Source organism: Tiliqua scincoides, chromosome 7, assembly GCF_035046505.1.
Source record: "Tiliqua scincoides isolate rTilSci1 chromosome 7, rTilSci1.hap2, whole genome shotgun sequence".
In the NCBI taxonomy this organism is placed as follows: Eukaryota; Metazoa; Chordata; class Lepidosauria; order Squamata; family Scincidae; genus Tiliqua; species Tiliqua scincoides.
The window spans coordinates 51,416,194-51,546,509 of NC_089827.1; the positions used below are offsets into that span (position 1 = coordinate 51,416,194).

A 130,316-nucleotide genomic window follows, 5' to 3' on the forward strand; every position below is an offset into this window, starting at 1 on the left:
TAGAACCTTTCTGAGGTAAGAGCTGATTTGAATTGTGAGTTAAGTTTAAGTCACACTGAAAGTGCAGGTGCCTTGTCCCTGATGCACTTGCAAAAGCACGTACATCCTCTTTAAAAAGATTGTGGGATATTCTGATATTGTGTCCTTTCAGTGACAGGTTGCCAAGATACTAAATTCTACACCTAGTTTCTTTATACTAGCACTTAAGCTTGCAAAAATTGACTTTAAAAAATGTCAAAGAAGGACGGAGAAAAAGTTGAGTGTGATGTTGAAACTCCAGAGTCTGCAACTCTAAAGTGGAGAACTAAGTATTAAGCAGACTTAGGGCCCAGTCCTATCCAACTTTTCAACACTGTTGCAGCGGTGCCAATGGAGTGTATGTTGCATCCTGTGGTAGTGATCACGGAGGCCGCCTCAAGGTAAGGGATGTTTGCTCCCTTACCTCAGGGCTGCATTGTGGCTGTGCTGGTTCTGAAAAGTTGGATAGGATTGGGCCCTTTGGGCCCTGATCAAAAGTCGGGGCAGTGCCAGTGGCCAGCACGCTGCCCTGGCAATTGCAGTCACAAAAGTGTTGGCACTCCTGTGCCAGCAGAGAGGAAGCAGCGCCAGTGCTGAGACCAGCGCCAGTCAGTGCTGGGCCTCAGTACCCGGAAGATGACAGTGGGGAGCAGCCATTGGTAAGTGCTACCACCAGCTGGCGGTTTGGCTTTGGGGGGCAGGGAGGGAAGGCAGAAGGAGGGCGGAACTGTGCAGATGAGGGTGGGATGGAGGGGGGATCGGGCCCAAGAGGTGGTCAGAGATTAGAATTTAGAAAGAGCAGTGACTATTGTTCAAATTATGGTCCATTGAGGTATGCAGAGTTTGGGACAATAGTGCAGAATGCGATGTTAATACAAAAAGTTACCACTGGTAACACAGAGTAGCATCAGTAAAAATTTCAGAGGCAAAACCTTCAACTGTTGTTTATCCAAACTAACCTTCCATTATTGCTCAGTCAGACAAAGCTCATTTTCTTTTCAGGGAAACCTCTACTGAGACTTTCCTGAACTTTCACTTGAAAGTTATAATGAATGTTATAGTCACATCAACATGAGCCAATTGAACTTTTCAGACTGCACATGGGCAGCCACGTTCTAGCATACAGAGCTGATCACTGGTGTTCCTTTGCTCTATTTCTCAATAGTTGTGGACTCTTAAGTTCTAAAAAAGCTTTCAAACATTAAAAACTTTTTTTAAAGCATTCTGTAGTTATCAGAATCCTGACAGCTTTTGAGGAAATTTTTCTCCACTAGAGGAAAACCATAGTACTCGTATGTCTTCTGATTCAAAGAAACTATAGTTTTTAGAGGACTTTAGGGGCATTTTTTTGTCAAAACGAATACTGTGTACATAATCCTAATTCATGCAACCCTCCAAAAGTTGTAATAATGATTTTCTATTTAGTTAGTTTCCAATTACCATTTTTTAAATTACTGGCTACGAGCTATATAGCTAAAGTAGTTAACATGTAAGATAGTTTAATGGTAGGACATGCCTCTCTCTCTCTTCCCCCCCCCCCACCCAGTACAACAAACATTACAATATTAATCCACCACTTGGCATCTTATTCAAAAAGCACAAAGTAAACAGCCAAGTATACAGCCCTCTAAATGAGAATTCCATTGGATTCCTTTAACACAAAACGGCTAATGAAATCCTGAACTTTAATAAGGAAGTCTGTAAAAAGACTGTTCACTGCTCAAACTGTTGAAAACCAGACTTTACAAATCTTTGAGCAAGAAGTTAAACAGTCAAACGTGCAAGTCAGATTCTTTTAAAAGGCACCTGTGTTTTGTTTTTTTAAGCTAGTGAAGCAGCAAGTCAGATGTGTTCGGTGTCCTCAAGTCTTTCCTGTGTCAATCTTTGCTAGCATTCGATGTATTCAATGGGAAGGGTGCTATTTAGGATCAATATTCAAATAGGCAATTTTGTGTGAATATGAAGCCCCTCTGTTGTTTCTCTTGGTGAAACTGACTGTGGTCTCAGCAGCAGGACCAATACAACTTGGCTCCTTCTTGCTATAATGTGAGGAGAGTTATCCAAATGCTTTCTCCTCCCTCAGCCATGTTTTCTTTTTATCCTCTAAGCATCCTGCCTTCCTTTTACCCATCCTTTTTTTCTGCCCTTCTTTCACAGTTGGACTTCCAAAGAACAGACATGGCATTTCCAACTGGTCTCCCATCCAGTCTCCATCTGAGCTTATGAGCATGTGCACTGATTTGCTTCTGAGCATGAGCATGTCCCAAGAGAAATCTCCCTAGAGTAACAATGCCAGCTATTTCTGTGTGCATCTTGCGTGAGCCAGAAGCCAGAACACTGCCCCACAGTCTCCTGTATTTCTCCTGCTTCACCCAGTATGTGGCTCCATGTACGTACCCTCAGCAGTGGTTGTAGCAGTAACTTTTGAAGTGTAAGCGCTCCTCATGTCACTCCTACAGCCCTAGACAAATGTCTCAGTTTGCTTCCTGCTGAGCCTGATGTTTCTTTTCAGCAAAGGCCCTTTGAAGGAAGTTTCAAAGGCCACAGTGGAATGCTCCACTGATGACACCACAGCACCTCCTTTACGAGAAGTCCTGGTGCTCCATTACCCTTCCCCACGCCACTTCTGCTGCACCCCTGACCCTCCCTCACAACAGTTTTAGAAGACAATGAGGCAGCTCGCTACTTTTTTGTCATTTTGATTCCACTGCTCTGAGACCTTGTTGCCCTTCAAATAATTCAATTATACATTTTCATAAAACAAGTACGTACATTTTTGCATTCAGATAGCCCACATTTGACAACTTCTCTTATTTTCATACCATATTTCACTTCCAAAATACTTATCTCATAATTCAGTATACAACAAGGATGTAAGTTCCCAAATATATCAAATGTGGATTGTGATCAGAGTGTTGAGAAAGAAAGCTATCTATGCTGTTTGCTTGCAAAGCTGCCTTTGAACTGTAAATATTGTACATACTGCAAGTAAAGGAACATCTGGTGGTGGAACTGCTGTCTGCCTCCTTATTTTCCGGGAGTACTTGCCTGACCTTGAGTCTCTGAAGCTGTGGTGTCGGCTGCATACTGCAACAATATCAAACACAAATTCAATATAAGGCAGTAGTTTGCACAGATATAGAGTACAGGCCACCTCCCATTGAAGTCAATGGGAAAATTCCAATTGATTACAGTAAGGCTGTACTATATGCAATGAGAGACAGAGAATAATAATTCATGCAGTGTCTTCAAAGAAATAACTTCGGTCTTGAATACAGGCTCATGTTATTCTAACAGATCTATGAGTAGAACTTTCTTCTCCAGTATTCCAATGCAGCGTTCCCAACATTTCACAGATGAATACAGATCCTTGCTTGCAACAACATGCATTGTTTATCAAGGGTTGTGGCATGAATTCTGTCCTCTGCACCGCTGCTCATGCCTGAAAGCTCTTCCCTGCCTATTAATAAGCTTCATTTATTCTGAAGCTCTCTGTCTTACCCTGGTTTATAGCCAAAAGCGATTATTGTTCTTTTAGTTAATAATATATTAGGGAAATATAAATCTATAGCAACCAAGGATGGGAAGGTCCAGTCTGCCTTGACTCAAGTCGAGTCTAGAGTCACTGCCCCCTGTGACTTGACTCAAAAACAAATCATAATGGACACTTCCCTTTTGCGACTGAAGGACTTGAGTTGAGTCACCCCCTCTTTAAAATGTCCACCATGGAAAAAATTGGAAGAGACTGCAAGAGAGCCGGGAGAGAAGTGGCAAGAGGGAAGGGGGTCACACACAGCAGCCGCGAGGCTTACCAGGACAATCTAATCCTTGGTGGCTCTGCTTAGAAGTAGTCCCACTTTAGCCGGTCATTCAATGAGGCTTCCTCCATCCAAATAACAACAGAACCATGCCATGCAGCGGAAAGCTTGATAGCTATGAACTGCCTCCCCCCCCTCCCTGGGCTTTTGCAGCCAATGCAAGAACCCCCTTGGTTCCTCCTCCTGCCCTCCCTCAGGCAAAGAAAATACCGAACCCCACATCCTGCATCCAGTGAGCATCCACTCCTTCCTGCTGATCAGAGAGCCCGCTCCTGCCTTCCCCCTCCCACTTGGCTGCAAAAGGAAACATTAACTCCTCCCTGCTGCTTGCCCAGTCTGAATGGTGGCCCCATGAGGTTCTTCATGCCGCAAAAACAGTAAGCAAGCACACCAAGACACAGGCAGACTTGAGTTGGCATGCATGGGGACGAGTGCCAAGTCGGGGCTCCTGACTCAAGTGTTTTACCAAGCCTTCCATGCATGTGACTCATGACTCAGCAAAAAAAGCACTTTTTCGCAACTCGCATTCAAGTTCCCAACCCTGATAGTGACCCACTAGGCCAAGAAAGGAGAGATCTAGAAAGACATATTTTATTTACTAATAATAAAAACAATACAGATATTTGGAATAAATAAATAAGACTGCAATCCTAACCACACTTTCCTGCAAGTAAGTCCCACTGAACAAAATAGGACTTACTTCTGAGTAGACCTGGTTTGGATTGTGCCCTAAATCTGCATCCATACCAGATTTCAAGGGCAATTAGTACTTCATTTTACAGAACAGAAATGTCCTCCTTCAACGTGTTTGCACCTCTCCATCTATAACTTCCAACTGGAGAAGAATGGTTCATTCCAAGATGCAACATGCATAAAACAGGATCAGCATGAATGGAGCTGAACAAACCCCCATCCTACCAGGCATGCATCTCCCTCTTGTCTAGTTTGTACCAATTAGCATATTAGTAAGCCTGCTTGCTGTCTTCCCCCCCCCAAGAACGAATATCTGACTGAGCCATTCTCAAGCTCTGAACTCTTCTCTCTTTTCTCTTGATGATAGCCAAGTGACCCATATTTTAAAAGCATTTACAATAAAATTACAGCTCTTGCTTTTGTGCTCTGGGTCTGCCTGGTGCAGGCCCAAATGTTTTTAAATGGTCACTTTTTGACAGAGGTAATGGCTGGCTGTGATCTATGTAGTCTCTACCTCCTTGTTGTGCTTAGAATGACTATGCTAATAAAGGGCACAGCTGTAGATTCTTTATGGTCCGCTTTGGGGTGGGAGGGGGATGGGGAACGAAGGCGCGGAAAAAATGCAGCCCAGATTGACTGTGTGTGTGTCAACAAATGCAGCTGGGAAAGAAAAAGGAAGCCCCTTGAAGGCCCCCACAACTTAAAAGTCCAAGATAAATGATGTTCCCATTTAAAAAAAGAGGGAGAGAAAGAAAATGGAGGTTAGCATTCAATAAAAGGGAGGCTGAAAAAGAAAATTGCTTTAAAGTAAAGCCTTTCTCCCCTTCCAGACAGCTCACAAGAGAAATGAGCAAAACGGAGCATGGAAAGGAGGGTGCAGCTCCGACCCAAAACAAAGACCCGTCCTGGAAAATATATTGTACTACCAAATTATCTGGAGTGAATTATCCAGAGGGACTCGAGAGAGTACAGTTTAGCGGGAGGTGCCATGACCAACTTTTACACTCCCATCTCTTGATGGGGAAGGAATAGATGACTTTGTTTTGTTTGGTGACCAAGGTCCAAAAGAAACAGTATTTTGCATATGAGGAAAGATAGTCCTTCAGCATTTTCAAGGTGAGCCATGATGTTGACTCATGGTGTTTTGAGAGCCTTCTGGGCAAGTTCATTGATCAGCCTGTGACAAATTTGTTTCCCTGGAGTTTTGTCTGGTACAAACTTTGATACGATAGAGAACCTTAAACTGAGTGATATCTAGAACAGTTCTATCTTCTGGGAATGGTTTCCATATCAGTTTGCTTGCTGAGGAACACTTGTGTGGCTGCCCGAAAACCCCTGTATATTGCAGAGGAACCTGGGGCATGTTAGGCCACACAGCCAGCTCCAGCAGGTCACTGATCCAATCTTTACCTAAATTATGGACCAATATAATCTGACTTGGTAGATGGCAGCGTCTTGTGTTCTTTCAATAGCTCCCTGAAGTGTGAAGCTTTCCAGAGAGTTGCATAACCATCTTACAGTGTCTTCAATTCTCATTTTTCTTCATTAGAACATTACACAGAAATGTGTCAAAGGTGTTAATGAAATAAAGATACAGTATTTTTTTTTTCCTATGTTTGTTGGCATCCTTCAGTCTCGGAAGACTATGGTATCGCACTCTGAATAGTGTTCTGGAACAGAGTGTCCTCTCCAGTGCGCGAAGCCTGGTAAAGTAGATATGTGTTTCCCATGCAGCAAATCCCCCCTCTCCACGTCGCTGAAATGGTCCAATGGAAAGGCAGAAGCCAATACGGTTGGTTCCAGCGACGTCGCAGGAGTTGCCAGAACGTGACTGTGTTCAGCCATGAACTGCCTCCGGGACTCCGGCTCCGGATTTTGCCTCGAGGTTGACTCCTGAAGCCTTTTCCATAACTGGATGTAGCCACAAGGCAGTGGAGGTTTGGGATCAGAGTTTTCCTTCTCTCAGATGAGCTGCCTTCCCAGGCTAACGAGTCCCATCTACCCGGTGGCTGTTCAGTCGCCTCTTAGGACAAGTACAGCCAAACTGAGGGCCTATTCTTATCCCCAGCCCTCAGGGGATTTTCCTATAGCACAATCCTATTCATGTCTGTGTGAAAGTAAGTCACACTGAATTCAATAGGACTTACTCCCAAGAAAGCGCATATAGCATTTCAGCCGTAATCCATTAACAGCCCAATTCTACTATTGAGGATTGGTCTGTCATATGCAGCCATATGCAGTAGAAGCTAGTTCCACTGTCAGAAAATGGCTGCTGATGGAGCGTGCAGTGTTGGTGACCATTTTGGGAGTACTGCTGTGCAAGGTGGCAGCATTCCCAGTCCATCTTCAGAGCTGTCTACACCCACCATAGCAGGTAAGGCAATGTTGGGATGGAGAGGAGGCAAAACTGAGTGGAAGGGGGCATAACAGATGGCAGGGAGGTTGTGGGGGGAGGGGTGGATCTGGCAGCCAAGATCCTATTGCCTTTTCTGTAACCTCCCCATTGCCTTTCTCTCCTTGGACTTGGGCCAGCAATTTTGCTGGCACAGGACTGAGGAGACCAATTGTGGAACTGGAGGCTTACAGAGGGTTAAGGAGATTTAAATCCCCTTTCCCTGGTGAAGCCTCCTGATCCACCCGCCTCCCACTGGATACAGCATGCCCATTTTTTGTGCAGCTGCACCAGCACAAGGTGCAAAGAAAAGATAGGCTTGGGCTTGCATACAGTTAAATACTACTTGGTTGAACAAAATCTAGTCAAATAAAAGAATATATTTGCATTGCTATCTTTCTTGGCTAGAGAAAAGCATGTCAATTTTTTTCTATAGATGATTCCAAATTAATTGTTTTATTATTTGAAACACTAATGTCCTGGAGATAAAATTTAAGTGACATTGCTCTGATCAGGCTAACTAAAGATATTTGGTGCCTAAGGAAGAAAATCCAAAAGGCATCTACAGAGGCTAAATAGAGCACTAAGGCTATACTCCTATACACGCTTACCTGGGAAGAAATCTCACTGACCTCAACAGAGACCATGTTCTGTGCACCACAGTCATAGGCACTTAATTATGAGTAGACATGTAGACAGATGTGTCTACAGTTGTGCCTCTTAGAGCATGGTCCATGGTGTACACAATTCCTAAGCAAGCCTAATTGAAATGGAGGCTTTGCACGCCATCATGCTTATGCCACAGTGGTGGTGCAGCAGTTGGCGTTATCATGTGTCCTGAGTGTGTTTGTTGCACAACAACAAATCAGAATGTAAGTTCCAAGTAGCTTAATTGCTTTGTCAGTTTTGGTCTGTGCTCATTAGTTAAAAGGTAACCACGCTCAAAAGGTTTCCTAAGCAGCTCCTGGAATTCATTGTCGGTGCTTGGGAGAGTGTTCATGGCTCTCTTGTTGGCTTATTCCTATGCAAGCTCATTTACTGTAGCAGAGTCATTCATTTCCCTCTAATTGGATGAGACTGGGTTTCATTTGCATTTTTGGGTATGTTAAAAATGTTGGGTGCAAAGGGGGAGAAAGAGGAAAGAGGGGAAAAACTACTAGATTAATAAAATATGATATTTTTACTATTAAAAAGGAGGGGGTTGCCATCTGGCTTTCTTCAGAGGTCAAAATGTCATGGGTCAGCCTTGTTTAATGGATCAACCTGGAAGCCTTGGTTTGAATCTCCTGTTCTTTTACAGGCTCGTTGACTGGTGTATGGCCCGTTTTTTCCTCTCAAGTGTCATTTTTCAATGAGCTAAAAGGTTACAGCAATCAGTTTACCTCACAGGGTTGTTATGAATGGTAAGTAATAATTGTAAAGCAGTTAACAGTAGCATCACAACTGGTGTCAGTTCCAAAGGTAAAGCTCATACGTCAGGCCAAAATAGATATTTATACCCCAGTCAAAATATTTGCACACTGAATTGCAATTCACCTGGTCAGGGCCAACCATGCACGAGAAGTGTCGCTGGTCTCAGTGCCTTGTTCTTATTCATGCTTCCGCCTTCTTTGCAAAATCTCCTTGGTGTTTTGTTTTGTTTAAACCCCTAGGGAGACTGTTATACAGAAGCTCCTCAGGCTGACACTCCCCCGTTTTCATTTTGAAAGGTCAGGCTGAGAGCTGGCAGTTGTATAGGAGCTGTCCTCTGTAAAGAAAGTCTTAACTAGCCAGGCAGAGACTTAACCCCACCATCGAAAAAACTAACATTGTCACTAGGATATGGAGAAACCATGGTGAAGAACTAGCAACAGCCCGACCACGGCAGAGTGAGCAGTCGGCATCTGCTTGCTGGGCCTTTATCATAGTGTTGTTTGGACGATCCAAAATGCAGAGGACGATTGTTGGGAATGATGTAGACAAATTGACTCAAATTAGTTTAGCATGGGCCAAACAAAGTTTAATGGTGTTGAGTCCAGACACATAGCAACAGTCCACAGCACTTTGGGGAAGCACAAGTATATTGGAATTGCTAATTTGAGGGAGAGAGAAGATTGTTCGTTCGTTCAACCTTTATTTGGCATAAATATTTGGTAAATAAGGTTTCTGAACAGATACCATACCGAGAATAGAGACCTAAGCAATACACAGATTATATATGTGCACACATAAAGAGAGATTACTGAGAACCCATAAGTTCGTTCATTCATTCGTTCTTTCTTTTTCTTTCTTTCACAACCAAGTTTTAGTTTAAAATATGCTCTCTATTTAGAGTTTTTTCTATCAGTAAATTAATTTATATTGTTTGAATACTGTTTTATATGCTTTTGTCTTTGAAGTGTTATTTAATGGCAAACAAATCCCCAAAGAACTGTGGAGAGAAAAAAAAAAGATTAAATGGATTTTGAGATTTTTTTTTGTTCTTTGCTTTGTCAAATTGTCCCAAATCCTGCAGCACAATACCTTAGTGCCCTATGCCACCCACAGACCACCAGGGGTTAGCATCTTATTGTATTTACAGTAATCTAATTACATCAGGTCTTCAATTCACAGCCTGCTTTGGTATACAGGCTTTCAACTTCCAACCAGGGTTTCCATTTTTCGAAAAGGATCTTTCAAAGTAGCAGGGGACAGAGTGGGGGGGGGGGGGGAGTTAGAGAATGGGAACAATCTAGCAGAAATTCAGATCTTCTAATTTTCAAAGAAACTTCCAGAAAAATGGAAGTTCCAATGAAATTCCATTTTGTTGCTTTCATGAATGTTGAATTATAGTCGAAGTATAGTGCTCTATATTTTCTTTTCTTTGCTGAAAAATAATCACATTATATTATTTTCCACATTATCATGTCTTTGGGTGGCTAACCTAAGGCATAAAGTCATTTTCAAGCTTCTAGGAAAATACTTCACACGGACAGTGGACAATGGAAGTTGGAAACATGTGTAACACTCCTACTGAAGTCAAACAGGGTTCTGGTAAATGTGCTTAACTGTCTTTTTTAACAGTCTTCAAATATTTTTAAACTGTTGATTGGACAAATTTAGACTGGCACTTCTTATTGTCTAATTGCACTTCCACAGCAGGGAAAACAAACAAGTACTAGGTCTGTAAAGGTAAAAATATTTTTCTTTAAAAAAAAGAGATGCACACTTCTTATTTTACTGTATTAACAGCCAGGAAAGCCTCAATGTTCAAAACCTGCAGATGCTTACAGATTTTTCTTCTTCTGTTTAAATGATTCAATATGCACATACAATGTGTGATCAAATAAAGCTGTATGGTTTGCAGTCTGATCTACCATAACACAGATATAAGTCTCAGGGCACAATCCTAACCAGGTCTTCTCAGATGTAAGTCCTATTGTGTTCAATGGGACTTACTCCCAGAAAAGTGAGGTTAGGATTGCAGCCTCACTGAGTTCCATGGAACTTACTCCCAAGTAATAGGATTGGAACCTTGAATAACTGAAACATAAAGCACACAATCAATTCTTTGCGTGTTGTTTTTAATGGAATTTAAGCATGTTCTCTGGATTGCACTCAGGGTCCCAAACCACAGATATAGCATGTGACTTTAAAAAGTCTTAGCAGCACATCAAACATGTCCAAACTATGGATTTTTTGGGCGTAGGTGATGCTCCCCACTGTGCATGCAAACGTTTCCAATTTGTATATTTCTAGTTGCCTTTGGTGTTGAAACATGTACTGCAGATGTGCATTTGAATGAACATACTGTTGCACACTCCCCACTTTCCCATAGGGGGAGAAGTTCCAAGGAGGCAGCTTTAGTCTTGGTTTCCTTTGGAGAAGAGATCACTGGGGACTATGGTGTCTTTGGAATATATAGTTTATTTACAAATGTACACATTATTTAAAATTTTATTTTAAATTATTTAAAATATAAAATATTTATAGACAGTGAAGGTAAACATGCAGAATGCATTCCTGCCAGGCAGCACCATCACCTTGCATTGGGTTCCCTGAGGGCATTCTTGCACCCTTTGGGGCTTCACAATCAACTTCTTCTACAGTCTGTGTTTGTCTCTTCCTCGTGCAGACTACAGCAACACTGCAGTTTCTCTTCATTCACAAATGGGTGGGGGTGTGAGAAGCCAGGGTGGGAAGGACATGTCATCTTACAAGCCCTGGTGGCTTTCAGAGAAATTTCCCATTCAGGAAGCATCAGTGGAGCATTTAGGAAGGCCAACTGTTTTGTCAAATTCCAGATTCTGACCAGAAAAAGACCAAAAGTTTGCCAGCAGCCAGACCACAATCTCTTAACACTTGGAAACTGTTACTGGGTGAACCTTAGTCCATCTATACTAGACCAATATTGCCTCTTCTGACAGCCCAAACCTATGCATGATTTCTCAGAAGTAAGTCCCATTACATTCAGTGGAATCTTCTCCCAGGTAAACATGTATAAGATTGCAGCCTCACTGTCTCTAAGACAGCAGTTACCAAACTTGTGGCAGCTGTCTGTCAAAAAAGCAGTCCCCGTTTAGACCGGAGCTTACCGGTCTGCCTCCGCGCCATGTGTATTCTCAGTAGATCTGGGCACTGGGATGCTCTGGACAGTCATGTCTGTTGCCCAGCATCCCAGTAAGCTGTGCAACAGGACATCCGAGCAGACACAACTGCTCAGATCGTCCCAGTGCCCAGATCTACTGAGAATACATGCTACGTGGAGGCAGAATGGTACGCTCCGTTCACAGAGCGGTGGGCTTTCCCCAGACCTTGGATCCCAGGCCTTGGATCCCAGGCCTGGGCTTGGAAAGCCCTGCTCTCAGGCCTCCAGGAAATGTTTTTCTCAGTCTACCACTTCAGTGCATTAGGTAGAGAAGCTAGGGACTGAACCTAGAATTTTATGTAAAGAAAGCCTAACGCATACAAAATAGCATAGACAAATTGGCATGGCAAATGTACCAGGTTATACTGTAACATGAGAAATAAAAGCCAGATCTTCAAGAGGCTACCAAATTTACCATCCATGGAATGCGTCATTACTGCCATCTAGTGGCAAAGGAAAAAATGCTTCTCTATTACTTCCTACTCTAGTCCCCTGAGAACAATTTTTCCCCACATTTGTTTATACCACTCTTTCTCCAAGAAGCTCAGGGCGGTGTACATTGTTTCTTCCCTTCTTTTGTCCTCACAACAACCCTTTGAGATAGGTGAGGCTGAGAGATGGTGGCTGGCCCCTGGTCACTCAGGAAGTTTCATGGCTGGGTAGGGATCTGAACTATGCATTTATTTGCTTTATTGATTATAAAAAAACTTTTGTTTTTAATATAATTTTCAACAATTACATCTACAACCAAAACAATTACCCCAGTTCATCTCTCAAATGTCTCACCTTAGTAACTTTTGCAAGCTGAATTTCACATTACAGCATAAAAAAAAAGATAAAGAACACAGCTGCTCATGAGGACCAGAGTTCTTGAAAGCTTCTGCTTTCATGTTCATCTTTAAGGTGTCAAAGATTTTTGTTCATTTTCCCTTACCCCAGGGCATTAAAAAATGAGCCAACCCTGACAGCTAGGAAATGTCTCCTTCATTATTCAACACCAACCATGTTATGGTTGATTTTAAATCTAAGTATAGGACTTTAAATATTTGAGGATTAGGTTGCTAGTGCTTGGGGGGGGGGGAGGTTATTAACAGATTTACTTGCTTGTTTTACACACAATCTGCTAACCTGATTGCAGGCTTTGTTCCAGGAATGTACAGATGCAACAGCTCCACCTGCTGCCATTTGAAAAATATTGCTTCTTAGCTAAATATCTGCGTCATGTTGCGAGATGAGATTTTGCCAGATTCTAATGTAGGCCAGAGTCAGACAAGAGATTTTTTTTCCCCCAGAGAGCTGAAGGCACTATGACAGAGCCCGAATCGTTCATGGAGTGTATGTACTCATTTTTCCCACTCTTGCCTTGGCTCCCAGAAGTTTTGTTTCAGAAACTCAGTATAGGTTTTCCCTGCTCTTTCCTGCGATTGAAAGAAAACAGAGAAGAGAAAAAACAGCCAGGGCTCCTTCTTCCTCTGTAATACTCAATAAAAAAACTGAGGTGCTGCCAGGGAGGCTACTTGTGAACTGGAAGAAAGATCTCCACCAGAATCCCTGGATGCTTTTTGCATGTGATGCCTCCTTTAAAGTTTGATGTGGGAACTGGGTCTTAATAATATTTTACCTCTCTGGTAAAATGTGCATGCTGCTGTGTTTTTAATGAAGCTATCACCTTTAACTGTATTTTGCCGTCCCTCCCTGGGCTTCTTGTAATATCTCTTTATGCATTCAGGAAGGAGAATGCACTTGGGGACTCCCCCCTTTCACCAGTGTTGGAATCTTCCTGCAGAAACATTTAAAAAAAACAAAAAACTTAAAAGCAAGATTTGTGTCTGTTGGGGAGAGTAACTTGTGTCAGTGGTGTCACTAGGATTTGCGTCACCTGCTGCGGGAGGCCTACATGTCACCCCATGCAGTGGGCAGGGCAACACCCCAGGTGGTGGGCGTGGTGATGTACCATCGCCCCGCCCCCAATGGTTTTTTGGCAGTACCTTTTGATAGAACACAGATATTTCAATGTGGCTTGTTTCATTGCATTGTGCATGAAATTACGCATTGGTTGATATATAACATGATGGTATTATGATGGTATTATTCCTCCAAACTTTGATTTTAGTGACGCCACTGACTTGTGTCCGTGTGTTCTTCCTCTCCTCCCACTCAGAGCTAGGGAGGGCTCAGTCATGCCTCTTGTGGCAGCTCAATAGCTGCCTCCCCTGCTGCTTCAAAGAGTCGAGTCCCTTCACACAGGCTCCCTGCTATTTTCATGGCTTTCTTATGGACAGAACTCTGCCTGCAGTCTAGAACTTACTGATGCAGACCTTTTTTTTCCATTAGAAGCTAGACCTGACTGCAGCCTAACCTGCTGGAGGCAGCTGTGTCTGCTGCCTCCCAGTGACTGCTGATACATGCGCCCTTGCCTGTTTTTCATTGAAAGTCAGCCATGTTTGCAGTGAATTGTCTGCTAGCTGCTTCTCTGTGTATTTGTAGTGTTTGTATGCTGCTTAACTTGCTGACTGTGTTGGAGAAGAAAGGAGTAGCGGGGAAAGGTAAGATACATTTAAAAAAAAAACTTGATGGGTCTGGTGAGGCTCAGCCTTCCCTAACTGCATGTCCCTGACAAGCATGAAACCCAAATGACTGGGCAATCATCTCTCTAAAGTGATTTAAACATAACTTGCATCAGCAAGACAGCTTTACTCTCTATACGCTTGCCTTTCTTTGGGAATGAGTTTTGGCTGGGGATCACCTCACTCTTCTAACATACTTATAATTTTGCTGCATGGAAAGGGGATTGTACTTCTAAATTGTTATTCAAAGGTGCAAAAATAGAACCACTGTACCCTTTTAATTTTATCAAAATATGTGATGTTGACCATGCTGGCAACTAAACTTGCTGCACTGAGAGTTGAATAATGTGCTTAAGGCAGTGGTTTTCAAACTTTTTAGCACTGGGACCCACTTTTAAGAATGACAATCTGTTGAGACTCACCAGAAGTGATGTCATGGCCTGGAGTGACATCATCAAGTAGGAAAATTTTTGTACCCCCATACAACAAAATCAAGCCAAATTAAGTAAATTAAAAATTTACAATAAATATAAGTTTTAAAATTTATTTAAAGAACCCTTCTAACCCTCCTAAGGAGTTGCTGATCTGTTTAAAAAAATTTACCAAAGATCTCAAAGGCTGAAATCCTACCCACACTTAACCAGGAGTAAGCCCCATGACTAGCATTGTTAAAAACATATACATAATAGCCTGTTAAAAGTACAGATCTGTAACATTTTCCCAAATGCAGTCACAAACCATGGTAGCATCAAGTCTAATACATTTAAAAATATGCATTGGAAGTGAATGGGGACCCACCTAAAATTGGCTCCTGAACCAGTTTGAGAAACACTGGCTCAGATCATGTCATGAACCTCTCTGAGGTAGGACTGTCACCTGGTTAAAGAAATTGTAATTGATTGATTACAATTGGTTGGGTGGCTTTTGGTTGATTGATTCTATCTGCATATGTATAAAACATATACATATTGTGATGTACCTAGCAGTTTGTTTCCATTGGTAGCCAGCCAGATGCTTCCAAGAGTTCCCAAGGAGGACATGAAGCAACAGGCCTCTTCTGCTGAGACCCCCTTGCTGCTGATATTACTGACCGTGGAAGACTTGCTGTGTGCTTCCCACCTCCCAATTGGTATTCAGAGGATTACTGCCTTTGAGCCTGCTCAGTCAGAGCAGTGTTGGCACCAGGTTGCACCAGGCCTTTGACCACTTTGACCTTCAAGGCTTTGACTCCCCCCCCCCCATGTGGCTGGGAGTTGAGTAAGTAAAATAGAAAGTGGTTTTCCATCACTTTCTCCACCCCTCCCCCAGCATTTTCCCTCCACCCACTAGTCTTGAAGGGTGTTCCTGCTGTCCCTCCACAGCCACTTGATCTCCAGGGATCAAGGAAGCAGCAATACACCTGTCTGAGCATTTTGCTCTGCTGCTTCCATGTCAGGCTGGATGCTGGGGTTCAGAGGGCTCCAGGGGCCAGCTATACAGGACATGGGGAGTTTGTGGGCCTTGGCCAGTGTTTGACCTGGCTATCCTCTTATGCCACCTATGACTCAGTTGTGTCAGACAGTTGTGGGGGCTTGTTTTAGTTTTTTTTTTTCTGCTGCTCCAACATTCTTTTTACCCAGAGGTTTAAAGTTTGGACCTGTCCATCACTCATGGAGTCTCTCCTATCCAGAAGAGACAGTGTAACTCTATTGCAAGGGTGTCCAAAGTTTTTGGCAGGAGGGCCACATCAGATCTCTGACACAGGAGGGCCATGGAAAAAAAAGAATTAATTTACATTTCAAATTTGAATAAATTTACATAAATGAATATTTCTGAGATGGAACTTATATGAATGAATGAAGGTCTTGCAATAACTCAAGGCCTATAAAAGGCGTTGCACAAAGCAAGGCTGGCCTTTCCTTTGCTGCCGCTACTGCATCACAGATGTGAAACAGCAAGCAGTAGAGGTAACCCTCATCCCACAGCTCACCTGAGAGGTCAAACAGTCACTCTCACACTGAGATCAGTTGCTTCGGGCCAGAGCGGGCTCCAACAAATCTTCAGAGGGCCAGAGGCTCATTGGAGACTGGGGGCTCCCTGAGGGCCGCACTGAGAGGCCTCAAGGGCCACAAGTGGCCCCAGGGCCGGGGTTTGGGCACCCCTGCAGTCTATTGTAACACATCAGCTCAGGCCCAGCTGTACTGGCTTCCAGAAGTTATGAGCCTGCCTCCCTGAGTGAGACCATTGGCCCACCTGGATCATAGTATCTACACTGACTAGCAGTGCACCTCCAGGGTTTCAGACAGAGAGAAGCCTTTTCCAGTCCTCCTTGGAGATGAGAGGGATGGAACTTGGGATCTTCTGAGGGCAAAGTATGTTCTCTACCACTGAGCCACAGCCTCAGTCTGCCAGACCAGCCAATGCAAGGGGCAAGCACAAAACTGTGAGCTTAGCTTCCACCCAATACAAATGCTTGGTAGGATTAAATGTCTGCCTGTTTGCTAGTGGTTGAGAAACACCCAATTAATCAGGGCCTTTTATTAACTCAGGTACAGATGTATAATTCATTAATTGATGTGATTAAACAACTAAACATGATTCAACTTTACCCTTACCCTAACCCTGGCCTGAAGTTCATTAGGCATTAACTACAGCTAAATAAAAATATCAACACTGGAATTTTAAAAGTGAAACTGTGTTTGAACCAGATTGTTTGAGCAAGATAGTTGTCTTCATTGATTTCAGGGAGAATTAATTCCAGCTTAGGTGTGTAGCAACAGACTAAGTGTAATCCTGGCCCCTGAACCATGTGGGTTCTGCTTCACATGAATTGCCATGTTTGAAGTGGCACCCCTGTAGACTGGGTGGAGTAAAACCTTACCAGAGAAACTGTCAGACTCAGTGACTTCCTTATGAATTTTTGTAAAAGATGAATTCTACAAGACCTTAGTGAGCCTATGTAACAGCTGCCAAACTGTCCTATGCAATCTCAGCCATCCAAAAAGGTTTGATTATTGAAAGCTTGGGAAATAACTAAGAGTGCAATCCTATATATTGTGTTGGCAACCTTCAGTCTTGAAAGACTATGGTATCGCGCTCTGAAAGGTGGTTCTGGAACAGCGTCTAGTGTGGCTGAAAAGGCCGATTCGGGAGTGACAATCCCTTCCACACTGGGAGCAAGTGCAGTCTGTCCCTGGTCTGTCTCCCTGGCTATGGGCCTTCCTTCTTTGCCTCTTAGCCTCAGACTGTTGGCCAAGTGTCTCTTCAAACTGGGAAAGGCCATGCTGCACAGCCTGCCTCCAAGCGGGCCGCTCAGAGGCCAGGGTTTCCCACTTGTTGAGGTCCACTCCTAAGGCCTTCAGATCCCTCTTGCAGATGTCCTTGTATCGCAGCTGTGGTCTACCTGTAGGACGCTTTCCTTGCACGAGTTCTCCATAGAGGAGATCCTTTGGGATCCGGCCATCATCCATTCTCACGACATGACCAAGCCAATGCAGGCGTCTCTGTTTCAGCAGTGCATACATGCTAGGGATTCCAGCACGTTCCAGGACTGTGTTGTTTGGAACTTTGTCCTGCCAGGTGATGCCGAGAATCCTATATAAGTTTATTCAAAAGTAACTCCTACTGTGTTCAGTGGGGCTTATTCTAAAGTATGTGAAATCTCATTAAACACAATGGACCTTAATTCCAAGTAAACATGCATAGGAGTGCATTGTAAATTAGTTTTAAAATACTGTATGTATTGTTGTACTGTATGTATTAGTTTTACAATACTGTATGTATACTAACATAACATAACTTTTACCATAACTGACCAATGAGCTTTGGAGACTGGAAGTTCATTATATGACATTAGTATATCACACCTATAACTACAGTATATATGCAGGGCTCCTAGGGTCAGGGAAAGTGAAAGTGGGGCGATTGCGCTCCGCTTCCCGTTTTGCCGCTCGCGCCCGGCTCCCCGCAGCCAGGGACGGTTGCTGCAGGGACTGGAAGGTGCACCCCAGTCCCTGCAGCCCGGTCAAAAGGGGAAGTGGGGCGATTGTGCACTGCTTCCGGTTTAGCGGAGCGGGGTGCAATCGCTCCGCTGTCACCTTCCCTGACCCAGGGAGCCCTGCTGAAGATCGTGCAGGGCTCCCCACAGCCCCGGGGGGCTGCAGGGGGCTTGGGCAAGTGCACCAAGCCCCTGCAGCCCCCCTGAGCAGCGCAATCCTGAGGATCGCGCCGCTGCCTCTTCCCTGCCTCCTGGCTGCCCCTGCCCCTTAAGGGGAAAGGGACCAGGACCCTCAGGCTGGGGCATCGCGACGCCCCAATTTGAATACCATTGGTTTAAGAAAAAACTGTTTTTAAAAATAATTTTTGCAGACTGAAGCATGTCTTGCTTTCTGATGGATTGTGGCCCATGTTTTTCTAAAGCAGTGTTTCTCAAATGGTGAGTTGCAAGCCAATTTCAGGTGGGTCCCCATTCATTTCAATATTTTAATATATTAGTCTTGATGCTGCCATGGTATGTGACTGCATTTTGGGGACTTACTCCTGGTTAAGTGTGGGTAGGATTGCTAAAAATGTTCCTGCTTGTTGATGTCACTTCCAGTCATGACATCACTTCCGGTAAGTCCTGACAGATTCTCATTTTAAAAAGTGGGTTCCAGTGCTAAAAGTATGAGAACCACTGTTCTAAAGGCATAAAAGCCATATTTCATCTAACTGATGTAGATAGTATTTTCAATGTTCTTCAATTTATATTCAGTTCAATATTCTTCATATTTAAATGTCATTTGTCCACCTTATCTCACAGCTGCACTGCAACATGGTCACATAGTTTGCTAGCTTATGATTCTGACTTTAAGAACCTTTGACACAAACAAGCTGCTGACCAATGCAGTGACTTTTCAAGTTGTTTCCTGCTCAAGTAGTCTGCGCTCTAGCTATCTAAGCTCAATGCAGTTGTATGAGTCCAATTACTTTTTTTGCACACCTCTGCAACACGAATGCACAAAGACCAGTTTCACATCACTTAGGATCCTTGTTTACAAACATCTCCCCAGAATACATCAATTCCAGTTCAAGAGCAATATAGCATCAAGTACCTGTGGTAGTTTTACCAGCTACTATTGCATGGTTATAGCTACTGCACCTAAAAGAAACAGATTGCTCTTAAAGCATCTGAACGTCTTTATCTTCTGGGTTGTTTTTTTTTTAATCTCCTAGGGTAGTGATGGTGAACCTTTAGGGCTTGTCAAAATTTGGAAAATTTGCTGGCATGTCACTACCACCCCCCAAACAAAAGAGAAACAATCCTTTACATATTCATTTATTTAAAAAAATAAAATCCAATCATGTGTGGTGCTATGTATTTTTTTTTTTTAAGTCAAATAATTACAAAAATGAAACATGAGCAAAATAAATTCAGGTGTTGTCAGGTATTGATGAACGTTGGCATGTCACCCAAAATGCCATGGCATGTCACCTTTAACACATGGGTGATAGGTTTGCCATCACTGTCCTATGATGTTGATCTGTGTATGTGCAAATATCAAGCAGAAGGGCTCAAAACAGCACTGTACTGAGAGAGCCTTGACTCTCAGGGTCATATTATTTTTACAATTATGTTTTTATTCTGCCCTTCCTCCAGGGAGCTCATGGCAGCATACAAAGGTCTTCCTTCCCCCATTTTATCCTCACAAGCTTATGAGAAGGAGAGATAAGGTCCAACATCAAATAACAGGTGACCAACTGACAATATTTCACCAGAATGGATCTGCATTCCAACCCCAGTCTGATTGATAGGTGTGAAGCCAGCTTTTCATAGTTTCGTGCTTGGGTATTAGACTAATTAGGGGATGGTAGGGCAGAAGCTACTTGTTCAAAACATCTCTAGCTTGAGAAAACTGTGTGGGTTGAATTTCTGCCTAGCATGCACCTATTAAAGGAGCAGAGTCTCTATCAAGTCCTATCCTTTTGATGATGCTTTGCAAACTCACCTTTAGGATTCTTGAAACTCAGTCACAAAATGCCTTAAAAGAGATAAACAAAGACTGTCAAACTCTCCTTTTAGAAAATGTATTTTACAGTGCTGTGGGACTCTTTGCAAGAGGAAGCTGTTTTGGGAAGAATGAACTGCTAGTAGAAATTGACTTTATTTCAGAACATTCCTGCTCCAAACCCTAGCACCATAGAATAGGCAAATATCCTCAAATAGAATATATAAATTATGATTGTGTCTATTATATAGAAATGTTCTGAAATGCAGTAAATATCCTGAGGTGAAAAAGATTGAAAATGGCTGAGTTAGTAAGCCACTACTATGAAATGAAAGATACCTAATTGTAGATGAAATTGCTCAGATCTACCTGTTGTTGGAAAAAAGAAAGGCTATACCAGGGTGGCCAAACTTGCTTAACATAAGAGTCACATGTAATAAACTTTAGATGTTTAAGAGCCACAGTACATCAGAGGAATTTAAATTCTTAAATATATTTACTCACTATGAACATTAAACTTACATTTTAATACAATGGACTCTTAATTTATACCTGGCAAATAATTATAAAGCTTGAAAATTTACCTTTTATATTAATCATGATACAAAAAAGAGCACAGCTAGCATATTTCTGAGAGCTACACATTGTATATCAAAGAATACATGCGGCTCATGAGCTGCGGTTTGGCCACCCTGGGCTATACTGTACTTGAACTATGGCAAATAGCTCCTTAGAACTGGTTGGATACATTTCATTTTTCAATTTCGGTACTGACTAGGGGCCCAATTCAGCACTGGTGCAGCTGCAATGCAGCTGTGAAGTAAGAGAACAAATGTTCCCATACCTTGAGGAGGCCTCTGTGACTGCCTCCTCCCACAGGATGCAGTGCACGCCCCATTGGCACAGGAAATTGGATAGGATTGGGCCCTATGTGCCTAGAAAAATGCATGCAACGACATGCACTTTGGAGCCTGTCCCATTTTGGCTTTCAACATTTAGCCAGATAAAATAAGGGCGCAATCCTAACCCACTTTCCAGCACTGGCATAAGGGCAATGCAGCTCTGTGGTAAGGGAACAAACATTCCCTTACTTTGAGGAGTTCTCCATGAGTGACTCCAAACTGCAGGATGCAGCACATGTCCCATTGGCACTGCTATGCCAGTGCTGGAAAGTACTGACATAAGGGGTTAGGATTGTGCCCAATGTTATGTATTATGGGTGATAATAAAACTATCACTGTAGGAGTGTTTGTATTGTAGGAAGTGGGATCTGTCTCTCACACTCAAGTCACAGAAATCAGCTACAGAAAGCTGTTAGGTATTGGCCAATTTAGCATTTACATATTGAGACAAGGTAATCAAGTCTGTGATTGTGTCTAGGTTTCAACCCGGCAATGCAACAAAAATAGTTAACTGAGAGCCCAATCCTATGCATGTCTACGCAGAAGTAAGTCCCATTAGAGTCAGTGAGCTGTCAGTCTTATACTTCAGAAACGCCAATCTGAGTGGCATAGGATATGTCATAGCATATGCCCTTGGAATGATGGTGCAACAAGAACTATGTCAACGCAATGACAGTCCTGCCATTGAAGCCCCAATTCTGCTTATGGATGCATCACAGAAACTGGACAATGCTGTATGGGTGAACCTCCAGCGCCGGTGCAACTACCACCAGCAAAGATCTCCAAACTAGAAAAGCTAAAAAAGGAACTAGAGGGCAACCAAAAATGAAAAAATCAAAACTTCACATATAGGCTAATGGGTTCTGAGCTGTCTATGACAGATCAGGAGAGAGATCTTGGGGTGGTGGTGGACAGGTCGATGAAAGTGTCGACCCAATGTGCGGCGGCAGTAAAGAAGGCCAATGGGATCATTAGAAAAGGTATTGAGAACAAAACGGCTAATATTATAATGCTGTTGTACAAATCGATGGTAAGGCCACACCTGGAGTACTGTGTCCAGTTCTGGTCACCACAGCTCAAAAAGGACATAGTGGAAATGGAAAAGGTGCAAAAGAGAGCGACTAAGATGATTACTGGGCTGGGGCACCTTCCTTATGAGGAAAGGCTACGGTGTTTGGGCTTCTTCAGCCCAGAAAAGAGATGTCAGAGGGGGAACATGATTGAGACATACAAAATTATGCATGGGAAGAATAAAGTGGATAGAGAGATGCTCTTTACACTCTCATATAACAGCAGAACCGGGGGACATCCACTAAAATTTGTAGCAGACGCTACTTTGCTTTGGGGAAGCACCCAAGGCTCACAGCCTTGTTGCTTGATGGAGTGCAAAGAGCAGAGGCACTCTGAGGGTTGAGGGAAGGAACTGGAGCAGCAAGGAGTCAGAGAGGCAGAAAGCAAGAGATGGCAGACAGTATTCAAATGTGGATGCAGGGAGGACGCCGGAACCTGGAAGAGATCCTTGCCCAGCCTCCACCAAGCTTTTTATTCACTCTCAAACTCATGAAGCAATACAGTGCAATACTGAGTGTTATTAAAGTTTACTGATAAGCTGTTAGCTGGCTCTAGCTAACCACAACACATTCCTAAATCTAACTGCTTCTCTATCTCATCCTGTTTACAGCACTGGGCTTGGACACTCAGCATAGTTCCAAGGCTAGCAGAGTGTGCTCTGCGCAGAAGCAGATGTGTCTGCCTGTGTTGCCAAGTCTTGCTTAAAGCTTCAAAGCCCAGTGCTTCTGCTCTAATTACTACAAAAATTGAGTGTTGGGAGGGTTAGGACAGACAAAAGAAAATGTTTCTTTACTCAGCATGTGGTCGGTCTGTGGAACTCCTTGCCGCAGGATGTGACGGCATCTGGCCTGGATGCCTTTAAAAGGGGATTGGACAAGAGGAAAAATCCATTATGGGTTACAAGCCATGATGTGCATGTGCCACCTCTTGATTTTAGAAATGGGCTACGTCAGAATGCCAGGTGCAAGGGAGGGCACCAGGATGCAGGTCTCTTGTTATCTGGTGTGCTCCCTGGGGCATTTGGTGGGCTGTTGTGAGATACAGGAAGCTGGACTAGATGGGCCTATGGCCTGATCCAGTGGGGCTATTCTTATGTTTCTTATGATTAGAGGGCTGGAACACCTGCCTTATGAGGTAGGCCTACAACACTGGTGATCTTCCAGCTTGGAAAAAAGGCAATTAAGGGGGACACACAATTGAAATCTATAAAATTAGGCATGGTGAACTATAGAGAAAAGGAATAGTGAAAAGCTTTTCTCACTCTTTCACAAGTTCACATGTTCTCACAATTCAGATAGACTGCTCCTGCTTAAAAGCAGCTGAGCAAAAAAATCTGATAATTAATGCACACGCAGAGGCAACTATCTAGTTGATCATGCACCTCTGATTTTCTCCTCCTTCACCAGGCAAATTCAACAGCAAATATCCTTTCCTGTTAAGACTGTTTACATCTCTCTAAGGAGAAACGCCAACAATGCTGCTTTACCTGCCTTTCCACGCCCTGTGAAGCCTTCCCAAAAAAGAAAATTATGTAATACAATAATTGCCAATTTGTATTACCTGATCTTTGATGATAGCTTGTACCTAGAATACATCCCTCTCTTTCCTAACACTTGTTACAGTGCTGACTCAGGCTGCAATCCTATCCACACTTTCCTGGGAGAAAGCCCTATTGACTATAATGGGACTTACTTCTGAGTAGACATGCATAGGATTGGACCGATCTAGATTGGCTCTGACTCACTCTAAGGTAGCTTCTTTCTATATTCACGGGAGGTGGAAAGACAAGCAAATTGCCTATCGCAGTGATTCCCAAACTGTGGGTCGGGACCACTGGTGGGTTGAGACCTGATTGTTGGTGGGTCTGAGAAAAGTGATGGAAAGATTACATAACTGCCTCAAGCCCTATCGAGAAATCAGATACTTTAGCTGCTACTTACTTGTTGGCAACCTTCAGTCTCGAGAGACTATGGTATCGCGCTCTGAAAGGTGGTTCTGGAACAGCGTCTAGTGTGGCTGAAAAGGCCAATTCGAGAGTGACAATCCCTTCCACAATGGGAGCAAGTGCAGTCTGTCCCTGGTCTGTCTCCCTGGCTATGGGCCTTCCTTCTTTGCCTCTTAGCCTCAGACTGTTGGCCAAGTGTCTCTTCAAACTGGCAAAGGCCATGCTGCACAGCCTGCCTCCAAGCGGGCCGCTCAGAGGCCAGGGTTTCCCACTTGTTGAGGTCCACTCCTAAAGCCTTCAGATCCCTCTTTCAGATGTCCTTGTATCGCAGCTGTGGTCTACCTGTAGGGTGCTTTCCTTGCACGAGTTCTCCATAGAGGAGATTCTTTGGGATCCGGCCATCATCCATTCTCACGACCTGACCGAGCCAACGCAGGCGTCTCTGTTTCAGCAGTGCATACATGCTAGGGATTCCAGCACGTTCCAGGACTGTGTTGTTTGGAACTTTGTCCTGCCAGGTGATGCCGAGAATGCGTCGGAGGCAGCGCATGTGGAAAGCGTTCAGTTTCCTCTCCTGTTGTGAGCGAAGAGTCCATGACCCGCTGCAGTACAGAAGTGTACTCAGGACGAAAGCTCTGTAGACCTGGATCTTGGTATGTTCCGTCAGCTTCTTGTTGGACCAGACTCTCTTTGTGAGTCTGGAAAACGTGGTAGCTGCTTTACCGATGCATTTGTTTAGTTCGGTATCGAGAGAAAGAGTGTCAGAGATCGTTGAGCCAAGGTACACAAAGTCATGGACAACCTCCAGTTCATGCGCAGAGATTGTAATGCAGGGAGGCGAGTCCACATCCTGAACCATGACCTGTGTTTTCTTCAGGCTGATCGTCAGTCCAAAATCTTGGCAGGCCTTGCTAAAACGATCCATGAGCTGCTGGAGATCTTTCGCAGAGTGGGTAGTGACAGCTGCATCGTTGGCAAAGAGGAAGTCACACAGACATTTCAGCTGGACTTTGGACTTTGCTCTCAGTCTGGAGAGGTTGAAGAGCTTTCCCTAATTAGCTGCTAATTACCCTGCAAAAACATAAGAACATAAGAAGAGTCCCGCTGGATCAGGCCAAAGGCCCATCCAGTCCAGCTTCCTTTACCTCACAGTGGCCACCAGATGCCTCAGGGAGCACACAAGACAACCAGAAACCTGCATCCTGTTGCCACTCCCTTGTACGTTGCATTCTGAAGTAGCCTACTTCTAAAATCAGAAGGTTGCACATACCCATCATGGCTTGTAGCCTGTGATGGACTTTTCCTCCAGAAATCTGTCTAATCCCCTTCTAAAGGCATCCAGGCCAGATGTCATCAACACATCCTATGGTAAGGAGTTCCATGGACTAATCATATGTTGGGTAAAGAAAAATTTTCTTTTGTCTGTCCTAACTCTCCTGACACTCAATTTTAGTGGCTATCCCCTGGTTCTGGTGTTAAAAGAGCTCAGCTCCTGCAGTTTAAATATAGGGAGATAAATGTTTATGTATAAATGAGTAAATACAGGGAGATAAATGTTTAAGGGTCATTGTTTCTTATTATTATGACATAAATAAAACATTTTTTTACTTTCTATATCTCCTTTTTTAGAATCTGGTAAACCTGGGTGGGTTCTGATAGAGCAGTGATTCTCAAACATTTAGCACCAGGACACGCTTTTTAGAATGAGAATTTGTCAGGACCCACCGGAGCTGATGTCATGACTGGAAGTGACATCATCAAGCAGGAAAATTTCCAACAATCCTAGGATGCAATCTCACTCACACTTACGTAGAAGTAAGTCTCATTTACTATCATTGTTAAAAGCATATAGATAAGCCATTTTCAACCACTGTGCAATGGCACACTGGTGTGCCATGAATGTTCTTCAGGTGTGGCACGGGAATTTGGGAGAGGGTCATTCATTAGTAGGACGATTAAGGATGTGAGCCCCCATTGGCAGCACAGTGTGCCTTGTCAATTGTCAAAGGACCAATGGCATGCCTTGACAATTTTAGTGCCTTGCCAGTGTGCCATGAGATGAAAAAGATTGAATCACTGATATAGATAGTAGCCTGGTAAAAGTTCAGAGCTTGTAATATTGCCCAGATCCAGTCACATCCATTGTGGCATCGAGTCTGATATATTAAAAATAAAATATTGAAATGAATGGGGGGTCACCTGAAATTGGCTTGCGACCCACCTAGTGGACCCCGACCCACAGATTAAGAAATACTGAGTGTTGTTTATAAAAGTGGGTTCCAGTGCTAAATAGTTTGGGAACCACCAGCCCGGTGATTTTTCAACCTGGTTAATGTTATGGCACACTGAAAAGGTACTCAAAAGGTCAAGCGCACCATCTGTTTTTTGACCATCGACAAGGCATGCTGTGCTGCAGATGGGGGGCATCCACGTTCCCCAATGGCCCTACTCATCAATGACCCTCTCCCAAAGTCCTGCCAGTAGGCGGGGGCACCCCCCCCAATAGCCCTACTCATCAATGACCCCCTCCCAAAGTCCTACAGTGGAGGGGAACATCCTTGTCGGGGGGGGGCTGGTCGAGACCCAGGTGCCCTGCCTGAGGGACAGCTGGCAGCTCATAAGAACAGCCCCACTGGATCAAGCCATAGGTCCAACTAGTCCAGCTTCCTGTATCTCACAGCGGCCCCACCAAATGCCCCAGGGAGCACACCAGATAACAAGAGACCTCATCCTGGTGCCCTCCCTTGCATCTGACATAGCCCACTTCTAAAATCAGGAGGTGGCACATACACATCATGGCTTGTAACCCATAATGGATTTTTCCTCTTGTCCAATCCCCTTTTAAAGGCATCCAGGCCAGATGCAGTCACCACATCCTGTGGCAAGGAGTTCCACAGACCGACCACACGCTGAGTAAAGAAGTATTATCTTTTGTCTGTTCTAACTCTCCCAACACTCAATTTTAGTGGATGTCCCCTGGTTCTGGTGTTATGTGAGAGTGTAAAGATCACCTCTCTATCCTCTCTGTCCACCCCCTGCATAATTTTATATGTCTCAATCATGTCCCCCCTCAGGCGTCTCTTTTCTTGGCTGAAGAGGCCCAAACGTAGCCTTTCCTCATAAGGAAGGTGCCCCAGCCCCGTAATCATCTTAGTCTTTTGCACCTTTAGTCTTTCTTTTGCACCTTTTCCATTTCCACTATGTCCTTTTTGAGATGCGGTGACCAGAACGGGACACAATACTCCAGGTGTGGCCTTACCATCGATTTGTACAACGGCATTATAATACTAACCGTTTTGTTCTCAATACCCTTCCTAATGATCCCCAGCATAGAATTGGCCTTCTTCACTGCCGCCGCACACTGGGTGTCCTGTCCTGCCCTCGACCTGTCCACCACCACCCCAAGACCTCTCTCCGGGCCTGCCTGCGCGCCTGCAGCATCCAAGTACCTGCCGGCCTCAGGTGCTGCTGGAAGCGTGGCCGGGAGGGCTACGGCCCCCTCCCCGCCCCGCTGCCTGAGCAGCCCCGGGCCCTGCGAGCGCCTCGCGACCGGCCTGGGCTGAGGCGCCTGCGCGCCCCTCGGAGCGGCGGGGGGCGCAGGGGGACGGCCCGGGGCGGGCTCTCGGGGCGGGGACAGGGCGAGGTGCGTCGGGCGCCACGTCGGCAGGCACCGAGGACGCGGTCGCGGGAGCAGCAGCTGCGGCAGCGCCGAGGAGGGGCGGGAGGTTGCCGGAGGCTTCCAGGCGACGGAGCGCGCGGCCACGCCGAGCCGGAGGGAGACGCGGCCTGCTCGGAGGGAGGCGCTCCGCATCCCCCCCGCGGCCTCCTGCGAGGGGAGGTGAGGAAGCAGCCCTGCAAGGGGCACCTGGGTGTGGGGCGCTGTGGGCAGAAGGAGGCAGGGCGGTGGGGGAGACGGGGGTGCCGAGCCCCTTTGCAGGCGGAGTCGCCCCCTCCCGTGGGGACCCCAAGACTTTGGGGGAGAGGGAAGAGGTGGGGTGTCCTCTCAGGGCATCAAAAGTACCTTTTTCTGCCTAGGAGGAGCTATGTATATATATATATATATATATATATATATATATATATATATATATATATATATAGGGTGCTGGAGGGGGTGTGGGACCAGTATTGATGTCCCCAGTCTCGTACTGTTATATATAGGGTGCTGGAGGGGGTGTGGGAACAATAGTGGGGTCCCCAGACTCATACTTTATATATAGGGTGCTGGAGGGGGTGTGTGTATGTGTGTGTATATGAGACTGGGGATCCGAATATTGATCCAACACCCCTTCCAGCACTCCCCACCATTGTAATGCCCTCCAAGCCTTTCACTAGTGAAAGCTATTTTACCACAATTGCCAAGAACCTGAGCAGGGCTGGGACACAGTCTCCTGGTATCTGAAGGGGTGCATTAGATGCCTCCCCCTTTAGCTGGTCATTCTCTAGTAGTCCAGTGGTCTTCAACCTTCATTCCAGGAAGTTGCCACAATCCTACAACTGAGGCTTCGCAACCCCATTGGGGTCCCGACCCCAAGGTTGAAGAACATTGGCTTAGAACTTAGCCCATTTCTGTCCAGCCCATAGGTATACATATTTGATCCCTGTTGTGCATATGCAATATTGGGCAGAAAGAGTTTAAAACAGGCAAAGCGGCCAAGTTTTCTATCATCACAGCACATTTAAAGTCGGTGTGTTTGGGCGAGCGTATGCACCAAGCAGGAGCTTCCTGAGAAAGCATATCTACCAGCCTTCCCTTGAGAGCCTCTTTCTGCAGTTCCCTTGACAGATTAGAGAGAGGGGGTGGAAGTGGATGAGAGAGAGAGAAAATCTGATGTCTACATTTGTCTTATTTCCCCTTCCAATTAAGTCTCTGCATGAAAAGGAAGATTGCTAGTTGGATTCTGGATTGCAAATGGTATGAGAACCTGTAAATGGAGAGGGGGATGGGTGTCTACGTAGCAAGAACAGTAAAGCAGAGAAATGGGCTTCTAGTGGCAGGAGCGATATAGCACCTTCTACAAGAAACTAGTGTTCTGTACAACCTGGAAGAGCCTTTCAGGAGGCGGGGGAAAGAGTCCAAGCCACACAGCATGTCCAACTGTATGGCTCCAGGTTACACCCCTGACCCCCCCCCCTTGCCACATCATTCCTTTGCTCCATCCAAGGAATCTCTTTGTGCCTGCAGGATCCTGTTTACAGCTACATGCAGCCGAAGCAGTGTTTTCCCTATGCTGCTGTGTCCACTTCTTTGAGTTTGCTTTAGGCCCTTTTGTAGCATTCTCCTGTGGTGGGTTATAACATTTTGTCTGAAAGGATTAGTTGAGATTATTTATGTAGAGTGTTACTTTTTTGTTGTTCTGAAATCTAATGTTGCATCTGTCTGATTCTTTTGTTGTTAACATAAACATTGTTAACAATATGTAAATTAGATATGTACCTAATGCTATGCCCTTACTGCTGAATCCCTTCCTGCTGGATGGCTGGTAAACTTTATGGAGTCTGACAACTTGTGCAGAGGTCAGTTTGCATTTCAGACTTCTGTCCCGAGAATAAAATGGCCCTCAGCTATCCTTGTTCTGAACCAAATATAGACAGCTTTGGTGTTCTTTAGAACCCTTTCCCCCTCCCTTTGGCTGTACTCTGACTTAGCTGTTTTAAAATGTATCAGGGTATTCCAAAGATATGTAATATTATTCTTCTAAGTGGAACTGTTAGTGATTTAATTTTTTTAACTATAACTTAAAAGGCAAAAGTAGAATTCCACAGGGGCAAGAAAAATATTACTGTACAGGTTAGAACTGTCTGATAGACAGCCTGTTGTCCATTTGTGCTAAATTGTGGTTTAGGAAGTAGAGTTCAAATTAACTGGAAGGAATACTGCTTTTAAATGTTAGCCTTTGGTTTACTGGAGGCTTTTTTGTGCTGAATAATTGCCTTTACAAAATAGCAGGATGGAGAAATGCTGTATTTGACTGGTCTTAGTACAAAGAAAAACCACTCAACCTACACTAAGGTTTTGATTCACTTCCATGATGGCTGCAAGTGTGCAGTCCTCCCCTGGCCCCCAATCAACTCTCCTGGTTGCAGATCTTACCTTCTGTAGATGCAAGTACTGTAAATTAAACAAATACCATTCCATTTTAACATTCCTCTTTTAGTAGGAGGCTGCAGTTCTATCCACACTTACCTGGGAGTCAGTCCTATTGACTATAATTGGACTGACATCTGAGTAGACATGCATAGGATTGGACTCTAAGTCAACAGCTGACTCGGTTAGGTTGGGAAAGTGAGAAATAGCTTTCTTGGGCTGCAGCTATACTTTCCTGAGAGTAGGCCCCATTGAACACAACTACTACTGAATACTGCTACTTCTGAGTAGCCCTGCCTAGGGGTGCACTGTATGTCAGTCTCTATTGTCTATAAAACAAACCTCTAAATTCTTAGGAGTCATTCCTGTTCTAAGCTGCTGGTGTTGATTCTTGTGTCTTTTGTCTTGAACCTTTTTGTCAGTCATTACAAAACTTGCTACCCATAATTTTCCCACTGCCAAGAAAGATAAATGGACCAGTTCCTGCTGCCTACATATATGTAATTTTATGTACTTGTTAACCCTGAAAGCAGCAATTTTTTTTTAGATATTCTGAAGAATATCATCTAGAATCTTGATCGTCAGTGAGCCAAAAGATCGCAACACATACGTTATTCTTTTGTTTTTTGCAATTACATCATGCAGTAGGAGTTGAGTAGGTAGATTTCCATGACTTGAAAATTATACATTGATTCCCACTGCAAACTGATGGGGTAACAACTTTTTACCCACTGACTAACCCTCATCCCTGCTATTAACTGAACTGCTTATGCCATCCCTTAGTTAAACATACCTTGATTGATAGATGCCTACTATGGTGTAGTACAAGAACTTTTTCATCGTACAGTCAGAATACTTAAGGGAAATCTTGCTTTGCAGTGTTCCAATTTACTTCTCTTTAATATTCAAAGTTTTGCATTGATTATGATTCTTTACAAACCATATACTGTAAATGAGTTGCATTTCTCCAGGTTGGTGTGTATTGCAGCTGAGAGTAATTTACAGTGACACTCTGAGAAGTCTGTTGTGTATAAATGTTAATAAGCATGTTATTCTCTTAGGTTTTTTCACAGGAAATCACAGTGGGACTTGTGAATGCAGCAATAGTTGGTGAGTCTGTTTTTGTCTCCTACATAAACATTGTGGGGTGTGTGTAATATAAAATTAAAATGAGTATCATGCATGTGGTCATTCAGGAGGATAGGATGAGAGAGACATAAATACCTTCTAATTTTTGAAGAAAAATATTGGGGAATAGAAACAACTCTGCTTGAGTTCTCCCTATCCCCAAAATTTGCCCAGTGTGAGGATTGTAAAAGTGAGCTTCCACCAGCTGCCTGAAAATAACCCCACCAGTGAAAGGGCACAAGTCCGTCGGACACAGCTAGGAGATTAAGAGGATAGTGTTCTAAGTGACACTAGAGATCTAAGTGACCTGCTCCTTGCTTTCCTGCCATCTAGAGCAACAGGTAGAGAGGGGGCAGGGTACATATCTTCTATGCCAATTTCATCCACCACTACCAAAAGGAACCTTTCAGTTGCAAGAGGAACTGTAATCCCCATCCCCTAGTTCAATTTTGGATGGACTTGGATAAAATTATTTACTTTTTAACAAGTTAAACATCTCTTTTTATTTCGGAGCTTATTCCAAAGATTGCCCCAGACACTCTCTCAAGTACCTGCCTCCTGTAAGTCCCCAAGACCTAACCCTGTTTTCTCCCCTCAAATCATACCTGGCAGTGTTGGTTGTAAACATTTCATGACCAAGAGCCTTGTGACATAGTCTCCTTTGTGTCCTGGGACACTTTTACACCATTCTCCCAGGTGCCATATATATACCCCGAGAATTGCAATTTCCAGAGCTCTTTATATCCCTAGTAAGCACTTCAGAAGTATCTTGCAGCAGCGTTCTTAGGCATAATGGAAGCCTCACTAGTTTTAACATTAGGGAAGGTGAGCCCATTCACAGCTAGATCTGAACTCTGGCAAAAGGGGGGGGGTATGTAACCCCATGCGATTCTGAAATTTGACACAATCGCAACTAGATTTAGAGTAAGTGGTTTGAAAATCTCTGTTCAAGGTCTTATTGAGACTGAATTTATGAAAAGAATCTCCATGGGAAACTGATGTCAAGTGCATGTAGAACATTATCTTGCTTTGTACTTATGTTTACAATGGAGCAATAGGCAACTAATCCAGAATAGTGTGGATTTAATTCTTGTCAAAGTAATTCTTGTGATGTTGCATTATATTCATCTTTATTTGTCAATATAAGGAAATGTACTTATTGCAAATAATTGGGCATTTAAGAATCTGGTTGCCTTTATAACAGTAACAATATTTTACTATTTGTATGTGCATTCTAAGTGATCTGAACACTTCATTTTATTTGTAATCTTACAATAGTCCTACAAGGTAGGTCAGCGTGCACACTTACCTAGGAGTAAGTCCTGTTAAACTCATTGGGGCTTACTTTTGAATAGATACCCATAGGATTGCACTGATGCTGAGATGGCAGAAGCATGACTTAAACTGGGGGCTCCCTGGTTTGCAGTTTTCTTTAATGAGGCAGCTAGTATAGAAGTTATAATTGCATTGAATGGGACAAACCATTATATAGTTATTTGATTTTTCTCTGTAAACAGCTTTGTGAACTTTTAGTTGAAAAGCGGTATATAAATACTGTTAATAATAATAATTAATAAACATGTAGAGGAATATGTATATTTTTAGTAGATAGGTAGAAATACTGTTTAAATGAAATCTGTTTCACATGAGGGAGACTTTCTGTAGGGAATTTATTCAGTCTACATTTACACCATCTTGGGGGATGAATACTGATGTATCTGAGAGTCCCTGTAGATGGTAGGCTTCCCTGGCAAAACAGACACAGGTGGTTTTTGCATGCGAAAGTGTACAGAATGGGCACATGAAGTTTTCTATACTTCCAAGAAATTTATGTGTAGTAGCTCAAGAATACGTACACATAAGCTTTTGATTCAACCTTGTACCGTGTTCATGTGAATGGATAAATTCTTGTGTGTGGAAGTGTTTCCTGTTAGTGCTTCATATTTAGTATCTGGTTTGTTTGGTGCCTGCAGAATAGGTATGGATGCCTACAACTTGTTTTTGGCAACTTCGCATCTACAATTAACATTGCAATCTGAGGTTATGTAGTAATAAGGGGTGTGTGTGCCTGCACTTGTATCATCCAACAAAAATTCTGCCTCTCTTTTTGTAAATACAGCTGCAGCCTATTTATCTACAGATTTTTTATCTTCAGATTTGTCTCTATCCAAATGGGGTGGGGGAACCGAAAGTCACACACACCTTTGTCTACTTTGCCCTGCGCTGGCATCTTGCTCCATTTCCAGTCAGCCCAAAACACTGCAAAAAGGCTCTGCCTTGCCCAGGCAGGGAAATAGCACTGGAGCCCTGGAAGAAGTTCCCCTTGCAAAGGAACGGTAACACTCCTGGAGCCCCTGAGCCAGCAAAGAGGCTGAAGTGGGGAAGGGGGGGGGGCGAAAATCTCTGTAGCCAGAATACCTGCAGCAAGGTGGAGCTCTCTCTCTCTCTCTCTCTCTCTCACTCACTCACACAGGGGCAGGTGTGGTAGCAACAGAGGGGATTGCTTTAAAAAAACCCAGGGAGTGTTTGCTAAATTCCCCCCCCCCCATGGTGCAGGCAGTCACCGACACAAGGAAGCCTTCCCACCAAGCAAAGCATGAGATATAGCCTACAATCCTCTCCACACTTTCCTGGGAGTAAGCCCCATTGACTGGAATGGGGTTTACTTCTGAGTAGAAACACATAGGGCTGGACTCTTAAAAGATCAGCATCCCAATTGTGAAAAAAACAGGCAGCTGGCAACGGGGAGGGCTGAGAATGGAGGGGAGGGGATTGATAACAGCTGCTTTAGTTTCCTTTCATCCAGAAGTGTCAGGCTGCAGTGTATTTGTGTAACTCTATGGAATTTAGCACAACACGTTTTTTTGTTAATCACACCGAGTCAGGGAACGGAACAAACACGGATAAATAGGCTCCACCTGTACACTGGATGATGTCCAGAGGCTAGAAGATGTGTTCATTAAGCACATAGGATAAAATAAGTTATTGAACAATTCCGCATTGGAAACTGCATTGTCCAGTCTCTGATTGCCTGCAGCACATGAACAAACCTTGAAGGTTTCTTGAACAAACCTTATTTGCCAATAAAGGTCTGTTTGAGTTTGAACAAACTTAGGAACTTTTTTCCCTTCTGAAAGTTTTATAGATAAATTTTATTAGACATGTGCTACTTCTGTTTCTCATGATTTTAGTAAATGTTTCTTTTCCTTCTGAAATAAAAAAATTTCATTATAAAATAATTGTTTATTATTGTAGATTTTGCCATTTAATTGTAAGAAAGACACAAAAACGTGTACATTGAATTTTGAAGCGCTACAGCAAAGGTTCATATAGGTATGTAACTAATCTAAGACCTCTCAGTGTGCTAATATAACTTGTTTTAATTCTGTAGTGCTGCAGAAAACTTTTTAAGACCATGCTTTGAATAAATAATATATGTATTTATGTATGTATGTATAATGTTTGAATGTATTTATGTGTACATGTGTATGCGTATATATATCTATATATCTGTGTATTGCTTAGGTCTCTGTATGGTATCTGTTCAGAGATTTTGGGCGCAATCCTAACCTCTTATGTCAGTGCTGTCCAGCACTGACATAGCGGTGCCAATGGGACATGTGCTGCATCCTGCATTTGGGTGTCACTTATGAAGGCCTCCTCATGTTTGTTCCCTTACATCAGAGCTGCATTACCCTTATGTCAGTGCTGGAAAGCACTGACATAAGGGGTTAGGATTGCATGCTTTATTTATCAAATACCTATGCTTAATAAAAGTTTGTTGAGTTGAACATGCGTTGAAATTAGGCCATGTTTTATTGCAGTATTTTAATTTTTTTATTTTACTGACGTTTATTTCAGAAGCCTAGATAGGGGGTATTCCAATTCTACTATAACAGCACAGTCCAATGCATGTCTACTCAGAAGTACATCCTATTAAATTCAGTTTATTTAGGCTTATACAACCTAAACAAGATAGGAGATTTTCCATTGAGATAAATTGGGAGAAGAATTCTGTATGTTGAACAAATCCTCCAAGTTCCCTTTTGTCCTTTCAGAAGGGCAGAAGCTGAAATAGTTAGCAATGTCCTTTCAAAGTCTTGGTGGTATAATTTTTGTGAAATCAGTTAACTGGCTAATAACTTCTTGAGATAAAGCTTACTCCAAAACAGCATTTCTGTTTTTTAATAAAGTTGAGTTGGGAATAGAGAGAGATCTTAAAACCAGCTTTCAGCCCTCTTTTGATTCATGCCAACTTGAATGTGGACACTTATTTGCCAACTTCTAACACAGCAACTTCCAAAGTAGTGTATTGTAATACTATAATATCACTTAGGACAGGAAGTGGAAACTAATGTTGTTTGTATCCAATTAAATCTGTAGGAAGTGTGTGGTTGTCCAAACAATAACCTGGCCAGGATAATAGTGTTAATGTGATGACTCTTGGCAAAATTCTCTATGAACTTGATTGCCCCTCTAAGGTCTTTTACAGCCTTAATTAGGGCAATGTGTCCCACATAGCATTATTGAACTAACTGTGTTAAAAGGTATTACATGGCGGCCTTCCATTTAAGTGCTTCCTGGCATGATATGAGGGCAATTTTAAGCTTCGTGATATCTTTATTCAAGGCACACTTACCTAGAAGTAAAATCCACTCACTTTGGCAGAAAGTCCCCTAAGGTAATGTGTACAGGGTAATGACATTTTAAGTCAAAATCCTGTGAGTTAAATATATTGTCACATTAAAATAGCAAGTCATAGCAATACTAAGGCTGCAATCCTAAATACACTTTCCTGGGAGTAAGCCCTATAGAGCACAGTGGGATTTAGTTCTGAGTAGACATGCATGGGATTGTGCCCTAAATAACTTAAAATGTGTCCCTTTTAATGGATTAACCTTTGCCCTTAGTGATGATATTGTCATACTGATTTTTAAAATTTATGTTAATATCCTGTCAAAGTTCAGCTCCTTTGTTAAGCATTTTTTTTTCAAGCATAGCAATGTAACTGACTTCTATGGCAAGCTAGTAAAGAACTTTTTGCAGCCTTTTTGTGCTTGTATTTTCAATTAATTGGATAGTCAGGCTTCTGACAATATATCAGCTCTTTCTTTTTGAAAATTATATTGGCACTTGCGCCTTGGGAAGCATAAGGCTTTGCCAGTTTCTTGTTTCTAGTAGCCAGTAAGGGCTTGGCTTTTTCACTTTCTATTCTGTTGGCAAAAAAAAATGTTCCTTTTGTATCAACTGCTGGTGAAAGGATTTTGTGGGGAAGGAACTGTAAACTGTTTGTATAGGAAACCCAATCCATTACAATGATGGTGTCCTGATGAAGCCTGGTGCTGATTTGACAGATAGATGCCTATGCTACCTAACTGGGCTGTTAATGGTTTTTTTGAAATCTTATTATTTCTGTGGTGGAGTTGAAATGCCAATCCTGCTGATTCCAAGATTAAATTTATGGTTGCCATTGGCAACCTATTGACTGTATTTGTGGGCTTCTGCCAGTGGGGCTGATTATCTAACTTTCTTCCTAAAGGGGAAGACAGCCTGGTAGAAGTTAATCTGAGCACAGTCTTGTTCAATGGTAAAGAAACATTCCTATGTTACTGGCAACCAGCCTGCTGAACAAGAGATATTAGATATTATTATTTGGAGTTTGCTTATTGACTGTGTATATATAGATGCTTTTGAGCAGTGGCGATCCTGGCCCTTGTGCTACCTAGGGCCAGAATTCCCCCTCCCAACTGGTAACATACAGAGGCCTTCTGAGGTCTGGAGAGGATGAATGTGGCCTTCTAAGGCCTCCAGAAGGCCTTAAAACATCCAGTTTCTCTGAGGAAACTGGAAGTGACATTTTTCAGGTCCTCTGGAGGCCTTAGAAGGCACTCAGAACACCAGCCTTCAGAACACCTCCAGATGGGGAGGCGGCAGGTATAAGCGGCCCTCAGGGCAGCAGGACTGTGGGGAGTGCCACCACCTCCCCAGCCCGGAGTCACTTGCACCCGTTAACCCCCCCCCCCAGGTACATAACTGCTTCTGAGTGTGAGAATATCACCAGATCTGTAAGAAGGCACTCTGTAGAATTATTTAAGTTGCAGTTATCTCATCATATTACTATCTGTTGCCTAGGAGTAAGACAAAGTTTAACTGCTGCGTCATGCAAGAAACTGACCTACCACAGTTTTGTGCTAGCCGAAAGCAGCCCTTTCTTGATGGAGTCTAAAAGCTGCCCAATTGGGCTTTAATAGTCATTGCAGACTCTTTTGAAGAGACTCAGTAGCAATTGCATGTTTATCAAAAGAATGAATTCTGCTGAACCTCTTGTAGTCAGCACATAAGAAATCTGAGAACAAGCCATGCTGAAGTACATTTTGCCTAAGTAATAGCTACTTCACATTAGGACTCTTCGGTAGTGCAAAACTATGTGTAACATAACGTGTATGTTCATCTTTGCAAAATTAATTTGTTTTAACTACAGAACCTTGTTTGGTGTTCCCTCTAATTACTGTGCATTTTATTCTTTGTATTTTCAGTGTTTTAAGAATTGTTTTCTAAAATCATATTGTGTAGGGCCCTTATTCCTCAATAGTCTGCTTAGGAACATATTAAAGTGCCTTCTATTGAGTTGGACCATTGGTCTGTCTTGTCCAGTACTGTCAAAGCTATCTAGCAGTGGTGCTCCTGGATTTCAGACAGACCTTTCCCAACCATATGTAGAAGTGTCAGAGATTGAACCTGGCTGTTAGTCCAAAACCCTCTACTGCTATATAGCCTGCCTTGAGATGTATCTTGCCTACTGTTTCTGTACTGTTAACTTAAATTTCATTTCATTTAATAAAATTTGTTTGCTTTTTCTCTCCCCTTCCCCCCCATCCCACATGCATATTAAAGCTTACAACCTGGGGCTGCCAGATTTAGCTGCTGGCAAAAGAGATTAAAATTTGCTTTGCTGGCACTGACACATCTTTTTATAGTATTCATGTGATGTCATATCTTGTGGTACAGCAATATCTTGCACTTTCATCTTATTAGGGACAAGTACATGGATGAAAATAAAAAATAGATGAATGACAAAGTATAGCCTTATTTAGCTTGCAAATTTATTTTGCCTGGTGAAAAATGTAAATAAACTATATAACATATGCAAATTAGTGTGAAACCTACATAAACAGAAATAAAAGAAAAATAAACATAGGAATGTTTGCCAATATTGTGGATTGTTGGATGAAATCAGATAATAGATAAAAGCAAGTGGATAAAATTTGAAGTGTGGTTATAATTGAAAATGGCTGAAAGAGCAAAGCGATAAAGGTCAAGGAATTGTTGTACTGGTGTGGCAGCCACTATATCCCAGCATAGGCACTCATTGACAGGTGCAATGTCAATCCTGTTAAGATTAGGCTGGAAATGTATGAGGGAGTAACTATATAGTGTCAGATAACTTTGTTTATTTTTTTTCCTAGGCAATAATGAACCAAGCAGATAAAAATGAACAGGATGTTCCTCCATACCTTAATGATGAACCACCAGAAGGTACATTTTAATAAAATTCTTTTGGTTCTTTCAGTTAAAATATCTTAGTTTGGGATTGCCTGTAACTACTCATGTATTTTTTATTGCTGTTAGTCCTGAGAAGCCAACTGAATACCTTGTGGGGACTGGGACTTACTCTCTCTGACAGAATTCTTTATGAATTTGCAATCTATTTTCTTCATTAATTTGAAGACTAAAGTTGATTTTGCAAAAGGTAGTCATTAAAAGAATGCATTTCTCTCGGATGAAAATCACAGTTGGCCAAGACCACACAAAAGCTCTGCAGCCGAGACTTGAACCAGGACTTGAACCTGGGCTTTGCATATTCATGTCTAGCATAAGCCATTGCACCATACCAGCTGCTGTACTGCCTTATATTTCAGTGATGTCATTGTTTGGTAGACTACAGTTTACTAAATTTATGCTATCCCTTGCCCTGGGGAAAGCCACAGCAAATGCCACGGGGCTACTTGGTCCTGCACCAGCAAAATCACTGGCACAGGCACGTGTACCCCCATGTTGGCGGATGGGCCCAGGAGAGGGGATAGGATCCAGCAGTAGCCTCTGCCACTGTCCCCCTCCCAGGCCCAGTCCACCCACCCCGTGACTGTGCCTTAGCCTGAAACATGACTTCTTAATTGGTTTGAAATTTTTGATCTGTGTGTGACAGAAGTCCTGGTGTGGTTGGTTTGTCTGTGTGCCTTTTTTAGTATCTAAAGCCTGCTGACCTTATGGACCAATCCTGTCAGTATTATGTTGCGACATTTTTAAGAATGGCACTTTCCAAACAGCCAGTCTAAAGATGTTTTCAGGCTAACTGATATCTTGCATGTCAGAAGGATATTGTATTTGGTTTTTAAAAATGTCTATTCGGGAGCTGAATGTTTTACTCTCTCCGCTTAGGTTCATTGAAAGATCACCCACAGCAGCAGGCCAGCATGCTTTCTCTTGTGACTGGTGGCCTCTTCAGCATTACAAAAGGAGCTGTTGGTGCAACAATTGGTGGTGTAGCATGGATAGGAGGGAAAAGCTTGGAAGTAACCAAAACAGCAGTTACCGCAGTGCCTTCTATGGGAGTCGGATTGGTTAAAGGAAGTGTTTCTGCTGTGACAGGAGGTGTTACAGCTGTAGGGTCTGCTATCTCAAGCAAAGTGCCTTTAACAGGGAAGAAAAAAGATAAGTCTGACTAAAAAAGAAAAGACTGAGGCCTGCTTGTCAAGGACATAGCCTCTTTGGCTTTGGAACCCTCAAAGAGTTGGACTGTAACAAAGCCACCTGTAAGAATAACTCTTTCTGCTGAAAGAGACAGAAGCAGCTTCGTGTCAGTGTCCAAAACACTTTACATTTCTTCAAGTTGTCATCTGGTGAAATGTTACATTTGATGCACTTGATGGGATAAAGTACACGTATCTGAAAGGATACCCACATTTTGAATATTCACTGTAGGTCTCTTTGCAGTCTTGAACTAAAAATGTGAAAAAAGGGCAGAGGGCAAGATCTAGCAAAAAGTTAAGCACATTGGAAGTCCTGTTGGTTCCAGTGGAACAGACTTAAGCATGTGCTTAACTCTAAGAATAGCTGAACTTTAAAGTACTTAAATTTTGGCTGGCTTAGTTGTCAACGCCCTTAGTTGACAGCCCCTGCAATACCATAAATATATTCATGTTCCAGCTACAAGTCTATAGCTTCTGTATTTTTTTGGAGAAGGAATCATTGAACTTCTTGAAGGGTCTCCATATATCTTTGCTTTTTGAAACTATTTTTATATGCTCCTTAAACTCTTTACATGGTGACTGCTGTTGCAAGTGGTGTGTATGTGTTAGATGTATGATGTGTCGATCATTCATGCCTTATGGTGAAAAACAATCTATTTTTACCTAGTGAATCTATAATGATTTTGTAATGTCCTTCATTTCAGCGCAGTCTGTGGCCTCTACACTTTAAAAAAAAATTATAATTGTACTGACAGAAGACTGCTAAATCTCAGGTGTAACTGGTGTCCACTCCTCACCTGCAAAATGAAAATCCTTTGTGCTATTAGTTTGTTTAAACTCAAATTTTATGTCCAAGTTTACAGTCCATATAATATTTGGATAACTTGTAGCTTTAGAATAAAAACACTTTGTGGCTTCTAGCCATCAAAAAAATGACTCTAAATCTGCTTCTTGAACACAGGGCACAAATCCAGCAATCACTAATTCTGTGCATCTTCCATTCACTTTATTGGGTACAAATGAAAAGATACTGCACAACAGCTTTTGATGGATTAGAGTGAGAATGCACTTCCTTGTACTGATACCTCAACAGGTAATTTCTACTGAAGTTGGGGAAAAGACATCCAAAGCAGCCCATGATAAATGCAAAGAGGTTTAACATATTTGGGTAATTTGCATAGAAATCAGTTCAGGCCTTAATACTACCTTTCCATGGCTTCCTAGGCAGGATGTAAATGTTTAATTTTGTTCTAATCCATAATGGACTCTAGAGTAGTCCTACTATGATCAGGCTGTACTTTGGATTAATTGGGCTTGTACTTTAATTTTAAAGTTTCATTTAATTTTAGAGTTTCATTTTAAAGCTCTTCAGTATGTTCTTTTTGTATTGTATAGTCCTTTTGTTTATGGTAGCCAGTAAAAGATTGCTGAAGCTCATATGAATATACTGTTTGCTGTATTTCCTCAAAATGTGTGATGTCAAAAAAAAAATTAAGCATGTAAGTTTCCTTGAAGTGGTTCATATATGGCAGATGTCTTTTTGTAAAAACTGGTGACCAAAAGGTAACATTTGTTTAAAATCACTTACCCGGTAACTAGTTTTGTTAATTAAAATGATATAAATTATTGTGGCATTGATATTTGTATTTTAGCTGCTAAGAAAGGCCCATCGCTCAATGGTATAGCACTTGTTTTGTATTCAAAGCATTCTTGACTGAGCCCATGGTATTCCAGTGCAAAGGATATTGGTGGGAAAACATATGCATGAGACTTTGGAGAGCTGCTGCTAAGTCAGAGTGGACAATGCTGCTCTAGATGGGTCAATGGTGTAAGGCAGCTTCATATATTCATTACAACCTTTTACTTCAACTATTTCACTATCCCAAATCCTTTGTAAAAGCCAAAGTGGCTTAAATCATATTCTAGCACAAGGAATTTATTGCTGGTATTATCTGAATATGGGTTTTATTTCTGCAAATCGGGTAAAAAAGGACTGTAATAAGTGCATGCTTATCCTTTTGGAGCTTATAAACAGCTCTTAAAACATGGGATGCATTGACTGGTACGTAGACTGGTACTTGTCATTTTAATGGTTCCAAGCAATTCAATCACACTTTAATAGGAGCGAACAATGGATTCTTAAAAGCAAGGCTTTAACAACAGCATGCATTTCCCTCAGTGGGAAAACACACAGACACTGAATGTTGTCTGGAAGTAAGAAGAGAGATTATTTTAATTGAATATTATATGTAGTTCCAAAATTAAGCAATAGAGTTAAGAGTTCATCAAAACTGTATGAATTAATTGCTATTTAAATAAGCATTATTCCACTAAAGTCTTTCCACTATCTACATTTGAAATGATTATTTGTATCTGTTTACATATGCTTAGTCCTGTTGGGAAAACAGCTGAACTGGAACCATCCCTGTTGCTTATCCAAGCTTGTCTCTTCTTCTCCAGGAAGAGGAGGACTGTGTGTGAAGAAAGCTACTTCTGCAAGCCTGTAACACAGTGGTTTTCAAACTCTTTAGGAGAGTTTGCACTGCTGTAAGTCCTTGTGGAGACGGGGGAGAGGCACTGACATGATCCCCAAGATTGTGCTGCTCAGGAGGCTGCAGGGACTGGGATGCACTCACCAGTCTGTGCAGCAGCCGTCCTGGGGTGCGGGGAGCCCTGTGCGAGCATCTGCAGGGCTTCCCAGCTCGTTAGAAGTGAAAGTGCTGTGATTGTGCTCTACTTCCGCAAAACCGCAAGTGGAGCACAGTCGTTCCACTTTCACTTCTAATGAGCTGGGAAGCCCTGCAGATGCTTGCGCAGGGCTCTCAGCACCCCAGGACATCTGCTGCAGGGACTGGTGAGTGCATCCCAGCCCCTGCCACCCTGTAAGCTATGTGATCCTGGGGATTGGGTTGCTGCCTCCTCCCTGCCTCCCCCTGCCCCTTAAGGAGAAAGAGGCCAGGGCCTTCAGGCTGGGGCGTTGCAATGCCCCAGTTTGAAAACCACTGCTGTAGCAGAAGCCACCTATACACAGTACTGACTGGTGGGCTTTTAAAAAAAAAACTGCCTTTTTTCTTTTATAAAAACTGCCTTTAATTCCTGGAGCAGTTCTTAACAAAACTGAAAAATAATGTGCTTTATAAAAATGTCTTGAGCATGGGGAAGGGGCCAAACCATTGACTGAACTGGTGCTGGATTTGCTGGCATGCAAGTCTGCTACTTAAGTTTTCAGATGCAGGCTTGCTTACCATGTTGCTGAGGAACATGCTTAAAGATTTCTTTTAATGAAAAATATGACTGCAGAAGTGAGTGGAAAGAACTCTTGAGCTGTTACCAGCCAAAGAAAACAAGGGGGGTGGGGTGGATGGTGGTATGGTCTAAATAAAAGTACGGTCTAAACTGCCTTGAGGATCATTTGGTTGGAAGGTAGGGTATAAACCCTTATTGACCAGGTTCCATTTGTCAGGTCAGTCAATCCAGGCATACTAGATCTGAACCCTCAGCTGTGTTGAAGTTCAAGAAGCCACAAGTCATACTATATTACAATGATGTTGCTACCTTTGTTTTGTTCCTACAAGCTCTACGTACCACAGATTGACCACAGCTCCCTTTCCTGAGGGCATAGTCAGTTGAAAGTCAGGACTGCCACTATTTGTGGAATGGCCTTTGGAACTAATTAGAAGCATATCAAAAAAACCAGACTGGTTAAAGGCAGAGGGAACCAGGGTGCCTAAGATCCAGGAGTTTTCAAGCACTGTGGCAGTTTAATGCTGGGTCAGATCAAACACCCATCTAGCCCAGCATCTTGTTTCCCTTCAAAGGCCCAGGTGCCTCGAAGAAGCCTACAAGCAGGTGTCTGCAAGACAGCGTTTTGAATTTTGTCAACTTCCTGAAAAACAACATAATGATCTGCCTGATTTTTCTTTCGGTATAATTCATTATTAGCAGTATAGCTTAAGGCAGTGTAACAGAGTTCCTGATACAATGGTGTCCAATTACAGTTCCATGACTCACTCAGTTCAAGTTTACAAAAAAATCATTTAACCTTAAAAGTAGTAAGCTCTGAATGAAAACCAACATTGTGAGTAAGCAGATCCAACTGTGAGGAAGAATCAGACTTTTTTTCACCTGACTTCCATATACTGTATAGTGGCTTAAGCGGGTTCTGAACATTAATCTTCAATATTTAAAGGAGCAACTGGATTAAACAGTGGTCGCTCCCTTTTTGCTTGTATCTTTCCATAAGTAGCTTCAAAATCCTTTTTTGTCCCATTCAAACAGTCCAGGGTTCCACTATTTATATTGTATCCAGAAGCAGCTAACTTTTTAATTCTGTATTGCACAATTTCTGATGTCAGTTCTAGCACTGCAGGTGCCTCTTTAATTTGGCCTATGGAAATACCAGCCTTCAACAGTCCCTCCAGTCTTTCTTCCAGTACTGGAACTGAGTAGTAGAGAAGGGCAGGGCATTTTATTATTAGCTCTTTCAGTTCTCGATTGCTGCACTGGAAAGTGTTCTTTGAAAACAACATGCTGGTCTGCATAGAGCTAGGGTTAAGTTGAAAAATAAACCCTTTCAGCTTGGATAGCAGACTTAAAACTTCAGAATCGGTGAAATTGTTCTGCAGAAACCTCAAATTCTCCTGTATGGCAGCAGAAGTATTTAACAAAATGAATGGGTTTTGACTGAGTAATTTCAGTAGCCAGTTTTTCATGTTCTCCTGTGAACCACCTAGGCGTAGAAAGTTACTTTGCAAGGTTTCAATCAGATGCTTGTTCTTCTCAACAGGAGTATAAAAGATATTTGACGCACCTGTTAGGAGCCTGCTGATGATTGTATTCTTCAGTCCCAAGTCTTGAAATAATCTAATATTGGCTTTCTGGTTTTCATAATGCTCAACTGCAAAAAAGGACTCTGGAAATCGTTTTATTAGTTCAACTAATTGTTTTTCATTTCTGCAGACAGATAGCCACAGGTCTCGTTGACAAATGATATCGGTAGGTCTACAAAGGATCGCTTCGGGATAATGCTCAAAAATGCATGCTACAGCACTCCGATCAGCTCCCATTTCTTGCAAAATCCTAGCTATTTCTTGGGCATATGTAGCCTCTTTTGCAATCACCCATGGCTGTAGCCTTCGGATCTTTTCAATATCCACAGATAATGCATTAAGACTTTCAACTGTGGTTTTGTTTTCATTTTCTGAAATAGTTGCGTATCTGAAATGCTGGAAAAAGTTTTCACTCTTTCTTTGATTCCATGAAGCTGAGATTGCTGGTAACAGCATGTATTGCTGCAATCTAGTCCACAAACGCATCAATAGATTTGGAGTACCATGAGCCATTCTACTTTGTACAATTATGGTACAGCACTATACTGGAAAAGCCCTGGAAGAACCAAAGAGATTTACTTTAATTTTTATGCCATGTTCAAATCTACGCCACTGCAAGAAAAAAGGATTCTGATACTTTTAACAGAAGCACTTTTTCTTACTTGGTTTCTGGTTAACAGGAATCTTTCAGATTATAACCAAACCTTGTTTTGAGCTGGCGATTGTGTGACACAGTGCAAAGAGTACAGTATTCCACTTTTGGTTTAGTACGGGGGGCCCAAACCCCAGCCCGGGGGCCACTTGCGGCCCTCGGGGGCTCCCAATCAGGCCCTTGGGGAGCCCCAAGTCTCCAGTGAGCCTCTGGCCCTCTGGAGACTTGCTGGAGCCCATGCTGGCCCAATGCAGCTGCTCTCAGCATGAGGACAACTGACCTCTCACCTGAGCTGTGGGATGAGGGCTCCCTCCACGACTTGCTGTTTCATGTCTGTGATGCAGCTGTGGCAGTGAAGGAAGGGCTAGCCTTGCTTTGTGCAAGGCCTTTTATAGGCCATGAGCTACTGCAAGACCTTCAGTCATTCATATAAGTCCCATCTCTAATAAATTAATTTATGTAAATTTATTCAAATTTTAAATGTAAATTAATTCTTTTTTTCCCCGGCCCCTGACACAGTGTCAGAGAGCTGATGTGGCCCTCCTTCCAAAATGTTTGGACACCCCTGGTTTAGTAGCATCATAGTGAAGAAGACATCAAAAGCAGGAGCAGAATGTTAGTTAGTAGGTCAACAGCAGCCACTCCTTGTTGCAAGCGCTGTAAGTAGTACACAATGTGATCTAACCTCTCCTAGTCAGAGAAGTTTATTTGAATTGGAACATGTACAATATATCTTAAAATACACACACAGGGCTCAATCCTATTCAACTTTCCAGCTCTGGTGTAGCTGCAATGCAGCCCCGTGGTAAGGGAACACATTCCTATATCTTGATAAGGCCCCAATGACTGCCCCTCCACCATAGGATGCAGCACAACACCCCACTGGCACAACTGTACCAGCACTGGAAAATTGGATAGGATTGGGTCCATTATCATCCTGTGGCTGTAAAAAAAGCAATTACTGACTTGAAAGTATTCCCAATTGCCTGGCTGCAACCCAGAAAAGTGGCCTTTACCTTTGCATTATCAATGAAATGCAACAGGAAGAAGTTGCAGCTGCTCTGTGTCTCCTTCTAAGGTACTCAATCTAAGGTCACAACCCTCCTCATCAGCCTGCTGTAGTGGGGCAGAACCGAAGGCCTGGCTGCTTCAGCAGAAAGCTGCTTAACAGAAGCGGTGGATCTTAGCAACAAATGCTCTGATTGCTTTTCCACTTTAAAGTGACATGCTTTAGCCCTTTAATGTGAAATAAGATTAGAGCAAGAACTCTTCTGTGCACATGCAGATTTATCTCACTGTTGCTGAATAACCACAGTCAGCTGCTTCTTTCTGAGTTGGTGCAAATTAAGGAGAAAAAAGACAACAAGAAGAAAAGAACCATGTCTCTGAGCAAGCTTTAAACACCCAGTGCAAGCAAGATTGGCTCATTTTAAGGCAGGCTTAAGTGGTAACAGGACTCATAGACAGTATAGTGTGTCCCGTTCACTGAGGGATACTGTCCTTGCCAAGTCCTCAAACAAGGGCCTACTATAGGAATTTTATCAGGAGGTACAGGGGTGGGGAGGGGCAAAACAACCATAATAGACTTTGCAAACTAGGTGTACTGTGCTGCCTGATGCAAAGCCCAGGTGTACCTGGCCGCATTGTGTCAGCAGGTAGATAACAATAATGTAAAAACCAAACACACTCCTAAGGGCCCAATCCTATGCAAATTTCTAGTACTAGTGCTGCTGGAATGCAGCCTCATGGTAAGGCAGGGCTTTTCAAACTGGGGTGTCACGACACCCCAGCCTGTGGGCCCTGGCCTCTGCCCCCTTAAGGGGTGGGGGCAGACTGAAGGCAGGGAGGCAGCGGCACAATCCCCAGGATCCTGCCGCTCAGGGGCTTGGGTGCACTTACCCAAGCCTCCTGCAACCTCCCTGGGGTGCGGGTAGCCCTGCCAAAGGTCGTACCAGGCTCCCCACACCCCAGGGAGGATGCAGCTGGCTTGGGTAAGTGCACCCAACCCCCTGCAGCCCCCTGAGCACCGAGATCCTGGGGATAGCATGGGGATAGCACCACTGCTTTCCACCTGCCACTGCTGCCCCCCCCTGCAAGCACTTACAGTGGCTCAAACTCTCCATGAGAGTTTGAAAACCACTGCAGTAAGGGAACAGATGTTCCCCTACCTTGAGGAGGCCTCTGTGACGGCTTCCCCACCACAGGATGCAGTGCATGCCTCATTGGTACAGCTGGACCAGCACTGGAAAATGGGGTAGGATTAGTCCCCCAAGTCTCTCTAAAATCTTTTAAATAAAGGAAAGCATTGCTGAAAATTGGCATCATTGTATTTAGCTTCACATAGAATGGAAAGTGTCCTGGGCATACCAAACCTGCAGCAACTGTAGCTCCACAGCTATATGTCTGAGCTCCCAGACTTTCCTTCATGGTAAGCGTATCCAGAAGCCAAAGAGCTGCTGTAGCAGATCAGTTTCCTCTCCAAAATGGGGTTTTCCTCTCCAAAATGGAGTGGCAGAAGCCCCCACTGTGTTCAGGAGTGTCATGCATGCATTCCTCAGCCTGGCACATTCGGCTTGGGGCAGAAGCCCGCACTGCACACCCCTGGTAGTGCCCCCAGCATCCCATGTGGGCAGTGATTCCAGGTGAGATAGGAAGGTGTAAGATCCCTGGAAAGTCTTGGGCTCCTGGGCCCCCTACTTGACCCTGGGCCCGGGTACCCCTGACCCCCTTGGTCCCGCCCCCATAGGCCCCTGCCTGCAAACACACACCTCCCGTGCCGGGTGAGCACCAGAGCAGCAGCTGCGCCTTCCTGCCACGCGCAGCTCCAGGCGTTCCCAGGCTACTGAGCTGCTTTCCCGGGCCCGCCCCCGGCACGTCCAGCCGCGGGCCTCCTCCTGAGCCCGATCAGCTGCGCTCCCAGCTCCGAGTGACCTTCGCAGCAAAGCGCCGGCCGGCCAGCCGCGCCCGGAAGCTCCTCAGCAGCCAGCGGCCTGGGCCAGCCCCAGAGTGGCTATGGTGGTGGTGGAGCTGCCGCTCTGGGCAGGGGAGGGGAGCCTGCTGGTTGTGCTGCGGGAGAATATGAAAGCAGCAGCTGCGCACGCCTCCGGGGCGGCCCAGGCTGCGCGCCAAGGCGGGGAGGCGCTTGTGCGCTCTCCATTGTGCGCTCGCCTGGGCGGGGGCTGCCTTGGAGCCCACTCTAGGCATGTCTACTCAGAAGAAAGTCCCACGATAGTCGATGGGGCTTGCTCCCAGGACAGTGTGGCTCGGATGGCGGCCTTGCTTGGGCTGGAGAGCGGAGAGAAAAGTCGCTCCCGCTGTGCGTCAAAAGGCTTTGGGCACCTCCGGGCCTCAGCCTTCTGCCCTCCAGTCACCCAGCCTTTGGTGGCGCGGAACGCGCTTTGCTGGCTGGCTCTTCTTCGGGAGAGGCTGCACAGAGACAGGAGCAGCCTCCAGCCCACCCCCAATTCTGTACTCCACACGGACGTGCGGCGGGTGGGGAGGCAGGTGAGGCAGAGCCTCCCCACAGGAGTCCTTTGAAAAGCGCCACTGCTGCTGGGAGGCGCCCAAGCACCCACAACCCATGCACTCTGCAGGTGAGGCCCTCATGTGAGGCGCCCAAGCACCCACGGGAAGGATACTCTTTACACTGTCACATAACACCAGAACCAGGGGACATCTGCTAAAATTGAGTGTTGGGACAGTACAAAAGAAAATATTCCTTTACTCAGCCTGTGGTTGCTCTGTGGTGACCGTGACTCCTTGCCACAGGATGTGGTGATGTGGTGACGGCATCTGGCCTGGACGCCTTTAAAAGGGGATTGGACAAGTTTCTGGAGGTAAAATCCATTATGGGTTACAAGCCATGATGTGTTTGTGCAACCTCCTGATTTTAGAAATGGGCTATGTCAGAATGCCAGATGCAAGGGAGGGCACCAGGATGCAGGTCTCTTGTTATCTGGTGTGCTCCCTGGGGTATTTGGTGGGCCACTGTGAGATATAGGAAGCTGGACTAGATGGGCCTATAGACTGATTCAGCGGGGCTGTTCTTACGTTCTTACAAACAACCAACTCACAGAGCAAGAAGAGAGGGAGAGTAGAGCATGTGGGTTGTGGGTACTTGGGTGCCTCACATGGTGTAATGCTTTCTGAAGAACTCCGGTAGGAAGGCTCAGCCTCACCTGCCTCCCCACCCACCACACATCCCTGGACTCCATGCTTTTCTGTCTCAGAATGCCAGGTACAGGGGAGGACACCAGGACACAGGTTGCATCTTGTCTTGTGCGCTCCCTGAAGCACTTGGTGGGCCACTGTGAGATACAGGAAGCTGGACTAGATCGGCCTTTGGCCTGATCCAGTGGGGCTCTTCTTATGTTCACCATACAAAAAACTTTTCACCAATTGCTGGATGATCTCCTGAGTCCCTTCGGGGAGAAAGGCGGGGTAAAAATAAAGTTATTATTATTTATCTCTCTTCCCAAGGGAACGTTCCTTAATTGAGTATGCAAGGCAGCCAAGAGGGCCCATTGACCAAAACTGTTCATATGTCAGCATGTAACCTCTCTAGAAGATCTTAACTGGTGGATAGCTTCACACAGGAACACCAAGTCCTTGAGACATTTGGGGCCCAATCCTAGGCATGTCTACTCAGAAGTAAGTCCCATTATAGTCAAGGGAGCTTACTCCCAGGTAAGTGTAGATAGGATTGCAGCCTGAGAGCTTTAAAAGTAATGACCAGCACGTGTTTGTCAACCAGTGGTATGGGTACCACCAGTGATACTTGAGATGTACTCACAGGATACTGGTTGTACTCACAGGATCCCTGCCACTCAGCACCAAGACCAAGAACATTACAAAACAAACAGCAGTAGGAGGCTTGGCTTGGGGGGGGGCAGAGCTCCAAAGCTTGCTTTTCTGTACTCAAGAAACCCCTGTCCACCCTGAGCTGCTTACTGGTATTTGTCATGTTGCATCTGACCTTTCAACCCAGAAGTAACTAGCAATGAAGTGGACCACATGAAACTGGTGCAGTGGAGGACAAACACTGAGAAACACTAGAAGATCTTAACAGGTGGGTAGTTTTACAAGGGAATTGATGCTGTATAATGTTATTGTTGTTTATTCTATTATGCCACACAACTTTAGGGTGGATTTGGAATGACTTTGGAACAAGTAAGAATTTTTCCCATTGAAATTAATTTAAAACAGTAATTGTACTTGTTACCCAGATTTTTGCTATAAGGGCCATTTTCAGGAATGATTTAGGTACCGATATTGAGGAAAGAGTATGTATTAACTAGTTTAAGAACAAAATGAAGTTGAAAATTAGGACAAGTGTATTATCAATAACACAAAGGTGAAAATACTACAAGTACTGTATGGATTTTTCCTTTTATGCAAATTCTATGGCAAATGCAGGAAACTGCATTAAAGGAAAGTGTCCAAAAACACATTAAAGTCTAGAAACATATCATTAAAAGCACCCAGGCAACGCTAGAATCAAATTGCAGTAACATCATTACACCTTCCAGATGGTTAGCAAATTATAGGCTTCATTGTACTCCCAAGCATTAAAGAGGTCAGATGTTCTGATTTTTTTTCCTGTCTCTGTACCTCTTCAGGTTGCATCATGTTCTGATAAGTAAACTACCGGAACATGACTTGTTGGGGTTTTGCTGTGGGTGTTCAGGAACCTTTCATCTCTGTTGCTGTCCAGTCATGTGTAAATGAACAAAATTCAGTTGTAAATTCATCATCACTTGCACTGAAGTCCCAACACTATCTCTCCCTCAAATATTTTACATTCTGGCTATTTTTCCCAAGTTCATCTAGTATAGTATGCTTTCTTAGGAGCTCAGCAGTCAAATTATGTAACACCAACTTTGTGTCACCTTCATTACCTCTTGCTTTGTTTAGGAATCCAATTCAAAGGCCTGGTTCCTTCCTAGAAAGCCCTAAATGTTTTGGAATGGGGATATCTGAAGGATTGTCTCCTACCATATGTACTTACCTGCATTTTGAGATCCTTGGGTAGGTCTTCCTCTGTGTCTCAGCACCAGGGCCCATGAGAGGGGTGTAAAGTTTATAATTTGTTCCCTGGGCCCAGGAGCCAAAGGAGGGGCCCCAGAAATGTCCTAGGATCTTGCACTTTCCAATCTTACCTGCACTCGCTTCCCACATGGGATGCTGGGGTCTGCCACAAACCATAAGCACCAGGCAATGGAGGGGTGATTGGGGTCGTGGGGGGAGGCATTCTGAGGCGAGGGAGGCGGGACAGGTGGAACTCAGCTCCGTGGAATCCATACCAACGTGTAGGGCCTCCTGGCCTGACCCAAGGCTGATTTGCGCTGGCTAAATAGTAGTTGAGTAGCCCCATTGTGGGGCCACTTCCCTTACTCAGGGAAGAGTAAGGAGATACTGGGAGCTGTCTGCAGCTGCCCAATGTGCTTTGGATGCAGCGGCAGCCAGTTTGGTGCTTCTGCAGCCCTGGGCGCCAGGCAGCTCAGGATTGGGCAGTAGGACAGTTATGTTAATAATAATGTCTCATAGATCCCATGCAAAATGGAGAATCACTATATTAGCACTAATTTGATTGCTGCAGCAATTCTCCCAGCCACTATGATGAATCATAACTCCAACATGAGAAGATCACCTAAAATCTATATGAACTGCTTAATAAAACTCTCTCAGACTTTCATGACAGATTTTATATGGAAGGAGGAAGAAATGGGTTTGTAAGGCATTTGCATCTCCCCCTTTTCTAGTTCTGCTTTTCTGTGTAAGGTTATGTTTCCTTGCTAGAGCTCTTGAATGTTGTGCCACCTGGGACAGAAATGCCTGAGTATGATGGTGGTCCCTGATTATTGTTTTTAAAAATGAAGGACATTCTAAAACTATGATATATAGGGTGTTCAGCCAAGCTGAATTAGGCCCAAATCCTAACTAAATTTCCCACAATGATATAGCTGTGCCAATAGGGCTGCGTCCTGCAGCTGGATGACAGTCACAGAGGCCTCCTCAAGGTAAGGGAATGTTTGTTCCCTAGGTGCTTCATTGCCCTTACCCCGGTGCTGGAAAGTTGGTTGGGATTGCGCCCTTAGTTGTATTAAGTATTCAGGCATGGATCCAAAGTATTCAGGCATGTATAGCAGTGTTTCTCAATCAGTGGCACAGGTGCCACCAGTGGTACTTGAGGTGGTGTTTGGTGGTACTTGCAGGACCTCTGCCAGGACTGTGACACAACAAACAGCGGTAGGAGGCTCGGCAGGCAGAGCTCCAAACCATGCTTTCCACATTCGAAAAAGCCCTCCTGTCTATCCTGAGCCTCCTGCAGCACAATCCTATCTTGTGCTGGAATAGGCAGGCCTGGAGGCCTGTGCTGTATTCAGCACAGGATTGGGGCCTGAAGTGGCTCCACTGGAGGCAAGGGGAAACTCTTCCCCTTACCCTGGGTAAGCCACCACAGCCCTAGTGGGTCTCCATGGACTTGGAGCACTGGTTGGGATATGGCATAACAGCTGGGTCCCAACCCTGCCTCCTACTCTCCACCTGCCCCGGGACCGCCCTCTGCCTGCCCTCTTCCCACCCCAGAATGCCTCCCTCCTCTCTGCCTCCTCCTCACCCACCCCAGACCCCTGGCCAACATAGCCCTCCCCCCCCAAGTGAGTAAAGTGCGTTTGAAGTTGAACTGTTCCCAAACTGGTTGACAAAATTCTGTATTATTTGAAGAAACCATAGCAAAGCTCTGAGGTGCTCGCTGCCATCCAATTCCCCCAATACTGTCCCCAAGTTGGCGTGAAGGCTGGATGCATCCTCTGCAGGCCAGCGTGCGTCCCTGCGCTGGCCCAGCCAACTCCTAAGGAGGCGCAAATGTGCCTTATGGCATGTTTGCAACCCCCCTGGGCTGGTGCAAGGGACTTGCATAGGCCTAAACAAATGTTAGGATTGCGCCCTTACTGGTGTTTGTCATAATGCATCTGGCCTCCAAACCCAAAAGTAATTGACAATGATGTAATTACCAGTTACTTCCGGTGGAACTTTGAATAGGGGGTCCATGTGAAGTGATAACAGAGAACAAACTTTGAGAAACTGATGTACAGGAAAGCACCATGATGCAGTCAGAGCTTTGTTAATTTTCTGCAGAACTTTTTCCTGCTGAAGACTCAAGCTGCTGATCAGTTTGTGGCTTGTCTTTTTGGCTCCGGATTTCTGTTGTTGCTTTTTCATAAACTGTTGTTACTCTCCCTAAGCCCTTGGGAAAAAGTGAGTTTGAGGTTGTGCTGTTCCCAAACTGGTTGATAAAATTCTGTACTATTTGAAGAAACCATAGCAAAGCCCTGAGGTGCTGGCTGCCATCCAGTTCCCCCAATACTGTCCCACAGAGCTTCTGCAACTCACCTCTGGGTGTTCAACAACTATTTTGGAGTCCTTGGCCCATATGCAAGAAAGCAACAACTGATAAATGATTGTGATCTGACTTCTTATGCATGAGTAAAGGAAACATGGTAGAGTCACATTCCAGAGTAAAGGATCCCCGCCCATGTATTTAAAACTTTATGGAGATTAGTGAAATGAGAACATTGAGTACCTAGCCCAGTTTTCCCACATAATTGTTCTGTATTGGTCACATTTTGTTCTTAATCAGCATCCCAGCATGCTTCCCAACGCCTTGCATGTTTTGCAAAGTATTTGGTGTTAATCATACATGTGTTTGGATAACCTTTGGAATCTGCAACCTCACCAATGACAGTGCAGTCCTAATGAGTGTTTATTCAGAAGGAAATTCCATTGAGTTCAATGGTGTTTACTCCCAAGTAAAGTAAGATTACAGAGGGCTGCAGTGCTAGTCTCTGAGACATTATTTGGTGTTTGTATATAGTTTGCCACATTGTGCTTCTGAAAAAGCAGTGTCTATGACAGGGGTGTCAGGCACATTTCATACAGCGGGCCGAATATCATTCATGATGCCTGCTGAGGGCCAGAAGTGATGATGTCATTTGGCAGGAAGTGATGTCATTAAACAGGTCAAAACCAGAATTAAGCACTTTGTTCTTGTGGAGGAATTCATTAGCTGCAAATGACAGAAGAGAAAATACACAAATCTTGATCATATTTCAAGATACGGGGGAGCCCAATTGTCATGCGGGCCACCCTTTCAGCAGTGAGACGTCTGCTCAGCAGCTGGGAGCCCGAGGGCCAGATTTAAAGCCCCCGGGCCTTATGTTTTTGAAACCCCTGGTCTATGAATTGAAGTGAGCGGAAGCGGTGCAGCAAGAAGCATGGAATCCAACACTACAGTATTAATTTGGAGGCAGCTATAATTTAGGACTTGGGACATGGGCTCATTTGCTGAAAATAGCTGCTTTTAAGGCAAAGGCAGCTTGAAGGGAGGTTGCACTTTTCAATGGGAAAATAGTGCATGGGGAAAAGTTGATTACCCTCCTCCCTGTGGTCCTTATTGGTAACCTCCCCCACTCTGGTGGCTAGGTTTTTATGGAAAGAAGAGAAAGTTCCAGTTGGAAGAACGCCTCAAACAAAATAAAAAAGTTTGTCTGTGTGCACATCTAGTTAACCCTAGAAACATTATACTGTATACTTGATTCTGATTAGAACACATCCCTATAGTGTGTATCACACATGGTGTGATAAACAGGATCTCTTCACCCCAATTGGGAAGCCCTTGTATATATAAAACATGGTCTTAGTCATGTAGCACAACCTGCCATTATGGCCAGTGGAACCTGCACATCCATGAGAAAGGCTTAGCCTTGAATGAGTATTGATAGCATCAATGTGATTTGACACCTCTCCCTAGTTGAATTGCAGGGTAGCACTCCTGCCATAGCCATGGGATGGCTAGAGTACAATGTCATCAATATGCTGATGGCATCCAACTATATCTCTCATTTCCAACTGGCACTAGGGAGGCTGTGGAGGCTCTGAATTGGTGTCTGACAGCTGTGAAGGAGTGGGTTTTGGCTAATAAATTGGAAAATAATCTGGGTAAGGCAGTGGGGCTGTTAGCAGAAAACATGACTCTGGGAAAGTTTAAAACCTGTTCTGGATGGGGTAGCACTCCTCTTGAAGGATGGAGTACGCCATCTGGGAGTGCTTCTGGACCTAACCTTGCTTCTAGATGAACAGGTGATAGCTGTGACCAGCTGTCCAGCTGATGCTCAGCTGCAGTCTTTCCTGAGAAAAGCAGACATGATTAGTGATATATGCCATTTGGCCCAATTCTGAGTAGAGTGCATAGGATTGGGCTCCTATTTGGGCAGTGAGGGCTTACCCCTGGCTAAGGGAACAAATTTCCCTTACCTGGAGACCTCTGGGACCTGAAACTCCCCTGCGGGCTACAATGTCGGCCCTTTTGCTGTGGCTGCATCAGCACAGGGGAAGTCAGGTAGGTTTGGGCTATCAGTCATGTATTGTTTAGATTTCTGTAATACAGTCTACTTGGGGTTACCCTTAAAGATTGTCCAGAAACTCTAGGAAAGTAGATTTAAGTTAGACATGAAGAATTTCCTAACAGTAAGACCTGTCTTATGCAGTTGTATGTCTCATGAAGTTGTGGGCAATCCCTCATTGTAGATTTTTGAGTAGAGCCTGAATGGCAAGCTGTCAAGGATGCTGCGATCACCTTCACTGAGCAGGAGGCTGGACTAGATGACCTTTAAGGTAGCTTCCAACTCTAACATTCTATGATGGTGAACACCTTGATAGGGCTTATGTTAGGACTTAGTTGTCCAACTCTGTCTTGTTATTTTCCCCATATTTTATCTGTATCTGCATGATCAAAGACATATTGCATCCAGTTCACACCTAATCTCTGTAATCAACATGATCCTATTACACTGACACTTGTAGCTGCTCTGGCAGCCACAATTGTGGGAGGAGCCAACATTGGCTGTGCAGTTCACATGTCAGGAGTTGAACTTGTAAAAAACAGTGCCTCTTTTCTTAAGATGCACACTTCCCAACCTAGCTTCCTGAGCTTCTACTTTAGCACACAAGTGTTCAACTGGAAGTATGGAAAGCTGTTGTATCCTGTTGCCCCTTCCTTAAGTTGTGTTAAATACAGGGCAGTCTTTACAGCATCCGTTTTCTCTGAAAGAGAGAACACTGTGGATATATGGTGCCTTTGTAATAATGCACAATTACAAAGAACAGGTTATACAGAGGACACCAGTGCACGATAGTACTAGATTCCCAACAACATCATTTTGGTCCCATAAAGCCCAATTTAGTACTTTGCATGTGGGCAACCCAATCCTATTAAAAGTGCTCCACCAGTGGAATGTATGTTCTGCTGACAGATCCAGGTAGAAGTGCCTGGATTCTAGCACATGATGCATAATTCTGCTGGCAAGCACAATGATGCTACAGTGCAATGAGGCTACAGTGCAGTTGCTGGAGGTGATGTCCCAGATAAGGGTCCAATCCTATCCAATTTTCCAGTGCTGGTGCAGTTGTGCCAGTGGGGCGTGCGCTGTATCATGTGGTGGAGAGGCAGTCACTGGGGCCTTTGTAAGGTATGGGAACATATGTTCCCTTACCACAAGGCTGCATTGTGGCTACACCGGAGCTGGAAAGTTGGATAGGATTGGGCCCTAAGTCAGCAGTGGGTGTGGACTGTAGGAGGGATGAGAGGGAAGTTGGTGAGTTTCTGAGCAGAGGGGGCAGGAGGAGGTGAGATGGGTGGTGAGGAGACCTCCAACACTGCCTCCCAACATCTAATGCAGCACATGCCTCCTTGGGCTGCATGCATTGGTGGGGGAAAATTTAGTTAGGATTGGGACCTTAGGCTGCAATCCTATGTATACTTTCCTGGGATTAAGCCCCACTGAACACAGTGGGACTTACTTCTGAGTAGATATGCATAGGATTGTGATGTTAAATTTGTTGATCCCCTTAAAAGCCTCTTAGGACCATTTCATCCCACATATTGGTGTTTTTTTTAACAAGTGGATGTGATGCATATAAACAGATGGCATTCCCTACATGAGCTTGCTAGTAATATAGTAACCAAAGTGCCCTTTATGTACAATTCACTATCCATCTCCATGAAACAAAAAACCTGGAGAAGACAGTCTTTTCACTTTGTAAAACAGAAGACTGTGGGCCCAATCCTATCCAACTTTCTGGCACCGGTGCAGCTGCAATGCAGCCCCAAGGCAAGGAAACAAATGTTCCCTTACCTTGTGGATACTTCCATAACTACCCTCCGACCACAGGATTCAGCACACACCCTATTGGCACAGCTACACACGGGCTGGAAAGTTGGATAGGATTTGGCCCTGTGGCTCTAACACTGTAGCTGCAACCCTATGCGCAGTTACCTGGGAGTAAACCCCATTAACTCTAATGGGACTTTTAATGCCAATAAAGGTCTCTAAATCTTATAATGGGACTTACTTCTGGGTAGACATGCACAGGATTGGGTTATGTATTATCTGAATGCGCTCCAGTTATAAAATTTGCATTAAGTCAGCATGTCAGTTCAGTACCTCCTCTAGCTGTTAGAAAGGTATTTAGAAGAGAAATGCTCTCTCTTTGTGTGTGTGAGAGTGAATGAGTGAGTGAGTGAGTGAGTGAGTGAAACATACAATAATTTGACTTGCAGTTACTGCATTTCTAAAAACATAATGCAGTACTGCTTTTTAAAAACATTTTTTTCTAAAATGTCTTCTGTGTGGTCAGAAATGGCTGAGCATGGGCTTATTTTGCTAGAAAACAAATAAATGAATTAAAATACAGACTAGGCTTGCCTAACCTAATTTTCTTTGTCACTGGCAAGCTTTTCCTACTATGGTCCACCTTTGCTTAAGAGAAGTATCTGGTCAGTCATCCATTCCGTCCAAGATAGAACTTTACAAAGACACAAGGCAGCATAAATTGCTTTCTCCTGTGTTACTTGGAGGAGGCTGTGAACTGGGGAAGGGAAAGGAGACAATAGGAAGGGAACTGTGGCCCCATTTCAGCATCACCATGCATTTATAGCCTAGTTGCCAGATGCTCTGGTTTTACAGGTTGTGATTCCAGAACAAGAGGGTCCTGCAGCAAAATGTTGCATCTCCCCAACCCCAATGTTCAGTTCACTTGAGCAGGCTAATTCATTCTCCCTGCCTCCCTACCACCATCCAGGTTTGGTGCTTGTTTTCTGACCATGATTTTGTGGCTCCTTCAGGAGGATATTCTGCATAAGGGAACATGCTCAGTCTGCATAAGGCTGCTATGGCCTTTTCCCCCCCTTTGCTTTAGAAATGTATCTACAGTACAGAAACATATACAGTATAGCATATAGTGTGTATGTGTGTGAGACACACTATATGCTATACTATATATATATGCTATATAGCTATAGATATAGCATATGTAGCACATATAAATATAGCTATATATATAGCTATATATATGCTATAGCATATAGCATATAGGATAGATAGATAGATAGATAGATAGATAGATAGATAGATAGATAGATAGATAGATAGATAGATAGATATAGCATATCTACAGAAGCAATAGTCCCATAGGATATATTGGAAGTCCCTCATTACAGGGTCGGTGTGGTAAGCACTGCAGCCCCCAAACAGGAGCCACCCAAATGTAATTTCAGATGACAGCAACCCAGAGGGTGGATGTATTTTTTTTTCCTCAAAAGCTTCAACAACATCTTGACATCAGCACTGCACAACCCTGGCAGCAGCTGGCACTGAGGGGCCCTAGAAGGCATTGCATGTGACTGAGCTGACGCACACAGTAAAGGGATTTCAAATGCCATAATTTTGGAGGAGATGATTTTAGATGGCCACCCTGTGGAGGTTACTGTATTTACATCAGCTTCACGGGAGAGAGTAAAGCTGGAAACAGACTGATGGGCTCTGTGGATGTGTGTGTTGGGGGGAGAAGAGAGAAATTCAGAAAAGTGACACTTTGTGAGTTTATACAAAAATTGTCCAGTACAAATAGAAATCTCTGCAGATAGTTAATCACAGCCTCAGAAGAGCTTATATAAATCATTCTTTTTTTAGCCAATGTTGTGCTTCTCTTCTCTCTCCTTCCAATTTAGGAAGGAAGTAATTTCCTAAGCCTCAAGCAGCTACACTTTAGAAGAGCAGGTGAACTACTGCTTTGAATAATGATAAATTTGAAGTCCAAGGACTTATTACAACACCAGTAAACATGCCTTTTGTTGTCTTCCAGACTGCCAAGTGTTTCAACACTATTAGGTATCTCCAGGTAAGGCTATTCCTGGCACCAGGTTCAAGGGTCCCTGCATGAAAGTTGTGTCTTTCTCCAGCACTCAAGTGAAATGCGCTTGGAGACAGTTCTGAAACAAGAGGCAAACAAACGGAAGTTCAAACCAACTAAGATTTGCAGTAGGTAGGAAATGCTGCTTTTCCAAGCAGCAGATCCTGTGCTCCAGCTCAGCCCAACTCATATAAGAAACCACTGAATCTTGTCTCTTATTTTACCCAGTGAGATTGCCGGTTTCATTTCTCTACAATAATGTCTATTTCTAGACTGTAAACCCCTAGGGGTAACAACCTGTTCTCTCTCAGTAAATACCACATACACAGATACCGCTACATAAATAATTTATTATTTATTAATGTGAACAGAAGTATTTTTTTACAGTGGTGCTCCTTGATTAAAATGTTTCATGCTTTTCTTTTGCTCTGAAATCCTCCACAATACACCTTAAATCAATTGCTGCCACTTGTCCCAACTACATGACAAACTGCATTCGCTATGTTTTAAGCATCTACCAGTGGCCCTGACAGGAGGCTGTGGTGTGTGTGCAGTGGGAGTGGGGATAAGGGGTGAGCAGTGGCTCATTGATCTTTTGAATGGCCACCCTTTTTTTAGTGTGACTCTGTTCCTTTAAACAACAGCACAAAAAATTTCATCAGATGCAATTCTTGAGCCTGAACTATACTTGTTTACTCAGAAGTATGATAAAGGGGTACCTGTTAAATTTTTAGGGGAGGTACTGTTGCAGTCATAGCGGAGAATTGCTCCCACAATCATGGGCTAGAAGTGCACAAATGCTAATGTTTTGTTCTTCAAAGCCCTTTATGACTTGGGACAAAAGTATTTGAAGGACAGCCTTCTGTCCCAGCCTGTCCCCTAAGAGTTGGGGCTTTTTTTATTAGGGACCCTGAGGGGTCATTTTTGTGCATGCCACCCTTGGTCAGAGTAGTGGCAATAGGGAGGGTTTTCTCTGTGCTGGCACCTCAATTGTGAAACTCCTTTGATCTGAGAACAGCACCCTCCTTAGAAGCCTGGCAGAGCTTGAAGACATTTCATCTTTTGGTTGCCCTTTTAATGATTTATATGTTGTTATGGATGGTTTTTAACCCATTTCCACCTGGCCTACAGGCGTGCACATTTGATCCCTGTTGCATATATGCAACACTGGACAGAAATGGCTTAAATGAGTTTTTCAGTTTGTACCACTGATGCCAACTTTTGTATTTGAATTTACTTTACTTGTATTTTACTGGTTTGACTGTTTTATGTATTGGTATTTTAGATCATGCTCTCTGCTGTTGCTCACTCCTTTAAAAATCTTTTACAAAATTTTAATTCTCTTAACTTTATATTTCTGACATGGGATTGTATACACTGCTGTTTTAAGTCAGTTATTTATTGTATGCTGGTTTGGGCATATTGAATTTTTATATTTTATTGGTGTATTTCTTGTAAGCCACCTTGAGTGTTCCTCATTGGGTAGAAAGGCAGGGAATAAATTAAATAAACACAGATGGACTCCACATTTTGTGTTGGCATCATGAAGCAATGTTTCTGTGATTTTTGTGGTGCACTCTTTGAGCATGGATGTGAGCTATGATTAAATGGTGGATTTCTGCAGCCAGGTTGTGGGATTATGCGTTCATGGATCATGAGCATCCATGACTTGGGTATACACTTTTGTTGTACCGTATCAGTACAAAAACAGTGGACGTGTATTACAGTACACAGTGGATGTGTATTACAGTGCAGTCTCTGTGCATGGGTATGAGTTGTGATTAGTTGATGATCGATTCCTATCTCCCCTGGGGGCTGGGGATAAGAATAGGCCCTCAGTTTGGCTGTACTTGTCGTAAGAGGCGACTAAACAGCCACCAGGTAGATGGGACTCGGTTAGCCCGGGAAGGCAGCTCATCTGAGAGAAGGAAAACTCTGATTCCAAACCTCCAGTGCCTTGTGGCTACATCTAGTTACGGAAAAGGCTTCAGGAGTCAACCTCAAGGCAAAATCCGGAGCCGGAGTCCCTAAAGCAGTTCATGGCTAAACACAGTCACATTCTGGCAACTCCTGCATCGCTGGAATCAACCGTACTGGCTTCTGCCTTTCCATTGGACCATTTCAGTGACTTGGAGAGGGGAGATTTGCTGCATGGGTAACAGCCTATCCTCCATTTCTACCTTACCCAGGCTTTGCGCACTGGAGAGGACACTGTTCTGGAACCACTATTCAGAGCGCGATACCATAGTCTTCCGAGACTGAAGGATGCCAACTAGACTAGATTCCTATAGCTTGTGGGATGGAGGCTGTCTGTAGATTCTGCTGGATCCAGTGTGTACCCAGATCCAGCTGAAAGCAATAATTAAGAACATGAATTATGATGATGAGTAAAGATACACTTTAAGGTGGTCGTTCTCATATTTAGCAGGGAAAGAGCTAGGCATGGTAAGTTTGTGTGCTGCCTGAAGAAGTCCCATTCTACTGTTCCTCTGTGCACATGCCCCCTGCCCTCTTTTGTACTGGGTAGTCAACAAGAGGCAACATATTGCCCACTCCCACACCTTGTGGTTCAGTGCTGCTCAGGATGAGTGAAACAAAGGTGTGAGTGGCAGCAGTGGTGGTGGTGGCTGTAGCAACTTTTCTTTTTTCCTTCCTCCAGTGGTGCTAGATGAGCTGCCACTGTCCCTGTCCTCCTGCTCACTGAGAGCGGGCAGGAAGAAAACTGGAAAACTGACTTAAGTGACTTAGGGCCCAATCCTATCCAACTTTCTAGCTCCAATGTAGTCACAATGCAGCCCCGTGGTAAGGGAACACGTTTCCATATTTTGAAAAGGCTCCAGTGATTGCCCCTCCACCACAGGATGCAGCGCCCATCCCACTGGCACAACTGCACCAGCACTGGAAAATTGGATAGGATTGCGCCCTTAGTGGGCAGCAGGCAGACAAGGGTGGAGGGCACCTTTCATTCCTTTGCTGCTTCCCCCACCACTCAAAGTGAGTCTTTCAGACAGCCTCATTGCTACACTAGCCCTGAAGAGCACAATGGTTTCTGTTCATTCCAGCAAAGCATTTCGCCCAGCTTATTTCTCCCTTGTATATTTTTGGAGACTTGTTGAGAGCTGCTTTAGGGTGCATACAGTCGGTTCTTGTGATCAGCTAAGGTTAGGTTCCTGAAATACCTAGTGGATACCAAATTAGCGGATAGTGAATCATTGAGCCTATGCAGAAATGGTTAGGTTGGGGGGGGGGAACCCTCTTCACTTGAATCTCAACTTGAAGTCTGGAACTGCGTGAGAGTGAGGGCTCATCTACATCTCCAACATCTAATGTTTCCTCCAACATCTAATGTAACCTATTGAATAGGTTGCTGGCCCATCAAGGAGGCCACAGAGTTCAGCAGTGGGGAGGGGGTTGCTTCATCTGTCATCTTTCTCTTGGCTTGCCCCAGTCCTAGTGCAGCCCTCAGGCAGCCTTCCAGAGACCTCTCATCATCACCAGGGTTGTGAAGGTTCAGCAAGTCTGGAAGTGGACGCAAATGTGTCTCCACTGGCTTGTTTGATGGCACCAGCACAGCATTCATGGCTAACAAGAGTGGCAGCTAAGGAGAGGTCGGTGGCAATTCTGCCCCTTGCAGATAAGTATAAATTTACATTTAAGAAGTACTATAGAATTCCTCTTCTTCCTAAGAGCCCAAGACTAGATGTCTACTCAGAATTATAGTCAGTGGAGCTTACTCCCAGGTAAGCATGGAGAGGGGGCAGCCTCAGAGCCCCATCCCATGCATGTCTACTCAGAAGTAAGTCCCATTAGAGTCAATGGGGCTTACTCCCAGGAAAGTGCGGATAGGATTGTAGCCATACAGCCCCATCCCATGCATGTCTACTCAGAAGTAAGTCCCATTAGAGTCAATGGGGCTTACTCCCAGGAAAGTGCGGATAGGATTGTAGCCATACAGCCCCATCCTATGCATGTCTACTCAGAAGTAAGCCCCACTCTAGTCAATGGGGCTAACTCCTAGGTAAGCATGGAGAGGAGGGCAGCCTCAGAGCCCCATCCCATGCATGTCTACTCAGAAGTAAGCCCATGATAGTCAATGGGGCTGCTCCCAGGTAAGTGGCTGGACCGTCATGCTGTGCCTGCCACAGAGGCGGGAAAAGGGACGGTGGCCCTTTTAAGAGCGCGTTATGTAACGTTACATAACAGCCGTGGAGACCCGCGCGGCAGCCTGACAAGGCCCTGGTGCGGCGCCTCTGGTGGGCCCGCCGCTTGTGTGTTTCCCCACCGCCCTATCAGCAGCCGGGCGCAGAGCGCGCGCCCGCACGCCTCAGCCAAGTGTGCAGACACGGCGGAGGCGGCAGAGAGAAGGAGCCGCCACGCGCATACGCTATCAACTCCCCCGGCCGAGGGGCGCAACGTTTTATAACCGTTTGTGCGCGTGCACGAAGGAGCGCGCTTGACGCCCTTGGCAGCCGAGAAGCCTGCACGGAAGCCCCGTGCTCATCCGGGTCTTTCGGCGCGGAGTTGGAAGGCGGGGCCAACCGTCACTCCTTAAGCCACGCCCCTCGGCCTCCTCCTGTTAGGTAACCGAGCGGACTGTGGGGGGCTTCGCGCGTCGAACGGGGTCCGATCCCCGCTTGAGCCGGAGCTTTCGAGGGGGGGCGGGGCGGGCTCACCCCGCGAGCGCCTTGAGGGACAGCGGGCAGCAAGCCCGGCCGGGGACCCGTAAACACATTTCAGAAACGTGAAGCGGAGGGTGTCACGTGGGGCGGAGGCGGCCAATCCGGGAGGAAGGGGCGTGGTTTGGCGGCTCTAGTCCCTCGAAGCTGCTGCGTAGAGTCACAGGGCGGACGGCGAGGAAGAGGCTCTGAGGAGGAAAAGAGCGGAGCGTCGTCGTCGCCCCCCGGGACCCTTTCCGCGTCCCGTCCTCAACGGTCATTGGGCTCGCGCGGCGGAGGCAAAGACGGGGGGATGCGTTTCTATCTGACCGTGACCGCCACCGACACCGCCGCGGCCTCAGCTGGGTCCTAGGACCGACTCTCGACGCCCGCCTCTGAGGTGCCCCCTCAGCGGCGGCCCCGGCTCGGTATGAGCCGCGACGCCGGCTCCGTTGAGTCTTGAACAGCCGCGACTCTCGACTCCCCGCTCCTTCCCGCCCCACCCCGCGCTCCTTCCCGCCTGCCAGCGAGGGGGCGAGAAGGGCCGCCGCCCCCCCCGAGATGGGGGTGAACGCCGTGCACTGGTTCCGCAAGGGGCTCCGGCTCCACGACAACCCGGCGCTGAGGGACTGCATCGAGGGCGCCGACTCCGTGCGCTGCGTCTACATCCTCGACCCCTGGTTCGCCGGTTCCTCCAACGTGGGCATCAACCGCTGGAGGTGAGTGCGCGCTTGCCCGGGAGTGAGCCCCGGCGGCTGCAGTGGAGACACGCGTGGGCTGGGCTCTGAGGTGCAGTGCCAGCCACACTTACTGGGGAATAAGCCCCGCGGAGTCTAGCGGGACTTACTTCTGAGTAGGCAGGGGGTGGGGAAGAGGAGGCTGGTTTTTATTAAGCCGGTTTTATCTCTGGAGCCGGAAGACTCTGCGCATGCGCGCTGTCGGGTTCTTGTGCTTATACAACGCTGGTGCGGGGAAACCCGTAATACCCATGAATGGTTCTTGTGCGCCGGAGGACAGCGCAGTTTCGTCACTTGTTCCGTGCTGGCTCTTGGGTGTGGAGTGAGTGAGTGAGGATTCTCCTCTCCTTGCCTCCCTCTGTCGCTGTTGTATAACGATTCCCAGGCTGCGATGTTGTCCAGGCAGAGCCAGTCCTGTTAAATCCAGCGTTTGCCAGTCAGTGTGCCTAAGATTGTGATAAGGCTGCAGTCTTATGCGCCCTTCTTTGGGGCTGAGCCCCATGGACTAGAATGGACTTCCTTTTGGGTAGACATGCGTAGGATTGGGCTGTGAGGCTGCAATCATACCCACGCTCACCTGGGAGTGTGCTCATTGGCTTACTTTTGGGTAGACATGCATAGGAGCTGGCTATAAGTTACTTTGCAATATGGCATTTTCTTACTCTCTGTAACCAGATCACCTTGACTTCAGATGGTGCCTGAACAATGTAATCCCTGTTAGCTGCAATAGAGGGTTCAGAAATTTACATGCCCCTGTAACAACCCAAATGGCTTGGATGAGAAAAGATTGTTCTACTTCCTGTTTCTTGTTCTATATTGGGGTTAGTTGCATTTGTGGCACAGAGGTGGTTGCATATGCAGACCCTATTGGTGTGTTGCAAAACTAGCAAGATACCACCTTGCTTGAATGTTCATAGCTACTATTGAGCTCATTTTTTTCAACACTCTTATGAAAGCATGACACCTGAGAATTTGCTTGGGAAGCAATATTGGACATGCCTCTTGTCTGTGCATATTTAAGTTTGGCTGCATCCAGCATAATGCTGAAAAATCAAGTAATGTAAGCTATATTGGTGATTTGATGTATGTTGGTGAGTGAAAACTTTTTACAAGTTGTTCTTTTCTCAAAAGTGTGTTGAATGATGATATGCAAGTCACTATCCAAAGCTATACTGTAAAATGCATAGCTTTATCTTTATTGTGCTTCACAAAAAATGAGAGTATTGTTAGTCTCAAATAGGAGATGTGGTTATGTTCCAAGTGAAGCTTTCCAGCTAGTCAAATGCAACTCTAATTTAACCACTGAGGTAATTTAATAAGTTGGCTGTCAGTCAGGGAGCTGCCTGATATCCATGTGGATGTGGGCCATGGCCTATTCACAGATAAATGGAGCGCTAGGCCACAGCCATGTAACAAAACTGTTTTAACAGCAGCTGCTGAGAGAGGAAATTTACAGCCAGTTTTGTGCTTTGCATTTGTGAAAATGCAAACTGGACATTTACAGTAGTGGCTCCTACAATCATTGGAGCTATGAACCTTTTGAATGCAAGAAGGTGTTTTTTACTGGTCATATTGGTGACAGCCTGGGTTGCAAGTTGTTAGTTCGTGTGACTGCATATGCAGGGGGTGGTTGAGGCATATTGTACTTTACTCTTGGCTTTGTTGTGAAGTGACTCTTCTAGTGCAGTGATTTTCAACCTTTTGTATCTCATGGCGCACTGACAAGGCTCAAAAATGCTCAAGGCACACTGTGCTGTCTGTGTGTGGGGGGGGCTCACATTCCCCAATGGCCCCTACTAATAATCCTCTTCCATTTTCCCATGGCACACCTGTGGACCATTCGCCGCACACCAATGTGCCATGGCACACTGGTTGAAAATGGCTGTTCTAGTGCTTGTTTCAGTGCAAATTTTTCTTTGCTTGAGCATGTAGCAGCAAAGTGACGTGAACAAGGTTTTTAAAAATAACTTGTTAAATTGACATAATGCTTCAGTGTCTTCATAGTTCATACCCATGGCCTCTCCGACTCCTGGAATGCCTCTGGACACAGAAGCAGCTGGTACGGGCTGCCTTCAGGGTGGCATGGCTGGAGGGTGGCGTCACCCCCCAGCCATGCCACCTGGGATCACTTGCACCCGTTGACCCCCCGCCCAGGATGCCAGTGCACTGATGTCCTTTCTCCTGGCTCTTTGCTCTATTCCCTTTGTGATTCTAATAAAGCATTTTAAATTTGGAGTTGTCTAAATTTGACAGAATGCATCTCTTTTTCTTAACTAATAAATTTAAACTATTGAGGGAAAATTAGTTCAACATGATATGTATTGGGTGAGTGGTGTTGCCTTCGATGTATCTCATTGTGTATTCTAGGTTATGGTTTCTTCAAGTGTTTCTTTAAGGTGTATCAACTGTCTTCTGTGACTGTTCTGATTGCACCAACCTGCCCCTTCTCCGTGCTACATGTCCTATTGTTCCTTAAGGTTCTTCACCTCTTGGGAACAGATTGGGAACAAGATGGAGAGGAAGGGTTTGGGGGGGGGGAATCACACCACCTCCTTTGCATTCAAAGAATGTGGATATGGCCTTAGTTTTTGTTACGATTTTGGTCGATTTAGTTGGTGATGATTCCTATAACATCCATTCAACCTTTAAAATTGGTGGTGGTGGTAGTAGTAGATATGTAGTGTGGGGTTTCACAATTCCACTTTCTGTAAAACAGTATTGAATAATATAGGTTGAGTGTCATTGTTTAAGTCTGCCTTCCGTTCCCAGAACTCATGTGGATGATAAAAATCGCATTAAAGCAAATCTATTTGCTCCACTCCATCACTTCTATTGCCCCAGCAGGCTCTGCTCCAGGATTTCCTGGCAGACGTGGCATTTGTTGTGCAAATGGGAAGGAAAGTTCTTCAGCATGGCAGGGCCATTGGAATGAGGCAAGGAGAAAAGGTTTAAGTAAGATTTCAAGTTTAGATACTGAACAGTTGCAGTCCTAGAGAAAAATAGTTGTATTGAATAATGTTAAATCTTTCTACTGAGGAGAGTGATTGTATGTGTAATTGTTTGTGCATATAAACATATTATCATTCCAGACAGCAAATGTCTTGTAATAAGAACAGCCTGCTGGTCAGCAGTATGTTCTGTATGACTTACTTCACACATTCTTTCTGGTCTCTCAATCGTTATTCTAAAGCAATAGCAAAATTGTTTCCTAATGAAACTTTAACTATAGAAAAGATATTGTATTCTCCATAAGCACATCTGAGCTTTTGCTGGATAAACTATTAGCAACACTAAGTGCTAAGCCTCTCTCTGTCCTGTGTGAAACTTATCAAGCATTAAGAAATTGGGCCTGTCCTTGGTAGTTGGCCTTTATTTCTACTAGCCCCAGTCTTGCCATGATACTGCAACAATATTATATACACTTATTAAAATAGATAACAATTTTGTCAGTGTATTTAAATGAGGCTTTTCTAAGTTTGGGTGGTACAACTGGGCCCATTCCTCCTTGTTGTACTGCCCATGGGGAGAGGTGGCCGCAGCAGGTGAATGACTAGAAACAGCAGTGGCTGCTCCTTGCTGTCAACTTCCTTTCAATCTTCAGTGCCAAGAGGGGGTGTGTGAGCAATCATGTGGCTGCTTCTGCTAAAGTTCCCCTCTCTTTCAGTCTCAGACATTGTAAAATACTGTTGTTGTTGTCTTTGAGGCTTTTCTTCCTGTTGCTGCTAGAACTAAGCTAAGTGGCAGAATCTATTCTCACCCACTTCGGTAAGACAGGATGCGATCCACTTTTTGATCCACTGTAATACTTGATACTGTATGCATACAGAACCCCAGAGCTTTTACTGTCTTCTAAAAGGTTGTGTATACAAGATATACTTCAAACTGGCACTGCGGTTTGGTAGTAAGAGCAGAGGAAGGGCCTGAAAATCTAATTAAACCTTGTCATGTGTTGGCCGACTTGGGAGAAATGGTAATTAGTTTTGGGGAATTAGTTGCATGGAGGATGGTTGTAGTAATAACCACTAGTTGAAAGTAACACTTTGGTGTATTCTGTTTGGTGACATCCTTAGAGATCAGGGGAGCAATGCATACAATCCAAAATATCAAGTGAGTTTATCACTCCACCACAAGGTCAGTGTATCAGTTAGACTGGGCTACTTTGACAGTAGATGTGGGTAAATGATTCTTTTTTGTTTGTTCCTGAAAGGCTGTGTTAATAAAGCAACTAAGGTGGTGTTTTTTGTTCTGTTCTCTCCTAAAGTTGGAATTTAATTTTAAGCAAAATAAAGAGCTAAAAGTTCCATGTAACTGCTAAATGAATTCTGGGTAAACAATGCAGATATCCATTGATTAACTAAATCTGCTGCTGCTGTTGGTGCTCTTGGTCAAAGAATGGAATATCTTTTGTTAGTGGCCATCTTAATGTTGTTATACCTGCATTACCAGTCTTGCCCATGCCAGGTGCTATTGAGAGGATTTTATAAGCTGATTTGCAATGTTCTGCTTTCTGTGAATGCTAAAGGATTTTGTAGCACAGCTTGTAACACGGTTGCCTAGGATATTGTATTTTTGTTAGAAAAATAGCTTTGAAGAAACGAAAAATGAGCAGTTCTTTCAAATCACTTCTAACATAGCGAATTGTCTCATGTGATGCATTTTGTCTTTTATTTGACTAGCTGACCCACTGCACAGACTGCAGTAGTTCAGTTGTATAACAGAATGAGTCATCTGCTAAAGCAATAGATGCTTTAAATACTAGAGCATCATTTGTCAAAGTGTGCTCCTAGGAGCCCTGAGACCCCTTCAGAGGCTCCATGAGCATATTGTAAGTGGTTGCCGTCTGTCCTCTGCAGGCTTGCTCATCCATCCCTCCTGTCTTACCTATTCATGGTTCCTCATTCCCCTCCTGTTCCAGCTCTGCTCTTGGTGCTGGGCCTCCCTGAGATTCCTTTTAGTAGTGTAAAGGGCTCCAGATACTGCAAAGTTTGAGAAACACTGGATAAGAGCAGGGGTGTCAAGCATAAGGTCTTCGGTCCGAATGTGGCCTGTCGAAGGAATTTCTCCCCCCCCCCGTTATAATTGGGCTCTCCCAGCTCAATATCTTAAAAATACGAACAAGATTTGCACATGTTCTCTTCTGGCATTTGCAGCTAATGAATTTCTATATGTGAGAACAAAATACTTATTTTTCTGTACATCGTCTGCCTAATAATGTCACTTCCGACCATCAGCAGGCACCATGAATGCTAAATTTGTTCCTCTGTGTGAAATGAGTTTGGCATCCCTGGACTAGAGAATATAAAACAGTGTGCTAAGATAGGTTTAGAGTGGAAAAGATAGTTTGTTATTTAATCAAAAGGTAGAAATCCAGTGTTGTGTAAATACTGGACATTCTGCACTCTAAATTTAGAGATGCAGGAAACGCTCCTTACAAAGAATATACCATATTTGAACTTGCTATGTGAAGTGTGAGATGTACATCATAAAGCCCCTAACTTGGGCATTTCCTCCTTGCTGCAAATCCTTACTGCGTGTGATTTATTTATTTATAAGCACATGGTATTTCTCAGGGGCTCCAAGAAAGGTCTTGGGTTCTTGCCCGTCACCTGAATCCCGCTTATATATGGGCAACTTCCTATGTAGGACCTCCAGAGTCACATCCACCGTACTTGTCTCCTCAGGGCTTTCTTTTCTGCCTCCCATAGTCCAGGGGGGGAGCTTACAGTCCCCACTCCTTCTCGAGACCTTCTTGAGCCTCCCTACCAGTTAGTATCAAGCCCCCAACCAGCACTTTCTCATCCTTGGCCCTCCTTATATCCCCCGGCTGATCTCTCCTACTTTCCTGGTTTCATCCACCTGGCCTGGTGATCCTGGGTCTGAAGCCTCCTCTCCTAGGTGTCAGGAAGGTTCCTGAGCAACAATTTCAGCTCTTTTCTACTCCAGCATGTGTAAGAGCATTCTGCCGACAGCGTGCACCCTGCCCAACTGTGACCTTCTAACCTTTCTCAGCTTCTATCCAGGCATGTGCCAGCTAAACAGGCCACTCCTGGGTCAGGTAAGTCCAACCCAGTGTATAAGTGAAGTGCCCAAAAATTTATATCTGGATTCTAGCAAATAAGCAGTTTTCATTATGTTTCCAGAGAGAAGTGCCACAAGTTGCTGGCCCGTGGCACCTGAAAACAGAGATGCAAATGCTTAGTCAATATGAAAATGGGAGGCCAAATTGATTTTTCTGCGGTTTAATTGTGAGCATGCATAGCTGCCTTATGCTTAGTCAGACTGTGGGTTCATCTAGGTCAGTACTGTAAGCTATTCAGGGTTTCAGCAGGTACTTGAAGGTGGAGCAGCTGTGAAGTGTGGGCTCTGCTGCTCCTGTATCCAAATTATACTACCAAGGTGAAGGTTCTCATCAATTTAATTATCTGTTTTTGAGGAATGGTGTAAACGATTTTCTTACAGTTTGGATTGCTTACGTTGGGTAGAAAAATATTCCAAATTCCTGGGCTTTTCCCCAGCCATGCTTTTGCTACTTTTTTTTGAAACAAATTGAGTAGAATTGTTACCCAAAGAGTTATGAAACAGTGATTGAGTGGTGTAGAGAAACGATGGGATTCTTAAACCATGCAGACTCTTTGATTTTGCATTTATACACTTGCTTCCTCCCCACAAAAAAGCTCATTTCAGCACAGTTGTTTTCTCTTTTATCCTTGCAGCAACTCTGAAAGGGAGTGACCTAAGATCATCCAGGAAAACTTTGAGCCTGAGTGGAGAATTAAACCCAAGTAGCTCAGATTCTCGTTTGATACTGAATCTCATTGCACACATTTTTGTGTGGTCTTTCTGGATTTCATTGCAACTTCACTTCCTTCTGATCAGTTATGTTTAGCTTGCTAGGAGAACTGAATACCTTCTCTTGTCCTGTATAGTAACCAGCTTGTGTCACTTGCTTACTTAAGATTACAATTATGGGAGGGTTGAGTTGTGGTTAGCAATCCATAAGTGGTGGACTGAATTTTGGCTTGGTGGATCACAAATCATGCAGATCTGTGAATATTATCCACCCTCAGAACAAAAATTTTGCACCCATGTAAACTGTGCCTTCCTGTGGAATTAATAGCTGGTACTATTTCAACCCTTATTAAACTGCATGTAATCTCTAATCAAACTTCTGACTAATTCTGTGTTGGGCATGCCTCTGAGTGGATGGCAATTTCAAATATTCCATTTATAATGGTTTGGGTTGCAACAATTTATTTATTTATTTTCACATTTTTATACCGCCCTTCCTCCAAGGAGCTCAGGGCAGTGTACACAGCTGATCCCCTCCTTTTGTCCTCACAACAACCCTGTGAGGTAGGTGAGGCTAAGAGAAAGTGACTGGCCCAAGGACACCCAGGAAGCTTCATGGCTGAGGGGGGATTTGAACCTGGATCTTCCAGGTCTAAGTCCACCTCCCAAACCACTACACCACCCTGGCTCTCAATAACAATAAAGTTTATTGTGAATCATTGCAAACCTGCTGCAAAAGCAAGGAGCTTCTTTCTGAGCCTCTTTGCATCATGGTTGGCCTGGGCCTAGGGAGTGAAGGTTTTCTTGCAGAGCACCACTTCTGCTGCTAGCAGCAGCAAGGGCAGCAGTCTCCCATTGCCATCCCACATGGCCACAGTACCTGGAGTATTCTTCCCTTGCCTCTAGAACTATCTATGAGCAATAGCCCCATGGGCTGTTTTTCCATTCATACCATTCATTTCAGAGCTTTGAATATGTCCATTTTGAACCCATTGACTTATACCTGAACTTCACAAACTGGAGCATCGTGCTGCTCCTGCCTGAGAGCCTCAGCTATTGGCCCCTTAAGGGGAGAATGAAGGAGGATGAAGGGGGCTGTTTTTACCCACAGGGGGCTGCTGCACCATCCAGGAGTTGCAGGGAGTCCTACGTAGCCCTCCACAGGGCTCCCCAAGTCCGAGAATACTGAAAAAAGCTATTACAAACCATTTCTGGTTTGCAATCACAAAACGAAGTACTATGTAGAAAGAAGCCAACTCTAGTTATCAGAGTTCTAGAGGAATAAAGGCACTCCTTAAAAGGTTATATAAAATCTTTTTATTTACAAAGCATGTGAGAACATCTTGCTATGCCTTCTACACTTTGAATGTAGTATGTGGCTCTCTTAATTGGAGGCAACTGTAAAAACTATTCCAATACTTGTTAAATAATCTGTCATAACCTTTTAGAATTACAAATACATATTTTAAGTATGTAACACAGTAATGCATAATACATTCATCTTAGTTGCTGACTTTCAGTTGATTTTTTTATTTTTAAAAATATTTTATTGTGTGTGCTTTGGAAGTCTTTGGTGAAAAAATAGCTGAAAGTACTCAATGCAGCAACATAGGCGTATATGTGTGAGAATTATTTTTAATACCCTGAATGTTAAGGTTTGGAACTTTCGCCTTTGCTTTACTGATTCTGTTTAAGTAGTTACTGTGCAATCACCTAATTGCTTGAACTGTTACACAGTATAATCCAAGTGTTGGCAAATGCCCTGGCCTGAGGGCCGCACTGGGATATAAAAATTGTAGAGCACCATAATACATGGTTGTTAATTAAGAAAATTATCCCGCTGGATCAGGACAAGGGCCCATCTAGTCCAACTTCCTATATCTCACAGTGGCCCACCAGATGCCTCAGGGAGCACACAAGACCACAAGGTACTTGCATCTCGCTGCTGCTCCCCTGCATCTGGCATTCTATTCTTCCTTGCACCCGCCAACAAAGACACCAGACTGCACTGAGGTTTAACTTGGGCCACTTTCTCAAACTCAAGTGTCCAATTGTTAACTCATGAAACTTACTAAACTCACTTTTCCTCCCTTACCAGTTTGGGGTAGCCAAAAAATCTGCCATCCATGCCCAATTTGGATGACTGACAAAATTTCCTCCCTGGCCCTCATGATGATCTCAGACTGTACGTATCCATTATGGCTTGTAACATGTGACAAAGTTTTCCTCAAGAAATCTGACCAATCTCCTTTTAAAGGCATCTAGGCCAGATGCCATCACCATGTCCTACAGCAATGAGTTCCACAGACTAATTGCATGCTGGGTAAAGAAATATTTTCTTTTGTCTGTTCTAACTCTCCCGACACTCAGTTTTAGTGAATGTCCCCTGGCTCTGGTGTTGTGTGAGAGGAAAAGAGCATCTGTCGATCCTCTGCATAATTTTGTATGACTCAATCATGTACCCCCTTCAGTCATGTCTTTTCTAGACTGAACAGCTTCAAATGCTATGGCTTTTCTTCATAAGGGAGGGTAATTACACAGGTCAACACACATTTTGCTTCCTTAAATGTTACACCAATTCCTGGGTATATTTGGGGTGCTGATTCTAAAAATGGCATCCATTTTGCCCTATCACATCTAGTTTTGGAAATACAGTATAGCCTCATTAGTGAATGGTTCAAGCAGCTTCCTCATGAGGAAGCCTACACCATGACTTCCTCATGAGGAAGCTGCTTGAACCATTCACTAATGAGGCTATACTATATCTCCAAAACTGGACGTGATAGGGCAAAATGGATGCCATTTTTGGAATTTGCACCCCAAATTCATATCAAACCACCATAAAGTTTGGGGAAAACTTTTCTGACCCTCAGTTTTGTAGGCCTGTATTATTTTCATCTGACTACAAGAATGGACTTCCTGATTTACAGCCCAATCCTATGCATGAAGTAAGTACTTACCTTATTCAGAAGTAAGTCCCATTACAGTCAGTGAGGCTTACTCCCAGGAAAGTGTGGTTAGGATTAGTCTATTAATCTGCAATTAGACTGTAATAGTTGGATACCTTGGTCAATGATTTATGTATGTATGTAATCCTGAATTGTTCTATAAATGGGTAATTGCTATAAGTGATGTCGGTTTTGAGTACATATGTGTTAGAAAAGAGAAGTACTAGGTTAGATGGGTATATACTGTGCAGTTTTTTCCTATAGTGGTTGTAACTTTTAATAATACTTTAAAAATCTGAGTTTTAATGGTGGCTACAAATAGTGTCAAATAGTTCAGTGATGATGCTTTTCTTTGTTCTGTTCTGTTTCCAGCAAAGCCTGATTTATTTTGCAGCTGGCAGTGCAGCATGATCTCTTCAAAACATTGCAGTGATGAATTTGAAAGTCTGGTTATGAAACTATGTTCTAGCATGATCTTAAAGTAGGTCATTGTGACGGGGAGTAGTCAGAACAGCCTACTGGTTGCTAGAGCAACGACCTATTTAAGAAACGATTTCTGTTGATTCATATTGAAACAATCCTTTAGAAATCATGTAAGGAAATGTGATGAGCGACACACATGCATTTAATGATAATAGCAAAGATTTGTTTCAGTTGCCTTTCTCTACCCCTTGAAGAGTCTATCAGGGTCTGTGAAACTTTAAATTGTATATAAGTTGTCACCAGTGGTTTTCTTTCTCCTTAATCCTTTTCTGCATATTATGGTGGTATCATTCTCTTAAAGCACCATACACTGTATTTTATGTTGTCTTTTGACAAACTGGCTTGCTTACCATCCAGAGTGGTCTTTACCCAATATATCCATTCTTTCTTGGTATATGGATAAACTGGTTTTGTAAACAACAGTTTTTAGGATTCCAGATTCTAAGAATCATGGCTAGTTTTCTCTTGCCAGTTGCCAAGTGGTGGACTGAGGTTCAGTGCTGATACTTAACATCCCGTTTTTCCTCTTTAATTTGCAAGTGCTTTTCAGTTTGTTCTAATGCACTAAGCTAGTTTTACAAAACATGATTCAACATGTGGTTGTGTCATATGTTGGCTCATATTTGAAGGACTTCCCAGTATTGTAATTTGGTTGGCCAAATATCAATTGACCTGTAATGTGTACATATATTGACTTATTAGTAATATTGTTCAGTCTTGATTAAAGGCAGAAACATAGTAACATGAATAGTCTCTGGCTTGTGGAACTGTTGCATCTTTCTGGACAGGCTGTTTATGGATAGCTCAGAGTATACAGAGCCAGGAAAAAAATGTGAGGATATACAAGTTAAGGGTATGGGTCCAGACATGAGACCTATACAATAATAAACAGATTTGGTGGATTTTAATAGTGAAAGATCTAGGAACTGCAATTCTGGTTTTTATAATTCCTGCCTAGTGTGTTACAACCGAAGATGTTCACAAGTAAAATTTGACCATCAGATTGGCCAAGTGCAATGACCTTCTTGCTTACTTTGTGATTTCTAGTGAATAGGCAAATGGAGTATAGATAGAAATTTGGTGGCTACATCTTTTCAGCAAAAAGCTAGATGGTTGTAAAATTCCAATTTCTCAAGGTTTTAAAATAAGACGAAACTGCTGCCATGTATTAACAGCAATCTGGATATTTAAAGCTATAACTTTAATTGGATTGGATTTAAAGTCTGAGGGGGACCTTCTGACAATACCACCACCAGTAGAGGAGGCTTGAAATAGGGTCTTCTCCGTGGTGGTGCCTAGCTTGTGGAATTCCCTTCCTCTAGAATTAAGAACTGATCCCTCTCTGGAGATCTTTTGGCGGGGCCTCACAATCTTCTCATTTAGGAAGGCTTTTAATTGATACTGTAGGCTGGCATTTTTAATGAAATATATTTTAATAGTTGTGATCCTGGGTTATTTTGTTTTTTAAAATTTGTTTTTAATATTATGCTGGTTGTTTTACATTGTTAGCTGCCTTGAATCCCCTTTCAAGTGTGTGAGAAAGACGGAATAAAAATCCTGCAAATAAATAAATTTTACTGAGTTATCTTCCTCTATTTGACTCAAGAATCTTTCTGAAAATGCTTTGTCCCTCCCACTCCCAGGCAATTAGTAACCCTTTCAGGGCAGGCTAAATGTGACCCTGGAAAAAATAACCCTGTTTACACTTTGGGTACAGAACAAGAAACATCAGCATACTGTTGCCTATTGGAGTCCTGGAGGGTCTGAGTAGCCTCAAACATCTAAAAATAGCAAAAAATGAGGACTCTGGAATTGGCTGCAGGTAAATGGAAAGCCCCCTCCTGTCCCGGGCAGCAGTGCAATCCTGGGGATTGTTTTGCTGCCTTAGCCCCTCCTACACATACACAACCCTGTGCTCAAAGTTCCAAGGAGTTTGAGAACCTCTGGCCTTACCACCACCACCACCACCCCAGGGTTGACACTAACCTGTCAACGTTAGACAGGTTGAAGGATTCAGTGCTCAAATGCTTTGTGCCACTCTCAGTTCAAAGCTTTCCTACTCCTAAAGGTGTGTGGCTTGGATGCTCCATATTTGCAGTTTAAAAAGGGAAAGGAGAAGTCTGTATGGAAGCCAGTAAGCAGCAACTATTTTCTACTGCTGTCCTAGACTGCTATAATAAACAACATTCCTAGGTTGAAGCCTCTCTTTATGGCCTGTTAGGTGTCCCCATTCCCTCTTTCTGCTGCTTGTTTTCTTTCCTAATAAAAATCATATAGGAAATAAGCTTTACACACCCCTTTCAAAGTGACTAAGAGTTCAAGTCAAGTACCTGTTCCCAGTTCTGCAAGATTGAATGTCTTGAATAGAACATAGTTGTTTCTGTTGCAGAGTGCTAACAGACACAGCTGGAGCTGTTGAAGTTGCTCCACATACAACACTATTTGTCAGTAAAATCAAATGTCATCCCTGGATAAAAAGAGTAGTCTCTTTTGTGCTTGCCTCCCTCCTTATACAGGGTAGCAGGAGAGATGATTCGAGAGCTGGTGATGTATAGAGGGGGCGAGGGGGAGAGAGTGTGCGGGCGCCAGTCCATGAAATGTTGAGGAGGGGGAGGAATTGCCAGTCTGCCACAGTAGACTTTGAGATGCACAGGGGACTTCTCTGTAAAGGTTAACAGAGTTGAGGAAATAGCAGGTTTAAACACGTGTAGAAATTCTGAAGTGCACCTTTGTGAAATATCCTGCTCTGTTCAGGCTTAATGTTGGTGAAATGTAAGTTTTCTCTCTCTTTTTTTTTTTTAAAGTGCAGTAATGGCATGTTAAACTGACTCAACAATACCTCCTGTATTTTATTTCCTTCTGGGTTTCTCAAATCCTCATTTGCAAGTAACATCCAAATGGGGTAAACTATGGTTACTCTCAAACCTTTGTCTCAATTTGTGAATGATTAACAAGAGTGTTGAACTGAATGTGCAGAAGACATTGCATAGAACAAAACTTGAAGGAGCTTTTTCAGCTATTGGTTTGATGAGGTGAGGTAAGGGCTGGACAATGTTGTAGTATTTTAAAATATTTGCATCCCGCCTTTCTCTTGCCTATATGAGGTACCCAAGTTGGCTTACAGTTTTAGAATCCAGTTTACTAAGTGTCTCTTTAGTCTGTGCAACATTTGGTGGAAGTTGGTTAGAGGGCTCAAGAGTTCATAGAAATTTGAAAGGAGATGCCATTCTTGAAGAATTGCTTTTCTTTTGGTCTTTCCTCAGTAGCTACCTTTAAAGGGAAGAGGAGCAGCAGCGACACAATCCCCATGGTGCTTTTACTCAATAGCTGCAGCAGTCTCCAGGAGGTGTGGGGAGCCCTGCGCAGCCCTCTCCAGGGCTCCCCGAGGCTTAGAATGTTTAGAAAAAGTGATCAGAAACCACTTACGGTTTCTCGTCACAACCAGGAAGTGGTTCCAATTGCTTTTTTCTCAATATTTCAAGCCTTGCGGAGGTCTGGAGCTCTGTGCAACTCCTGGAGCCTGCAGTAGCCCTAAGTGAGTAAAAGCACCCCGCTCATCCCCCTTAGTGACACAATCCTGGGGATTGCGTTGCTACTCTTGCCCCTCCCGTGCAAAGACATCAGGAGTAAATTTCCAAAAAAGTTTGGGAATCACTGCTCTAGTGGTTATGGGGTGTGTGTGTCAGTATATGCATGTGGGAAGCTCCTTGGTGCAGTCAGGATCACATGATCTGAAGAACACCAAGAGTGGGGGCTCTTCCTTGATTTCTCCGACTGACTTTCCCTAGCTCTTCAGCAGGGTCTTTGTTTGGTTCTTACCAAGCTGTGTTTGCTGCATTATTTAATTTAGTTAGCTCCCTTGCTGCTTAATATAGACTAGGGGTACTAAACCTATTTCATACAGTGGGCCAAAGAGCATTCATGGTTTCTGCTGAGGGCCAGAAGTATGCAAGTCTTGTTCATATCCTTAAGATATGGGAGAATCCAATTATCACATGGGGTACCCTTTCAGAAGTGCTACTTCTACCAAGGCTTCACTTCAGAGCTCAGCAGCTGAAAGGTGCTCTGCATAGTGATAATTAGGCTCTCTCAGCAACTTCTCCCTTTCTCATCCCTCTTGGTCTGCCTTTCAGCAGACCTTGGTCTGCCCTGGTTGCTTTTCAGCAGCAACATGTCAGCAGAAGTGAAGTTGCTGAAAGAGTGGCGTGTACCATAACTGGGTTCTCCCTGCACCACTGCTTTTGCCCATGTGTCACTTCGCAGCTCAGCACCCAAGAGCAGCTGATGGTGATGCTGGGAGAGTCCAATTATTTCAGGGCCAGGTAAAGCATTTCTGTGGGCTACATCCAGCCTACAAGGCCCTATGTTTGACACCACTGGACTAAACTCTCCTAAGAAAATATAAGAAGTATGAAATCTTTTTTTTGAAAGTCATGATATTCTTGCAAGAAACATACTAGGAAAATGTGTGATCCTTCTGCTGGGGTTCTGAGTAAAGAGGGGGACACTTCAAGGTATTGCTAGCATCTGTGTTAGCAGTTCTGAAAGTCTGGAACAAATGGAGGAAAATGGATTGGGCTCATAGCAAAGGAGCAAAAGTGGGGAAAAGATGTGAAATTAATAGGGGCAGAGAAGTTCAATAGGGAACACCTCATCCCAGCCCTTGCAACCAAATACTATGATCCAGAGTATGCTTATCCTGAAGTCAGCTCCACTGAATCTAGTGGAACTTGGAGGAAGATGTGCATATGGCTACATTTTGTTATGGGACTCATCTTGTACTTTTAACAAGGCATTAATAAAATAATGCTTCATGTTGGAGAATATCCAAGGAGAGACTTAGGCTTTTCAGTCTCCGAAAAGTGCATGGGGTACCAGTAGTTTAATCAATTATTAAAATGTATGGATGGGGCCTTCATATCTGCGGGGGGAGCCGTTCCTGGACATCCCCCCATGGATACCGAAAATTGTATCAAAACTTTAGATATAGGCTGATGGGTTCTGAGCTGTCTGTGACAGATCAGGAGAGAGATCTTGGGGTGGTGGTGGACAGGTCGATGAAAGTGTCGACCCAATGTGCGGCGGCAGTGAAGAAGGCCAATTCTATGCTTGGGATCATTAGGAAGGGTATTGAGAACAAAACGGTTAGTATTATAATGCCGTTGTACAAATCGATGGTAAGGCCACACCTGGAGTATTGTGTCCAGTTCTGGTCGCCGCATCTCAAAAAAGACATAGTGGAAATGGAAAAGGTGCAAAAGAGAGCGACTAAGATGATTACGGGGCTGGGGCACCTTCCTTATGAGGAAAGGCTACGGCGTTTGGGCCTCTTCAGCCTAGAAAAGAGACGCTTGAGGGGGGACATGATTGAGACATACAAAATTATGCAGGGGATGGACAGAGTGGATAGGGAGATGCTCTTTACACTCTCACATAATACCAGAACCAGGGGACATCCACTAAAATTGAGTGTTGGGCGGGTTAGGACAGACAAAAGAAAATACTTCTTTACTCAGCGCGTGGTCGGTCTGTGGAACTCCTTGCCACAGGATGTGGTGCTGGCGTCTAGCCTAGACGCCTTTAAAAGGGGATTGGACGAATTTCTGGAGGAAAAATCCATTATGGGGTACAAGCCATGATGTGTATGCGCAACCTCCTGATTTTAGGAATGGGTTAAGTCAGAATGCCAGATGTAGGGGAGAGCACCAGGATGAGGTCTCTTGTTATCTGGTGTGCTCCCTGGGGCATTTGGTGGGCCGCTGTGAGATACAGGAAGCTGGACTAGATGGGCCTATGGCCTGATCCAGTGGGGCTGTTCTTATGTTCTTATGTGGATAATCAAATTTGCTATTTTCTTCCCACCTGGGCCCCAGTCATATCCGGAGCCCTCCTTGGCCGGAACAAGGTTTTGGTTGCATCCGCGAGATATGCAGAAGGGTGATCTGTGGCTCCAGCATCTGCGGTAAGGCAAATCTGTAGATGCTGGATCTATGGATAAAGAGATCCCCACCTGTGAATCTTATTCTAAGAAAAATTAGTTCGTACCTGCAGCCCTGTTAAATTACTACTCTTTATAGAGTAGTGTGGGCATAGGATATCATTAAATGCAGCATTTGGCTTAGCACCACTGTAATAAGTAGTTACCTGCATCCTTTAGATACACTTCATAGTTTTGAAATATACAGTCATGAGCAACAACTCTGAAATAGGGAGGAACTCTATTATGAGATATGCAAGGTGAATCTTGTGAAAGCTGGAAGATGTATGTTGGGAGCACTGAGATAAAAAGCATTTCTATTCATCTTGTATATTATTAGGAATGCATAACAGATATATCTTGTTAGCATTACTGATGATGGTGAAAAATTGATTAATTATGAAGTCTATCTTGAAACATCATAAACGGCTTTAATGCTTGATTCAAAGAAATGTGCATTATTGCAGTGAATTTTTACATCTGTTTTCTGACTTTAAGTTTACCCTGCCCTTGCTACAATCACCTTATTTAAGAAAAATCTGCTTATTGTCCAGTATTTTGGATTTCCCTGTGCAATTCAAGTAATTGAAATTGTACTATATGGGGCACATTACATAATATGCAAAACTGTTTTCATTCACTGTTATATCAGAAGACATGAAGGTAGAACTAATACAAGAAAAAAACCTGCTTTTGCTTTGGTGATAAAAAGCATAGTGGTGTGTGCTAGCTAAAAGATGTGGTGTGCAAAACATTTAAATCCTGTCTGAGTTTAATCATCCCTAGAGTTACCCAAGTATATATTGGTCCTGCTACTCAATGACTGATATTACCAAAGTAATTCGTATTCTGTTAATTTCCTTACATCTTTGTAGTGCTATGTAGACTACTACTGTACTTACATGGTTGGTTCAGTATTAAAACACACTTCATGTCCTAACTTGGATAGAACTTGCTTCTTAAAAAAAATAAACACAAAGGGCCTACTTATGTAAAAGTTACTTTTTCAAGATTAAGCCACACTTTATGTTCTTAGAAAGGGTAACTAAAATTATCCAATTCAGATATGAATAGTTGGTTCCTGGACCCTGTTTTGAAACACCCTCACTGATCTAAGTGGAGAAACAAGGTGATGATACATATCTGGATAGAAAAGTGAATTACACCCACCTCTTGTTTTACACATGTTTGATTTAAAGGTTTTTTTGGAAGAAAGCACTTATTTAATACAAAACTTAATCTTGCATTTTGTCCATGCTTTAATGACATCAAGATTAGATTACTGTAACATGTTCTGTGGGGCTGCTCTTGAAGGCTGTTTGGAAACTGCAGTTAGTGCAGAATGCTGCCAGGCTCAATTTAGGGTGCTGGTTTTGACCTTTAAGGCCCTTTGTACTTTGGGGTCAAGGTATTTGAGGGATTGCCTTTTTCCATATTTATCTGACCATTGAGGTTATCTGCCATTGAGGATTTCTGAGGTTTAGTTGCCATCAGTAGAGGTGAAGAGGATGGCTATGAGGAATAGGGCCTTTTCTATGGTGGATACCCTCAACTTTGGATTTCCCTCTCCCCCCCCAAATTGAGATCTGCTCCCTCCCTGGTGGCCTTCCAGTGGGGCCTTAAGATGCTTCTGTTTAGAATGGCGTTTTTGACTGAAAGATTGATACAAAAACCAGTTTGCAAAGGTTTTGAGATCAATTTTTCAGAAAATAGTTGTTTATTTGTCATGTTATCTATCTTTATAGGTTTCTGCTTCAGTGTCTTGAAGACTTGGATGCCAACTTACGAAAGTTAAATTCTCGTCTATTTGTGATTCGAGGACAGCCCGCAGATGTGTTTCCAAGGCTTTTTAAGGTAAGTTAGTTTTTATTGCAGTTCTTTCTTTCTGTTCCACTCCTCCCCTGCTGTTACTTGTGTATATATTTATCAAGTCCAATCTGAGAAGAAATGATTCAAACAGATACGGTCAATTCTCGTTATCCGCTGGGGTTAGGTTTCTGGAACCCCATAGCCTACCTGGTCAGGAATGCCAGCAGTGGACGACTTCAGACCTCTGACAGTGGAGAACAGACAGTGGGTAATGTGAGGCAAATTACACTTTGTTCTCAGTAGATAAGCAGAACTGCAGGAATGGAGTGCACAAGTTGATTATTTAAGTCCCTAAAAAATAATGCACTATATTAAACATGTATACAGTTGGTGCCTCTGTTTCTGTGGAGGATCTGGTCCCAGACCCCCTGCAGATACAGAAAAGTGCAGATAATAAAATCCGTCCCATTGGGGCTCCAAATTCAACTGAAGCTGTTCTGAGACCCGTAGAGTTCTCTTTAAAGGGGCAGAAACTGCAGATTTCGGTATCTGTGTGGGTTCCAAGAAGATACCAAGCAAGGGATCCCTCGCAGATACCAAGGCCCCACCTGCATTTGTTCCTTTCTCTCCTTTTCTTGGAATAATTACTTTTAAAATGTGGTATTTTTTGTTTTCAAAACCCTAGGAATGGAACATTAAAAAACTTTCTATTGAATATGACTCTGAGCCATTTGGAAAGGAGAGAGATGCAGCAATTAAGAAGTTGGCTAGTGAAGCTGGAGTGGAGGTCATTGTACGGATTTCACATACTTTATATGACTTAGACAAGTAAGTTGCCAGCTGTCAAGTTGCCCGTTTGTGTGTTAGGCAGTATGCTGTTGTAATAACATATTGTTGTAATTAAGACCTGGCAGTGTTGTGGGGCTGGATAATTTTCCACTATCATATTTCAGGGGTGATTTTGCCCCCATTTTTCAAAAGCATCATTATTCCTTATTGTCAGATACAAAAGTTTCAGATTTCTTTTTATAAATGATGGTTATCCCAGGCAAGGTTGTCCAAGAAATTTTGCATTTGATTAAAAATGAAGGATGAATTGGTACACATTGTGATGCATACTACACCTTGTATGTGGAAAATGAAAATCGGTATCCACATAAAACATTTTCTTTGTAGTGTTCTCATTGTTTGCATTTAAACCCAGGACTGCACCCATTATTTCCCATCAAGTGTCTTTGATGTGCCATTGGGCGCAGAGGGAGGGAATTTCCCTGAACCACATACCTCTACCACTATGTAGGTTTTTTGCTTTATTTGCAAGGTTCACAGTCCTTCTGACACACTAATTTTTCTTTTCACCCTGTCTTGTCCCTGGGATTCCAGCCAGTATTGTTTGGTGAAAATGTTGGTTTCACTGTGTGACAGTGTCACAAGCCTAATTTGAAGTGAGGACAAGAAGCTTTTTTCTTTATACTGGGTGCTGAGGGAAAGGACAGCATTCTGGGCACTTCTGCTCAACCTGTAGCTCTTTTCCTATGGTCAAGGGGTATTTCACAGGGAACCAAAAGGTTCAAGAAATGGACTTCCTATTTCAGCTCAGCTCTAGTTAAAATAAGGGACCTGAAGCAGATACATTTTGCCCCTTAATACCCCCTCCCCCGCACACGCACATTTAAGATTCCACTAGAACAGGGGTGTCCAAACTTTTTGGCAGGAGGGCCACATCATCTCTCTGACACTGTGTTGGGGGCCAGGGAAAAAAGAATTAATTTATATTTCAAATTTGCATAAATATATTAGAAATGAAACTTATATGAATGAATGAAGGTCTTGCAATAGCTCAAGGCCTATAAAAGGCCTTGCACAAGTAAGACTGGCCTTTCCTTCACTGCAGCTGCTGCATCACAGACATGAAACAGCAAGCAGTGGAGGGAGCCCTCATCCCACAGCACCTGCGAGATGTCAAACAATTGTCCTCATGCTGAGAGCAGTTGTGTTGGACAAGTGTGGGCTCCAGCAAGTCTCCAGAGGGCCAAGGGCTTATTGGAGACTGGGGGTTCCCCACGGCCCAGATTGCGAGTCCTCAAGGACCATAAGTGGCCCCCAGGCTGGGGTTTGGACACCACTGCACTAGAAGTAGAGAAAATGTACCATTTCATTTCAAACATAGTGTCTTTTTAAAAGTATCTCTTAACTAAATGTTGGCTTCTGTGCATGCAGGATTATAGAATTAAATGGAGGGCAGCCACCTCTTACCTATAAAAGATTCCAGACTCTGATAAGTAGAATGGAACCATTGGAGATGCCTGTGGAAACAATTACTGCAGAAGTGATGTCAAAGTGCACAACTCCTGTTTCTGATGACCATGATGAGAAATATGGTGTTCCGTCACTAGAAGAACTAGGTATGAAATGTTTTCCATGGCATATGATTAAAAATAGGTGCACCCTCAACACTGTGTGTGTGTGTGTGTAAAAATATCTTTCTAATGACTTCTATTTAGTTCTACATGGAACTGCTTCTAGAAAGTGTGTATGAGCTAAATCTCTTTCCTAATAGCCCTTATTAGTCTTATTAATAGTAACTTGATACAGGTTGAGCGTCCCTTATCTGACATTCTTGGAACCAGATGAGCTTTGGATTTCAGATTTTTTATAAATTTTGGAATAATATATACAGAAAAATAGTGATAGACTTGGCAATTTCACCTGCATTCGGTGTTTCTTTGCAATGGTGCAGTTCCCCACCTCCCCGCAGCTAACTTGGCTAGGAGAAACAAGTGTAATTGTGCAAAAGTCCTAGTGCTTTCAGCAGGCAAACACCAGGGCTATGCCTTGCCTCTCGAGGGAAGAGCAAAGGAATCTGTGGGAGCTGCTGCCACTTCACATGCATGCCTACTAGTGAAGCAAGCCACAGCACTCTACCCTCCCACCACAATAAGCACAGGTGCCTTGTACTCTGTGGGAAAATCTTTCTCCGCCGGCAACTGAAAAGCACAAGCCATTTTCTCTCCTGCTCACTCAGCTGTTGCAAGCACTCTCTTGTCACCTAGTGTCCCTTCCCCCACCTTCCCGCATGTCATCTCTGCTAAAAAAGTTTTGGATTTCACAGCTCCGTATAGGGAATACTCAACCTGTATTATAGTGGATCTTTCAGGAGCTTCTAAAATCATTTTTTGTTAATACTTTTGTACTGGGTACTTTTAAATTTCGTTTGAAACTTATCTCTCTGAAGAGTCCCTGCCTGGCAACACAGTTGCTGACTTTCTAGTAGCTTAGAAGCACTAGGTATATGAAACTTAGAAGCACTAGGTACATAAAATATGTGGACTGTGGCTTAGGCATCAAAAGATTAAGAAAGAGGGGAAAGTGTGCTGTCCTTAAATCACAATCCTAAGCAGTTTTTTTCAGCATGATTACACCTGATCCTAAGCATGTTTACTGAGAAGTAAGCCCCATTAAGTTCATTGGGACTTATCCACTGTGTGTGGATTGCAGTCCTAGTAGCCCTGAGCTGTAATCCTGTGCACACTTTCCTAGAAGTAAATCATATTGAATACAGTGGGATTTACTTCTGAGTAGACATACATAGGCTTGTACTGTTTAAGGCAAGTACTTCCGGATGCAAGGATTTACACACATGGCAGTGAGCAGCATTTCATTTGAGCAACGCCATGCTACCCTGAAATACTAATGTTCAAACTCCATTCTTAACAGTGTATAAGAGTAATGTTTTTTCCTGCAGGTTTTGATACAGATGGGTTGCCTTCTGCTGTGTGGCCTGGTGGAGAAACAGAAGCTCTTACAAGACTGGAAAGACACTTGGAAAGAAAGGTATGTTGCCAACTCGGCTGTCTTTGACAGAAACACATTAAATTTTTTTGAATAACTTTAAAGAGATATGAAGAAATAGTTCATAGTTCTGACAAAGACAACTAGAAGGCATACTATGAATGGTTGTTAAAAAATCATATTAAAATAAGTTACAAGAACTGAAACATCCCAGTTTTTAGTGGGAAATAATTTTAAAAGTTGTATCACTTGTAATGATCATTGACTGGGATTTAGTTTTATGGTACTGTACAGAAAAATTATTAATCTTAAAATTTTTGACTCCAAGCCCCATAGCTTTACCAGGTGTCCCATTGAAGAGTGTCAACTAACAGAATGCAGTTATTTGCCCTATTGAGTCTGCAACAAACTTAGAAACTTTCCTTCCAAACAGTCCTCCTTGTGTACTCTCCATATCTGTTGACAGTGGCACTGTCCATTTCATTCGATACAAAGTTTTGGCATTATAGACCTTATATTCCTCTCCTTCCCCTCCATACTCAGTCTGTTGCCAGCAATATCTTGTCTTACCTTTTTAACAACATCATACTAATTTGGTTCTTTCTCATCACCATATCAACAAAATCTCTGCATTGTGCTGTGTTCATATCTTACCTTGACTACCTCAACCTTTTCCTCTCTGGTCTTCCATCTCAACCACCTAACCTTTATTCAAAGTCCTGTGCTTGCATCATTCATGTTCCTATCTAGCTTGTCCCCACAACATCCCTCTTTAAATTCATACGCTAACTCTGTCTGTTCCCAAATCCATCACAAACTCTTTGTCTTTGCCTTCAAAGCCCTCCATTGCCTCTCCATGCTGATACCCCTGCCTGTCTCCTTCACATCTCTGGCACCCCCAGGCTATTCTGCCCTTCTGAGTTTCTCTCCTTACAATTGGAACTACATGCCCTCAAAACACCTATGCAATGCCATGCCTTATTTACTTGTAACCCAGTTTTTTCCATAAACTCTTTGGCACATCCCTATACCCACCATAACAAAACTGAAATATGTAGTAACTGAAATCAATGTATGTTTTTCCCTTATCCCAGCAATATCTCTCCTTCCCTCCCTTTTTCTCTCCCGAGTTAAATTTCAGGTTTTAAACTTCTTGACAGAGAATTGTACTTTATGAACTGTACTGCTCACTGGTGGTGTTATATAAATAGCAATCTGAGATGCTATTTAGATGTGCAGCTAGCAGTTGCCAAATTGCTTTTGTTGATCTAAAGCATGAATAATTGGTTGATAAATTCCAATAATCTCTTTGGTTTTCTTTAAGGCTTGGGTCGCAAACTTTGAAAGACCACGAATGAATGCAAACTCTCTCCTTGCGAGTCCTACAGGACTTAGTCCCTATCTACGTTTTGGCTGTTTGTCCTGCCGGCTCTTTTATTTCAAGCTAACAGACTTGTACAAAAAGGTATGAACTGTGGCTATCTTGAACTGTCAAAAATTTATATACAGGTTGAGTATCCCTTATCCAAACTGTTTGGAACAGGAATGGGTCTGGATTTTGGAATAATAGCATAAGTATAATGAGAAATGCTTCCTCTTTTCACTATTACCCCTATGAGTGTCTGCTGTCGTCCTTTGACACTTTTCAGCTATGTTTGTACAGGTACACACCACAGAGCAAAGAGTAGAACTTGGCGATCTGTACCTGTACTCTACATGGGAATGAGCGCAAGACCCTCTATTATTCATAATAAAGAAAGCTTTAAAAAAAAGGTCTTGAACAAAAATGTCTGGATTTTGGAATAGTCCAGATTTCAGATGACTGGATAAGGGGTAATCTACCTATATAATAAAATTCTTCTTTTTATTGAATTGTTTGTCATGCACTCTCTGTTCTTAGGTGAAGAAGAACAGTTCTCCTCCTCTTTCTCTCTATGGCCAGTTGTTGTGGCGTGAATTCTTCTACACAGCGGCCACTAACAATCCACGCTTTGATAAAATGGAAGGCAATCCCATATGTGTGCAGATTCCATGGGACAAGAATCCTGAGGCTTTGGCAAAATGGGCAGAAGGCAGGACAGGGTTTCCTTGGATTGATGCTATTATGACCCAGTTACGCCAGGAAGGCTGGATCCACCATTTGGCTAGACATGCTGTGGCATGCTTCTTGACTCGAGGTGATCTGTGGATCAGTTGGGAAGAAGGAATGAAGGTATGGTTTTTTCCACCAAGTTAATGGAACGCTTATTTCAGAATTTCAGATTTCTGGTTGTCATGTCCATTATAAAAATGTTTTTAATTACTGTTAAGGCAGCCATTGCACAGCCTATTCTTATAGGATAACTTCTGTATATATATCAACAGCATTGGTCTTTCTGTTCATAAATCTTTATGCTGCAGTAGGTTGTGCAATTTGCCTATCTTTTTTTAAAAATACCCTTAAAGTATATATTACTAGGCCTATGGCTAGAGTTCATAGCCTATTTTCACAAGAGTAAACATATTATATAAATTTGTCAAGCTTGACTAAATAGCATCATCTAGTGGAGACAGGGCATGCTTACACATATCCCTATCTTCTATGTGAATTTTTTGTCTTAAATGCATGCACATAAGCATATCATGTAAGTTTTCAGGATGATAGTTAGCAATCTGATCATGTGAAGTTGTGTTAGCTACAGCAATTTTGAGTAGAATCATATGAGTTGAAAAGAACCTACAGGATTGAGTCCAACCCCCTGCCATACAGGTGTTCCTCAATTACAGCATCCTCGCTGAATAAAGACCTCCAATGGAGAGTCTACCACTTCCTGTGACAGACTGTTTCACTACTGAACTGTTCTTACTCTCAGGAAATTCTTCCTAACATTTAATTGAATATAAGTAGCTGCTTATGCTAGTGTGTCTAAATCGAGTTTTGTTCACAGCATGGAGGCCAATCCACTGTTGCCCTACTTTCAAGGAACTTGGCACACCTGTTCACTGCATTCACATTTGCTCAGAGTAAATTTTACATCTGAGCCACAGACCTATAGGATATCATGTAAAGGAGCCAGATAGAATCCTCCCCTTAAAAGTTTTATCAGATTTGTTTGCCCAGCATGACTACCTTGCAGTAAAAGAGACAACCATCAATGTATTGAATATCTCTTCCCACTATTGCACTGAAAGCAACATTTATTCTGAAATCATGAATAGGTTTGAGCAGTGAACCGTTACAAATAATAGTTTGAGATAATGCTGTCTTTTAATATATATATACTACCACACATACATATATTGTGTGTGTGTATAATTGTATGTATGTGTATTTTATATATATAAAATCAGGTAGGTGTGTGTGTATATATACACACACATATATAGGTATATACATATATAGGGGTGTGTGTGTGTGTATATAGGTATATATATATATAAGGTGTGTATATATATACACATATATATTATATATGTGTATTATATATATATACACATACTACCATGAAGAAGTTAATTTGCACAGATGAAACTATACCAGCTGACTTACCTCAACTATATCCTTAAGAAAGCCTTTTCAGCTGCTAAAGGGATTGTGCTATATATCATTTGCGCATACCTTGGTTCAATAGACTATTGGGTAAAGATTCGCAGTGAAATTTTATTGAACGTTTAACATCAGTAGTATAATATTGATGCATATAGATAACATGCATTTGTCTTATAGCATTCAAAAGCATCATACCAAGCAATGCTTTGAAACACAATTGCTGAAAAATCTGTATTAAAGCTTTTTTTTTTTTTTTTAAGGTATTTGAAGAATTGCTTCTGGATGCTGACTGGAGTGTGAATGCGGGAAGCTGGATGTGGCTGTCTTGTAGCTCCTTCTTCCAACAGTTTTTCCATTGCTATTGTCCTGTGGGTTTTGGCCGAAGAACTGACCCAAATGGAGACTATATCAGGTTAAGCACTGTTATTAAATATTGGTGAAATCAAATGCTGTACTGTCAAGCTGTACTATATTACTGGTTTAACCCCCTCCCTTTTTTCTTTTTTTAATAAGGCGCTATCTGCCTGTACTCAGAGGTTTTCCTGCAAAATACATATATGATCCTTGGAATGCCCCTGAGGGTGTCCAGAAAGCTGCAAAATGTATAATAGGAGCAAATTACCCTAAACCAATGGTAAATCATGCAGAGGCAAGTCGCTTGAATATTGAAAGGATGAAACAAATCTATCAACAACTGTCACGATACAGAGGTTTGGGTAAGGTGAAATTTTTTTATTTTGGAAATACACTTCAAAATGTCGGTTTGCCTGTAACCTAGCCTGATACCTGTCTGGTTGCCATAGGTAACCAGAAAGTCTATGTGGGAGAATGATGGCAGTGGGACTTCTGCTCTTGGGGCAGCAACAGCTCATCAGTGCTTGAAGCATGGCTTATGTGCATGATAGGCAGCTGATTAGTCAGCACTTCTCACAGAGGTGTGCTGTGAAGAAGTTAGTGAAGCAAAATAAAAAGTGCTTCCCATTAGTAAGTAGCATTAGTAAAGTAGCATTAGTAAGCCTCCTATTGGGTAAGGATTTGAGTTCTACATTAAACTCAAATCCGCTTGGAAACCAAACTGCTTGGAAGTTCACAGAGCATCATTCCTCACCCTCACGTCCAACATTGAATTGGAAAGAAATCTCATCGCACCCCAGTTGAATTTTGCCAAGTGCTTGGAATTTTTTCCCTCCATAAGGAAGTTAGTAGAACTTTTTTGCAGGCTGATAACTTTAGTGGACTAGGTTACAAGGCCCTTACAGACATATGGCAAAGTGCTAGCCTAGAACTAATTTTCTGAAGGTGATAGGATAACGAAGGACTATTTCTCTTAGGCTTTATCTTCGAGTTGACCTTTGCAAAATAACCTATTGTGCACATCACACTATTCAGGTGGTTTAATGTAGAACTCAAATGTCCAGCTTCATTTTTTTTGCATGGTTACATTGGCTAGAGCAGGGGTGTCAAACCTAAGACCTGGGGGCTGGATGCGGCCCCCAGAAGCTTTTTATCTGGCCCTTGGACTCTCAGCTCCTGAGCAATGCTAAGGTGACACTGCTCAAAGGGTGCACCTCGTCTTGGCACATCCTCTTGTGTGAGGAGAACACAAGGAGAGAACATCTACTTTTCTTTCTTGATGAAACGCAGAGAAATTCACTGGCAGGATGAGAAAAGAAGCTTTCTCGAAAGAAATGTGTTCATTCTTCGTCTTGATGTGACTCTGTTTTTCTTCTGATTAGGACTTCTTGCATCAGTGCCTTCTAATGGAAATGGAAATGGGAATGGTGGTTTAATGGGATATTCGCCAGGAGAGAACCTCCCCGGTTGTACCAATGCAAGTGGTAAGTTATCCATACTCTCATAAAATTTAATAGGGGTAGGGACCTGTTTTTTTTAGTCTTTGTATAGCACTATGTGCATTGGTGACACTATATAAATAGAAAACAGCAAATTAGAATAACCCTGCTTCTTCCTTGCTCCCAAAACTAGCACATTGTCCTCCTATGCACATTGCGCAGGTACCAGCCCTTAGCTGGCTTGGGTCATCAGGGACTGGTGTGTGTGTGTGTGTGAGAGAGAGAGAGAGAGAGAGAGAGAGAGAGAGAGAGAGATTCTGCATGATGGCCTCTGTACTCAGAATCCAAACTCTTCTTTCCCCACTGCACCCTCCTCCCCAGATTGTAAAAACTGGGAAAGGGAACTTTTTTTAAACCAAGCTCCCTACCACTCTTACCCCTACCCCTACATAGTCTCTGGTAGTATCTTCATTCTTTAAAGGTACAGTCTTTGCTGGAAAGCATGAAGTGTAAATGAGATAAATAAAAAAAATAGCATTGCTCTTCTTCTGCATGTACAGAATCCAGTATTTTGGTAAGCAGTTACAGTTTCTACTAAGCACAAAGGTGGAACTCCTAAACATATTGGTGGGTACCATAAAAGTGTAACATCTATATGTGTGGCATCGGTTATACAATGTGATGTGTTATTTTTAAATCACATGAAGTATTCTATAACCCCCGAAAGCCTAATTTCTTTGGATAAATTGTGCTATGAAAAGTTATGAAAAAACTATCTTATATCTTCTGAACAATTATCCTTAAAATCAATAGTAATTTTGGGACCTGCCAATGTTTTATTTGAAGAGGAAGTCATTTTAATTCTGTAATGGTCAAGTCTTTTTTGATGGAACAGTAACTGAACTGCCAGTTCAGCTAGAAATGAACTTTATAAAGCACGACAGTTTCCACATTGCACTAGGATAAATTTTAATTTAGTCAGAGGAAGCCTTCTTCCCAGAAAGAAGAAAAAGTTGACTGTATGGATTTGCTTTCCCCCAGGATCTCAAATGGGAACAAATGAAAGTCATACAGGGAGTGGTCAAACTTGTGCCCTAGGAGAATCCCACACAGGAACAAGTGGAATTCAGCAACAAGGTATGACGGCCAGAAATGTTGCATAGCATTCCTTCAGTTTCACATAGTTGTTCTTCTGTTTTCATAACAGAGCTGTAAATGAATTTTTCAGTTGAATAGTAAGAGACTCCCTGCCTTATACAGAAAAGCAGTGATTAGACTATAAAACCTAGATGGGCTGCTGGATCCGCTGAACCAAACTATGGTACCTTACAATTTCTCATGGGAAGCATGGTCTCTGTTAGCAGGAAGGCCTAGCCCTCTCCGTACTTCAAAAGCCCTGTGTTCTGGGTTTCCTTGTGAAAGCAGGCTCTGTACTCAATGAGTAATGAGTATTGGTACTCTTCATGGCCCTTTGAAGCTATGTGTCCTTCTGCCATAAACAGCCAGGTGCTGATTATAATGCGTTTTGCATGGTCTCAGAATTGGGCAACCAGAGTGTCACTGATAAGTGACCCCAGGTCAGAGTGAGTTCATCATCTGATGTTCGATAAAAGCTAGAAATAATTGGGGTACTTTTTTCACTTACATAATTCCTTTGCTCAGTATGATTTATGGTTTATTTTGGTGCCCCCGTGGATTAGAGATGGGGACAGTTTGTTTTAGTGAAGTTTTAATTGAAGGCCCTTATTTAGGTCTATTGTGGGCTTTGATTCTCCTCATTCTTCTATAAAAGAGAACACCCCTTTCCCCAGAATGAGAATGGAGGTATAAGTTGGGATGTAAGCAGAAGTGTGCATGTATGCGAGGGAATCACTTCAACCTTCTCCCTCAGAGCCAAATTGCTTTCTTGCTTAGGAACAGATAATGTTTCACCTGTCTCAACCAAGTGTTGCCTCTGCTAGCAGTGCCTTGTTGTTTCTGAGAAGTTTCATGAGTATATTGATCAATCATCTTTCTGCTTCTTTCATTTGTAATTGTATACTGTTTTATTATTAGATATCATCATTGCTTTTAATCATTTTTTTCTTCAATAAATTTTTGTTCATAACTGAGTGGACTCGGACTCACTTCAATATTCTGCTAGTATTCTGTTTACAATGACAGTTTGTGGGAATGTGCATCATGACCAAAGTCTACAAGATCTCTAGACATGCATGTTGGGGAGGCACATGAAAAAGTGCAGTGCATGCATCTCTAGAGCATGTGTGTGAACAAAACATGCATGCCCAAAGGATACAATACCTTAGGTCTTCTGTAGAACAAGATTCCTGAAACCTTGATATAGTGAACCTCTCTACCTTTCCAAGTAGAACCAAGATAAAGAGAATTTGGCAGAAATAGTTATGAGACGAAGTTCATGAAACGAAGACTGGTGTACTTCAGTTTAAATGTACTTTTTATCATGTACAGTTGGCCCTGCAGGTTCAGTACCCATGGATTTGACTCACCATGGGTGCCAACCCAAAGGTGGAGGACATCAAGAGACCTCCCAGATGTGACTGGAAGTGCCTTCTGGTCATGTCCATGAGGATTCTGAGGGCCCCCCTGTGCAGATTTGAATATCCATGGATTTCAGTATCCACAGGAGTCCTGGAATAGATCTCCTGTGGACAATGAGGGCCCACTATCTCCAAAGACTCCCATACACATACCTGAATCTGCTGATGTCAGTAGAGCCAACTTTTCAGTATGGTTAGGATCATGGTACAACTATAAGGCAACAACCTTTGGAGAGGGAAGTTTTCTTATCATTACCAATAAAGAAAGACAAGGCTAGGTGCACCTATTTGGTTAAGCACTGAAGTCTTGCTAACATGGAAACACAAGCACACCACCAGGAGATGATCCCATCCACTCAGCCACTGAATGTTACTATTCCCAGTAAGAGGAAGAGATTTCAACCAGAGGGTGAGGCAAAGAAGCCTAGAATTTTAACTTAAACCTTATTTTGTCAGACCTAGTTCCACTAGCCAGTTCTTTAGCCTAGACTGGTTATTATCTGAAATCCAAATTATTATGTTTACAAAGCAATACTTCAGTACTTGGGTACATATTGTATTGGCATCCTTCAGTCTCAAAAGACTATGGTATCGCGCTCTGAAAGGTGGTTCTGGAACAGCGTCTAGTGTGGCTGAAAAGGCCAATCCGGGAGTGACAATCCCTTCCACACCGGGAGCAAGTGCAGTCTGTCCCTGATCTGTCTCCCTGGCTACGGGCCTTCCTTCTTTGCCTCAGACTGTTGGCAAAGTGTCTCTTCAAACTGGGAAAGGCCATGCTGCACAGCCTGCCTCCAAGCGGGCTGCTCAGAGGCCAGGGTTTCCCACTTGTTGAGGTCCATCCCTAAGGCCTTCAGATCCCTCTTGCAGATGTCCTTGTATCGCAGCTGTGGTCTACCTTTAGTGCGCTTTCCTTGCACGAGTTCTCCATAGAGGAGATCCTTTGGGATCCGGCCATCATCCATTCTCACGACATGACCGAGCCAACGCAGGCGTCTCTGTTTCAGAAGTGCATACATGCTAGGGATTCCAGCACGTTCCAGGACTGTGTTGTTAGGAACTTTGTCCTGCCAGGTGATGCCGAGAATGCGCCGGAGGCAGCGCATGTGGAAAGCGTTCAGTTTCCTCTCCTGTTGTGAGCGGAGAGTCCATGACTCGCTGCAGTACAGAAGTGTACTCAGGACGCAAGCTCTGTAGACCTGGATCTTGGTATGTTCCGTCAGCTTCTTGTTGGACCAGACTCTCTTTGTGAGTCTGGAAAACGTGGTAGCTGCTTTACCGATGCGTTTGTTTAGCTCAGTATCGAGAGAGAGAGTGTCGGAGATTGTTGAGCCAAGGTACACAAAGTCATGGACAACCTCCAGTTCATGCGCAGAGAGGGTACTTGGGTACAAGACTAACAGTATTTGTACACTAATTTTTCCCCCCACTAAGATTTGTCAGTTAATTGAAGAGTTGATGGTTCTTGGTAATGCACAAAAAAGTTAAAGATTCCTGGTTATTAAGCAGTAAAATCCAAAATGTTTTAAAATCTGGCATCTCTGGATCAAAGGGATGCCAGATACTGTAATTTTCTGAATATTAGAACGTTTTCATTACTGAAGCTGTCAATTTCACTTAGGACTTCGTCACTTTTCTGTAGTTGTCAGGAAGTTGGAGCTGGTGAGCTTGCTGAGCCAGCTAATAGCATTCCATTTTTCAGATGGAGTTCTGGTTATCCCAACTTTTACTATACAGGGTCACTTAACAATGGGGATAAGTTATCCTATCCCCATAGTTATGCGATTAGGTCATTAAGCAAACTCAGCCCAATTTAATGCCTTTATGTAAACAGACACTCCCAGACACTAACTGACTGCACAGGCTTCTGGAAATAGATTCTTTCTTCTTTGTATTAAGAGCCTCTTTGTTATTTAAACAGACACTGCTGCAGGCTATGGAAGACCTCACTACCTCATTTAAGAGCCTCTTTGTTGTGCTTTGATCACTATTTTATATGTGGTCCATCATTAAGAAGAAGGTTGTAAAGCGATGCATGCCTGTATTTACAAAAGGAAGGTTTAACATTGGACATGTTTAGGCAGGCAAATCAAACCAAACATAATGGAAATCTGTTGATCCAACAAATATGATTTATGTCAAACAGACAACCCCTTTCTCTTTTTAGAAGAATAGATGTTATTTCTGAGTCATCTTAGCAGGTGAAAACCAGAAACTCCTTCTCCATGCCTCCCTCTCTACCCTTGCCCCCAAATTGTTCGTGTTTGAAGTGTGTCCCTTCCTAATGTTTTTAACCAAAATGCAAAACTCAAGGCAAAATGGCAAAAAGCTTAACATTTAGCAAAGCAATACTATATAGGTGATAGGTTTTAATAAATTAGTTTGGTCAATTTGGCTTGCTTGGGTAAACGGGAAAACTGGTTAGAACTAATCTGTTCTTGTAATCATAACTGGAGAATCTATAATTCTGAAACACAAGGCCAATAAAAAAAAAAACAGGGTCCATTTTCCACATAACTATCTCCCCCCCTCCCCACCGAGTTACTCAGTGAAAGGGTGTGGGGCACACAGTTCATGCTGAACAAACTAGAAAGGAAATGGTGGGCTGGAACTTTTATCCTGTGGCCTGGAGAAAATGCTTGGAATTGGGCTAGGAGAGATGTAAGAACTCGGTAGTGTCAATAAAACCCACCTGCTGTTTAAGGCAAATATTTAAGATTTGCTTTTGAAGGTCTATCTCTAAGTTTGGAAAATGTTTGTTTTTATGCTTTCTTTGCAGAGAAATTGTGTTATTAAATATGTAAACTGATATATTTGCACCCAGCAGTTTATCTGTGACAATTTATGATCTGAAGAAGAATCCCTTTTAATTCAGTGGTTCCCAAACTGTGGTCAGAACCCACTGGTGGGTTACAACCTGATTGTGTTTTTTTTTTGGGGGGGGGGGGGGGTCCCATTGCAGCTGAACAGAGCCTCCAATGAAAATACAGGTGATGGGAGGATCAAACAACTAATTGCCTTAAGCCTTATTTCTTTCTAGATTTTTTAAAAGTCTTGTAAACCTAGGAGGGTCCAGATGGAGTGTCATTTTAAAAAGTGGGTCTTGGTGCTAAAAAGTTTGGAAACACTGCTTTAATTGCTTGCACATCTGATAGTAGCTTTGTGTGCTATGTATACCAATGTGGTGTTCATGTTAAGTTTTTCTTCACTTGCTCTCAAATATGTATTGCTGGTCTTTTATGCAATTAAATCTGTATTAACAGGTTATGCTCAAGGGAGTGGTATTCTGCATTATGCTCATGGAGATGGTCAGAAAGCACACTTAATTCAGCAAGGTAAGTCCATCAACATTCCCACTCGATCCTTGCCTAGCATGGCTTATTAGATCAGGCTGAGGAGATTGGCCAGATGGGTGCTGGAGGTGGTAAATGCTTTATGCTTGACCCCAGTGTTAGATCATTTCTGGCCCCCCTGTTCTGGGTAAAGTGGTCGAGTAGATAGTGGCAGCCCAACTCCAGAGGGTTGTGGAAGATCTTATTATCTGGATGCCTGTCAGTCTGTCTTTGATGTGGAAACAGCCTTGGTTGCCCTACTTGTTTACCTGAACAGGGAGACTGTGCCCCTGTTAGGAACTGTTGATCATGGTGTCCTTCTGGAATGATAGGCTGAATTAGGGATTGAAGGCTCCATGTAAGTTATGCTCCTTCTTGGCCAATAGGTCCCAGATGGTAATAGGGGATGCTTGTTTGGCACCCTGGCCTCTGACCTGTGAACTGTCACCAGGTTCTGTTTTATCCCCCCCTTCTGTTTGTTAAGTACATGAAACTGCTGGGAGAGGTCATCTGGGCATTTTGGAGTTGATTGTCACCAATATGTGGATGATACCCAGCTTTAACTCTCCTTTCCTCCATCTTTATTTATATCCCTCCCTTTCATGCCAAAGCAAATGCCCAAGGTGGTTTACACAACTTTATAATAAAGTACAAAGTATCACAACAGGTAAAAAGAAACATCAAAGGAGGCATTAAAACATTAATTTTAACATTACATAGTAAAATGTAAACCAGAACAGAGCAAAATCTAACCAATATCATTGGACCAATGGGGAATAAATTAGCCCAGGGAAGCACTCAAGTCACAACCATATTTCAGAGGCACAGAGGGCAAATATCTACTAAACTAACAAATGCCAGAAGAAACAGGTATGTTTTGAGCCCTCACTGAAAAACCATGAGGGCAAGAGTAGTTCTCAGTTCCCCTAGAAGGGAATTCCATAGTTGTGGTACTTCTACAGAGAAGGCTTGCTGCCACCCCTCTCACTTGAGACCGAGACGGCACTTGTTGAAGAGCCACTTCAGATGACTTAAGAGGGTGGGCTGGAAAATATGGATGGTCTTTCAGATAGCCTGGATCCAGATCACGGAGGGCCTTAAAGGTTGGAATTAGCACCTTGAATTGGGACCAGAAACGAATGGGTAGCTTGTGTAGCTGCTTGAACCAGTGGTCCAGCCAAGTCATATCTAACTCTGTAACCATCTGAGCCACTACATTCTGCACTAATTGCAGTTTCCAAACTGTTTAGAGCAGGGGTGCACAAACCCTGGCCCTGGGGCCATTTGCAGCCCTCAGGATCTCCCAATCTGGTGCTCAGGGAGCCACCAGTCTCCAGTAAGCCTCTGGCCCTCTGGAGACTTGCTGCAGCCTGCACTGGTCCGAGGGCAACTGTTCTACATCTCAAATGAGATGTGGGATGAGAGCTCCCTCCACTGCTTGATGTATCACGTCTGTGATGCAGCAGCAACAGTGAAGGCCAGCCTTGCTTTGTGCAGGGTCTTTTATAGGCCCTGAGCTATTGGAAGTCATTCATTCATATAAGTTCCATCTTTAATATATTCATTTATGTAAATTTATTCAAATTTAAAATGTAAATTCTTTCTTTCCAGCCCCCAACAGAGATCAGAGAGATAATGTGGCCCTCCTGCCAAAAAGTTTGGACACCCCTGGTTTAGAGAGTAGCTCCACATAGAGTGCTTTGGAGGAATCCAGACTTGAAGTTAGTAAAGCATGGGTCACCGTAGCCAGGTCCAAACAGCTCAGGTATGGTCTCAGTTGGCACACCAGCCTAAGCTGGGTGAAGGTACTTCAAGCATGGCTGTCAATTACCAGAGCGTTTTGTGGAGGCATTTGGGAACTGGATGGGTCTAGCAAGTTGAATTTAAATCCAAACAAGACATAGGTCCTCTTGGTTCAGAGAGCTTCAATGCAGGGAGCTGAATCGCCTGCCTGCTCTTTAGGAACAGGTTCACAGCCTGTGGGTCCTCTTGGACAAACACTTGATCTTTCCCAGTTGGCTAGTATGCCAGCTGCAACCATACCTGTGCTGTTCTGACTTGGGTTTGCCCAATCTGGAAACTGCAGCTTGTGCAGAATGCAGCTGCCCATTGAGTTGCAGGAGCTCAGCAATTTAACTTGGCTACAATGGCTGCCAGTTCATTTCCGGGCCCAGTTCAAAGTGCTTTTTTAACCTTTTAAGCTCTTAATAGCTCAGAGCCAGAGTATCTGAAGGCTTGCCTTCTCCCATATAGACCACTTTGTCCCCTAAAATCTTCAGAGAGGGCGCTTCTTGGTGTGCCCACCTTCACTGAAGCAGGGGGGGCAGCACTGAGAGGAAAGGCCTTCTTGGTGGTGGCCCACAAATGTGGCATTCTCTCCCAGGTGAAACCTGAAGATTTTTTTAATTTCAAATGGCTTTTGATGCTGGATAAGATGGTGGAGGTCTGCTGGAATGTTCTACTGTCAGTTGTCTTTGTGCTTTTATTTTTTAGGTTATTTATGCTACAATGATTTTATTATATTTTTTATTGTTGTAAACCACCTTGGGCACCAGATTTCATTACCTGGGGAAAGGTGGCATATAAATACACAAAATACATATGTCTTTTTAGTCATATGAATACTATATAGGTTCTTAAAGTAGGTCTTTGTTTTGAATTTGCAGGAAGAACATCCCTTAGTATTGGATTGTGTGCTGGGAAACGTCCAAATCCAGAAGAAGAAACTCAAAGTATTGGTCCAAAAGTCCAACGACAGAGCAGTAATTAATTGGGTAAAAATGAGAATTCTGAAGGAAGTGATGAATGTTAGAAAACTGCATGCTCTATTCCAGTGTTGCAAGGAAAAACGGAACATGTCTTCTGAATAGTAAAGGACATTAGTTTGTGGAGGAGTGGACCAAACGCACTGAAACGTAACATTTTGTCTGGCAGAGGACAAGAGTCCTCTGCCTTTCATTTCATGCTTCGAGCAGTCACATTTAGGGAATCTCTGAGTGTGACTTGTATTGTCAGCTCGGCTTCACTTAATGTTTTTCATTAGAATGCATATTAACTAGTCCTTTCTTCAAGCTTGCTAAGTGGAAAAAAAAGCACCCAGTTGAAACCCACCAGCCATTTGTGTAATGTGTGTGTGTGTGTGGGGGGGGGAAGTATTAATTTTATTTGTTTTTGAACCTTTTGTTGTTCCACAGTTCTTGAATCCAGAGGACAAATGTTTCTTGTAAACACCTCTGTATTTGTAACTTTTTATAACTGTCATGCTTGTTTTTCCTAAGCTGCAACACAACTAAGTTTCTAGTCTCATTTGCAGCTTGGTATTTTTTCCTTGATATTCATGTTCTATTCTCTCCTTTAAGAGGGAATATCCAGATCCACACACAGTAGTCTAGCTACACTGCACATGGATTTACCTAGGTAGGTTGTGATATTTTCTCAACTTCTCATGAGTTTTGATGTTGCTACAGCAGTAAGTTTATTGAGCGTGCATTTAGAACTAGTAGCCACACCTGAAGCGCTTTCTTGTTCTAAAGGAGTTACTCTGTTCCTGCTTTTTTGTGTTCAGAATAATTGGGGCCTCTCTTTACCTTCACATCTCAGGGGCAAGATTTTGGCAGAGAGAATTATTCTTCACAAGCAATATACAGGGTGACCCGACAGTAGGTGGAATAAATGTTATCATTTACTGTCCACCTACTTTTGGGTCACCCTGTATATTAAAATGGTCACAGCTAAGGATCTTCAGCTCTCTTGGTATGGTTTCCATACCAGGAATCCTGAATAATCATACCATTATTGATTTTTACCAGCTGACACAGGAGGGTGGAATAGTTTCATTTCGGGTTTTCCTTTTAATGCTTGAAAAGTTGTAAACATGGAGAAATGTTCCAGCAGTAATTTTGAAGAGTAAGTTCATTTCTTCTGCTTAAAATGCTATAATTTTGAGAACTATAGTGCTCTGTGAAGTCAGTATTTTTTAATTATGGGTTAACATATGGTCTTAATGTCAAATTTTCCTTTACTTCTTGTCTCTATCAGATTTTCCCTTACCTTCCTTGGTTAGCAGGTTCCTGACCAATTAAAAGGCTAAGGAAGAAGTATTCATTCACTCAGCACTACATTCTACCCTTTTGTGTACATTGTGTCTGTGCTGACTCTTTTTATTTCAACCTTTTGAAGCATGCCTGTGGATCTCCAAGACTCAGGCTTTAGGTCTAGAGTCGAGGTCGAGGTCGAGGTCAATCATAGCTAATAATTTATTCACCAATACTATAAAGCATAGACCTCTAGAGAAATTATACTTTTAGAAGTTGTCTCTGCTTGTTCAGGAGGTTTGACTTGGTTTTGGGTAGAACCTGTACACATCAAGTATGGGTTGACAGAAACTAGGAAAAAGAAGAGCATACAATCTTCTTTCACATGCCCAGCTTTCACAGAAAATCTTAGTCTACCAATGCATGTGTGCCCATACAAGGCCTTATTTTGTCCCTTTCCTGTATTCCCACCCCAATGACAACCCAGGATTCTTTTAGCATACATTACTTTGTTCACATATTCGCAGAAACCTCCAACATCCTTGCCCATCTCTTCTTGCCATTCTTGCTTGTTTGGACAACTTTCCTTAGTAATGAGAAATTACATATTGCAGTCTTAAAACACTTTACTTGCTGCTCAACTTGTAAAATATATCAGCAAAGTTTCAATTTAGTTTGCAGAGACCAGCCTCTGACTTCAGTTAAAATGTGGATCATTAAAACTTTTCTTTAGCAAATTAGTGTACATATTACAAAATTAGTGGGTGTGGTAACAAATTTTAATATTTAGCTACATATAAGAAAAACATATAAATAATTTTGAGAATTAATTCCTAATGGATTGATTCATTTTTGTCTTACAGCATTGCTGAAAGAGGAGCCACACCCTAAAATTTCAGGGCAAAATTATTTTACTTCATATTTGAAGTCAAGGTTTTTGTGAGAGTACTTGTATTAAAATGTGCATTTTCATACATTTATTTTCACATAGTCTGAACTGTAAACAAGTATAATTTTTTGGAATGCATACTTTCTAATGGCATTTCTATGGTTTTTAAACTTTTAATGACTTTCACAAAGGACAAATAGACTTGTAAATAAAGCACCTGTGGATGAGTTTGGCAACCTAATGTGTATATATAAGCATTCATGATTAGTGATAGACTCATCAATATATTTTTGATATTTCATGTATGTCTTTCAGTAAAGGCTTTTAATGGGTGGTTGTAAAATAGAAAGTATCCAAGCAATGATGGAGACATTGGAACTTTTTAGATTTAATATTTTTAGACTTGGGACAGGTTTTTTGATGTCTATGATCCAAGCTTCTTTTCAAAATGTCAACTTTCAATGTCTATGTATAAAATGCAGTAGAGTTATCACTGTATGGAAATACAACTGTATATAAATCTCATATGCCAATATTTTTGTTAAATTACAAAGTTGTCATGTAATATGTATGTCCCACTGCCTTGTTCACAGTGAGGATGCCCTTGTTAATAAAAATGTATATACAGATGGTTTTATTTAAGCCTTTTTTGTACAGATTCAGTACTGTTCTAGAAAATGCAGTGTGATTTAAAAAAAATATTTAATACACAACAGCCATTGCAGTTAAAATTGTTTATAGCTGCTTGTGATGGAAATGTGGTATTTAAAATGTTTCCATATTAGTGTTCAGAGTCTATTCCAAATAGGTAGTGATATAAAAACATGGTTTGGTACGGAATTTAGGAAGCAGGACTTTTGGACTTAAAGGGCTTTACTTTTGAATTATTCTTGGAGATGGATCAGAAAGTAGGATAATAGTGACATGATTGTAATACACAGCACCCAACAACAGCAATATTCTGGACTACTGTAGTTGTAGTTTCCAAACACTTCAAAACATAACATCATGGTGTACGTGTTACAGTGGTAGTCAAGTCCGAACGTGTCTGGGTAATTGTAGCCAGATCTGCCTACATATTTCCCATTACAATCTTGTAATGAACATCCCAAAGATAAGTGGGTGGCATAATACTACATTGGTCTTGGCAATCTTCTCCAAAAACATTTGGACAGTTGACACTGTCCTATTATACATTTCCCAAATTTGAGGAACTAGATGTAAACATTATCTGTACTTATGGCCTTTACTGTTGCATCCCTACTCTACATATGTTTTTGCTCCTCTGAGCTCTTAAAGGGACATCCTTGATATTTAGATCTTTCCATTGCTGGGCACACTCTCCCCACACTCTCCAAGCTCATAATGGATATCATTTATCACAGTATTGATTTTGGCATTGTCATCAATTGGAGGAAGAGTAGCCTATTTCATTCACCCTCTCCCTCAGCATCCAATTTGCTGCCTGATGTGAAGTTCTTAAATCATATCGGGGACAGGCTGCATGGGAAACTTTCTGGTTCCTAACCCTGGTTTATAAAAAGGACTCTCCCTATATTTTTGAGTGTGCGTAAGTGGAAAGATTAAATTAGTGTGTGTTGGTTTTTTAATTAAGACAGGCAAATTGTTTGGAAAGGTCAGCTGTTGAAAGTAACTAGGTAGCTACTTTTCATGTAAAGGTAGAGATGCAAGCAACTCAGTGCAAGCTGAAGTCCTGCTGATCAGTTATTTGGCAGGGAATGAGGCATGACTCTTGTTCCCCACTCCTTTGTACTGTGGAATTGTTACAGTTAGTTTTCTTTATATTCCAATTTGCTGTCTAAGGGACAGAATTGCCACCTACCTCTTGTTGTCTGTGACTCCTCATTATCCATTAATACTGTGCTGGTGCTGCACCAGATGTGTATTGGTACTGGCCTATGGAAAATTGTCAGACACATTTGTATCCTTTTCCCACCAACTTGTCCCACCATCTTGGGGACTCCAACTGAACCTTCACAACTGGCAATAAGAGGTCACTGGAAGGCTGCCTGAGGGCTCCTCTGGGGCAAGCTCAGGGAAGGAGTCAAGAGATAGGTGGTGGGGGGGGTGAAGCAACCCCTTCCCACTGCTGAATTCTGAAGCCTTATTAGGCCAGCAACTTTCAGTGTTTTGAGGGATAGCCTACACCAGGGGTGCTCACACTTTTTTGGCTCGAGAGCTACTTTGAAACCCAGCAAGGCCTGGAGATCTACCAGAGTTTTTTTACAATGTCCGCGCCATCATAACATTTAACATTTATGTGTACAATGTATGTTGGTGTACCTTGCATAACTGCATGAGCCAATATTGCACAACACAACATAATTAACTATAAACATTTTTTGTAATTACTTGAGTTTACTTTGACTTGCACTGAAGTGAATCAGCCAAGGATGCATAGTCTGGACAGTAGCTGCTGACAGCCAGCCTCAAGCACACTTCCAAATGTTCATCAGTCATGGTGGAAAGGTACTTGGACTTAATGATCTTCATGTAGGAAAAGGCTGACTCACATAAATAAGTGGAGCCCTTCCTGCCTCAGATGCTCTTATATCCCTGAGGGCCCTATTGGCTTCAAGTGGCTGCAGCTGTGCAGCACACTCTGCTGGATGCCCAGGCCTTACCCTTAAAGGGGCCACTGCTGACACCACATCTACCTCCTCACCAGATCTTCCTCGATTCCAATAGAAGTGTGGGGGGGGGGGAGCAGATCTCTATACAGACCAGTGCAAAAACAGGGGAAAAGGTGTGGGGGAGGGAAGATCTCTATATAGACATCACAGCAAGACCAGTGCAAAACCCCTTGCACACAGAACCAACAGAAGGAAGTTGGGGGGGGGGCAGATCTCCATACATACCAGTGCAAAAACGGGAAAGGTAAGTCAGTCCCAGTAGAGTCAATGGGGCTCACTCCCAGGGATGCGTGGACGGGAGAGAAGCCTGCGATTGACTCATTTTGCCTCGCGATCGACCGGTGGATCGAGATTGACGTATTGAGCACCCCTGGCCTACACAGATAAATCACTATCACTACAATGTTCAATGTAGCCAGGGATATCAAAAAAGGAGGAGGAAACATCAGATGTTGGGGATGTAGGTGAACCCCCACTACCACCCAGCCCCATATACAGGTAGTGCCTTTGTATCCATAGAGGACCCATTCCCAGACCGCCCCACAGATACAAAAACCATGGATAATAAAATCCATGGTTTTTGGCCCACTTAGACTCCAAAGGCAACCAGAGGCTTTGCTCCTATGGTTTGGGAAGCCCTTCTGAGCCTTGGAGAGACCATGTGCCTTTATACACTATAAAATAGTATAGCTTTAATGTTCTTGGCCTGTAGGTGGTACTCTGAGCACTAAAATATGATTTCTTTCCCACCTCCCACTTGCCTAGCAGAGCCAAAGTTTTTGTAAGCATATCGAAGATGCTCAAACTATGTTCATGATCCACTTTCTCAGAGCATGAAAAACAGTTCATCAGGGGAAAAATACATTGATGATAAGCAGCAACCTTGAAAGGAATGTGAAATGTTAACTTTCATCTTTAATGAAAACCGCAATAAATGTCATTGAAGAAAACTTCTTACTTTTGAGAGCTATAACTTGCAAGCTATCCCTCTGTCTTGTATGGGAAAAGGATTGGTTTAAAGTGCCTTTTAATCCTAAACCAGAAAGTGTTTACTTTGTTCACTGAAGCAGTTGTATTCTCTGGAAATGGTTTGATGTCTATTGAAAAGTAATTCTGCACACACAATTTAATAATCTACATTGATTTGTTAAATTATGCATTTCTTCGTAATGATAGTTTCATCCTGTATTCTCCAAGGGAAAGAAGGATGGGGTTGTTGAATATTATGGATATGCAGCTAACTGGATAACTATTCCTGTTACTGGTTATTATGATCTGGACTACATACACCTTAATTATTGTCCCAAAGTTAGACATCCCTTTCCTCATTAGCAGCTACACATTTGATTGAACATTCAAGGTACAACTGTTTGCCCGTTGTCCATGACATTCTGCCAAATGATAATGACCTTACAATCAAGGCATCCAAAAGAGTGGTGAAATTCTCACTGCTTGGCAAATCCTTACAAGGTGACCTCTCACAAATGCTTATATGTGCAGAGTATTATGGTATGTTGCCACTTGGAAAATTGTTGTCTGTGTGCCCACAATCCGTGCCCAAGATATGAAAAAGCATACAGTTCCTCCAACTGCAACTGTTCTTTTATACAGCAGATTCAGTGGTTTTGTTCATGTTTTTATTTGCAAAATGCTTTATAGTCATGGTGCTTGCTCTCGCAACAATCCTATGAGGTAATACCATTCATATTTTACAAATGAGGATCTGGATGCTGAGAAATTTGCTTCTTATTCCAACATGGATCTATGGCACGATTTTGAAGCTGTATCGTGCATTCATGTCCATTTCTGACTTACATGCTACAGGAAACTTGCTACAGGTTCATGCTACAGGAAACTTGTCCATAGGCTTCTTTCTGAGCAACTGTTCTATATAGGGATGTCTCCGTAACCTCGGTATTTCATTACGGTATCCAAAAGATGTTATGCATTGTAATTCTTTTTTTAAATTACTATTAAAATAGACAATTTCACAGTGTGCATCCAGATTCTTCACAACTATCTTGGATAAGAAATAACAGTAAAAGGAAGACATGATATAGTTCTATACACAGGTCCAGCCTTGTTATGAACGGATTTTTTTATACACGGATTTGACTCAACACGAATGGCCACTGCAAATGAGAAGCAATGTGCTGATCCCTGGAGAAGGGGAAAATGCACCCCTTAAAAAAATCAGTTAAAAAAACTGCTTTTTACTGTTGCAGAGAGACAGTCATGCAAGTGATTACAGATATAATCTAAGTATTCACATATTTTTCTGTCTCAGAGCTGATGAGAAGGGCCCTTTAAAGGAAAACAGTTGTTTAATAATGTCAGAGAGGGCAGCCAGCTGACAATCCATCAGTCATTCTCTCTTCAGCCTTCACTCCTCCCCCCTGAGCATGTGAAAGAAGATTAAATGGAAGTGATTATCAATGATATCACCTATCATGTTTTTCCCCCTTGCTGGGGCTCCTGGTGAAGGGAGGGATTGCTGCCTCCTAGTGAAGCCTAAGTGCCTGGAGAGAGACTGATTGCCTCTTTGTGCATTACAAAGGTGAGCAAGGCTGTTTTTAAATTACCATAACAAAGAGACTTTTAAAAATTGATTTGCTATAGTGCATTTTTCGCCATCCAGTGAGTGCTTGGAATAACCCTCCCAAATAATGAGACTCAACCTGTACTATGTTGAGCTAGCTTTGGACTGTTTACATCAGCCAACATATTCTTCAAATACTGATGTTCCTGTCTTGAATGTTATCTCCTTAATAGCGATCAAAATCTCAAACTTTAAGTACTTTCTCTTTCAACTTCTTAAACAGAACAACTAAAATCATAAGAACAGCCCTGCTTGATCAGGCCATAGGCCCATCTAGTCCAGCTTCCTGTAGCTCATAGTGGCCCACCAAATGCCTCAAGGAGCACACCAGATAACAAGAGACTTGCATCCTGGTGCCCTCCCTTGCATCTGGCATTCTGATACATAGCCCATTACTAAAATCAGGAGGTTGCACATACCCATCATGGCTTGTAACCCATAATGGATTTTTCCTCCAGAAACTTGTCCAATCCCCTTTTAAAGGCATTACGCCAATGCCATCACCACATGCCGTAGCATGGAGTTCTACAGATCAACCACACGTTGAGTAAATATATTTTCTTTTGTCTGTCCAAATTCCCAACATTCAATTTTAGTGGATGTCCCCTGCTTCTGGTGTTGTGTGAGAAGGTAAAGAGCATCTCTATCCACTCTGTCCATCCCCTGCAAAATTTTGTATGTCTCAGTCATGTCTTGCCTCAGGTGCCCTCTTTCTAGGCTGAAGAGGCCCAAACGCTGGAGCCTTTCCTCAAAGAAGGTGCCCAGCCCAGTAATCATCTTAGGGCACAATCCTAACCAGGTCTACTCAGAAGTAAGTCCTATTTTGTTCAATGGGTCTTACTCTCAGGAATATGTGGTTAGGATTGCAGCCTAAGGGTGCAATCCTAACCCCTTATGTCAGTACTTTCCAGCACTGGCATAGCGGTGCCAATGGGCTGTGTGCTGCATCCTGCAGTTGGGTGTCACTCATGGAGGCCTCCTCAAAGTAAGGGAATGTTCCCTTACCTCAGAGCGGATTGCCCTTATGTCATTGCTGGAAAGCACTGACATAAGGGGTTAGGATTGCACCCTTAGTTGGTCTCTTTTGCACCTTTTCCATTTCCACTATGTCCTTTTTGAGACGTGACCAGAACTGGACAAAGTACTCCAGCTGTGGCCTTACCATCGATTTGTACAACGGCATTATAATATTAGCCGTTTTGTTCTCAATGCCTTTTCTAATGATCCCAAGCATAGAATTGTCCTTCTTCACTGCTGCCGCACATTGGGTTGACACATCAACCTGTCCACCACCACCCCAAGATCTCTCTCCTGATCTGTCACAGACAGCTCAGAACCCATTAGCCTATATGTGAAGTTTTGATTTTCTGCCCCAATATGCATGACTTTACACTTACTTACATTGAAACAGATGCTAAACTTGCTTTGCCTTACCCTGGTACTTTGTTCCCGAGGCACTTTGTTCCCAGAGGCCATGTGCACTTTGTGCAGATCTTACCCAGCATGTTAAAGGGCAGATTCACAGAAACTCTTTGGAGCTTATTTCCAACTGTTTGTAAGACCAGATGGAATACTGTATGCTCATACCCCCAGTTTAACACTATTACTGATAGTTCTGAAAAATTGTACTCTTTAATTTTGGCTTTGATTAGAGCACTAGCACAACAGTGTTGGCAAATGCACATTTAATTTGTGCTGGTAGAGGCTGAAAATAAACTTGTAGAGTTGGTTCATGGGCTATGTGCAATTAGTAAAAAGGTTGAGACAAAATGTGTTGCAAGCATAGTCTGAGTGCAACGGGGAGCTGTAAAAATTCTTGGTTGTATTGAGAGGGATTGCGTTATAAGAAAAAAGGAATTGCAAGTTTCTTCACTAGCTCAGCCCCTGCTTGTTGAATGACATGGAAATAGTGAACACAAAGGTGATTTGCAGTTAGGGTCAGTTAGCCTCTGTCTGCCACTAAAACAATATAATTGTTAAAAATACTACAGGACAGGCTTATTCCAAAATTGGTCTAGCACAACTCTAAAGAGAGAACTAGAACATAAAAGAGATATGACAGAATTATATATATCTTAAAGGGAAATAATTCAACTACTTGGCTAGCTCAGTAGGACTTGATATGTGAGAAAAGCAAATGGCCTTAAGTGGACTGTTCATGAGTTAACAATGTGCAATTGCAGGTAACAAAGCTTTAAAAATGTAAAGCACTGTCAAGAGGCCTTGGTTCTGATGTGAGGGAATGGAGCTTAACTTTTTCCAGTTACAGGTGAAGATCTTAAACAGAAAAGTAGGAAACCAGTTAAACACTTTCTGACTATCCCTTGCTACTACTATGCTAAGGGTCCTTAGGTTGCTTTCTGTTTAAAACCAAAAATGAGATCCAATGGGGTTTCAGTGTGTGTAATTTTTCCCTAAGCTAGCATCATAAGGTAGTAGTAATATATTTATCACTTCAAGAAGATGAATAATGTTACAGAAGTTAGATGAAGAATTTTCCATCTATATCAGAAAGAAAGCAGGTTAGCACATTAAAGTTCTCTTAAAGACTTATTTAATACAAGCAGGGTAAATGTTTCCAGAGCAGGGGTTCTCAAACTGTGAGTCACAACCCAGTTTTTAGTGGATTGCGAAACTGATAGCTGACAAGGAAAACATATTGAGCCCTATGGAAACCAAAATAGAGCAGCATGTGTTTGGTTACTCACAGGTAGGCAGTTGTGTTTCAGTCCAATTTGAAGGGCAGACCAAGGACAATGTAATCAGAATGACCCTGATCTAAAGAACACAGGCCCCAACAAATTCTCAAAATGGAAGTCTCACCCCACCCTTGCGGCTGACAAGGAAAATGTATTGAGCCTGTGAAAAGCAAAACTGAGATGTGTGTTTACTCATGAGTAGGTGACCATGCCTCAGGCTCTTATGGAAGAGCATACAAAAGGGAACACAAGGCCAACAGAATGGTCCCAATTTGATGAATGTGGAGTTCAACAAATGCACCAGAAGGCAGTGTGCCCCCACAGTACAAGATAAAAACACAGGCATGAGTTATTGGTAAAGTGAAACTTTTTTAATCTTGTAAAGGTAGGTGAATCCCAATAGAGTGCCATTTTGAAAAGTGGGTCCTGGTGCTAAAATGTTTGGGAATCACTGTTCTAGAGCAGTGTTTCTCAAAATGTGGGTTGGGACCCACTAGGTGGGTCACAAACCAATTTCAGGTGAGTCTCCATTCATTTCAAAATTTTATTTTTAATATATGAAGACTTATTGTACCATGGTATGTGACTGCATCTGGGGAAATATTTTAGATCTATACTTTTAACAGGCTACAATGTATGTTTTAACAATGATAGTCAATGGGACTTACTCCTTATTTACACACTTACTCCTGGGTAAGTGTGGGTAGGATTGAAGCTAAAGATTGTTAAAAATTTTCCTGCTTGATTATGTCACTGGTGGGTACTAATAGATTCTCATTCTAATAAGTGGGTTCCAGTGCTAAATGTTTGAGAACCACTGTTCTAGAGAATGAAAAGACTACTGAAGACTACAGAGACCAGGCCCTGAAGCACAAAACTGAAAAAAGTAATCCAAACTATTAAATGGTGCCATTCTAGTCTTTTGATGAAACACCAACATTTTATTAGAGCTTTATCAGATGTATTCCTCCTGTCCCACTCCTGTTTTTGTGTTAAAGTTTTGTTTAGTTGCTCTCTTCTGTTTTTTAAGTGGAAGCCAGCCTGTTTCATACACTGCTTTTCATTGTGGCAGAGGTAAGATTATTTGGGAGGAAGTCTGATGGAAGAGGCTACCTTGGAGCCAATTCTCCCCCACCCCACTGCTGCAGCACTACAGCTTCATCCTGCAGGGGGAGCAGTTGCTAAGGTCTCTGGGTACAGGAACAATAGTTCTCTTACCCAGGGGTAAGCCTCTGAGGTGCTGAAGGGTGGTCTATACGGGCCTGAGCCATGGTATTGGGTTGGGAAGGGGTTTAGGATTCAGTATCTGCCACTGTCCCCAAAACCACCCTTCCCAGATCTGATCTGCCCATCCCACCTACCTCCATCACTATGTCATTTTGCCTTTCCCCACCCCCTTCTACCTCTCCACTACCTTACCTTCAGTGGTGGGTGGCTCCAGATCTGCTGGTACTGGCAGGAAAGCTCTGGCCTTCCTGCCAGCATCCCAGCAGCACACTACCTTTTACAACTGGTGCTGGCTGCTTTACAGCTGTTTAGGATTAGGTTGTTAGTGTATGGGTCATGTCTATGCTGATGCTCATACAGGTGCAGCCTATTTATCCACAGATTTTTTTATCTGAGGATTTGTCTCAATCCGAATTGAGGTGGGGGAACCGAAAGTCACACACACCTTTGCCTACTTTGCCCTGCACTGGTATCTCAATCCATTTCCAGGCAGCCCAAAACACTGCAAAAAGGCTCTGCCTCACCCAGGCAGGGAAATAGCCCTGGAGGAGGTTCCCCTTGCAAAGGAACAGTAACACTCCTGGAGCCCCTGAGCCAGCAAAGAGGCTGAAGAGGCCAGAACACGTGCAGCAAGGTGGAGCTCTCTCACTCACACAGGGGCAGGTGTGGTAGCAACAGCATCCTGCCTTATGTACACCCACCAGTGCCTTACGTACACCCAATTTTCCAGTGCCAGTGCAGCTGTGCCAATGGGGCATGCACTGCATCCTGCAGTGGCGAGGCAGTCACAGAGGCCTCCTCAAAGCATGGGGCTGCACTGCAGCTGCACCGGTGCTGGAAAGTTGGACAGGATTGGGCCCTTACTGTGGTACTGGGAGAAGTTGCTTAATTTTCCTTGTTCCATACCCTGAGAATCTTAATTGTTGGGAATGGAGAGAAAGACTGTTCAAATATTTATTACTGCATTTTATACATTACAGTACTTCCTTTCTGCAAAGCATGCAGGGCAATTTACGATTTATTATGAAAACAAGTTACAAATGTGCAACACAGCACAAAAGCAGCCTTCTCTCAGGCAATGGGTGGTCTCTTCAGGCCCTGTTTGGGCTTCTCCTTTTCTTCCCTCCCCTCATATGTTGCCTTCAAGCAGCCCCTGAGGTAATGGGGGAGGAGCTGCCCCCTTCAGGCCAGCTGGTCTCTTTCTGCAGCTGATGGCCTTCCTTTCTTTCCAGGCACACCAGTCCTCAAAAGCTGATTGGGGGGAAGGGCTGCCCCAATGGTCTTTTCAGGCCTGTGCTAACTTGTTTTAAAACAGTTTGTTTTCTTAATACTATTTTTAATGAAAAGAAGCAAACCTAAATATGTAGAAATGGAAGTATGATAGGAAAGATATAAAGTAATATAATAATATCGTGGGACTTCATTAAAAACCCAGTCACACAACTCTGACAAGGGCACTGCAATTAAATCTGCTGAAGTGACCCAAGTTTTTCCGGGAAACCAACAATGGTGGTAGTCATTTCAGGAGCTGAGGGCAACTTTGCTTTGCTTGCTTGGCCCCGGGGATGGGGGGTGCTTCCATTTTGCCTTCCTCCCAAGGTATGTGGGACTTAAGTAGCAGCATGGGAAATAGGGGAGAGTGTGTCCCACTATTCTCTCTGACAGATGGTGGTCTCTTCAGGGCTTCCCCTGAGGGACCTCAGCGCTTGCCTCAAGCCATCGGGTGTCTCTTCAGAAGCTGGTGGTGTGAACTGCCTGGGCAGATGCAACAACCAGTCAGAGGTGTTAATCCTGTGACTTTGGTGCCTAAACTGAGCAACACAAAGAATCATTTGGAAATAAGAAGAAGAGACAGTCAGATATGGCAAGAGCAAAACGATGGAAGCCTGGCCTTCTTTCTGTAAGTATTTTTCATACAAGCACTGATTTGTTTTGATGCACAATTCCCCCCCCCCCCACGTATTTTAACCTTAACATTCACCTGTTTAAAAACTAAAGGCTTAGACAATTGAGCTTTGGTATAGATGCTCTTGGTAGCCAAATTCATTTTATGCAGAACAAAGAAAAAAGAACATGTGGGTAGGTAAATTCCTTGCCATAGCCCTCTTACAGTATCCCTCCTTCCATCATTATTATCTCTAATATGTGCTAATGAGTCTGCTACTAGATAGAGACTGAATAATCTTGATAGACCCCTCTGGCCAATCTGCAACTATAAGACCATTATAATTAAAATCCATACAAATTTCATTAATTGCAGGAAATGAATAAGCAATGCCCCCTCCCCCATACTTAATTCTTTTACTCAGACTGTGTGCGTACATTTTTCCCCCATATTAAAGCAATTGTGGGCTGTGTGGCATCTAATTTGGCCATAGGATAATGATGTGTGTATTCTCAGCATCCATGCCTTCTTTACTTCTTCTCAGTCTTAACCACAGATGTTGCTGTAAAGTGCATTCTGATGTTTTCAATTTATGCTTACTGTTCTACTAGATGTCCTGCCTAATTTGAGTATATTCTGCAGGAACATAGCAGTTAACAGTGATACAGTAACACACGGTAGCCCTTGCCCTAAACTGTAACCCATATGTAAAAGCCTAATAGCCAAAGCATAGCAACACACAAAATGGCAAAAAGCTACCTTCCTTGTTAAAGAGCAATATTGCTAGTTGAAGCTGGGCTTGGGCCTCAATGTGTTTACACTTTGGAATGTAGCTTAGATAACAGTACCAGGCAACTGCTGGAGATAAGCGTTCACACCTTAGCAAATGTTAAGACACACCTGTATCCACCAGGAAAACTCTGTAACTTTTATACTTTTACACTTTTAGAGCAAAAAGCACACATATGCAATATTGAGATAAGGTAACCTGTAACCCACATATAAGGGGACATAATAATCATAGAAGCAGGCCATTGGAGACTAAAAAGTCTGCTTGGTTTTAGTAAAACTTTTAAGACTCTTAAAGACCAAAAAGCCTTAGCTTTGCAGAGAGCCTCTCAAGGTTTCTCAGTGTTAATACTAGCACATAGGAAAGGAACGAAGATAAGGATGTGTTAGGTAGCCTGAGTCTTCTGTACTAATGATGTTATTCTAAACTTGTCAAAACAATCTGTATAATAGGCTTGAATTTTGTCAGTGTTATTCAGCATTGGATAAATGGTATTAAAGTGCACCCTGCTGGGTTTTGGAAACTTTGTAATTTAATAGGTTTTAAGGTGAAACTCCACCTGTAATGTAAATCATAACCAATCAATTGTGGGCTAATGGATATTGTACCTTATCTGTAACCTATTAGGTGTTTGCCCAGCCAATGGGATGTCTAGATTTGGAAACAAAGAACCAGAAATTGTATAAAAGTTGAAACCACTATTGGTAGGTGTGCTCATTTGCTTTGGATAAGAGTCCCGTGAGAACCCATTGCATGCAACTTAATAAAAATCTGCAAACTTTCACTGCTGAGTACCGAGTCTTTTGAGTTGCTTTCTTTCAACCTTGCAACAACACTATGACAGCATTTCTTTGTATACCACCTTTCGAGTCAAGGCCTCTCAAAGCAGTTTGCTTACAATTAAAACAAAATAATGTCTTCTAGCTGCTGCTGATTCTTAAAAGGGTACAGCAGATATGGTCTAAATCAGGGGTAGGCAACCTTAAACACTCAAAGAGCCATTTGGACCCGTTTTCTGGAGAAAAGAAAACCTTGTGGCACAAAACCTTGTGGCACAAAAGCCACAAAACCCTTTTGGCATCTAAAATGAAGATAACACTGCATATATAGTTTGTTTGTTTTTTTACTTCTGATTAGATATGCATAGGATTCTGCTCAAAGGCTGCAATCCTATCCAAACTTTCCTGGGAGTAAGACCCATTGCACACAATAGGACTTACTTCTGAGAAGACCTGCATAGGATTGTGTCCTTAATGAAGTAATGTTTTGTGCCACATTCCTGCCTTTTTTTAACCTGAGGAATTTCAGCTGTGGGAGCATTGCCTCTATGTGTCTGATAGTGTATTATACAATCATTGTGTAACAACACGTTATATTGCAATGAAAAGATCCCAGGCACAAAACTGCATTCCCAAACCCCAAGGATGAAAACCAACCCCATGGTGCAGTCCTGTGCTTGTGGGAAGTAAGGGCACAATCCAATCCCTATGCCCGTCTACTCAGAAGTAAGTCCTATTATAGTCAATGGAGCTTACTGCAGCATGAGAGCCCAAGCCTATGCATGTCTACTCATTATAGAGTCTCATTATAGCCAAAGGGGCTTACTCGCAGGAAAGTGTGGCTAGGAGTGCAGGCGTTGAGCACAATCCTATGCATGTCTACTCAGGAGTAAGTCATTATAGCCAATGGGGCTTACTCCCAGGAAAGAGTGGATAGCATTGCAGCCTAAGGTAAGATGAGTGCGGGACCCAAGGCACTAAATAGTTCCCATAAAATGGCCACCAGGAAGACCTGGCAGCAAATGGCTATTACAAGAGGTGGGACTTCTCCTCCACTGGACCACAGAAGTAGGAGGGGCCTCTCACCTGTTGTCTTCTTTCTGCAGAAGATCCTAGCCGCTGAAAAGAGAAGGCAATGAGATGGCAGAGCTTCTTAATCTAGCCCAGGTGTTTTGGTTGCTGTACCTGCTGATTCTCATGCTATGTATTTGTACGTAAGAGCATGCATTCAACAATACTAGGGTGTTGTTTTTTTAAGGAAGACTTCTTGGATTAAAAAACAAAAAACCCTAAGTCAACCTTTAAAAAAGACATATACCACCAAATCAGAAACCCTATTTGTGCTCTGATGAGTGTGCACGACATGAGCCAGTTCCTTCATTCACTTCAGTGAATTCCCATTATATCCCCATTTTATGAATGAGAAAATGTATAGTCTGCCTTTCATTGAATTAAATAGAGGAGCTCTTTGCTGGTGCAGGGTCATCGTGTTCTTGGGTGCTTCTGTGCCTACAAGAAATTATTGAACTGGGACACTGATATATAGGCTAAGACATCATGACAGCTAGAAAACAATTAATTTGAGTATTTCTTAAAGCAGTGCTCAGAGTTGCAGCCATATCATCTGTTTCATTTACTTGAGACTTTCAGATCAATAAGGAGAGCATTCTCCTTTTTAAAACTTGCCTTGCCAAAAACATGATCAATTATTAATCAAAACAGACTTGATTTCAATGAAGCTATGATTTCCTGCCGTATTAAACAATTACCTTGATCCAGAGAGAGCCTGTTTCTGCTCACAGAACACTTTCTCACACATAGAGAAACAGAGAACTGCAACCATGAACTGGACACTCATTTCAGTATGGCTATTACATTTAGTTGGATGGAGACTCAAACCATTCTCTCTCATCTGCATTGTGACTGGCCTGACGATGTGCATTTGCATGCAGATTCAAATACACCTACCTTTGCAAATAATGCAGTGTGGATTGAGTGTCATTGAGCATCTTAAGTGTCCCTGTGCACAGTGGAAATGTGACCTCCAGTTGACTCTTGCAATTTCTGATGTGCACATGGAAGCCTGCTCCCAGCCATGGATTGCCTTCTCTGGGTTGTGTGAATTGCACTTAAAAGTTAGTTTAAAAGCTTAAATTTTCCAAAATATTTCCTGTTAAAAGGATGGGGGGGGGTGACCCAAGGGAAAATGGGTCGTATGTATAAAACATTTATACTTGTTTTATAACAAATATAAATTGTAAGCCCTGGGGCTGCCTATGGGTCTCCTTGGGTTTCAAGGAGAGCAAAAGGTTTGGGACTTCAAAAACGACGGGATAGGGTCTGGTGTGTGCCATTGCCACAGGATCCACCTCTCCTGCCTCCACCTCACCCAGTTTCAAACCCCCCCCCCCATGTACCTGAGAACACAAGTTACTTTAAGTATCACTAGTTTGCTCTCTTCTTCCTGAGATACTTTCAGGATTGATGCATTTATGAATGATGTTACAGGCAGAAATAGAACAAGTGCAACCTTTTCCAACAAAGCTTTTTCATGCCTGAGAAAGATTGTATTGTATCCTTCTTTCTGTCTACCATGCTGGCATTCAGATGTCCTACAACATGGGGGGGGGGGAGAGAAACAAAACCCCAGCACCTGGCTCTTCCGTGCCAAGGAGGCCAGGTAGTCTCAACACTTTTCTTTTTGTGAGGGTATGATTTAGTCCCAGTAGAGCTGGATCAGGGTTATCTCTGCTTCAGTGCTAACAATAAGAAGCACATTGGCAACAGAGCCTCTGGAAAGGCCCAGAGTGTTTTGAAATATGGAAAGGGTTGGTAGCTACAGCAGTGATGATAGCAAAAAGAAATTGGGGTCAGAAATGAAAAGCTCAGTAGATGAACGTGAAAAGAAGAAGCTGCTTGCAGAAATGAGCAGGTAGAGTGAAAATAGTGAAATCTAAAGAATACATTGAAAGAAAATTGATATGCTGTAATAGAATGTTCCAGAAACACAAGGCAAGGAAAATGTGCAAAAATAAGAACAGGTACAGAATACAGAGAAGGCATTTTCAGAAAAAGTATATGTTATTTCTTGCTACCTCTTATCTCAGCCTCAGTCTCTCATATTGTTAATATACTTTCTCCAGAGCAAGATGGCGATTTGGTGTTGGTATGAATCTGGCCGCTGACCTTAGTGCAATTCAGAAAGGACCTCTAGCATAGCCATTTTCAACCACTGTGCCATGGCACACTACTGGTCCCCAAGTGTGCCACAGAAATTTGGGAGACGGTTGTTTATTAGTAGGGCCAATGGGGGATGTGAGCCCCCCACTGGCAGCATGGTGTGCCTTGTCAATTGCCAAAAACCCGATGGTGTGCCTTGACAATTTTTGTGCCTTGTCAGTGTGCCATGAGATGAAAAAGGTTGAAAATCTCTGCTCTAGCAAGTCCTGCAATATAGTTCCATATTAACACATGTAAATACCTACCTCCTTTTCAGTCCACTTCATGAATGCATTGGAATAGACAGCTTCCTACTGGGGAATGGTATACAAAGGTTCTATCAGTATGGGATTAGGCTGTTAAATTTGAGAATAAATCCTATTGGATTCAGTGGGTTCTTTTCTGAGAAAATGTACATAGGGAGTAGAACCAGAATGTTTCTACTGGTTCTGTTTATCTGACCAATCCTGACAGTTAGAGAGAAGGGTAAGTAGTGCTGGCTCCTGCAAGTGAAAATATACCTGGAGAGCTAATCTGCTTAGTTCTCCCCAACCCCCCTTTCAAAGACAGAAATATTATTGGAGGCTTCTCATTAGAACCAGCTTCCCTCCAAGGAATTATAAAATATAGAACACTCTCACAGATAAATTGACATGTTTCTTCTGTGGACCTTGGGATGGATCTAAAGTCTATGCCAGCATAGGCTATAGGCTAGCCCAGTGGTTCCTAAACTTTTTTGACTGGTGGCTCCCTTTACCTACTTGGTCATTGGCTGCAGCTCCCATTAGGGTTACAATCTGATACATTGTATAGGCAGTGGGTTTTTTTGGTGAGGATTCCGTGGCTCCCTGGGGAGCCACAACTCACAATTTGGGAACCGCTGGTCTATCCTAAGGACTTGCAAGGTAAGGAGAACTGCCCCAGGATTCAGAAGTCCAAGGTTCAGCTAATATTTAGTAGTGATAAAGATGGCAAGGATTTAATTTTGCTGTAAATGTGTTGCTTTTAGCGTCTCCTAAATGGCCCCAGGGAAAGTAAATGCCCCAAAGAAAAAAAGGCTAACCCCCTGCTTCCCTATTACTGGATCCTTCCGGTAACCTGAAGGAAAGGCACTTTTCAAATACTCTGATGATTTCATTTATTATCATCAATCAATACACAGTATATATGAACAGCAGTTCTCCATTCCTGCACATCCATTTATGTTTAAGATGAGAGCACTCATTCAAAATGCAGTTATTTTTCTTCCAGAAATCTAACATGTAAAACAAAGTTCATCCTCCCTGCCTCCAAGAAATGTAATCTGTGTGTCCATCTACCCAATTATGCTTTTTCTGGTGCCACCACTTCAGCATCTAAGGAAAAACTCTTAGTCCTTAAGGCAATGACAGATATAGCAACTTCATTTGCAGTTTGGTAGCTGATTACCAACTATATACCAACAGTCAAGTTTTATTATAAATTAATAAAATAATAATAATAATAATAATAATATTTGTGAAATGGTTAGATGAGGAAAAATGCAGTGACAACAGTTGTTTGACTTTATGCATAAGTTAGGAGTATTTAAAATGATATTTAATAAACTGGTTGGTTTCTCTCCCTCCCTCCCATGAATTGTCTATTTGTAAATCCTAATTAGTGTTGATTTGTACAGGTGTATACAATCTGGGGCATATCCAATTAAATTCGAGGCAAAAAAATCTGGGTTATTTGCTGGGCTTCCTTTTCCTTTTACAGTCTTCCTAATTAGCACAAATGCCATTTGCTTTGAGGCAAACCTTCAGCAGAGGGCATAGTTCCTGTAGGTGGGTTGTATACTTAAGAGAAAAGTATATGGATTTGTGACACAGAACGTGTGGCTTCCCTAGCCTTTGGGAGCCAATATAGAAGAGGCCCTGAGGCTTACACAGGGCAAAAAGAGAGCTTTTTTCTAGGATACACTCTCCTGTTCACCTGACCCTGTGTAGGAAATGTTATTCACTGAAGCTATTCATCCTGCAGCCAGGGCTGGCCTTAAGAGCTGCAGGGCCCAACTGGAAATTGGAAAGATTGGAGCTGCGGGCTCCTCATGTTCTGGAAATTTGGGAGGGATGTCATTATGTAATCACATTTCCTCCGACCTTTCAGGCTATCATAGCAATCATTGAACATGGAAGTTCCACGTAGCCATCATGATTAAAGCCATGGTTTGACCACCTTCTGAATTTTTTTAATACCCTTTTAATGTTGTCTAAGCTAGTAGCCATAACCATATATTGTATAAGTTACATCATAGATTACCACATCACTTTTCCACAAAAACCTTGCAATGCAAACACAACAAAAGGAATGAGAAGATGACTCCTTGTCCCAAAGAGGCTCATACGCCAAAAGGAACCTCAAGGGAGACACCAGCAACAGGGAGAGATGCTGTGTTGGAGAAATCATGGACAGTTGCTCTCCCCCTGCTAAACAAAGGACACTTGCCACTTTAGGAACTGCCTCTTTGCCCAGTTAGCAAGGGCAATGATGTACTCTGTAAAGAAATACTTCCTTTTTTCTGTCCCAAATCCCTAGCTGATCAACCACTTTGGATGATCTTGAGTTCCAATATTCTGAAAGAGGGAGAAAAACTTGTCTCCATACACTATCTCCACACCATGAGTGTTTTAAATGTCAAATTGAGCAGAATCACAGCCAGCACTACCTTGACTGCATTAAATGTCAAATTGAGCAGAATCACAGCCAGCACTACCATAACTTGCCTTCAGTAACAGGCTTATCTGACTGCCTGCATATGAATGGCTCATGCTATTTTGCAAGAGAGAGCAAAGGTTTGATCCTGCATCTACTCATCTAATTCTTATAGAGGACATTGCTATGCAAAGTGGTCATTTCAACAAAACAAGCGCACATCATCAAAGGCAGAACTTCTGATGAATACATAGCTGGGAGAATCTGCTCAAATATTAAGATAAGACAGTATCCATTCATTGGTTTCTAGTTGTCACTTACGTAGATGCCCACATACTGCAACCTGTAAAACCCAGAAGAGGACAATTTTGTGCTGACTAAACTTAATGAAAATAAGAAATCTTTAATGAACTGTATGCTTTTTGCCCTTGAAATAGCCATAAATCCTTCAGAAATCAGACTTTTGTGAAATAATACATTAGATTAGTATGGAATGCCTGAATTTTATTCTAAATTTCAGAATATTATCATGTTATAGTGAAAACATTTGAAGCACATATGTGAACAGTAAATTCAAAGTCACAATATAATCCATAAAAAGATAGGTATTAATATTAAATCTTATTTAAAGCTCTGATATTCTAAGCCATTTAAAACCTGTTGAAGCTTAATTCCATTTAATCTTAATTCCTTTCTAAATGTTCTGCTTAACCTGTGTGTGTGTATAAAAGCAAATACCCAATAAAAGAACAGCACAGGCAGCAAAACATCAGGCATGGCCAAATTGATTCCTCCTCTGATCTTCAGTGTTAATAAACTTTCATGAGTGGATTATCACACTCTTTCTTCAGTGGCTTTATGAAGTGGCTTTCAGTGGCTTTTCAATGGACAAGGTTTTAAATGATACACAGCCCAATGCTGTGCATGTCTCCTGAGAAGTAAGTCCCATTAGAGTCAATGGAGCTCACTCCCAGGTGTGGATAGTTTTAGTTCAACAAATATAAATGAGGGGCAGGGTTGGGAGGAGGAATAAAACTGAATGAAGGGACTTTTGTACAGCACCCAAACAATCTAGTGTAGCATAATTGTAGTTTTTTTATAGCTCTTAGCAATGTTTGGTGCATGGGAGGGGGAAGTGGTTCACATTTCACATGGATTCGTGGTTTAATAGTAGTTTTTTTTTCCACAAGGCAGGATTGGCACTGCAGATGATCACCAAATCCTGACTTGTTCCATCCAATCCTTGTCTGTTTTGGCTTTGACCCCATTGCCTATCTTCTCATGACTTTCCTGGATGAAATCCCAAGTGGCTGATTTCTTTCCAAAGCATAATCTCATCAGATATGCTCTTCCTTTCTAAGCTTCTTCAAACATTTCTACCTGCTCTTGACACACCTGAATGAGAAATGCAAAACACAGTTCTATTCTTTTCCATCTTTGATGGGCAAATACATTAACATTCTGCAACAAATACATTAACAACACTCCACTATTAATGTTGAAATGAAAACTTTTTGGAGTTGTTTAACCCATATTTGCCTGGCCCACAGGTGTACAGATTCAGTCCCTGTTGCGTATATGCAATGTTGGGCAGAAATAGCTTAAATAACTATGTCATATCCTCTTATCACTTTTGAATTTTTTGTTTGTTTGTTTGAAAGAGTAATGCTCTGGATGAGATACCTTTGATCTCTTTGCAATTATTTCTTGGGTGAGGGTGATGGCAAAGCAGCAGAGCTGTTTGCTTCTGCATTTTACTGGGCAGGGGTGATGTGCAAGTGCCAGGGAAGGTGCCAGAAGAGGGTAGGTAGACTGTCCATGGGGAGTAGTGTCTAATGATTAGCGCTCACACTCCCCTTCTTATTCTCTGCATTCCTCTTTTACTTGGCACCTGAATTGGGGAGGTGGGGATAAACTGGTAGTTCTATCTACTACCACCATTCCAGGCTAAAGAATACATGAAGAAGGAGGCCATCTGGGAAGAAACTCCTTCAAGGAGATAGGATGTGGTGTCAGCAGTGGCCCCTTTAAGGGTTAAGGCCTGGGAATTCAGCAGGAATTGTACTGCACAGCTGCAGCCACTTGAAGGCAAAAGGGCTCTCAGGCATAAAAGCACCTGATGAAGGGAGAGTTAGGTGTGGGTAGCAAAAGGAGACTGGATTGATGGCTAATGGACTACTGCTGGCAGATTGGTGAATGGACTTTGGAGACTGCTAGAACAGACTGCTGGGGACACTGAGATTGGTGTTTGGCTGTCACATCTGAGGCCTGCTGAGGACCAAAGTGCTGCTATAGTTGCAAGAGGAGCTGCTGGAAGGAGAGGGAGGAAGGAGGACCTCTGCAGGTTAAACAGGTGACCTACCCTGGTGGTGGGGTCCAGCAGTGCTGCAAGGCAGAACTAGGGTCATTTTTGGAAAAAGAAGGGGAGCTAATTAGCATAAAGTGGGCACAATTCTCTAGAGAGAGCTTGGACTGGGAATCTGGGAAAACACACTGCTACCCAATCACCATTATAGCCACACCCCTTGACACTTATAACTCAGGCAGCAGCCTCTAGAGCAGTAGTGTCAAACTCGTTTCATAGAGTGGGTCAAATAGCATTGGTACCTGCTGAGGGCCAGAAGTGATATCATTAAGCAGATGAGGGCCAGAAATGAGCACTTTGTTCTCACATTGAAACTCATTAGCTGCAAATTACAGAAGAGAAAATGTACACATTTTGTTCATAATTCAAGATATGAGAGAGTTCAAACATCACACTGGGATGGCTATAATCCCCAATTATAATGGGGTTTGGAGGAATTGCTACCAGGGACTGGATCCGTGCTCTAGGGCACCACTGATCTAGGGCCTCTTCAAAGTTTAAGAACCACTGCTCTAAGGGGTCCATGCTGGTGCACAGAGCCCTTTTGCAACTGTGCGGTATAGCAACAAGTCACAATGCTGCCTCTGAATATTCAACAATGATGTCATCACCATATGTCCAGGCTGATGACAGGTGTTGGGTGGAGCTTTGTTGGGAGGTACACAGCCATGCTCTGTGCACCTTAGAGAGAACATGTTGTTAAGAAGACAAAGAATCAAAATGTAACCGGTTTACTAAAAATCTAAAACAAAAGGAATTAAAACAGGGAAAAGGGAATAGAAAAAATCACTGGTAGCTCTTGATTTACATCAAGAATTGCTTGTACAAGCAGGCTGACGGAACATGTCTGAACTCTGCTGGATAGGCACAAAGAAAAACCTTGACCAAATTGGATCCAATAACTAGTAATGCCCAGCAGAGGGAGCCTGGGAGCTACTTGAAGCTAAGCACACAACCCTCCACCCCTGAGTGTCACTAAATCAGTGAAGTTTCCAGGCTGGCTTGGAATGAAAACAACAGAGAAAACAAAACAAATTCCCTAAACATGTCTATACTGAAATAAAATCTCTATTGCTAGCTACTTACATTGTCCCAGGATTCCCAGTCTTTGCACATACTGGAGAGTAAGTGGGTGTGCCTTCCATGAACCAACACTAGATTTCACAGCAGACCTGGCAGAAAAACACACAAGCATTCATGCGCTTGAACTTAACTAACTTAGATTTGATGATGTCATAAAGTTACCTGACGGCAGGAGTGGAACCCACCTCACCTCTCCATCCTATCCCTTTACCTAGGTGTCCAGAGGAGACTTATAGTTTCCAACCAGTGTTTTAATATATGTTGACTGTGTGACAAAGTATCTAAGGGCACAATCCTAACATGGAGTTGGGCCGACCCAGGCCTCCCCGAGAGGAAGCCAGGCCGGCGCTCCCATAAGCGCTGGCCTGTGGAGGCTGATGTAAGCCTCCACGCTGACTTCCTCCCATTGCCTTGCGTCTGCTCGGATAAGCTGATGCAATAATGGAAGGTAGGCCAGGAGGAGGAGGGAGGGAGGTGTTCCTGGGCAGGGGAGGGTGGGTGGTGGGTGGCCCTGGGGTTGGGCGAGCAGGGAGAGGGAGGCGGGGCTGGGATCCAGCAGTTATGCCAGATCCCAACCACGTTCCTGGGGAGAACGGAGTGGCTTCAAGCCGCTCTGCTCTCCTTGGACTTGCACCACCTCCAGAGGTGGCGCAAGTCCAAAGGAGACCCATTGGGGCCAGCAGCCCTTACCCAGGGGTAAGGGGAAAAGTTTCCCCTTACCTCTGGCTAAGCCGCTTATGGCCCCTATCCTGGGCTGGGTACAGCACAAGCCTCCTGGCTTGCCTGTTCCAGTGCAGGATAGGATTGTGCTATAAGTAAGTGTGACAGTATTAAACTATGATTTAATATATGTTGTGAGTCACCTTGGGCACCTGGTTGAGGGAGGAAAGACAGGATATAAATGTTTTAAATAAGTAGCTCTAATACTAGTATGAGGGAGGGGGAGCAACAATTGCAGGGGAGAATCAATGAGTGAGAAGGGATGATTAACCCTTTTTTCATTCAGTGCTTCTCTCTTGAAAATATCCCCAGGAAGTTTTGAAATGTGTCTCTCCGGAGTCAGTCTCTGAAATTGGAAGTCATAATAATACTAGAATTTGGCATTTGTATAGTATTATTAAATGTTCAAAGCACTTCACATTAATTATCCTGATGTAATCTTTACAACAACCCTCTAAGATAAAAGCAGGTACATTTAATCTCCTGCTTACAGACATTCAGATTATGAATGTTGGTTGGGGTATCCAGGATTGCTCCTGCTCCTGGAGAAGATTCCTGGCCCCAGAGGCATTGGCAAAGAAGTGCCTGGGCTGGCAAGAATGCCAGCAAAACTTGTTTGGCCTTTTCAGTATTATTATTTTTTCTTAAAAGCCTGGGGGGGGGGGGCAACAGAGCCAAACAAACAAACAGAGATGCTCAATATGACGCGGCCTGTTGCTGTGGCAATATGGATGCTGAATTATCTGAAGGAGGGAGGGGTAGCTGTTGGAGGGCCAAGAGCTGAAATATCGCGATGGCTGGTAGATATCAAGGTAAGTCTAGCACAGAGTACTGTAGAGTAGTTATACTAAACACTGTACTCTTTTTTCATATTTCAAAATATGTTCACGACCAATAGTTGTGGTGTTAGACTAAGGGCCCCATCCTATCCAACTTTCCAGCTCCGGTGTAGCCACAATGCAGCCCTGTGGTAAGGGAACATGTGTTCCCATACCCTGAGGAGGCTCTAGTGACTGCCCCTTATCGCAGGATGCTGTATACACCCCACTGTCACAACTATACCAGCACTGGAAAATTGGATAGGATTGGGCCCTAAATTACAAAATGACTTAAGTACAGACCCATAGAACTTAACCTATTCTTAAGTAAGAAGTAGGTATATTATGCATATAGCAGCTAGGAAGCAGAATCCAACAGAGCAAGTAGCTTGCCTACGGCTACCAAGGGTAGAGAGAATGCTAGAGAGAATTCAAAAGGGAGACTGGGTGGCTGTGGCCTTCTCTGGCCCACATACCCAGAATACATCTGTTAAGAGCTGGAAGGTACCTGTAATGGAAGATTAGGAGATCACCGGGTAGATGATGTGGTATTGACAGCAATTCCCATGTTTTGACAGCTCTAGGAAGGGCAGGGCTAGTGTCCACAGCTGTAATTAATTAAGGCAAATGGAGACTTTGGACATGGACCAAGGGGTAGCTCACAGCTGCACCTTATGATGATGGGACTCAGCCTGGATTGCAGATGGCTCATACCTGAGTCTAATTTTGATAACAAGGGACCTACAAGGATAAAAAAGCAGCCCCAGAAGGAGGAGGTGAATGCCAGGAATACTGGCCATACAGAGGAGGGAAATGCTGGGACTCTGGTGGAGGAACACAGAGACCAAATTGGGGGATGTGGGACTCTGCTTGACAGATCTGCATTGGACCCACCCAAGGACAGACATGGGGATGCTACTGGATTGCCATTGAACAGGGAAGATTGAACTGTGCTTTGGATCTGTTGTGCACCTGCACTAAGTTAAGTGAAGTTTTGGGGGAAGGAAAAGCCTCTGGACAAGAGGAATTGCAGGAGTGTTTGTGTAGCAATAAACTCTATTAATTGATCTCAACTGATAAGGGTGTTCTGTAGTTCCTTTGCAGATGGCAGCTGCCACTTTTGGAGAAGAGGGGGTGTTAATTAGCTAAAAAAGTGGCCATTGGGGAAATGGAATTTTTTGAACAAGACACTACCCCAGTTTTATATCACATTCCCTGAGATTCAAACAGGAAGTAAATTGTAAGTAGGGTATGATTTAAGGGAATACTACATCCCAGGTGGCAGAGCCTTGCTGATAAAGTACTATACTAGCAGCACAGTCCTATGTATGTCTATTCAGTAGCAAGTCCCACTGTGATCAATAGGGCTTGTTCCCAGGGAAGTGAGAATAGGATTGCTGCCTAAGCTTCCAAGATACATACTGGTTCCCTTCTTGAGGTCTGTCCAGAAGCTGGAATGTATATAGCTTGAAACAGCCAGCTCTTGTTGGCCCAGTGCTGTTATGCCTGCACAAAAACACCACAATGGATGAACTGCTGCTGCATGAAATTCCCAATGCAGTCATCTATAACTCAAATGTCCATAACTCAGGGACTCGGTATGCCCCAAGAGAGGTTCAGCCAGTGAATGGGTGGAGCTGAGCTTTATTCCACTGTCCCAAAGTTGCTGAAAAAACTCATGTAGGATCCTTAACAACTCATTCCCTGGTAAACTATGTAAAAACCTCCACTTCTTAAGGAAGGCATTGCTGGTTGTGGGAATTTTTTGCAAGTTGTGTGTGGTTTTGTTTTTTGTTGTTGTATATAGATATAGATATTCAAGGCAGCTTAAAAAAAGATACAGCTATAAAAATCTAACTACACACACACACACACACACACAGTCCAGAGGCAACCAGAAGCTGGGAGGGGAAGAGCTCAACCACAAGCAGTTTGAAGGGAAGTGATGCATCCTTCAGGCTTTCCTCTGGGCCAAGGCTGTGCTACAGAAGCACTGAGATGGTTCAGTAACCTCAGTCCTGCCAGTTTGACTGTCAAGTGCTCAACCAGAACTATGGGAGCAGATGGGGAAGTTGCAATGTGAATAGAATTAAAGACATTTTCTCTGTGGAAACTAGCAGCACCTGTGCTGACCCTATGATCTCTAGCATGTAAACTGCCAAGAACAGGGAGGTTGCTGCAGCTCAGTCATACTGCACCTATTTTGTGTCCCAGTTCAATCCCTGTTATCTCTAAGTAGGGCTCAGAAAAAGCCTGGCTCTGGCTGAAAACTTGGACAGCTGCTGCCAGTTCGTGTATATAACACTGAGCCAGTGATTCGACTCAATATAATGAAGCTTCATATGAGCATCAGCAAACACTTATGGCTCACGGAGGCTGGGTGTGCTGGTGGGGCATGTTACACTGCACTCCTAAACATATTTACTTGCAAGTAAGCCCATGAAAACCAGTGGGTCACCTTGCTTAGTACTGTATTATGTTATACATTTTGGTTTTTCAAACAGGTGTTGGTTAGATAAGTAGCAATGTTATACTTACCAATCTGCAAAACTTCTGACTGCTTAAATGGTTGCCATAAGTCATTTTTCCACAAAACTTTAACATTTTTTTCATTTAGAAAAATAAAGTGCAGTTGCAATTTGTACTCTGTATGTGTGTGTGTGTGTGTGTGTGTGTGTGTTCCTGAATTCAAAAAATGTATATGCATGGATAATACTGAGTAGACAACATAATGTATATTTTAGCTTGCTGAGAGAAGTTCTTTTTTTGTTTTGTGCTTATACTCTATGCATGATGTTCTACTGATCTGACAACAATCATCAAGTAAAAGCCTGAGGTCCTTCTTTATTTTTTTTATAGGGAAAAACTCTCATGGTATTAAAAGAGTTTGAGCAAACAAGGACCAAAAATAAGCTAACGACCTCAGGCTTTAACTGTCACACAGATCTATAGAAGCACCTCTGTGATTTCATCAGTAGCTCAGTCTGATCTGGCTCTGAATACAATCAGTCATTGAGTTGGTATGGTTTATTATGTGGTCAAGTTTATTAAGGGCATTTGCATTTACTGTTTATAGCACAGTTTATGCAGTGCGCATGGACGTTACATGGTAATATAAGCAGAAAATACAGGTCACCAACCACAAGGAGCTTACATTCTGAGTTCCAATTCCATGCACTTATGTAGGTTTCTGCTCCACTTACAGAGCAATCCTATCTTGCGCTGGAACAGGCAGGCCAGTGGGCCTACGCTGTATCCAGTGCAAGGTTTGGGCGCTAAGTGGCTCAGCCTGGGGCAAGAGGAATTGCTGCCCCTTACCCTGGGAAGAGCCACTGCAGCCCCAATGGGGCTACTCAGATCTGAGCCACCAAAATCAGTGGCACAAGTCTGAGCAGCCCAGGGCTGACCCACGCTGCCCAGGAAAAGGGTTAGGATCTGGTATAACCACCGGATCCTGGCCCTACCTTCTGATTCCCATCTGCCTGCCCTGAAATGCCTCCCTCCCAGCTCCTCCCAGAGCCCACCATCAGCCGAGGTCAGCCAACACAACTTACCTTCCCTCCGGGGCCCGCAGTGGCATGGGGAGGCTGGCATACCTCAGTGTGCCAGCCTATCTCCCATTTGAGTGACACAGAAGTACCTAACTTTGAGTTAGGATTGTGCCCTTAAATCTAGCTTATAATGTGCCTGAAGTTGAGAATGAGAACATGGCATCCATGATACTTTGTGTACCCTATCTACAATACAGACTCATTTACAGGGTGGCTACAAAATTCCTATGCAGCCTTCAAGAGAGCAAATGATG

At 43.0% G+C, this 130,316-nt stretch overlaps 3 protein-coding genes across 8 annotated transcripts; 2 read left to right on the plus strand and 1 right to left on the minus strand.

The window, feature by feature from the left end:
* Positions 1-27,616: 27,616 nt before the first annotated feature.
* Positions 27,617-41,570, plus strand: TMEM263 (transmembrane protein 263). 2 transcript variants are annotated; one of them, XM_066634230.1, is made up of 5 exons: positions 27,617-27,816; positions 31,128-31,176; positions 34,450-34,527; positions 38,661-38,730; positions 39,634-41,570. In XM_066634230.1, the coding sequence occupies exons 4-5, from the start codon at positions 38,667-38,669 to the stop codon at positions 39,918-39,920; spliced, it is 351 nt and encodes a 116-aa protein (XP_066490327.1). In that variant the 5' UTR covers positions 27,617-27,816; positions 31,128-31,176; positions 34,450-34,527; positions 38,661-38,666; the 3' UTR covers positions 39,921-41,570. The 2 variants fall into 2 exon arrangements, with proteins under 2 accessions (XP_066490327.1, XP_066490328.1); XM_066634231.1 differs by lacking the exon at positions 34,450-34,527.
* A 1,196-nt stretch (positions 41,571-42,766) lies between these two features.
* Positions 42,767-48,478, minus strand: MTERF2 (mitochondrial transcription termination factor 2). 3 transcript variants are annotated; one of them, XM_066633764.1, is made up of 3 exons: positions 48,194-48,478; positions 46,722-46,754; positions 42,767-45,329 (listed from the first exon to the last, which is right to left on the minus strand). In XM_066633764.1, the coding sequence occupies exon 3, from the start codon at positions 45,284-45,286 to the stop codon at positions 44,114-44,116; it is 1,173 nt and encodes a 390-aa protein (XP_066489861.1). In that variant the 5' UTR covers positions 45,287-45,329; positions 46,722-46,754; positions 48,194-48,478; the 3' UTR covers positions 42,767-44,113. The 3 variants fall into 3 exon arrangements, with proteins under 3 accessions (XP_066489861.1, XP_066489859.1, XP_066489862.1); XM_066633762.1 differs by lacking the exon at positions 46,722-46,754; XM_066633765.1 differs by lacking the exons at positions 46,722-46,754; positions 48,194-48,478 and adding an exon at positions 46,442-46,713.
* A 16,017-nt stretch (positions 48,479-64,495) lies between these two features.
* On the plus strand, positions 64,496-103,624 carry CRY1 (cryptochrome circadian regulator 1). Of its 3 annotated transcripts, none has more exons than XM_066633181.1 (14): positions 64,496-65,049; positions 83,010-83,118; positions 83,759-83,901; positions 85,294-85,478; positions 86,819-86,907; positions 88,190-88,330; positions 88,766-89,077; positions 90,655-90,806; positions 90,908-91,110; positions 92,131-92,232; positions 93,229-93,324; positions 98,006-98,077; positions 100,741-100,848; positions 102,972-103,624. In XM_066633181.1, the coding sequence occupies exons 1-13, from the start codon at positions 64,892-64,894 to the stop codon at positions 100,842-100,844; spliced, it is 1,866 nt and encodes a 621-aa protein (XP_066489278.1). In that variant the 5' UTR covers positions 64,496-64,891; the 3' UTR covers positions 100,845-100,848; positions 102,972-103,624. The 3 variants fall into 3 exon arrangements, with proteins under 3 accessions (XP_066489278.1, XP_066489281.1, XP_066489280.1); XM_066633183.1 differs by lacking the exon at positions 64,496-65,049 and adding an exon at positions 74,754-74,804; XM_066633184.1 differs by lacking the exon at positions 93,229-93,324 and having other exon boundaries at positions 100,745-103,624.
* Positions 103,625-130,316: the final 26,692 nt, after the last annotated feature.

Excerpts from the sequence above, each read along its gene's own strand:
- TMEM263 (XM_066634230.1), top strand. The coding sequence starts at position 38,667 with ATGAACCAAGCAGATAAAAATGAACAGGATGTTCCTCCATACCTTAAT. Across the intron at positions 38,731-39,633 it reads TAATGATGAACCACCAGAAG|GTTCATTGAAAGATCACCCA; the intron begins GTACATTTTAAT and ends CTCTCCGCTTAG.
- MTERF2 (XM_066633762.1), bottom strand. The coding sequence starts at position 45,286 with ATGGCTCATGGTACTCCAAATCTATTGATGCGTTTGTGGACTAGATTG.
- CRY1 (XM_066633181.1), top strand. The coding sequence starts at position 64,892 with ATGGGGGTGAACGCCGTGCACTGGTTCCGCAAGGGGCTCCGGCTCCAC. Across the intron at positions 65,050-83,009 it reads GTGGGCATCAACCGCTGGAG|GTTTCTGCTTCAGTGTCTTG; the intron begins GTGAGTGCGCGC and ends CTATCTTTATAG. Across the intron at positions 89,078-90,654 it reads GTTGGGAAGAAGGAATGAAG|GTATTTGAAGAATTGCTTCT; the intron begins GTATGGTTTTTT and ends TTTTTTTTTAAG.